The 120,748-nt window shown below is 41.9% G+C and overlaps 5 protein-coding genes and 2 pseudogenes across 7 annotated transcripts; 1 reads left to right on the forward strand and 6 right to left on the reverse strand.

Annotated features, from left to right (window-relative positions):
• Positions 1-10,646: 10,646 nt before the first annotated feature.
• Positions 10,647-18,028, reverse strand: Ensa (endosulfine alpha). The gene is made up of 4 exons (XM_032897731.1): positions 17,836-18,028; positions 16,103-16,228; positions 14,104-14,270; positions 10,647-11,334 (listed from the first exon to the last, which is right to left on the reverse strand). The coding sequence occupies exons 1-4, from the start codon at positions 17,890-17,892 to the stop codon at positions 11,319-11,321; spliced, it is 366 nt and encodes a 121-aa protein (XP_032753622.1). The 5' UTR covers positions 17,893-18,028; the 3' UTR covers positions 10,647-11,318.
• Positions 18,029-20,516: 2,488 nt separating this feature from the next.
• Positions 20,517-52,485, reverse strand: Golph3l (golgi phosphoprotein 3 like). Of its 2 annotated transcripts, XM_032897732.1 has the most exons (5): positions 52,301-52,484; positions 49,671-49,859; positions 32,996-33,127; positions 31,224-31,338; positions 20,517-22,871 (listed from the first exon to the last, which is right to left on the reverse strand). In XM_032897732.1, the coding sequence occupies exons 2-5, from the start codon at positions 49,851-49,853 to the stop codon at positions 22,444-22,446; spliced, it is 858 nt and encodes a 285-aa protein (XP_032753623.1). In that variant the 5' UTR covers positions 49,854-49,859; positions 52,301-52,484; the 3' UTR covers positions 20,517-22,443. The 2 variants fall into 2 exon arrangements, with proteins under 2 accessions (XP_032753623.1, XP_032753624.1); XM_032897733.1 differs by lacking the exon at positions 32,996-33,127 and having other exon boundaries at positions 52,301-52,485.
• LOC116897440 lies at positions 24,517-24,616 on the forward strand (annotated as a pseudogene).
• Positions 52,486-53,495: 1,010 nt separating the features above from the next.
• On the reverse strand, positions 53,496-83,577 carry Hormad1 (HORMA domain containing 1). Its single transcript, XM_032897734.1, has 15 exons — positions 83,519-83,577; positions 82,023-82,075; positions 80,752-80,896; positions 77,220-77,283; positions 76,375-76,411; positions 72,559-72,579; positions 72,051-72,077; positions 67,729-67,796; positions 66,917-67,068; positions 65,283-65,530; positions 63,471-63,537; positions 63,312-63,388; positions 61,604-61,687; positions 56,799-56,870; positions 53,496-53,964 (listed from the first exon to the last, which is right to left on the reverse strand). Exons 2-15 carry the CDS (start codon positions 82,056-82,058, stop codon positions 53,884-53,886), a joined length of 1,179 nt encoding a protein of 392 aa, XP_032753625.1. The 5' UTR covers positions 82,059-82,075; positions 83,519-83,577; the 3' UTR covers positions 53,496-53,883.
• LOC116896546 (40S ribosomal protein S20-like) lies at positions 57,459-57,971 on the reverse strand. The gene has a single exon (XM_032897735.1). The coding sequence runs from the start codon at positions 57,860-57,862 to the stop codon at positions 57,503-57,505; it is 360 nt and encodes a 119-aa protein (XP_032753626.1). The 5' UTR covers positions 57,863-57,971; the 3' UTR covers positions 57,459-57,502.
• Positions 72,933-73,206, reverse strand: LOC116896547 (annotated as a pseudogene).
• A 2,410-nt stretch (positions 83,578-85,987) lies between the features above and the next one.
• Ctss (cathepsin S) lies at positions 85,988-112,654 on the reverse strand. 2 transcript variants are annotated; one of them, XM_032897736.1, is made up of 8 exons: positions 112,429-112,654; positions 109,822-109,951; positions 102,666-102,788; positions 100,297-100,446; positions 97,431-97,661; positions 95,984-96,149; positions 92,976-93,078; positions 85,988-86,397 (listed from the first exon to the last, which is right to left on the reverse strand). In XM_032897736.1, exons 1-8 carry the CDS (start codon positions 112,452-112,454, stop codon positions 86,298-86,300), a joined length of 1,029 nt encoding a protein of 342 aa, XP_032753627.1. In that variant the 5' UTR covers positions 112,455-112,654; the 3' UTR covers positions 85,988-86,297. The 2 variants fall into 2 exon arrangements, with proteins under 2 accessions (XP_032753627.1, XP_032753629.1); XM_032897738.1 differs by having other exon boundaries at positions 109,822-109,948; positions 112,429-112,622.
• Positions 112,655-120,748: the final 8,094 nt, after the last annotated feature.

A 120,748-nucleotide genomic window follows, 5' to 3' on the forward strand; every position in this document is an offset into this window, starting at 1 on the left:
GCCGTTGCCTCCAGCCAGAGGAAGTTGCCCCTTCCCCCTCCAGGGTTTCTTAGTTCCTCCCAGGGCAGGTTCTTTTGCTCTTCTTTCCTCATAAAGCAGACTTACAAATTTGGGAAATTTTAGACTAGATTTGTTCTGCTCGGTTTGTTGCCATCCTGTAAACCCCCGCAAATACAGTTTCCTAGTAACTTAGATTTCCATGGTTTTTGTTTCTGTTCTTTAAAGATGGGCTCTTGAAGCCCAGGCTGACTCGACCTGCCACATGGCTTGAACTGCTGACCCTTCTACCTCAGCTATCCCCGTGCTGCTGGGGTTACAGAAGCTTGCTGCACGGTAGCTCATCCTTCAGACTTTTATTTATTGAAGCCCTGGAGCTTGAACCAGGGCCCTCGGAGGTACAGGCTCTGCTGAGTAGGTAGCTCTTGGCCCCTGGCCCTTCCCACCTCAGATTCGATCCCATCAGAGTAAGCGCTTGCCTCTTCCTGTTCTTTTTCCTACTCTAGGACGACCCTGAACTTCACCCCATCTCTCCACACTCATGGAATCCTGGATTCATTTAAATATTCCACCAACTCAATTCTCCAAGTCTCTCAGTTCTTTTCTAAATTAGATAATTTAATTTTTCTTTTGCAGAAAGTCCATTTGGGTGGGGGTAGCCAGGGAAAGGTGCACGCATGCAGCCCCGGGTTCAACTCCATGGATTGCTTACATCTGTAATGGAAGCACTTGGAAGGTAGAGAGAAACAGGAGATCACGGTCATCCTTGGCCACACAGAGCTCAAGAAGAGCCCTGGACAACAAGACGCCCTGTCTCAACAACAAAATAAAACAGAAAAGGCTTCCTAAACAAGGCATTGGGATCAGTGGGAGTGAGGGGGAAGCGATGGGTGTGGCTAAGAATAAAATATCCGAATATATGTGTGTGCAAAGTCATAACAAAGCCACTAAGTATCATTAGTAAATGCTAATAAAAACAATGTAATGAGGTTAAGATCCAGTGACCCAGAGGAGCTTCCCCTAGAGGTCACCATTCTTTTTTCTTTTCGAGACGTATCTGAGTATTTAAATCTAAAGCAGTGTTTTATGCGTATGAGTATTTGCATGTCTGTCTGTACACCAGTGTGCCTGGTGCCTGCAGAGGCTGAGCTTGCACACGGTGCCAGGGACTGAAACTGGATTCTCTCTGGATTATTAACTCTTTAATTGTTTGTGTGTTAATTAAGCTTGGGGAACTACAGCCATGAAAACTGCAGTGGCTGGAAGCTCGGCTCAGCAGCGGGTGGGGGAGGGAGAGGCTCAAGGTCAAGTACCCATTTAAGGAAGTGCTGGCCAGCCTGGGCTTCAGGCAGGACACCCTCCCCCCCAAAACAAACAAAATTCTATCTTCCAAAAATAACAGAACAAACCTCAGATATGTAAGTCCTCAACTTCACAGCCTTAAGTGGTGACAAGTCCCTTAGTAGCTGAACCATCCCCACTCTCCACCTTACTAGGCACCCAACTCAGTCCAACTCACAAGTCTCAAATTCCAACCACATCCCAGTGGCCTCTCTGAAGCTTCCCAGTTACTCACTTCCGCCACAGCTGAATCACCTATTCTTTACCTTGGGAAAGAATTCTGTTGGACGTGGATGGTAACTTCCTAGGCTTCTTATCTAAGTAGACAGGTGGAGTCTTCCCACTGTTGGTCACCAGAACCTTACCCTTTGTTCTCTGGCCAGTCCACTCTGAGTCTACAAGTCATGGTCCAGAACAACACAGTTGGTCTCTGCTCCTCTTCCCAGGCAGCTGAGGACCCCTAAGCTAGGAGAGCTAGGCGCTGGTACTCAAGTTCCTGGTTCCAGTTTGTTCCTTGACCACTGCTCTCCACATGCATCCTTGGCTGCCTTCAGAACACTGATTCCATGGTTGCATACCATTCTGGCTTCTGCTGTCCTTTTTACCTATTATTTTGGGGCGGGCTTTTCTTTTGTTCCCTTCTCTTTCAATCCCCCATCCTACCCCTCTTTTTCCCTGAGACAGGGTTTCTCTGTGTAGCCCTGGCTGTCCTTGAACTTGAAGATCCGCCTGCCTGTCTGTGTCCCAAGTGCTGAGGTTAAAGATGTGCTTCACTGCCCGGCTCAGCCTGTCTTCTGCATGCTCTTATGGTTGCTCTTTTAAAACTCCCAACCCAGCTTCCACCTCAATGCAACAAGTGACTTTGACATTTGAGTTCACAGAGCTGGGAGTAACTAGACAGTGGTAAAGGACTAGCCCAGGTATGTGAGGCTCTGGGTTCAATCTACAGCCTTCCTAATAAAGAAGGTAGTGGCCAGAGAGGGTCAGCCACCAGTTGCCTACTTCCAATCATAAACTGCTGTGAGTCCAGACAGGACAAGGACAACACTCTTTCCTTATAACTAACTTCCTACCCAGCTGACGAAATAGAGCATCTAGGCTGGCACCCAGTGGGAGCTCAATAAATATGTGCTGACTGGGGCTGTCATGTAACAGAACCACCCACACCTGACCTCAGCCCATGCTCTCCCTCTGAGAGCCCAGGTTCAGTTACTGTCATTGGGGAAGGAACTTCGAGGTCTACTTATCTCCTACCCAGTCCCCTCTCCCCTTTCCGAGATACATACCAGGCAGGCTGCAAACTTGTAGTTCAGATTGGCTGTGGTCTTCCTGCTTCAGCCTCCTGGGATTAAGAGCACCACCCACCATGTTCAGCTGCTTAAACCATTCTTCCCTTCACTACCAAGTAGCCCTGGAGCATTCAGTTCTACACGCAGGGTTTCATCTCCACCGATCTATTGATAACCGTTTTGGGAAGGCTAGAAGTTACAAATCAAGTAGATATTCAGTCCCCTTTTTCTTTTTTGTCTTTTTTTTTTTTTGGTTCTTTTTTTTCCCGGAGCTGGGGACCGAACCCAGGGCCTTGCGCTTCCTAGGTAAGCGCTCTACCACTGAGCTAAATCCCCAGCCCCGTCTTTTTTTTTTTTCTTTCCGGAGCTGGGGACCGAACCCAGGAGCGCTCTACCACTGAGCTAAATCCCCAATCCCCCCTCTCTCCTTTCTTCTTTTCTTCCTCTCCTCCTACTCTTCTTTCGGACAGAATCTCCTGTGCCTCAGACTGACCTCACATTTATTTACTCAGCAGCAGATGGCTTTGCATTTCGGATTCTCCCTGCTTCCACCTTCCCAATGCTGAGATTACAGGCATGTGTTTCCACACCGAGGCTGGTTTCCAATGCTACAAGGTTACATGGATGGTAAGCAAAATTCTAAAACAGAGCTACATTCCCTCCAAACCTAGCTCAGGTCACTGTATGTATGTACATGTGTATGTATGTATATGCGGGCCATGGTGGGCATGTATAGGCCACAGAACAACCTCTTTTGTAGGCTCTTGCCCTCCATCTTGTTTCTGAGGCAGGATTTCTCTTATTTCTGGATAGGAAAGCTTCCATTAATGCTGCTACCTCTGCCTCTCATCTCACTGGGATTACAGATCTCAGCCATCAAATTTGGCTTCTTGTTTTTGGAGACAGGGTTTCCCTCTGTATGTAGCATTGGCTGTCCTGAAACTCTGTAGACCAGGCTGGCCTCAAATCAGTATGGGATTAAAGGCATCATATGCCATCACTACCTGGTGGACCTGCTTTAAGTGACTCCAGGGACTGAGTGAGGTCACCAGAGTCACACAGTGCTTTAATGCTGCTGAGCCTTCTTCTTAGCCCAGATTGTTTTATTTTTACATTTAATTATTATTTTATGTATGAGTACACTGAAGCAGTCTTCAGATACACCAGAAGAGGGCATCAGATCTCATTACAGATGGTTGTGAGCCACCATGTGGTTGCTGGGAATTAAACTCAGGACCTCTGGAAGAGGAGTCAGTGCTCTTAACCACTGAGCTATCTCTCCAGCTCGATTCTCCCAATTTTGATGAGCTTTCTTCATTCAATTTGGGCCCCAGTCCCTAGCATTTGTAGCTTAAGCTGGGGTCTCCACCTGAGACCACATCAGAGGCAAGCTCACCTTCCCTCGGTCTTAGTTCTGTGCACACATTCAGCAAGGCTTCTGTTGTTTACCTTGTTTGGATGGAGATCACATGCAGCCCTGACACCTCTGAGGAGAGAACTCTACCACTGAGCTGCAGCCCTGGCCCTCCACCTTCCCACTTCCACTGTATAGTTTTGCCAGTATGTCCTAAATCCACAAAAATCAGTGCCTCCCCGCCTGATTGCACCCTCTCCTCTCCCAGTTTTGTTTTCTTTTGATTATGGTATCATCACCACTTACCCAGTAATTCAGAACAGAAATTTTTTTTTTCATTTTTTATTTCCATCTTTCCCCAAATCCTGTATCTCAAAACAATTCTTTTTGTTTTTCAAGACAGGACTTCTCTGTGTAGTCCTAGCTGGCAAGGAACTCAACTCTGTAGATCAGGCTGGGATTTTGGATGCATGTTACTATACTAGTCTGTATGTTTACCTTTTAAAGAAACTATCACTATTTTTGCATTTTCTAGAGTTTTGAGTAGCATCATATAAAAATAGGAATCTGTGTACATGTACACACGTGAGGGATCAGACCCAGAGGGCTGGTGCATATTGGCCCAAGTGTTCACTACTGAACTACCCTCCTACCCCACTTGTTATGTAGCCCAGGCTAACCTTTTTAAAAAATATTTATTATGTATACATCATATAGCTTTCTGCCTGCATGTATGCCTGCATGACAGAAGAGGGCATGGGATCCAATTACAGATGGTTGTGAGTCACTGTGTGGGTGCTGGGAATTGAACACAGGACCTCTGGAAGAGCAGACAGTGCTTTTTTTTTTTTTTTTTTTCCGGGCTTGGGGCCCGAACCCAGGGCCTTGCCTTCTGGGTAAGGCGCTCTACCCCCGGCCAAACCCCCAACCCCCAGACAGTGCTCTTTTAACCACCGAGCCATCTCTCCAGTTCATCCAGGCTAACCTTTTTTTTTTTTTTTTTCTTTTTTGTGGGTGTTGTGTTTTTTGTTTGTGTTTTTGTTTTTGGGGTTGTTTGTGGGTGTGATGTTGGGGGGTCCCCAACCCCAGGCTAACCTTTTAACTCTACATTATTTTATCTTAACTTTGAAAGTGTTGAGATTCCACATGTGTGCTACCATGCCTAGGTCTCCCCTGTAACTTTTTTTTTTTTTTTTTTGAGACAGACCTTGTATGCCTGAATCCACTATGTAGCCTTGAACTTCTGACCCTCTGACTCCATCTCCCAAATGTTGGGGCTATAGATATGTACCACACAGGGATTTAAAGGGTACTAGAGACCAGGGCTTTGGGGATTCTAGACACACACTTCTACCAAGGAAGTTATATCTTCAAGTTCTACTATGTAGCCCAGGCTGGCCTTTGTTTTGGTTTTAGCTTTTCCAGACAGGGTTTCTCTGTGTAGCCCTGGCTGTCCTGCAACTCACTTTGTAGACCAGGCTGGCCTTGAACTTACCGAGATTGGTCTACCTCTGCCTCTGGAGTGCTGGGATTAAGGTGTGCACTACCTTGCCTAGTGAGGCTGGCCTCTTTAAAACAACTTTCAAACTTTAAAACCTATTTGTCTGCATGTAGGTATGTACACAAGTGCAGGAAGGTCAGAGAAGTCACATCCCTGGGAGCTGGAGTTACAGGCACTTGTGAGCCACTGCCTGGCTGGGAACCACACTTAGGTAGGTCTTCTGCAAGAGCAGCCAAAGCCTTTGCACTGAGCGTCTATTTCTTCAGCCACAGCACAGGGCCTCCCGCCCCCTCCACCCGCCATGCCCATTTCAGAGTTGTTTATTTTCCGTTTTTTTGAGAGAAGTACCCCAGGCTGGCCTGTAACTCGCTAGGTCTAGTGAAGGCTGGCCTCAAATATGCAGTGCTCCTCCCAAAATGTTTGCATCATGGGTGTGTGACACATCTGCCTCAAAATCTTTACATAGGTTCTCACTGCTTCCAGGATAAAGGTCAGGGCCACCTATGACCTGTCTCTTGCTTCCTTCTTCTCATTTCTGGCCTTGCCTAGTGTATGAATCATTTTTATAGCTTCTAGAAGATAGCACCTCTGAATCATTTTCCTGTCCTTTCTCCTGATGACATTTCTCTAGTCTGTGTCTTCGTAAGCTCTCCTCCTCCTCCTCCACCTCTACATCTCATCTTAGAAAGACATTGTGAAAGAGGGGTCTCATCCCCTGGAGAGATGGGCTGGAGAGATGGCTCGGTGGTTAAGAGCACTGGCTGCTCTTCCAGAGGTCCTGAGTTCAATTCCCAGCAACCTCATGGTGGCTCACAGCTATCTGTAATGGGACCTGATGCCCTCTTGTGGTGTGTCTGAGGACAGAGACAGTGTACATATATAATATAGATTCCCCCCAGTGTGACATTTGCTGACAACCTCCCTCACACTCCTTCTCACCTACCTCTGGCTCGTCTCCAGCAAGCAGCTCAACGTTACTGTTCCAAGAAGCCTCTACCGGGCCTGTGTCAGGTCTGCCCTCCCAATCCACATCCCTAGTCTAGGCTCATGGCAGGCAGTCACATAGGCAGGCTGCATCTTCAGTGCCTCAGCTTCTCAGTCACGGCAGTGTAAGTTCCTGGCCTGTACATGGTTTGTGCCGGAAAGCTCAGCACTAGGAAGGCTGATCCCCAGTATCCAAATGAATGCTGGGTGTGGTGGCATGTGTCTTAGTGACGGGATGATACCTGAGGCTGACCTCTGGCCTCCACATGCACACCTGCAAACACAATCACACATCACCACCCCCGTTCCAAACACCAATGCCAGGATCTGAAACCCAGCAGACAGCCTGCCATTAAATCCACTTTAGCCAAGCAGGGCGGGACCAGCCTGTTAATTCTAGCACTTGCAAGGCAGAGGACCTAGAAAGTTCAAGGCCAACCTGTTCTACAGAGCAAATTCCAGGGCCGCTAAGCAGAAAAGGAACTACCTCCCATGAGCTGTCCAGTGACCTCTGCTAGTGCACTGTGGGCACTTGCCTCTCCTCTCACCCCACCACCCACAAAATAGATATAATACAGTAAAAAAAAAAAAAAAAAATCTAACTAGAACTAAAACTGCCCCGACATGCACACAAACAGGGGAGTGCCCCGCACATGGGAGTGCATCTTCAACAATCAGAGTAAATTCCTGTTCCACACAACTTGGCACTGACCAATCTAAACCAGATCCGAGCAGATCCCTGTTTGAAATCCCCTTGGTGGCTCCTACACATCCTCTGAGAGCTGACTCCTCCTCCTGTGCCCAGGTCTGGTCCCAAGACAGTCTTCAGAGGCACCTCACTGTGTCCATGCTGGTGTGCCATTCTAGCGTTGTTGTCTGTTCCTCTACCAAAATGTCTTCCTCCCGTCAGTCTCCTGAAGCTGTTGTCTTTCTGTCAGAATTCCTCATGAAGTCTCTGCTCCCCGCCTCTGTTGTCAACCGAGTACACTCTCTACTCTCAGACCCACATACCTGGAGCTCATCAACAATCCCGTCACATGGAGTTCCTCAACTCCCCCTGGAGACGTAGGTAAACCAAGCTGACCTCAAATGAGTGATCCCCCTGCTTCCGTGCGCTCGGACACACGCATTGCGTCCACCCACAGTTGGGTTTCTGAGACAAGTCTTGCTACGGCTTAGCTTGTCCCGAACTTTCAATCCTCCTGCCTTAGCCTCCCAATTGCTAGGATTACAGTATGTAGCACGATGCCTGCATCTCTCACTCCTTCTTATGTGTAAAAGTGTTTTGCTTGTACACACGCATGTGCACTGTATTTGTGCCCGATCCCTAGGGAAGCCAGAAGATGGTGTAGGACCCCCTGGAATTGCAGTTACAGAGCAGGACACATCAAACTCCCCGAAACAAGGCAAAACTGAGGATTAAATAAGATGACCCTAATTATCTGCTAGGCCTGGTGCTTCACAACACTTCTCAAACTATTTGGGAATTATCCTGTTTCTATCCCCTGCAGATGGACCACCACTAAATGTCACACTATTGTGTCAGTTTATTCCCTTGCAATTTTTCTACCAGTGGAGAGTACTTTGTTTTAGCACAGTGCCTGAGACATTCTGAGCACATAGCGAATGACCACTGATCTGGACCACCAAGCCCCTCCCTCCTCTTCAAGGCTTAGGCTTGTGTGTAGCACCTGTCCCCTTGTTCTCATGACTACTGCTTAATGCTGCCTGGCCTCTCATGCAGGGCTCCCTATAGATAAGCACGGCAGTCCCACTTTAGAGCACACAGCATCCTTCTGAGACCCTCCCTTCCCTTTCTGGTTTTCTTCCAGGCACTGTCATAAGAGCTGCTTGAGCAGATGGGGGCTTGCTATGTAGTGCTGGCTGGCCTAGAACTAGCTATGTAGACCATTCTCTTACCTCCGCCTTTGAGAACTGGGGTTACTGGCAGGTGGCTGGCCTTGAATTTCTGATTTTCCTATCTTTATGTCCTCAGTGCTAGGGTTACAGGGTGTATCATTACTTTTTGTTTGAGATAGTTTCACTAGGTAGCCCAGGCTAGCCTTGAACTCATGGCACTCTTCTTGCCCTCAGGCTTGAGAACTGTTACAGGTGTCTGCCCTTTTGCCTGGCTTCTATCTTTTCTATGTGTAGGCTACACTAGTTAAGAGAGAATGGGTGGACTATCTACTCTGTGCACACCAAGGCTCAGCTGACAAGTTTGTCATCAGAGTCATAGCCCAACTATGTCAGAGCAGCTGGAGAACTCCTCACCTACTTCTGAGGTAAAAGACTTCAGAGAATACCTGGTTGAACTTCTCAGCAGAGCCACGTGTTGCCGTGTAGTGTGCCTTTAACCAGTATAGGAGGGAGAGGCAGGAGTCAAGTTTGGCGCCAGCCTAGATTATACAAGAATGTATTCGAGAAAAAACAAAGTAAGTTTGGCTACTGACAGACTTATAGACAAGGACTCACTATGTAGCTCTTGGGGAGCCTGAACTCGATGATGCAGACCAGGCTGGGCTCTGACTCATAAGAGATCCACCTGCCTCTGCTTCCCACGCGCTGAGATGAAAGGTGCGTGCTGCTACCATGCACAGCCCAGCCCTATTTTAAAACAGAATTTTATTACATGTGGCACCGGCCCCTCTGAGGAGCCGGCTTTGTTTCCAGTGTTATGAGGATTCTGGGGTTGATCGGTTCTCGGGCCCATACAGCAAGTGCATCACCTGCTGAGCTCTCTCCCCAGACCCAAATTCTGGTATACAGGCATCCAAGACCATTTCTCAGTACCCAGGGCTTTCAAGGTTACAGGTTAACAAGGAGCGGGGACTCCAGAACAGCCCGGAGTTTATAATACCATGGGCTAGACAGTACACGACCTTTTCCTTGACCTGCTGTTTTATAAGCATCTTCTTCCATACTCCAATTTCCTCACTTGTACGGAAATGAACCTGTACTTCCTGTATGCTCTGACAGCTTTCCCCACTCCCCAGCCATACATGTTTAATGGACATAATACAACTTACTTGGGGAAAGTCATGGAGATAAAAAGTTTCATGGACTCTGTGCGGCAGCGGCAGCAGCAGCACTGCTCCCGTAAGGATTACACTGCTCTGAGCTTATTCCTGTCAAAGCACTGACCTTCCTCAAGTATTACTCTCCTTAAGCTACACAGTTAACTGTCACTGTGCACGTGAGTGCCCTCTGCTGGGTACTGAGGGTAAGTTCCCTTGTGGGTTCTAGGACTCAAACCCAGGCTTCCTTCTAGTTCTTTAACCAACCACATTTTGTTCTGAGATGGAGTCCTACCACACAGCCTTGACCATGTCATTCTTCCCTGTTTCTGGAGTACAGGAGTCATGAGCAAGCACTACCACATCTAGGGTTTTAGGCAGCTGATGAGGCCCTTGAGCTCCTGCTCCCCTGCTTCCACTTGCCAAGGGCTGGGATGTCAGGCATATGCCAGCGCACCCGGCCCAGCACACTTCTTTTTAGTGCACTCTCACCCCTCCAGGCTCACTGTTCAGCAGGACAAACTTCTGAGATGTATCACAAGCCCTGGCTAGATGAGGAGAGGCAGAAACATCTCAGACAGATACAAATTCACCTGGGCCGCTTCTGACTACGACAGTGAGAGCAGGACTTCTCTATATAGATATGACCCCAACCCCAGGACACTGGTGATTTCAGTCAGCTCTGTCCCCTGCACTTCCCTGTAAACGGCTTTCAGGAAGGCGGGATAGGATATGACATGGGCAAGTCACTCTGCTTTCTGCTGGCCAGGAACAGAAAGGCCAGCTTCTTTTGCTTATTACTAACAACTCACACTTCTCCCACACACAGAACTTAGGAATAGAAACTGAAGGGAAGAAGGACAAAAGGGGCCCCATTTTTGCTGAGCCTGGACTAAGCTTTGGGGGTTAGTACACCATTTAATCAAATTCCCTGAACCTCTCATTTTCTAAGGTGACCTCTTCTGTATTAGCTATGAAGGACAGGCAGAAGCTAGCAAAGGCCAACAGTGGCCTGTGTGCCACCATTCCTGCTCCCTCCCCGTGTGATGAGCCTTGTCAGAGCCCCTTTCAACTCAGGGGCCCACACCGACTCTCCCTCAATCACACCTTCAGTATTGGTCTTCACCTCCCAAGTCCCAAGAAAACACACCAACTGCTTCAGAATAGTTCTAGTTTTGGTTTTTTCCGTGGGTATTTTGTTGTTTTATTTCAAATTCTGAAAAAAATTCCCCAGGGCTCTGTGGGGCTCCCCATTCACTGCCCTTCTTCATACAGCAAACCTATTTCAAGGACAGCATTTTTTCCTAAGGAACAACTCATACTGAATCCTTAACTTGGGCTGCAGAAGCAGAGACCTGCCTGCTGTACAGAGCACAATTCCTTCCCTGACACTAGGTTACCTGCCACATTCAAAGAGTGCCTCTCCCGTCAGAGTGGAACCAAGCCCTCACCATGGTCTGCTGACAATCCCTTCACTTTAGCAATCCCACAGCAACCCTGCAGTTCAGGAGAGTGATAGGAAATTATAACCCCTCACTCATTCCCCCACATCTTCACTCCACCCTTTCAACCCCACCCTTGGGATATCATTGGGTTTTCTCCCAACAGTTACTTGGGGAAAAAAAGGTAAAACAACAACAACAAAAAAAGTTCAAGGTCTTGGTGCTCAGCCCAAGGGGCTCCATGTGCTGGGACACCAGTGGGCAGGGTCTCTGCCTCTCTGGCCTGCACCCGGGCCATCTCCTGACCCCTGACTACAAAAGCAGGGAGGGGCAGGAGCCAGCACAGGACCCGAGTGGGCAGCGTCTCACGATCTGGTGGAGCCCCAGGAAGCATCATTCAACTTGGCCACTGTGGACGAACACAGAAGAAACAAAAAACAAACAAACAAAAAAAAAACACTGTCAAGTAAAAGGGGAAAGCTGGTGAATTCCATCCCAGTCTTGACCCCATGGTTTCTCCAAACACTTCATTAGGCTACCTTACATATGCCTGAATATTAATTATAAGGAAAGCTGGAAAATAAAAAGGAAATTTTAGTCTTTCCCTATCCATAAACAGAATGTTTTCTGCCTTTTTGATATACTCATGGTAAACAGGAAGACAATTCTTGAGACATTGAATAACTGGAGGCTTCGCAGTGAAGGGCCCACAGGAGTCATACAGTGCACAGCCACTGGCAGCAGTGGAGAGGAATCACAGCAGTGAGATGCTGATGGCAGAGGCCAGGGTCAGACCACATGACTCTTTTGGAGGGGACGAATCAAATACATTTAGATTTTGAAATGACCCTTTCATGCTAAGAAGCAAGTCTGAGAAGTCAGCTTGTTTCCTTAGCATCAAAGACACTGCTTGATTTTGATTTCCTTTTCCCTTCCCCATCCCTATCTCCAACCTAGAGAGAGAGAGAGAGAGAGAGAGAGAGAGAGAGAGAGAGAGAGAGAGAGAGAGTGTGAGTGTGTGTAACACTAATTACTATGTATATTATTGGCGGTTGAAACTAGGGTCTCCTGCGTGTCAGGAAAGTATTCTACCTATGAACTATATTCCTAGTCCTATCTTTACTTTTTGAGACAGGGTCTCAAAGGCCGGTTTTGAACTCACTCTGAAGCCCAGGCTTCGTAGCCTTGAAGTAGCGAATCATCCTGCCTCAGTTTGTTGAACAGCTGGGACCGCAAGCCAGTTTGGTTTCTCTAGTTCTCTTACCCTTTCCCCAAAACCAGACTCAGTGTGAACATTAGCTTTGAAGACACAAAACTAACCAATAGAGAAGGCAGCTCAGACAGGGGAGAAAGAGGTACAGAATTCGAGAAGATCGGAGATGAAGAAAACGTACAAAATTATATATATATTTATATATATAATGACATGACATATCTATGTACAACAGGCTGGACACTGAAGAAACTATACAGTGACGTTCGGCTTTGTCCCCTCCCACATGGACTTCTGATAAGGATGACAGCATGAGAAAATGGAGCAAAAAACACAAAAATTATATACAATTACAAATGAGAGTCAAGGAGTTTGGGGGTCAGGGAGACCAGGGATACTGTGCTCTCCACTCCTTCCTCACCAACCTATGTCTGCCCTATCTGAGCGATGGCCAGAGACCTGAGCAGTGGCCAGCCAGGAGAAGAGTGTATTTACATGTCTCTTCCCTAACACACATCCACAGACTCGCCAGACAACCTCAGGGAACACTGGGATCTGTGAAGGGGAGAGAGACTGCACCAACTTGCTCTTTTGACCAGTTCTCATTCTGGCCCTCTCTGCTGATGATGAGCAGGTGGCACTCAGTAAGATCCAGGCCAAACTCGTGATGACACAGCAAGACAGGCTGCTGCCTCCCTCCCTGCACCCTCCTTCCAGCCTCCACCATGAATCATCTGCTAAGGACCAGCTGCTCCAGCTGGCAGCAGCACTAAGCTCTGGGGACCAGCTTCCTTCACCCCTTCTTCCTCCAAGCCTAACATACACCTAGTGTCTGACTACATCTGAAGTGTGAGGCCACAGCGAGTGAGGCTGTCTCCTCAGGCCCATCCATCTGCTGCCAGAGCAGGTTTGTAGCAGCTAGGGTCAATGGTAGACCCAGGAAAGTGGGCAGAGTCAAGACACGTACAGGGCCAGCCTTTTCGGTTTGTTCTTTTTCTCTCTCAAAAAAGCTGACACCTATGAGATTGTTGTCTGAAGCTATGGCCCTTAAGTCTGAACTCTCTCTCGTCCCATGTAGCACTTCTAGTTTTACAGAGCTAAGGCTCAGTCACAGGCCTGCCACAATTTTGGTTTTATGATGACCAGTATGACAATGGCAGATGTAGGACTTTAGAGTTAGAATTAGCCTGTACGTGTTTCCTTCTGTTTACAGATGAGGAACAGAATCAATCCAGAAAGGCTACAGACCTGGTCAAGCTCACACATCAGTGCTGTTGAGCGGGACAAGAACTGCAGCCCACGTATTCCAACTCCTAAACTCTTTCCATATCCCATAATACTTTCAAAAAGCAACATGCGGAAGAAAAAATACACCATTTTTTTTTTCATGAGTAGCTAACGTCCATTAAACTTTACATTCCTTGAGAAGCAGGGCAACTGTTGCAGGAACACAGCAGAGGGGTTGGGTGGGCAACTGTAGTTTTAGGCAAGCAAATGCCCTCTCCTTTGAAGGTTCCCTAAACATCCATGATGGGAACACAAAGCACAGAGGCCTAAGGGACAACACACTTAGAAGCACAGAGAGCGTCTCCTTCACTCCACCTTTCCCAACATGTCAACTCAGCCTTGGGACACTGAACCTGTCACACTGCTCCAAGACAGCTTGTCCAAGGACTTGCTCCTCCAGCAGGAGAATTCGCATCTTCCACATTTCTCACCACAGGAAAAGCTGCAGTGCTCTGCACTCCTAGTCTTTCCTACTCTTGGGTGTCTACTGGGCTATCTTGAGGGTATACGAGTTTCAATTTACCCAAAGACATGAGCTCAGAGCCCCTCTTCAACCTAAGCCCCCAGCAGGATGTATTCCCTGGTCGGCAAGCTGAGCTCTGACTAGGTGCCCATTCCCTTCCTACAATATATAAAAGTCCAGTGGGTGAGGAAGGGGAAGAGAGGGGCCCAGGTTACCCCGCAAGCTTGCTGGTGACGAGCGAGGACTTTCTCTGGGGCAGGTCCTGTGGGGTGGGGATGTGGTCACCGGTCACCAGGTTCTTGTCTGCGCCTGCACTCGGTAGCTGCTTGTTCTTCATCTTGGCTTTGGCCATGTTGTAGTCTCCTGAGTCAAAGTACTTTTGCTAAGAGACAGGAGGGAGGTTTAAATGAAGGTGCCGCTCTGGTGTTCTCCAAAAGCAGGGGCTCACTGTCTACCACCAGCATAAGCTGCCACCCAGTTCAGCTGTCTATGCATTCCCCATGCAGAGTCCACATTACTCACTTGTACACTCATCTCCCAGCATGCTCTGACCTTGTCAGAATATAAGCAGTTTCCTAGCAGAAACACGGACCTTTGTAGCTTAAGAGGCAGTTGTGTCCCTGAACCTAGGTGACAACTCCTATATCTTTTGTACCTTACTGAGAACAGGAAGGTTCAATTACAATCACTTCATTCATGACAGCCAGGTGACAAAGCAATGCCTTGGTGCTGGGGAAATGCATGAGTAAAACTCAAGGGTCAATCTGGGTCTCTGAGGACCAGAGACCAACCGGAAACCAACCATCTCAGTTAGAAATTCTTCTCAGAGCAGGAATAGGAGCTGGGACCCGGGCTGGCTCATGAGGCAGTGTGCTTTCCAGACCTCCCACCACTCCCACACATGTTCCATGGTGAGACTGTCTGCCCACGCCTGGCTCGCCTGAAGCGAGAGAAGCTGCAAATCAGCATCACACCATCATCTGTGACTAACACTGAGCACCTGGGACTCTCCACAGGAGGCTACTTCTGTCTCCACCTCATCCTTACACTACCGCTTTGTCCTTATAACCTGCTGTCAGCTCAGTTCACAGGCGAGAGGAACCTGACCACAATGGACATGGCTGTGAGGGCAGACCCCCAGTGTTGAGGAGGGTCCTTCCAGCTGTTCTGTTTCTTCACTTTTGTGGTCTTAGGTTGAACTCAGGCTAGACAAGGGCTTTCCCATGGAGTCATATCCTCTATTATTCTGTACAGGGAAAAGAATTGTCTCTGGGTTACCTTTTTTATTTTATTTTATTTTATTTTTTTGAAACAGTGTCTCAAAAAGCCCTGGAACTTACTCTGTATACCAGGCTGGCCTTAATCTCAGAGATCTAACTGCCACTGCTTCCCCAGTGCTGGTATTAAAAGCATGTACTTTATTTATTTATTTATTTATTTTTCTTTTTTCTTTTTTTTTCGGGGCTGGGGACCAAACCCAGGACCTTGCGCTTCCTAGGCAAGCGCTCTACCACTGAGCCAAATCCCCAACCCCTACTTTTTTTATTTTTAAAGATAATTACAATTAAAAAAAAAAAAAAATCATGTCTGTATGTGTCCATGGAAGCCAGAGAATCTCCTGGAGCTGAAGTTCCAGCTGCCTGATGTGGGTGTGGGGAACCAGATACTGCCTTTCTGGCAGACAGCAGCCCAATTCTCTTAACTGCTGATCCACCTCTCTAGCCCTAGCCTACGCTATTCTAAAACTTAGGCTGTTCTTGCATTTGTGGTGATCTTTCTGCTTCAGCTTAGGTGCTGAGGTCACAGACACGAGCCAACACACCCAGCTAAAACAAATTTCTTAAAGAGTATAGCTAATGTGTGATGCTAGTTTTTTTTTCTTTTTTTTCTTTTTTTCAGAGCTGGGGAGTGATGCTAGTTTTAATAGTCTAAAGAACCCTACTGCACCAGTTTAAGAATTTTGGGGTCTTCTGTCTCTAATATCCTCCCTTCAGTCCCTATCTGCTACCTACCCACATGCCCAACATTAAGCCTTCATTTTCTATAGTATAGGGAAGTAGTAACATCATTGCAGAGATTCACAATAATGTGTTTTTCTCTTTTCAAGTTTCTAGCTCATCTTTACTACTGCTATTAACCAAACCTACAGGAAAACATGCAGTAGAACCTCTACGGACTTCATCCAAGGTGCCACAGTATAAGGGCGTCCCATACCCCTTTCTGGAGTCTCTTCATGAGGAAGTCGGAGCCTCCAGGCTTTTGTCCTAGGCTTGGATATTTGGCCTTTAGCTTTGCTTCCTCAGCTTTCTCAGGAAGAATACCTTCTTTCTCCTGTGTATCCTGAAGAAAACAAGCCAAGTGAAATTAATGGCTGAAAACCAATGACTTCTAATATCTGACTACCTTTATATTATCAAAATTTTCCTGGAGGTCTACCTGTTTGTAAATATGCTATCTACACTCTGTTCTGTCTAGTGTGTGTATTATTGAAGGATTTACTTTATGTGCATGTATTCTGCAGGCATGTATGACTGTGTACCACATGGATGCCTGGTGCCCTTGGGTTGAGAAGAGGGCATTAGGTCTCCTAGAGCGAAATTGTAAATGGTTGTGAGCTACCATGTGCTGGGAACTGAATCCAGGTGTTCTGCAAGAGCAATGAGTGCTCTTAACCACGGAGCCATCTTTTTTGCTCATCCACTCTTAAAAGTTAAGACCTTTGCTCAAAAATTTGCCCAAGATAACTGTATCAAGTAAAGAAAAACAAGCTAGTTCTTATATTAAGCCAAGGAATCACCCCAGTGACCTGTGAGGATTAGGGTAAAGGTAGTATTTAAACATGATACTTAAATCATAGAGCAAGCCATAACTCACTCAGTATTGATAGGAGGAAAGATAAAAAAGGAACTGGGAGAGTTCCTGGCTGTCTTACAGGTAAGAGGAGCTTCATCTTCTGAGAGGCTCCCTCCTCATTCACACTCTAAGAAGCAATCTGGTCTCACTGTGGATTCTAGCTCGGCATGTAGCCTATTCTAAAGATATCTACCTGAGTAATATACTTTCGTAAATGCAGGCAGGCAAGAGGTAAACAGAAATCAACATGCCATTAGTTTTTCTTGTTTTGGTGTTTTTAAAAAAATTTCTGAGACCGGTTCTTTGTGTAGACCAGGCTGGTCTTGAACTCACGAGATCCACCTGCCTCTGTCTCCCGAGTGCTGGCGTTAAAGGCATGCGCCACCATCTCCTGGCTAGTGTATTTTCATTTGAAAAACAGGTTCAGAGAGAACACGAAGTGTATTTAATGAGTCCTTGAGCTCAGTGTTAAGTAACTCAAATATGATGTTGAAGAAGGGGTTTGGCACTAGTGTTTTCATAATGCAATGGTGAGTGGACTACACCCCACTGAAGAGAAATTCGAGGGGATCTATAAGTCACCGACGGTGAACAAATCATCCCTATCAAATAGGTCTGTCTGAGGAAGTTGCCACCTGAACCTACCTCGCGGTAATAATTATCCTTCCCCCGCCCCCATGCTGGTTCATTTTAAATGTCTTCACCTTGACCTCTATCTTGCTGTGGATGAAGGATGAGCTCCGGTCTGGTGGTTATCTCTACTAATCAAACATCTCATTTACAGCTCAGGACCACCAGCCAGCCCCCTTTCATTCGCCTCATCTTTCCAAACACCCGCCCACGCCAGAACTCGGCCAATTATAGAACAGCTTCCATGAACTGAATAGAGGTCTATTGGCCAATAAGAATGGGGATCCCACAGATTGACAATCGGCTTGACTAATCGACATTAGGGCACTAGGCCGCGCCGAAATGTAGCCTGCGCGACATTAGTAGTGGCCAACCACTGTGGAGCCTGAGGCAGAGGCGGCCAATCAGCGGCGGCGGGGGCGTATTCCGCCCGCGCGGCCGCCCCCGTTCCCCCTTCTCCTCACCTGCTTCTCCTCGCCGGTTTCCTCCGCAGGGTTTTCTTCTTCTTGTTTCTGGGACATGGCAGGACCAGGACTGTGCAGTGAAGGGCCCGGGAAGTCAGCCGGAAAAGGGAAGGGGGAGGGGAAACGGAGACAAACTGAGCTGCTGCTCCGGCTACTGTCACTATGGTTGCTCAGTCAAAATGGCGGCTCAAGCCCGTGACGTTGAGACCGCCCCCTCCTATGGGAGCCAATGAGAGTGTGCTTGACGGGACAATGACGTAACGACACACCAATAAGCGTTGACTGGAGGTGGAAGGACTCTTCACAAGCGACAGGCAAGCTAGAACACCAACCGGGAAAGAGAGTGAGCCTTAAGACCCAATTAAGAGCCTTCATGGACAGCTACTTTGGTATTCTGGCTTCTTGGGCGGGCCGAAGCTACCTTCAGTTACTTCGTCAGGTCCTGGTCCAGTTGCTGAACGTTGTTGCACCAGAGCTGGGTTAACATAAAAATCCTTTTTCCTCTGGTGCAAAGGATCAATCCTTGAGCGGTGTTAGAAGGAAGTTACCCACGACCAGAAATAAAAATTGGAAGACAAACTGATATTCAGCAGTTTTCCAGGACTGAGTGCTAGCTTGTATGAGACTTGAGTTTGTTTGTTTGTTTGTTTTTTAAGATTTATTATATAAGTACACGGTAGCTGTCTTCAGACACACCAGAAGAGGGCATCAGCTCTCAGTACAGATTGTTGTAGCCAACATGTGGTTGTTGAGATAGTTCTTGAGCATCTATCAAAGTAGATAGTACTGTATTACTTTTATAGGAATACATACATAAGGCACCCTCTGATTTTCAAAGCTTTTTAATTCTCAGATTAAATTGTTGTCATCTCCTCCTCCTCCTTCTCCTCCTCCTCCTCCCCCCTCCCCCTCCCCCTCCCCCTCCCCTTTTTGTTTTTTTCTGTGTAACAGTTCTGGCTGTTCTGGAACTTACTTTGTAGACCAGGCTGGCCTAAAAATCATGGAGATCTGCCTGCCTCTGCCTTCCAACTGCTGGGATTCAAGTCTTCTTAAGAATGTTAATGAGTATTACATATTTATATTCTGAATAATTGGTCTAACAGCTGGGCATCAACCTACACCTTGAGAGGCATAGGCAGCAAGGTCACAAATTCAAGGCTATCTTTGCCTACATAGAATTCAATGCCAGACTCTGTTGCAAAGCAGAAAAAAGAATAAAGGATAATGGCTACAGGCACTATCTCCAGAGTAACAACCCACTACTCTCTTGTGGCATACTAAACAAAATACAACAAAGTCTAATAACAGCACTGCCCATGACATTTTCATTTTTTGAGAATGAGTCTCCCTGTATAGTCCTTTGCCTATAACTCACTATGTAGAAAGGGCTGGCTTTGAACCCCTAGGGATCCACCTGCCTCTCTGCCTCTGCCTCAAAGTGCCAGCATTAAAGGCACAGGCAACAGCAATTTTTGGTAACTTCTTGTGACAGACAGGATCGGGGACTTCTTGATCATTTCTCATAGCATTAGGTGCACTTCTCATGGGACAATCTGAGAACACTGGAACACAGATTATTACTATAAAAGGCAGTATCTGGTAACCATAGATATGGAAATGTTTATAAAGCTCTAGGAAAATTTAAAAGACCCATTCACAACACAGGGTCAAAAGGAAAAAGTGGTTCTGACAAAGGTCATTTAGAAATATCTTGATCCCTCAGGACAAATCAGAGAAAGGCTTTCTTGGGTTAGTGAGAGGGTTAATTTGGTGGTCATACGAATGTTCAGAAACTTAAGGCACAAAGGTGAGCAGTCTAAGCCAAGTCTACTGCAAGCTTTGGGTAAGAGATAATTAGGATTAACCTAAAAATGTGGTAGTTAAGAGCAAAGCAGAGATGCATGTGTAGCTCAGTAGTAGAGCACTTGTCTAGCATGCATAAAGCCCTGAGTTCAATCTCCAGTACTGCTGGCAGCAGTGGGTGGGTAGGGTGTGGGAATATGTGTGTGTGGGTATAATAAAAAAAAATTAAGAAAGACAAGAAAATATAAGAGTAAACCTAATTAACAGTATGTGAGAAGCTGGACCTAGTGGGGTAAGCCTATGTCAGCATCAGATGGGAGAGGCCTGGAGGCATGGCTCAACAGTACTGGCTGTTCTTGCAGAGGACATAGGATAGGTTCTCAGTACCCACAAGACTCACAACCATCTCTAAGTCCAGCTCTGGGGGACTCTGAGGCCGTCTAGTTTCCACTGGCAGAATTCCATGCATGTGGTACACAAATGCACATGTAGGTAAAACATCTTTATGCACAAAATGAAATCTTTTGAAAAAATGTTTAAAATAATAAAGGGGATCGGTGCTGTAGACATTCTAAGGGAGAGAAGAACAATAAGCCAATCATAAGCAATTATATTTTTTTATAAGCTAATGGTTAGAACTGGGGCATTGGCCATCAAGAGCATTATTAGGTTCATCTCTTAGAAAAACTCAAGTGTCATTTGCAAGGTATTCACAGGAAAAGCCATTTTCATTATCTTCAATGGTAATACTGTATTCCTGGGTAATTTACTTTGAGATGGAGACCTACTGGGATATTAACTGGTGCTCAGGTCAGCACTGCTGTACCCTGTCAATATATATTACAACTAATAAAGATATAAACCATGTACAAAGAGACGAGAGGCACAATTATTGATCTTTATTATACAGAAACATGAAGGCAATATACACTAAATGAGTGCTTGGCAGTGAACATTACACAGATTAGAAGTGAAGACATCCTCATTGTATGGACATATAAAAGTAAACACTGAGAGTTGCAAGAAAGAATTCAACTTCTATCCCCCAAACAAGCTGAAGCTTTCAAAGAAAAGCCTGGTGTCAATTCACTATGAATTGTTCCAATGGGAAGATAAGATGAGCTGCTAGATAATACATGGGCTGACTTTTGCCCTTCTAGAGAGCCAGACTAAGGCTCTACTTAGCTTCTCAAATGACAACTTCTATCTCTACTCATCTAAGAGTCAGATGAAATGAAAACAATAACAGTGAGCTGGAGACCTTTCATGGACTTAGGTAGGTTCGGGGAAACAGATGAAGTTATACGAATTTATTTCTGATTAGAAGGATTTGGTATGAGTCCAAGTCATCTGTCCAGTGGCTGTGTGACAGCCAGTCTCTCCCCAGTGGTCAACAGGGTGCTTGAAATCTGCACCACACAGTGCTGGCCTCTTTACAACCCTTGAACCTAGGCTTTGCATCTGTTGCTGGTGACATTCAACTGCCCTTTTAAATAGGAGCTCTTCAACCTCTTTACTGAAGCAAAAACATTTTAAAGGATTTGGCCAGGATGGCTGTGTTGAAAGAAAACACAATTTAGAGAGTGCCAATAGATTAAATATAGACAGAATTACTGCCAAAGCCCTTAAGTACAGGGAAAATTTATCAGTTTATGTAGGAAATAAAAACAGGGACTATGAAAATATGGAGTTTGGCTACATTTCTAGACTCAATGCTGTAATTTGGAACTTGAAACTTACAATTCCCTTAATTTCATCAGAGTAGAGATATTTAAAGTAATCTAGAGAAAACAGGTCAGTCACATACTAAAGGATGAAAAATCTTTAATGTTTGAATGAGAGATGGTCTCATATAGCCAAGGCTAGCCCTGAATTCACTAATCTAGCTGTCACTTTTTTTTTTTCCTTTTTTCTTTTTTTTTTTTTTTTTTGGAGCTGTGGACCGAACCCAGGGCCTTGTGCTTGCTAAGCAAATGCTCTACCACTGAGCTAAATCCCCAACCCCGCTGTCACTATCTCTTAAGTGCTAGGATGACAGGTGTTTATCCCGACACTTGGTTTCAAAGATGTGAAGTTTCATGTTGCCTTCCTCCTTCTCTACAAGTTCTAATGCTGGCTGTATGAAGGAGGTGACTGAGGCACGTTGCTTTTTCAATTCAGACTCTTTCTTACTTAATGAACGTAGGAGCAAGATACTGCTAAAAAAGGAGTGTGGTCTACATTTCGGCCTTTAGAACTAAAGGATTCAGGTTATCAAACTTGGAGTGTTTTCATTATATAAAGATGAGAAAAATCGCAGGCGGGAGGTATAATCTCAGGAACCATTTGCTTCAAAAATTAGTTTTGTTTCCATTGCCTCTCATTCAGAGAGTTGGTGATTTCAGGAAGCGTCATTGTTTAACAGAGGTGGAGAGACAAAGACTGAGAAAACATGAATAATGGAGAAAAATTAGATATGGTTCACTCTTCATTTCCTTCACATCATTTTCTTGCTGGGAAACTCTAATCCCCACATAAGAACTCCTGTTTATCCAGAAGCACACTGGTTAAAACTAAACCCAGAAATGGGAGATGTTTATTAGATGTGTGTGGGTTCACCCCTTTCATTCAGTCAGAGTGGAAGCGAGGAGAAATAGTTTGTTTGAAAGGTCATGGCCCATGGAGAGGCCCTGAGGTTGTCCTCAAGTCAGGCGTTTGATTCAAAATAAGGGAAAATGATGACAGTATCTTATCACGCCAAACTCAGTGATGGAGTCTCTGACAGTCACCAGCCAGCAAGGAAAAGGAGAAACCTGCCTACTGGCTTTAGGATTTGTTGAAGGCTGCCAGCACAGCCCAGATCATCTCTGTGGCATTGTGCTTTGTCCCTTCCACTTCAGGGTCCAGTTCTACTAGGTCCTTGGTTCGATTCATTGCCACATCATACTTATCATCTGTAAGACAAGAGAAGACGTTCTCCAGCACATCGGAGGAGTGGGCCAGCACCAGGAGCGCCAGTGTTCGCCTGTCCATCCGCTGAGGGTCATTTACCCACCGTTCCAGCACACTGTCTTGAAGCTTTTTCATTAGTCGCTGTTTCTCTGTTGTATTAGTCACTGGATGAGTGGTCATGTCGAACAGCAGAAAATTCTGCTTCTCTGTGGTTAGAATACCCTTTTCTACCAGGTTCTTGGCAATTCGTTCTCGTACATTTCTCAGCTGGTACTGTAATTTGAAGGGGTTCCATGTCTCACCTGTTGGGAAACAAATAGTGGAAAACAAAATTTAAAAAGCCAGTTTGTTATTTGAGTCTTGTTTAAATTTTTTTTTAAAGATTTATTTTATGTATCTTATATAAGTCCATTGTAGCTGTCTTCAGACACACCAGAATGGTCCCATTACAGATGGTTGTGAGCCACCATGTGGTTGCTGGGAATTGAACTCAGGACCTCTGGAAGAGCAGACAGTGCTCTTAACCGCTGAGCTATCTCTCCAGCCAGTCAACTCAGTCTTTAATCCATACTTTGTGCAGTGTTGGTTTTGACTCTAAATAATCCTCAAAATTGTCACATATACACAAACTCACACTACACACATACGCAAGCACACATGCACACACAAAACCACACAGGCATAAAACCATACACACATGATTACATGCACAAGCCCATCATTATGGGCTTCCATCATGCTAGTGCTCATGGAGTATTTACAGCAATTATTTAGTATGTACAGAAGCATGTGTGCCAGTATGTGAGTGATAGAACTGATTCTCTCCTGTCACCTTGTGGACTCTGGGATTCAAACTCAGGCTGTGGAGTTTGGGAGCAAGCACCTTTATTTGATAAAAGCATCTTGCCAGCCTTCTGGATCTTTAATTTCTTCTTCTTTTTTTTTTCTTTTCTTTTCTTTTTTTCGGAGTTGGGGACTGAACCCAGGGCCTTGTGCTTGCTGGGCAAGCGCTCTACCACTGAGCTAAATCCCCAACCCCTAATTTCTTTTTGTTTTTGTTTTTTTTTTACTTTTTATTTGTGTGAGTATTCTATAGCTGTTTCTAGACACACCAGAAGAGGGCATCAGACCTCATTACAGATGGTTGTGAGCCACCATGTGGGTGCTGGGAATTGAACTCAGGACCTCTGGAAGAGCAGCCAGTGCTCTTAACCGCTGAGCCATTTCTCCAGCCCCCTGGATTTTTAATTTTTGTTCTTTATTTATTTAGGTTTATTTGTAGTTATTTATGTACATAGGTGTGCACAGAGACCAAAATAGGGTGTTGAATATCCTGGAGCTGAAGTTACAGGCTCTTGCAAGCCACCTGACATGAGTGCTGGGAATTGAACTCAGGTCCTCTGGAAGAGCAGGAAGCACTCTTAACCACTGAACCATCTCTCTGGCCCTTATTTCAACTCTTGTATGAATTCTCTGTGATGTTGTTAGTCATTCTTGAGTGTGTGGTGTGTGTGTGTGTGTGTGTGTGTGTGTGTGTGTGTGTGTGTGTGTGTGTGAACATAGATGTCAGAGAACAGCTTCAGGGTCATTTAGCCCTACCTTACCTCTTTTTTCTCAGACAGGGTCTTTCACCTGCCTGGCTGGTCATCAAGCTAGTCTCCTCACTGGGATTAAAATGCAGATTACTTGGCCTAGAATATTTATCCTTCCTTCCTTCCTCTATCTATCCATCTGCCCATCCATCCATCCATCTATATGGGTCCTGGGAATCAAATTCATGATTTTATGCTTATAAGGCAAAGCAGTTTACTGACTGGGCTCTCTCTCCCCAGCCCTTGTTCTTATGTTTTTGCCATTTTCTTCAAGATATTAGTTTTTCTAGGATGACTTCTTTTCCATATCACATGTATGTTCTAGTTGGGTTGATAAAACTAAAAAACACTGTGCTTGCTTCAGCAGCAAATATACTAAAATTGTAATGATACACAGATTGGCATGACCCCTCCACATGGGTGACATGGAAATTCCTGAAGTGTTTCATATTTAAAAATAAAATATAAAAAATAAAATAAAATTGAGAGGTCTAAAGTCCCCTTTCTTCTACTTACTGGGTGGAAGGCCTATTCAGAATTGGTGACCTGACAATATGGCCCAAAGTGCCCCATTCTAGCTTCTTCAAAGAAGTTCTAGACTAGAAAAGAAATGATAAGAAAGAGGACAAGAGGCTGCCTGCCATTCTACTACCATGGAGCAAGAGGGTATCACACTAGGAGAAATTGGCTAAAGGTCAGCAGAAAAAGCTCCACAGTTGAACCCAAGAAGGCCATTTGGTTGAGTGTAGAGAATTTTAAGTCTAAAGGTGTTGTTGAAAACCATGGAAATGTTGGTAAAGAACAATGGCCAGGATTATGAGAGCAAACATCAACAGGCAAAGCCTCCTGGAATTTAACAGTAACCAAAACCCTGCTGGGATCATGGTCAGTTCTGGTGGGTCAAGAGTGTCTGCTTATACTAGATGCACACATGTATAATCATAAGAGGATCTGGAGCTTGACTGAAGGATGTCACAGACACTAGGGGTTTAAACACATCCTTTGAACATGTAATAGTAAGCTGCCATCCTGAGACAATGTCAGAGCATATACAAGGTGGCTTATATTTCCTTATGTCTGGCCTCAAACTGGTGCCTCTGGTGTGCATTCCCACGCCCAGATAATAAGCAGCTGTGACTCTAGTAAGTTAGGCTTAAAACATGCATCTCTGGTAGACTCTTCCAGGTTCTCATGGAATTTTGGTTTTCTATATTGCAGAAGCTCTATTTGATCTGGTAAAGCTGAGAAGACTGAGGTTCGCTTCCTGGGTTTGATGGACAGGAGCTATGCTGTATTGTAGGCTCAAAACACTGGGACCCTAAATGTCCCATCTTAACTTTGAGAAGTTCTGTACTAGAAGGGCAAGCTGAGTTCATAATCAAGACTGTAGTCTTCCTCAGAAAAAAACAGAAAAGGAAATTTCCAAGTTACTACCCTTTATTTTTGTATTTTTTGCTTCTGTAAAAAAAAATATGGGGCAGGTTATAATAGTTGTGTCTAGATCTCACATCATACATATTCAACAGTAATGGGTGAAAAAGAAAACCTAAGTACAGCTCAGTAGTTTAGACTCTGCTTAGCATGTGTTAGGCGTTAGGATGAATCTCCAGCATCAAAGAAACAACAAGAACATTTAATTGGGTCAGATATGGTAGCCTTCGTTAGCAACCCCAGCACTCAGGAGGAGGAACATAAAGACTTCAAAGTCATATTTAATTACACAACGAGTTTCAAGATCAGTTTGTCTCAGTGAATAACAATCACAACAAAACCCAAAAAGGTGGGCCTATAGAGATGATTCAGTGATGGAGAGAACTTGGTTGCTTTTCCAGAGGACCAGGCAGGGTTTGGTAACTAGCATCCACAATGGCAGTTCACAACTGTCTATAACTCTAGATCCAGGGGATCTAATGCTCTCCCTTGGCTTCCGCAGGCTCACTAGGATATGTGAAGGCAAATACTTTTTTTTAAAATTTACTTATTTATTATACATGAGTACACTGCCACTGTCTTCAGACACACCAGAAGAAGGCATTGGATCCCATTACATATATTGTGAACCACCATTAGTTGCTGGGATTTGAACTCAGGACCTTTGGAAAAGCAGTCAGTGCTCTTAACCACTGAGCCATCTCTCCAGTCTAGGCAAATACTCATACACATAAAATAAAAACAAAACGTAAAAAAAACACAAAAATGTAATTGGTTAAAAGGATTATGCTGCTTGCTTTTCATTGTCACCTTGATTTCCATTGCCAGGAGAGGGCTGGCTGGAAGAGACAGCAGATAACAAGTGCTTACTGGGAGAGCCTGGTGATCCAGGGCTGATCTCAGAAACCTGGAAGGAGAGAACTGGCTCCTGAAAGATGGCCCCTGACTTTCACAATGGTGCACGCACATATGTATGTGTGCTAAAAATAAGGGGCAACTGTTGAGATGGCTCAGTGGGTCAGGGCCCTTCCTGCCAAGCTCAACAATCTGAGTTTGAACTTGGCCCTGAATGGTGGAAGAAAATCGACTCCTTTGAGTTGTCCTCTGACCTCCAGATGTGTACTGAGGCACATGCTCATGCACACCCCACACACTATGTAAATAAAAATGTAATAATAAAAAGGGACTGCCTTGGTATGTCTGTAAAGGCCATATCTAGGAGGGTTAACTGAGAAGGAAAGACCCATCTTAGACCCTGGATGTGTAAAACACTGAGTAAAAGAGACAAAGGAAAGCCTTTTGAACATCAGCAGTCATCTCTCTGCTTCCTGACTGTGGGCAAATGTGAGCAGCTGCCTCCCATTCCCAGTGCTATGCCTTTCCCAAAACTTGAACAAAAATAAAGCTTCTCTCTTCAAGTCAAAATAAATTCTCCCCTTCTAAATTACTTCTTGTCATGTATTTGGTCACAGCAATAAGAAAATACAGGGGCATTGGCAAAACCTTTGACTAAAAAGTGACATGCTAACCAGGTGACTTAATGAGAGGGTGTGGTTGGCAGTTGAGAATGCATACTGCTCTTGTAGAGGATCCAAGTTAGTGTGCCAGCACTCACGTGATGAGGCTCAAGACTGCCTATAAGGACAGCTATAATGGGGTCTCACATACTCTTTTGGTCTTTGCAGGCCAAATATTTCTACACACACACAGACATAGACTCATAATTTAAATAAAAATTAGAAAAAATTGAAAAGAGACACCAGAAGTTATATAATTACATAGAAATTCTAGAATTTGAGAGAAAAACAGCAAAATTAAAATGTTACGTAAAGGGGCTGGAGAGATGGCTCAGTGGTTAAGAGCACTGATTGCTCTCCCAGAGTTTGAGTTCAAATCCCAGCAACCACATGGTGACTTACAACCATCTGTAATGGGACCTGTGTCTGAAGACAGCAACAGTGCACTCACATACATAAAAAAAACAAATCTTTAAATAAAAATTTATCTAAGAGGCTAACAACAAATTTGAGCTAGCCAAAGAATCTGCAGTCTTTGAGAGTAATTAGACAGTTTGAGCTGGGCACTGTGATGAATGCCTACGACTAAGCTACTCGGCAGGAGAATCAAGTGTTTATCTCTTCTTACCAAGTGAATCTGAGGCCATCCCAGGCTACATGAAGCCCTATTTTACAGCATAAAATGAGATTATGTAGTCTGAAGAGAGCCTCAGAGAAATGTGGGATGTCCTCAGGACTGACACATTAGTAAACAGAGAGAGAGAGAGAGAGAGAGAGAGAGAGAGAGAGAGAGAGAGAGAGAGAGAGAGCAAGAGCGCGAGGAGGAAGAAAGGGAGAGAGAGAAAAAAAACATTTAAAAAAAAAAAAAAAGGCAGGATCATGACACAGTTGCCTACACATTTTGAGCTCAATGGACCCCACACAGGATACGTGTAGAATCATATCTAATGCCAGGGATACTAAGAGGCAATCTTGGATGGTGGCCTAAGAAAAATGATTTCTCATATTAGAGCTGCAGTAAGACCAACAGCTGACTTAAGAGTCAGAAAAAAGAAGGCCAGAAAAGTAAAAGTCAAACTGTCAGCCAAGAGTCCCATCCTTTCCTTCCCCTCTTTTTTTCCTTTCCCCTTCCCCCCCATCTCCTCTGTCCCTCTTTTTAGAAGGGTCTCTCTATGTAGACCTGGTTGTCCTGAAACTCCCAGAGATCCACCTGCCTCTGCCTCTTGAGTGCTGGGATTAAAAGTGCACCACCATACCAGGCATCACTTAATTTTTTTATTTTGAGACAAAATCTCACAAGGTTGTCCACAAATGAGGACAGTGAGATGGCCAAATAGGTAAAGGCACTTGCCAACCAAGCCTGACTACTTTAGTTCAATCCCTTGAACCCAGATGGTAAGAGAGGAGAACCAATCCCTCAAAGTTGTCCCATAACCTCCACATGTGCACTATGGTAGTAGGGACTTCGGGGATGGGCACACGCATGCACAAACATAGTAAGATGTTTTAAAAAAAATTGTTCACCAATGTTTATAGAAGCCTTGGTTCCAATAGCTAAAAAGTAGAATAATTCAAATAGGCATCAACACAAATGTATCCATCGACACAGATGTAGTACATAATTCAAGAACTATTTTAGCAGTAAAACACCTAACACTGGGAAATGAAAGACAAAGATGTTGTACCTATATCAATATCCTGGTTGTCACCTCAGTAAATACTAGCATTATCTGAGATAGCTTTACTGAACAGCAGGCTGACCTTGAACCTGTGGCAGTCATTTGCCTTAGCCTCTCACATGGTGGGATTACAGGCCTTTGCTACTACATCTGGTTTAATTTTTAAATTTTCTTTTAAAGTAAAGAAAAGTATGTGTGAGTGTGTGTGTGTGTGTGTGTGTGTGTGTGTACTCTGAAATGGGCCAGAGAGGGTGTCAGATTTTTGGAGCGTAAGTTACAGGGGTTACAAACTAACAGACATGGTTTCAGGAACTGGACCTGCATCCTTTATAAGAGCTGTACTTATTCTTAACCAGTGAACCATCTCTCTAGTATTCAATTTTTTTTTTTTCTTTTTTTCCAGAGCTGGAGACCAAACCCAGGGCCTTCCGCTTGCTAGGCAAGCACTCTACCACTGAGCTAAATCCCTAACCCTTTTTTTCTTTTTTTTTTTTTAAGATTTATCTATTTCAGGTGTGCGGGTACACTGTCTTCAGACACATGAGAAGATGGCATCGGAAGCCCATTACAGATGGTTGTGAGCCACCATGTGGTTGCTGAGATTTGAACTCAGGACCTCTGGAAGAGCAGTCAGTGCTCTTAACCACTGACCCATCACTCCAGCCCCATTTATTCGATATTTATTTTATGCATATGCTTTTGGAGGGTGGGATTTACTGATGAATAAACTTTTTTTTTAAAAAAAGATTTATTTATTTTATGTATGTGAATACACTATAGCTATCTTCAGACACACCAGAAGAGGGCATCAGATCTCATTACAGATGGTTGTGAGCCACCATGTGGTTGTTGGGAATTGAACTCAGGACCTCTGGAAGAGCAGTCAGTGCTCCTAACCACTGAGTCATCTCTCCAGCCCCAAATAAACCTTTTCTCGTTTTTGTTTTTTGTTTTTTTGGTGTTTATGAGACAGTGTCTCCAAATGTAGTCCAGATTGGCCCTGAACTATCAGTAATTCTGCTTCAGCCTCAGAAGTGCTAGGATCACCACTACTCTTGGCTAATAAAGATTAAAAAAAAAGTTTAATAAGTTTTAATAAAAGTTTATTTTAAAAAACAAAGGGCTGGTGAAATATTCTGGCAGGTAGAAACCTTACCATAAAGTCTAATGAGTTGATACTGGGAGATCACATAAAAGTACAAGGGGAGAACCAACTCTACAAAGTTGTCTTCTGATCTTTGCACGTGCACTCCTACAGTCAGTACACACATATACAATGCAAAATAAAGAAACAAAGTTTCTTGGGAAAGTCTGGAGATGAAATATAGATGGTCAAGTGCTTATTGCTGGCAAGAAGTCCTGGGTGAGATCCTTAGCACCACACCAACTAGGGTGATGATGGTTCATGCCTATAACCCTTGCACTTGGGAGGTGAAGGCAACAGGTTTAGAACTTGGGATCATCCATGGCTATATAGCAAGTCTGAGGCCAATCTGGGACACAGGAGATGCTGCTCCAAAAAAACGAAACAAAAGAAAAGAAAACAAATAAGTAAGTAAGTAGTCCTCTTGACTGGATATGGTAGTATATTCCTTTAATCCCAGTACTTGGGAGGCAGAAGTAGGCAGATCTCTGGATTTGGGGCCCACAAATTCCTAGCCAGCCACTGCTACACGGTGAGTGTACACTGCTATACTGTCTCAAACGAACACCAAAATAAAGCCCTACTGAAGAACACTGTTAACATGGATGTGGTGCTGTCGATCTGCAATTTCAGTACTAGGGAGACAGAGGTAGGATTGGGAGTTCTAGGTCACCTCAGTTTACACAGTGAAATGTCTCAAAAAGCACAACAAAATAAAACTGTTAAAAAGTTCTCATCAAGGCTGGAGAGATGGCTCAGCGGTTAGGAGCACTAACTGTTCTTCCAGAGGTCCTGAGTTCAATTCCCAGCAACCACATGGTGGCTCACAACCATCTGTAATGGGATCTGATGCCCTCTTCTGGTGTGTATTCACATACATGAAATAAATAAATAAATAAATCTTAAAAAAATAAAAATAAAAAAAAGCACTCATTAAAAAAGAGAGAGAGAGATCTCATGGGCTAAATATGGTGGCATATGATTGTCACAGTACTTGAAGTGTGGAGAGATAAGGGTCAGGATTGCTGGGTCATCCTTGGCTGCACAGCAAGTTCAAGGCCAGCCTGGGCTATGAGATCCTGTCAGAAAACAAAACAAAACAAAACAAACCTTGCAGAGCAGAATAATAAGTCTTGCAGACAATTAAGTCGAAGTGTTCAGAAGCCTTAGGTGCTGGCTAATCATACTAAATTACCTAGCATGCTGTGTTTCTATCCTCTTCCCTCTAACTTTATAAGCAGGCCAAAGATAACCAAATATGCAGCTTGTGAGCTATTTTCAGTCATCTCACCAGTGAGTAGCTCGATCCACGTCTGCACAGTTTCTGTTGGCTCAGTTGCTTTAATGTGTTTGAGCGTTTCATCCAGCAAAACATCACCTGTTGGGCTGTCTGACTTTAGCAGGACCTTAAAGAAAGAAACAGAGTACACTGCTTCAGTCAGTTGAAGGTCCTTCCATGTACAATACCCACAATGCTGGTTAGGAGGTGTGAGGAAGCAGAATATACTGCCCATTTCATGGAAGACCTAAGTGTAGTATGACTTCATAGTAGAAAGACAAAATTAACTTTTGAAGTTGGACCTAGTAGCAAATGCTGTGAATAAAATGGACAAAAGATTCTATAGTATCTTTCTGAGTTTGGAAAACCACCTTGTGAAACCACTAATAAAGACAGGAAGGTCAGAAAGGGAAGTTAATTTAGGGCAACATTCAAGCCTGGCTTTTTTGATGCAAGATAGCCAAGTTGAAATGTGTAGCCAATAGTTAATATGTTCCTGGAAGCTAAAATAAAATGTCTACACATTTGGAAATGAATTTCCTGGAAGTAACAAAGCTGAAAAGATGAATGTCATTTCCAAAAGACTAGAAAAATTACAGAACAGGACACAAAACTGATACTGAGATATTAGGGAGGGAGAAGTAAAGTTAACAGGATACAGAGAAGAAAACATAATGTGAAAAAGGCCATGAATGTCAAGTAGGGAAGTGGTAAGTTGGTGCCGAATGCACTGGGCAGTGACACACGCCTTTAGTCCCAGACTTGGGAGGCAGAGGCAAGCAGATCTTTTGAGAGATGGGGCTAGCTTGGTCTGCATAGTGAATTCCAGGACAGTTCCATACTGAGAGCCTTCCACGAGTGCCAAATGATCAGGCACTGATGGCTTTAATCCCAGACTTGGGAGGCAGAGGCAGGTGGATCTCTGAGTTTGAGGCCAGCCTGGTCTACAGAGTTCCAGGACAGCCAGGGCTTCATTGAGAAAGCCTGTTTCAAAAAACCAGAGGGGGGAGAAAAGTGCCAAATATTATATATACTTTAAAAGAAAATAAATAAGAATCCAAAGATGGTTCTAACTAACAATATGTTTCAGCAGAGTTCTTGGAATGACAGGCATTTGAATGGAAAAAAAATGACTAAGCCAATATGTATCTAAGAGACAGTTCCTCAATTGCAGGGATATTCAGTAAATGTAACACATCTGAATGGTCATCAGAGAATACCTTGGGATGACTAAGACAGGCTTGGCTCATGATTTCTTATACCTACACAATATTTTATTTCATACATACAAGGGGAAAGAAAATCAACTGCATTTCAAATGTGATTGACCTTTCTGTGTTTAAAAAAAAAAAAAAAAAGACAAAACCAAGCTTCAATTACTTTTTCCCCCAAGATAGGGTTTTTCTGTGTAGTCCTGGAACTTGCTCTGTAGACCAGGCTACTCTTGAACTTCTATGACTCTGTAAGATAATTAAACCAAGTAGAGGATGGGACAGTTGAGCCGGTGTTTGCCTTGTCTACTATTCTAGTTTTCCTTTATGTATGTGAGTGTTTTGCTCTGCATCACAGGTGTGCAATGTCTGAGAAGGCCAGAAGAGATTCAAATCCCTGGGACTGGAGTTACAGTTGTTAGCCACCATGTGAGTACTGGGAACCAAATCTAGATCCTCTGCAAGAACAACAAATGCTATAAACTGCTGAACCTTCTCTTCAGCCCTCAAATGTTCTTATTTTTTCAAAATGTACTGCTGGTATTTGACTTTCACATAAGTCAGACATTGTACCTTTCTGTCTAGGAGTCGCTTCTTACGCATGGTGGGAGGTTCTAGATAGATTCGACCCCGCATGGCCAGCTCTATCAGGATGCCTCCTCGAAGCCCAGATGATATACAATCATTCCAGAAAGATGTGTAGCCCTAGGAGAGGGTGAAGAAAACAAAGAATGCTCTGAAAGGAATACTGACTTCTGGCCAGCACCTGAAGAAAAAGCCGAGATATTTTTGTGATTATTTCACAACACACTACATGAACTCAAAGCAAGGGACAGAGTAAGATGAGGGTGTGTAGCATTGTTGTTTGAGCAGTGCTTGGGGATGAATATAGGGACTTGAACGTACTGGGAAGTGCTCTACTATTGGGCCCCATCACTCATAAATTAGACTATTTCATTAGTTACTGCAATCTAATTTTTTGGTTGTTGTTGTTGATTTTAAATTAGTGTCATGGAATGCCTAGGGAGGTCAGAGGACAATTTGGGAGTTAGTTCTTGCCTTCCGCCATGTGACTGAACTCAGGTCATTAGGCTTGTTAGCAAGTGCCTTTCTCTGCTGAACCATTTCACAGCCTTAATCTAAACACCCAAAATACTATTTTCTATCTCATTTTTGAGTTATCTAGTGAATTTCCATAACTTGATATTAGTTGACAATTGGCATGTCAGATTTTTTTTTATTTCAAGTGAGAACATTTCTGGTTTGAAACAATTTTTTTTTTTTTAATTTATCTATTTAAGGTTTGAGGTAGGGGACATGCAAAGGTCAGAGGACAACTTTTGGGAGCTGGTTCTCTCCTTCCACCATGTGAGTCTTGGGGATCACATGGCTTGGCACTAAGTGCCAAGACAAGACTTGGTTTGGTAAGAATTGCAAGATGCTCTAAATTGCAGAGCACTGCACATGTCAGGTAGAAATAAAAGCACAAGCTATTTCAATTTGTTTCAATTTGTGGCTCTTCCTAGGTATCTAGGTGTGTATTATTTGCAAACTTTCCTGTCCCTTTGTGTGTGTGTGTGTACACTATGCTGAACTCAGGGCTATGTGCATCTCTAGATAAGCAAATGATTCTGAAGCAGACACTGGACAATCCTACTGATTAAAGGCCCTGGGTATGTTACTTAACTTCTGCAGTCCAATGTCTTTATTTGTAAAAAGGGGACACTGGTATCTATGTTTATAATTTGTTGTGAGGGCTTAATAAAATGAACTAGGGTTGAGCATGCGGCATGTACTGCAGAAAGTACTTACATGTTAGTTCATCTTCTCTAGGAGATTCAGGAGATAAAAGACGTAAGACAGCCACTACTTAAAGGAGCTAAGAATCTAGCGGAAACTGAAATAAAAGCTGAACTGAAAGAGTAGAAAATAGGCTTACGTAGCTGATAAATGTTTAGTTTTGATGACAGTTCTTCAAATTCTAAGTCACATAGGTGCTACAGTATGAAGAGACCTCTACAAGGCCTGAGCTGGGGGGTTGGAAAGATAAGTCAAAGTTGCAGAGAGGGTTTTCTAGGTGAAGAAAATCACCCAAATTCTATCAATTCTTCAAAATGCCATTATTAATAATGGAGCTCTCATAAATAGTCATGGAGATCAAGCTCAGTTGCTGCTGCTCTTTATTGAGAAGAGTTTTATATAACAGAGGCTAGCTTTGAACTCAATCTTTTCCATCTCCTGGTGCTGGGCTTATTTAACTCAGAGTTTTTAAGAAAAATCCTGAGATCCAAACTGGGTAGTGTCAGGCTCTGAATTTCCAAACAAAAGGCAAATAATCATGAAGGAGTTATTAAGTGAGGAGTTATGGTTAACAGAGGAGGACCTAATAATCGTAACTGCTCAATGGCCTGGCAAGAGACCAGATGACTTGAATTCCAGCTCCATAACCCATGTGATGGAAGGAAACTCAACTCCTAAAAGTTGTCCTCTGACTATTGTACCTCTTATCCTGAAGTAAATGTAAAAAAAAAAGTATGTGTGTATGTTGACATAGGCACTTGCAATAAGGCCTGTGAAGAGGACAACTCTCAGAATCAACTCTCTCCTCCACGTGGGAACCTAGAGGGCTTGGGGAGTCAAACTCAGGCCTTTACCTGTTAAGTTACCTTGGTCCTCATTTAAAAATTTTTTTTTGTTCTTTTTTTTTTCGGAGCTGGGGACCAAACCTAGGGCCTTGCGCTTGCTAGGCAAGCGCTCTACCACTGAGCTAAATCCCCAACCGATCATTTTAAAATTTTAAAAACTGCTCTGGGTGGCATATGATGATCAGCATTCAAGGTCATCCCTCATGTATTTAGCAAGTTTGAGGATACCATGGGCTACTTGAAACACTGTCCCCATGTTAAGCAGCTTTCAATGCTCCACTCAACTTTCAGGATTGGGTCTAAATGGCTTATTACAGCATTCAAGCCAAGAAGCTGCTTTTAGTATCTTCTTTAGACTCTACTTTTTAAAAAAAATAAAGATTTATTTTATTTACAGCTAAGTACACTACAGCTGTCTTTAGACACACCAGAAGAGGGCATCAGATCTCATTACAGATGGTTGTGAGCCAGCATGTGGTTGCTCAGAACTGAACTCGGGACCTCTGGAAGAGCAGTCAGTGCTCTTAACCATTGAGCCATTTCTCCAAGACCCTACTTTTTTTTTTTTTTTTTTAAAGACTTGTTTATGTAAAAAGTTGTGGTGGATTCCTTTAATCCCAGCTTTTGGGAGGCAGAGGCAGGTGGATCTCTGAGTTTGAGGCCAGCCTGGTCTATAGAGTTGCAGGACACCAAGGGAAACCTTGTCTTTTAAAAACAAAAACAAACAAAAACGGTGTACTTACATGTATTAGTGCTTTGCTTGTTTGTATATGTATGTACCACGTGGGTGCCTGGTACCTAGAGAGGCCAGAAGTGTCAGACTTCCTAGAACTGGAGTAATGGATGACTGTGAGCCACCATGGGGTTACTGAGAACCGAACTTGAGTCCTCTGCAAAAGCAAGTGAGTCATTTCTCCAGCTCCTATTTAGTTAGTTTTGAGATAAGAGTCTAATGTAGTCTAGGCTGACCTCAAACTATGTAGCTTAAAAGTTTCTTCTTATACTGGGCATGATGAAGAAACTGTCTCAAAAAAAAAAAAAAAAAAAAAAAAAAGTTTCTTCCTGTTTCCACATCCAAGTCATGTGCCACCATACTAGGTTTATGCAGTTTATGCAGTCCTGAGGGGCCAGTCAAGGCTCTGTTCTTACCAACTGAACTACAAAAAGGGACCAGCTGCTCTCAGTCTCTCTCTTCTGCATCGTTATATTTTGGCTATCACCAACTTTATTAAGTGTTCTTTTATGTGTGTGAGTGTTTTGCCTGCATGTATGTACGTCTGGGGACCATGTGCCAGAGGCCAGGAGAGGGTGTTGGAACCCCGGAATTGGATGGTTGTGAATTACCATGTGGACGCTACAAACGGAACTGATCCTCTAGAGTAGCCAGTGCTTTTATCTGTTGAACCATCTCTCTAACCCCGTATTTTTATTACATATTTTTAACAACTTTATATTTATTGACTTTTTTCTCTGAAAGGGTAGTGCTATATAGACAAAGCTAGCTTTGAACTCAATTTGTAGCTCAGGTTAGTCTTGAATTCAAGGCAATTTTCCTGCCTTCACCTCACAAGTGCTAGGATTGCATGTATTCATTATGCAATATGTATGCTGGTCTTAAATTCATAGAGATCTGCCTGCCTCTGCCTCCTGAGTGCTGGGATTAACAGAGTGGGGCACCAATACCTGGCTCCTACCCTACTTTTTATTAAGTACTCTAATAAGCTATGTTGTCCTGAAATTCAGCATGTAACTGAGGATAATCTTGAACTTCTGACCCTCAGTCTCTGCCCAAGAGTGCTGGGATTACAAGCACGTCACTGTGTTTGGTGTCTGTGTGGGGGGAATTGAATCCCAGAGGTTCATGCATGATCCATAAACACTCTAGAAAGTAAGCTAAATTCCCAGCCCTCACTCCTTGTTAAGTGCTCTAAATGCCTCTGTATACACAGAATCAATACTGTTCCTTTTCCAACTTCTTTTTGTACATAAGGACTTAGTGTAGGAATCACATTTCTGTGTAACATTTTATAACATTGTTTCCCTCTCTACTCCACTCTCTGGTTTATATGTTCCTTACCTGAGTGTGCTGATAAATACATATCCCTTTCCTATCCTGTTATATCACAACTAACTTGTTTGTTTTCATTATATCTTAACAATAGATTATTTTCACAGGTATGGTAATGTATGCCTTTAATCCTAGCACTTAAGTGGATCTCTGTGAGTACAAAGCCAGTCCTGATTCAAAGGAAGGAGAATATATTCTTTAAAATATACATATAGTATCTGCTCTATAATTATTTTTCTGCAGTAGTAGGGATGAAACATAAGGCATAAACTTTCAATCATAAATTTATGCATTTAAGAAATGTTAGGGCTGGGCACATGCACTTAAGAGATGGGAAGATCAGGAATTGAAGGCTAGTCTGGGTTACATGAGATGCTGTTTCAAAAATCGAAAAGTAGGAAAAAGCAAATGTTAGCTTGGCACACCTCAGCTTGGGTCATAAACATTCATGACACATCTCTGTATTTTATGAAGACCTGATCTTTGACCCAAGGCAGGGGTTACTTTCCTTTACCGACCAAGCAATGGCCACTCCAGGGACACACACTTAATTCTTCTTTTAAGGAAGGAAGGAAGGGTGTTTTTTAGCTTAATATTTGATTTTTATACAATTTAGCTGCTCAATTAGATGGTTAAACTATAACTTCAGAATAGACAGTTTATTCAGGCATAGCATATGTAATCTTAACAGGTGTGCAAACATTATGGCTGGAAATAACAGGAGGGAAGTTTTCCTTTTTCATTTCTTCCTTGCCACTTGTAACTTCTGTTTCAAGGACAATTCAGATTACCAACAGAATTATAGAAGAGGAGCACTGTAAATAAGGACATAGTAGCAACCAGAATGTAGACAGGGTCTCCTGTAGTCAGGCAGGTTAGCCTTGAACTCACTATATGGTTGAGGATGACTCTGAATGGAACCTACTACTACTTCTACCTCTGGAATGTTGGGTTATAGGTGTACACCACTGTATCTTGGTGATGAACACTAAGCAGGGGCTCTATCAACTAAGTTATATTCCAGGCTCCTAGGAACTCTTTAAATATTACTTTTTCCCACCAGAGCATCTTGAAACATGCAAAACTCTCCAAATGAGTCATTAAACCTTTTATTAATATGCAATAGAAAAAAGTGTAAAAACATACTTATCTTAAAAGCACCTGTGGAACTATAACATCACTTTAGAAAAGATGAAGAAGAGAAAAGGGGTAGGCAAATGTCCTATCTATGAAGACCGCTGATGACAATATAGAGTGCATCACACCATTTTCAAGGATAAAATCTTAGAAGAGAGCACATTGTATCATAATCAGATGTAAAGTAGCCAGGGGGAAAATACTGTTCCTTACATTTCCAAGGTGTTATATATATATATACATATATACATGTATGTATGTATGTGTATGTATGTGTGTGTGTGTGAGAGAGACACAGAGAGAGAGAGAGCGAGAGAGAGAGCGAGCGCATTCATACACGTGGTGAAATCTCAAACTATTCATACTTAAAGACTCTAAAGGGTCAATGCTTTGGGATGTCCGAGCAGGAAGAACTATCTACTACACACAAAGGTCACTACTGAATCACTAAAATACATTATCAGAAGCTACACATATGAAGAATCACTTCTCAGCCTTTTGGCTAAGACCAAGTGTATGAAGAAAAGAAAACATTTTGAGGCTTGTGAGAAAGAGAAGAACTGCACACTACCACAGTGCTGGTTGGGGACTGTTGCAGGAAATCAAGCAGGATGAGAACGTTTTTTTAAAAAACCCTGTTTTGGGTAAAGGGTTGACACATGGTCTTACGTTGTAGCCCAGGCTAGCCTGGAATTTATTGTTAAGACCAGATTACAAGGGACAGCTATCCTGCTACCTCTGCCTCCTGAGTGTTGATATTATAGGCATGTAACAGGTCAACTTTGGATGATAATTTTATTTTGTACTGATTATAAAAATTGGTAATTTCTACACTCTAAAATAGGTAATTTTTTAAAAAGAAAAAACCCATATGAAAATGTGTAATTTAAAAAGTAAAAACCTAAACCAGGCATGGTAGTCCACGACCTTAATCTTAGCACTCAGAAAGTAGAGGCAGATAGATTATGAAGTTTGAAGCCAGCCTGGTCTACTTGTGAATTCCAGGCTAATCAGATAAGCCTGGGTTACATAAAGAATCCCAGTCTCAACCCCACCCCCCAAAAGTAATTGCCTTTAGGTGACTATTATAAACAATTTAATGGGAAGATTTCTAACTTAACATATATTTATTTATATGCCAAAAAAGAGAAAAGGAGTGCTAGATAGGTAGCTTAATTGGTAGGGTACTTGTCAAGTGTGCAAGAAGCCTGAGTTCCAGCACTTCGTAAAACAAAAGAAACAAAAAAACAAACAAAATTGGGTTTACTTGGCTGTAATTCTAGCACTGGGGAAGCAGAGGCAGAATGTCATTGACATCATGACTTTCAGACCAGCCTGGTATAAATGAAAACATGTCTGTTAAAAAAAAAAAGATGAAAAGAAAGGTAATAATTATTTGTCAATATATTTCTAAATAAACTCCTAAGAGAAACATTTTAGTTAAAGATTACACATATTTATGATAATCTTACTCCTATAAAAAGCCTGGACAATAGGAGCTCATTACAAAGAGTCAACACTGAATTTCCAACTAGTTAAGTATTCACAGTGCCCTCCTTAGTCAAACATCCTGGAAGACACACCTTAAAACAATCATGAATGTTAAGGATCTTAGAATTGGCAGCTGAGGGTGGCAAATGCAAACAAGGAAGGAAACAAAACAAATGAAAATTTAAAGCATCTTTAAAAACCAGGTGTCCAGCTGGGAATGGTGACAGTGTTCATTTGTAACTCCAGCAGAGGAGAACAGGAGGCAGGAGGATCAGGAGTTCAAAGTCACCCATAGCTACAGAGATCAAGATCAGCCTAAGCTACAAGAGACCTTGTCTTAAAAACAACTACCCCAAAACACAAGAAGCTACCCTGAGCTACAAGGTGGTTTCCAAGAAGACAGTGAGATCATATGAAAAACCCAGAACTACCTAAGGATGGAGAGTGGCTCACACAGTCTGTAACTCTAGTCCCGGGGGATCCAATACCCTTTTTTGATCTCCACAGGCACTGCACAGACTCGGTTCACAGATGTAATATGCAAGCAAAACACTCATATATATATAAACTAAAAATGAAAGTACTTTTAACTCCCACCCCAAATCTTAGAAAATGTTTATGATGAAGCTGAATTAAAAAAAAAAGAAGGGCTGGAGAGATGGCTCAGTAATTAAGAGAGCATTGACTGCCTTTCCAGAGGTCTTGAGTTCAATTCCCAGCAACCACATGGTGGCTCACAACTAACTGTAATGGGGATCCGATGCCCTCTTCTGGTGTGTCTGAAGACAGCTACAGTGTGCTCACATACATAAAATAAATAAATCTTTAAAAAAAAAAAGAAAAGAAAAGAAAAGAAAGAAAAAAGAAATGCTGAGAATATAATTGAGTATACTAGGATTTTTTTTTTTTAACCTTGATAGAGAGTTCTAGTTTAAAACTCCTGGTTGGACTCACTATGTAAAATAGGCTGGACTCCAACATGCAGACAGCTGTGACTACAGGCCTGTGTCATTGAACTCTGCTGTCAGCTCTCCTATAAGGATGTTGAGAACAGAACTCAAATCATCAGAAAAGCAGTAAGTGCTCTAAACTGCTAAAGCCATTCCTCCATTCCCAATGGTTAATTTAACTTTCAACTTGATATAATTAGAATCTCCTTGAAGAGCTACCCACCATGAGTAGTACTATTAGGAAGAAAATTCTGAACGCATCAGGTAGACAAAGGGAGCCAAACACTAGAATGCATGTATTAATTAACTCTTCTCTGTTCTTGACTGGATGCCGTGTCACGAGTTGCTTCAAGTCTCTGTCTCCTTGACAGAATGGACTATAACCTCGAATTGTGATCCAAATAAACTATTTCTTCTTTAAATTATTTTTGTTGGTATTTTATCACAGCAACAGGAAAGGGAACTAAATCATTTTAACAGCAATAATTCCAGGGCAAAAATCACTGCCCCTCTTTTTATTATGAAGATTCAACATTACAATTACTTCACATATTAACTATATTTTCTTTAAAGTTTTAAATTTTTTTTTGTGCATGTACATGATGTACATGTGTAGGCACTCATAGCATGGTGCCTGTAGGGAGGCAAAAGGGAGTCAGTTCTCTCTTTTTATGTGACTCAGCAGTTAGGAGCATTGGCTGCTCTTCCAGAGACCTGGGTTTGGCTCCCAGCACCCACGTGGTAGCTGATCACCTGTGATTCTAGTTCCAGGGCACCAATGCCTTCTTCTGGCCTCTGTAGGTACTGTACTGCACACATACGATGATATACATACACAGACACATGAAAAGAAATCTCTAAAGATTTGTGTTTCTGTGGGGTTTTTGTTGTTTTTTTTTGTTTGTTTTTTGCAAGCTCATCTGTTAACCTCGGAGTAATGTGAACTCCATCAATAAACTCCCTCATAAAAAGAATGTTCCCTGCCTTGAAGATCTAGAAATGAAAGGTACCAAAGTGTTTTCAAAACCCTCAAAGTAATCAAACTATGAGGGAGACAAAGGTTCACAGTAAGTTTATAGGCTCAGTTAGAGCCAAAGACCCAATTTTAAGTTGGTAAGTGGCTTTATCTTACTTTTGGTATCATATATTTTAAAACAGTGTGCATTTTAGAATTGGGAGGAACCAGGAAAGGCTCTAAGGAAGCACCATAAGCTTTATTCTTCTACTGTCCAAATAGGACTTTGATCTCTAGCTCATTTCTTTGAGTTTTAAAGCTGGATATAATACTGAACAAGACAAAGTTCTTTTTTAATAGCCTGTGTAAAGTATGCACACAAAATAAAGGCAAATGGGGGTTGGGGATTTAGCTCAGTGGTAGAGCGCTTGCCTAGCAAGCGGAAGGCCCTGGGTTCAGTCCCCAGCTCCGAGAAAAAAAAAGAAAGGCAAATGAAACCTTTTAATATACTTGCACTATTCACAATGGGCAATAACTACTGTTAGTGTTAATTCTGCACAATCAGGAAACTAAAGAGAAAAACCAAATAGTGACCGAAATCCTTTTTTATTCATTTATTTATTTAACTTATTTACTTTACATCCTGTTCACTGTAAATTAGATTTTCAATCTTTTAAAATTTATTAAAACATTTTGAGACAGGTTCTCATGGGTTCTCATGGAGCTTATGTTGATCTCAGACCTCCTATGGAGACCAAGAAAACCCTAAACTTCTGATCCACCCTACTCCACTTCTTGAGTGCTGGGATTGCAGGGCTTCCGGAACACCAAGCAAGCTCTGTCAACTAAGCTGCATTCCTAGCTCACATTTTTGGTCAAGTTAGATAGGATCTTGCTATGTAGCCAGCCCAGTCTGGCTAAGAATTTAGGATAATCTCCCTGCATTAGCCTTCCAAGTGCTGAGATTACAGGTGCAAGCTACCACGCCTGACTCTGCAAAGGTAAGTTTAAAAAACTGTTACCAGGTGAGTGTGATGAGATGGCTCAGCAGGTAAAGATAGTTGACTCGAAGCATGACGACTTAAGATTTTACCCCTGGTACCCACATAGTGGAAAGGAGACAACACACTCATACTCATACTCATACTCATTCTCATTCTCTCTCTCTCTCTCTCTCTCTCTCTCTCTCTCTCTCTCTCTCTCTCTCTCTCAGTAAATAAATGTAAAATAGAAAAAAACCATCAGAGAATAAGTGAAGCAAATCAACTTCTATAAGCTACTCTCTGACCTCTATATGTACACTGCAGCATGCTCATATACTTACATGTATACACATACATACACAATTGACACTAACAAATAATTGTAAAAATATTTTAAAAATTATCACCAAGTTAAAAGTATTAATAGCTTCATTTCTCTTCTAGGTTCTTTTTTTTTTCTTTTTCTTTTTTTCGGAGCTGAGGACCGAACCCAGGGCCTTGCGCTACCACTGAGCTAAATCCCCAACCCCTCTAGGTATCTTAATACATAAAAAATGCTCATGAACCTGAGGTTTTAAATATGCCAGCAACTCAATTAAAGCACTCATTATTTATGATAATATTTATATCAAAATTCTTACAATAAACAGATTCCTGATTTCCACAAGAAATAACTATATTTAATTTTTTATAATTTAAATTTGTTTTCTAAAATTTTATGGGTATTGGAGTTTTCTTTTCATATATGCAAGGTTGAGATCCCCTGAACTAAAGCTACAGATGGTTGTGATCTGCCATGTGGGTGCTGGGAATTGAACCCAGTTCCTCTGGAAGAGCAGTTAATACTCTTAACCACTGAGCAACCTCCCCGGCCCCCGTCTTAATAGTTCTAATAATTAAGTTTGTCTATTCTTCTTCCTCTCACAAAGGCAGCCACTAGTCTAAAAACTATATGAATACTTTCTTTGATTTTATTTTTTACTACCTAAATATACAATCTCAAGTACAATTTTTTTCAACTTTTAAAAAAAATTTTTTTTCAATTTTATAGTAAGTGGAATCATATAATATACGTGCCTGGCTTTTGTTAAGAAACATTATTTGAGGGGCTGGAGATTTAGCTCAGTGATAGAGCCCTTGCCTAGCAAGCACAAGGCCCTGGGTTCGGTCTTCACTATTTGCGAAATACACATCTAGAATATCCATTTGAATCTGCATATAAAACATTTAAGGGAGGAGCTCATAAGACCCCACCCCATATCTCATAAGGAGCTATAAGCAGTTAGACAGGAGAGGGGAGTCATGTTTCTTGTGGTGTAGCCACTGGTATGTTATCCTTACTCAAGTTAATAAGTCCCATACATAGTTAGCCAGGCAGCTTTAATTAAACATAATAAGCCACAAAAACACATAAATATGAAAGGAAGAGGACAGCTTGCTTGGAAGAAGAGTTTTGGTGGGAGGAAAAAGAGGATAAGAGAAGATAATAGGGGAGAATATGATTAGAGTACATTATAAATATGCATATAAATTTGTGAAAGAATAAGTTTAATATTATAACAACAGAGATTATATTTTCAACCTTTTAAAATTTATTAAAACATTTTTGAGACAGGTTCTCATGTAGCTTATGTTAATTTCAGAATTCCCATGGAGACCAAGACAACCCTAAGCTTGTAATCCTCTTGTTTCAGCTAGCCTCTAAAGCAGTGGTTTTCACTACATAATACTGCAGCCTTTTAATATAGTTCCTCATGTGGGGATGGCTTCAACCATAAAAGTATTTTTTTTGAGCTTGAAGGGGCTTGAGACCCCATATGAACAACAATGCCAACCAACCAGGGCTTCCAGGGACTAAGCCACTACCCAAAGACCATACATGGACTGACCCTGGGCTCCAACTGCATAGGTAGCAATGAATAGCCTAGTAAGGGCACCAGTGGAAGGGGAAGCCCTTGGTCCTGCCAAGACTGAACCCCCAGTGAACGTGATTGTTGTGGGAGGGTAATGGGGGAGGATGGGGGGGAACACCCATATAGAAGGGGAGGGGAAGGGGTTAGGGGGATGTTGGCCTGGAAACTAGGAAAGGTAATAACAATTGAAATGTAAATAAGAAATACCTAATTTAATAAAGATGGAGGGAAAAAAAGCAAAAGCCTAAAAAAAAAAGATATTTTTGTTGCTACTTTCTAAGTGTTAATTTTGCTACTCTGGTGATCATAATGTAAACACTTGAGTTTTTTGATGGTCTTAAGCAACTCCTATGAAAGGACATTCAACCAACCAAAGGTGTGGTTGTGACCTACAGGTTGAGAACCACTGCTCTAGTTAGGATAGTCTGTGTTGTACTACTATGCCCAGCTAGGCCAGTCATTTCTGTCTGTCATGTTGCTGCTGGCAAGGATGTGGAGAAAGAGAAACACTCCTCCATTGTTGGTGGGATTGCAGACTGGTACAACCATTCTGGAAATCAGTCTGGAGGATCCTCAGAAAATTGGACATTGAACTGCCTGAGGATCCAGCTATACTTCTCTTGGGCATATACCCAAAAGATGCCCCAACATATAAAAAAGACACGTGCTCCACTATGTTCATTACAGCCTTATTTATAATAGCCAGAAGCTGGAAAGAACCCAGATGCCCTTCAACAGAGGAATGGATACAGAAAATGTGGTACATCTACACAATGGAATATTACTCAGCTATCAAAAACAACGACTTTATGAAATTCGTAGGCAAATGGATGGAACTGGAAAATATCATCCTGAGTGAGCTAACCCAATCACAGAAAGACATACATGGTATGCACTCATTGATAAGTGGTTATTAGCCCAAATGCTTGAATTACCCTAGATGCCTAGAACAAATGAAACTCAAGACGGATGATCAAAATGTGAATGCTTCACTTCTTCTTTAAAAGGGGAACAAGAATACCCTTGGCAGGGAATAGAGAGGCAAAGATTAAAACAGACACAGAAGGAACACCCATTCAGAGCCTGCCCCACATGTGGCCCATGCATATACAGCTATCCAATTAGACAAGATGGATGAAGCAAAGAAGTGCAGGCCGACAGGAGCCAGATGTAGATCTCTCCTGAGAGACACAGCCAGAATACAGCAAACACAGAGGCGTATGCCAGCAGCAAACCACTGAATTGAGAATAGGACCCCGTTGAAGGAATCAGAGAAAGAACTGAAGAGCTTGAAGGGCTCGAGACCCCATATATGTACAACAATGCCAAGCAACCAGAGCTTCCAGGGACTAAGCCACTACCTAAAGACTATACATGGACTGACCCTGGACTCTGACCTCATAGGTAGCAATGAATATCCTAGTAAGAGCACCAGTGGAAGGGAAGCCCTGGGTCCTGCTAAGACTGAACCCCCAGTGAACTAGATTGTTGGGGGGGGGAGGCAGGAGAGGAGGATGGGGAGGAACACACACAAAGAAGGGAGGGGGAGGGGATGTTTGCCCGGAAACCGGAAAGGGAATAACACTAAAATGTATATAAGAAATACTCAAGTTAATAAAAAAAAAAAAAAAGCATGTATTTTGGAGACAGGCTCTTACTATGTAACCTTGGTCAACCTGGAACTTAGCATTTAGACCAGGCTGGCTTCAAACTCACAGAGATCCTCCAAGTGTTGGGATTAAAGGGTATGTATGCACCACAATGCCCAGCATCTAAGATTTTTGTGTTTTGACCCATGTTCTCTAGCCCAGAGTGGCCTTCAAATTCCCTCTGTAGTTAAGGATGATCTTATATTTCTGCTTCTCTTGCCTCTATCTCCCAAGTACTGGAATTATAGATACATAAGCCTTTAAGCACGAAGAACTCCTAGAACTGACATCTTTAAGTACAGGGTCTGTATGTATGTAAGAACCCTTGCCATGAAGACCCAATTCACAACACCTACATAACAAGCTAAATATAACAATGGGTGCTGTATCCTCAGAGTGCTGGAAGGTGGAGACAGGAAAATCATTAGAACATGTTAGCTGTCAGCCTAGCGCCAGGGTTAACTAGAGATCCTGTCCCAAGGAAATAAAGCAAAGAATGATAGAACCTCTAGGGCACCCAACCTACTTTGGCCTTCATGAGCCATACATACATGTACATGTACACACACACACACACACACACACACACACACACACACACACACCAAAAACATATTTTCAAAAAATAAAATGGATAGCTTATATGAAGTTTACCTTGATATTTTTACAGGATTACAAAATAGAAAATAGACATAGTAAATAAATAAAATCTACAAAGTTTAAGAAGTAAAGGCATTCTCAAGTCAAGAAATCAATTAGATGTTACTAGATGGCTGTTTTCAAAAGTAAAGCCAATAATAACAACTCTATTTTTGGTATTTGCTTAAGATCTTCTTGGACAGGAAGCTAGTTGTTTAAAAATTATAAAGCCAGCAAGATGGCTCAGTGGGTAAAGGCACTTGCTGCCAAGCCTGGGTTTGATCCTCAGAACCCTCATGGTAGAGAGAATGAATTTGACAAATTGTCCTCTATCCACATGTGTACTGTACCACAACAGGTTCTCCTCCCACACACACACACACACACACACACACACACACACACACACACACCCTTCTGTACAAACAAGAACATACATACCTACAAACATAAACAGAAAAAAGTTGTTATAAACGAAGGATAGTGTACCTTACTGCTAGAAAACCCATGAGAATACATGGTTATTAATATCACAAGACTATCTCAAGACTAATTCTACTATAAAATAAATGTTCTCTCTAGGTAGAAGCAGGAGGGTTGCTGTGGATTTGGTCTACCTAGTTAGTGAGTTCCAGGACAGTTAAGCAAAACCCTGTCAACCACCACCACCACCACCACCACCACCACCACCACCACCACCAAAACAATAAAAATAAAATAGTTGTCTGGGGAATGTCATTTCTTCGGTAAGGCACTTGTCTAACATGAATGAAGCTCTAGGCTCAATCCCTAGCATTATATAAACCAGGTACAGTAGCATATGCCTTAATCCCAGAAATGGAGCGTGAAGATAGGAGGATCATCAAGGTCATCCTCTATATAATGAGTTTTCAGAAAGTTTGAGCTACATGGAACTCAAAAATAATAAAAAATTGTTCTTTTTTTCCTTTGAAACAAAGTCTCACCATGTAATCCAGGCTGTCCTTAAACTTGCTATGTAGCCCAGGCTCACACTGAACCCCAATGCCAGAATTGCCATGATACTTTGGCTTAAATTCTCTGCAAGTAAGGGGACATTTAGAAATAAAAAAATGAAGGCTGCAAAGATGGTTCAGTGTTAAAGAGCATTGACTACTCTTTCTGAGGTCCTGAGTTCAATTCCTAGCAACCATATTGTGGCTCACAACCATCTGAAATGGAACCTGATGCCCTCTTCTGGAATATCTGTAGACAGCGACAGTGTACTCACATACATAAAATAAGTAATTCTTAAAATAACTTAATTTTTTTTAAAAGGTGAAATTATTACTTTGCTTTACCTTTGAGACAGGGTCTTGGCATGTCAATGATGAGGCCTTGGCCTCATTACATAGACCATGTTAGTCTTGGACTCTATAACTACCCTTAGCCTTCTGAGTATTGGGATGCATAGGCATTAATGGAGGTTGCTATTGAAAAGAGATTTTTTTTCAAAAAAGATTTATTTATTTTATGTATATTACTGCTCTACCTGCATGTACTGCTGCATACTAGAATAGGGTATCAGATAACATTATATATGGTTGTTAGGCACCATGTGGTTGCTGGGAATTGAACTCAGGACCTCTAGAAGAATAGTCAGTGCTCTTAATGGTAGAGCCATCTCTACAGCCCCGAAAACAGATTTTTAAAATTAATCTTTATTGAGGCTGGTAAAATGGTTCAGTGATTATGACTGCTTCCTGCTCTTCCAGAAGACCTGAGCTCACTCCCACCATCTACATCAGGAATCCCACAATGTCTCTAACTCTAGTTACAGGAAAAGCTGACCCCTCTTTTGGTCTCTGAGGGCAATGGCACACAAATGGAATGCATTCACATAAATGTACATACAAATGAAAAAAAACCTTAAAAAATTGTTAAAGATCCATAGAAGAAAATGAAAAACAAAAAACCAAACCTATTGTTTTCCCTCCCACACATACCTCCTTATTTTGAAAAGGTCTCTCTACATAGCTCTGGCTGTCCTGAAACTCATTATGATATTAGGCTGGTCTAGAATTCTCAGAGAGCTGCCTGCCTCTGCCTCTTGAGTGCTGGGGTTAAAGGCGTGCACCACAACAACTGGCACACCTGACTCCCTTTTGGTTTTCTGAGATAGGGTTTCAAACTGCTAAGTACCTCAGGTTAACTTTGAACTCAATTTGTGGGTGAGATGACCTTGAACTCCTGATCCTGCCTCCACCTCCCCAGTGCTGGAATTTGAGATGTACACCACCAATCAAAGCCTAAAAAATTATTTGTACTATAAGATACTCAGTTATCATTTGTTTCTATAAAGCAGATAGTTATACACATTCCTTGTTGTTTTTATTTGCTTGTTTAGTTTTGGGACAGGGTCTTGCTACATAGCCCTCGTTAGCTTATAACTCATTGGGTAGATCAGGTTGGCTTTGAACTCTTGGAGATGCTCTTGCTCTTGGGAATTATGGCCTCACAAGTTGTGTGCCACCATATCTGTTGTTGTTCTTGTTTTTTGAAACTTCTCTTCAAGGCTCACAAAGACTTTACTATATGTGTCTCTTTCTTAGTTTAATAAGAGATCATTGCTCCACCATCCAACTAAGCTAGGAAACTACTAGGACTAACATAATGCTATCCATCTCTTTCCTTTATAATTTTGCAATTAAATTATACACCAAGTACTTATATTTCTGGATTTTATCTTGCAGATATTCTCTTTCCCATGTTCCTCCAACTCCAATGTAGCTGGAGTTTACTTCCTAAAACACTGTAAGACTTGTGTCTTTGAACTGAACTAGCAAACCTAAGTCATTACCTCTTTATCTTTTAGACCCAGGAGCAATACTTCTTCCATAAGAGTGAGGCGGATATCCTTAGAGTCTCCAGGGTCTTCATTATCTGGACTCCTTTCTTGATTAGTGTCTTCCTCACTTTCTATTTTCTTTTCACAGCTCTTACTCACTTCAGTTCGACGGGTCCGGTGAGTTAATGTTGTCATTTTCACCTGTTGGTAGAGGGATGTGAAATATATCTGTGCGCTTTAGTAAATAAATATAGGTTCACAGAAGGTCTACACACTTAAACACACCATACACATGAGAAAAAAGTGCAAATACAGAAAGAGGTAGTAGACAGAAACATTGAATGACATGCTCTCTTTTTCAAAGCATAACAGCTTAATTTCCACAGAAAGCAATATAAAGTGATCACCAGTAATTTAAAAGTCCACAGGAAAGACCATATTTTAGCATGCTTATTTCTTGGGCATTGCCAGGAGTGAATGTCTACCACCATAAAATGGGTCCCCAAGTTAAATAAGATGGAATAATAAAACTTCATGAGCATGTGGCTTCTTTAAAATTTCTTTCTTTTTTTTTCAGATTTATGTATATGAGTAGTATACTGTAGCTGTCTTCAGACACACCAGAATGGTCCCATTATAGATGGTTGTGAGCCATCATGTGGTTTCTGGGAATTGAACTCAGGGCCTCTGGAAGAACAGTCAGTGCTTTTAACCACTGAGCCATCTCTCCATCCTGAGCATGTGTCTTGAGTACACATAATTTATAATTCCTGTAAACAGTTAATGGCATATTATAAAACATAAAATATACGCAACAAACACATTTTAATATTTTAAAATTATTGTGTGTTTGTGTATATAATGTTTGTGGGTGCTTGTGCCATGTACCCATGAAGAAGTCAGAGAACAACTTATTGTTTTCTTTTTTTCGGAGCTGGGGACCGAACCCAGGGCCTTGCGCTTGCTAGGCAAACGCTCTACCACTGAGCTAAATCCCCAATCCTGAGAACAACTTTTTGTAGTTCACTTTCTCTTACCTTTCCACTGGTTCTGGGCATTAAACTCAGGTTGCTCAGCCTGTGTAGCAATTGACTTTACCCACCCCCTGGGCCATCTCTCCATGCCTGTGTTTTAATATTATTTTTTCCTTTTTTTTTTTTTTTTTTTGGTTCTTTTTTGAGCTGGGGACCCGAACCCAGGGCCTTGCGCTCCTAGGGTAGCGCTCACCACTGAGCTAAATCCCCAGCCCTATTTTTCCTTTTTAATTTATGTTATATATATGAGTTTTTGCTTGCATGTATGTCTATGTGGTGTACCTGGTGCCTGAACAAGTGTTGAATCTCCATGTGGGTGCTGGGATTCGAATCCTGGTCCTTTGCATAAACAAGTGCAATTAACCATCGAGCCAACCCTCCAGACCAGTATTTTCTTTCTTTTATTATTATTATTTTTTTAACCATAACAACTCATTTCCAAGTATAGCAACTTAGCATTCTATCTGGCTATCTTGTGAAAACACAAATAACTTCAATAACAACAAAACCCCAGCAAGAATGTTAAAAGATTATCAAATTCTCAAAAGAAAATGAGGCTAGAATATGGCTCAGTGTTACAACATAGTGTTAGTTAGCGTGTACAAGGTCCTAAGTGCCATTCCCAGCAATGGGAGGAAAAAAAAATCAGAGTACACACCCTTTTATACTAAGTATTGCACTTGTCTAAGTCATCTGTGATAAAGCTTAAAGTTAGCACAGTTCATACAAATGTAAATGTCTTTTGTTTTATTTATTTTTCTGTTTTTGTTTGTGCCACCACTGTCAGGTGTAAATGTCAGTTTTTATGATTAAAAACAAGTAAAAAAAATCAGCAATTTTGAAGTCAAAAGACTAATATTTAAAAGGTGTTCTAGTTGTGTCTAGTTCAAAATTTTTATCTTGTTTTCTTTCTGCCTGTGATCCTTGTTATTTTGGAGTTTTCTCCCTTTTCCTTTCTTCTCTAAATGTTGTCCAGTCTTCTAAGGCCTACTGAAGACTCACAAGTGAGGTCTTAAGGTGAATTTCTATCTCCCCATTATGCATATGTCACATGCTTAGAACTAGATTTTCCCCTCAGTTGTACTTTAACAGAAATTAATACTTATGCCCTTTAAAATGTTTATTATAGTCCCTCTTTTGTTATGTTATCTTAAACCTTTTGAGGGCTGAAATACTGTCATCTTCGAGTTTTTATATTCTCTATAGCAACTAGCATAGCATCTTTAATGTTTTAACTGCTCAAATAAATACTCATTAAATAACATCAGAAATACACACCAGGAGTCTTACAAACAATACATACACGCGTATATTTCAAATACAACTTAGGGGAGATGTAAGAAGAATGAAGGAACAGAACACAAAACAATGCCTTAGGTGCAAATTCTATTTGGCATTATTTCCAAACCGAATCCAAGAAACTTTAACAACCCGAGAAGAATGGGGGCAATTTTCTTTGAGGAATTAATCATTTCCTCATGGACACTTATTAGTCAAAACACCCTTTTGGAAAACACGACCAACAACAAATATGTAAAAACCACCCTTTAAAGTAAAATACTGAGCAGCTCTGTTGGACATTAAGAAGTGTTATATCCTGCTCCTTACCTGACGTTGCTCCTGAGCTGCAGTGGGACGTAGGCTGCAGTTCGCACTCTAGTTTTGGAGGGCACCTGTTTCCCCTACCCTAGCCGGGTTCTAGTAGGTGAAAAACTTCTCAGCCACGCAGAGAGTACAAACTTCCTGATCCTTCGTTGCAGAGAGGGAATAACACATCAGCTTCCTCAGGATCACTAGGCAACCTACCTTGGTGTTTCTTCATTGAGCCAATCAGAAACCCCTACGTTTGAGTCTAGCCAATCGGAGCTTACAAGGGGTGGTCCTCCCGGCTATTGTGTTGCGATCCAGACAAACATCACCAAAAGAGGCCGGTTTGGGTTCAACCTGACAGCTGGTATATCCAATGAAAGAACCTCAGTGGCAGCGAGAAAAAGGCTGCGTCCCACCCCAATGAAATCACCCAATCAAAGTATTCTGTGAGATAACAAGTGTTGCCAATCACGAAAGGATTCTGTTGGCCAATTTCAGTGTAGCAGGTGTATTTCTGTCTGTATTGACACTGCTGGAAAAGAAATGTTGGTATCCAAACAACATTAAGGCTAAGAGTAAAGTCTGAGGGCTTAACTTTGCCTCTAGAAAAACCTGATCTGACTCAGTTTGTACACTGAACGGCATGGGTACATTCCTACCATTACACACATAACATCCCTACAGAGCATTTTTATAATCCTGAGGCTACTGTACATTTTGGAATATGGCTGCTAAAATTACTATACAGAAACAGATCAAAGTTTTAGGTCTTCCCTGAAGGAAAGGAAGCAGGTATCAAGCTGGGGCTAGGTCCTAGATCTCTCAGCAAAGCAATTGTTCACACTACCATTCAAAAGTTTTAAAATGTGTTCAACTCTTGTAGGATAATACTTACCTAAATTCTCTCAAAATTAATAGCGGAACACTTTCTACTGTATTAAGTAACAATTAGAAGCCCTGAAAGACCCTGCACACTGAGTATCTTAATCATGGTAGTAAAATGCCAATCTTTTTTTTTTTTTTTTTCTTTTTTTTGGAGCTGGGGACCAAACCCAGGGCCTTGGGGTTGCTAGGCAAGCGCTCTACCACTGAGCAAAATCCCCAACCCCAATGCCAATCTTTTTATTAGCCATTTCTAATCATCTTTTTGCTCTAAACACACATTTAAAAGTAGTATGGCATATACATCATGCTAATAACACACTATATCAAAATAGCAAACATTATTTTAATAGCACCAATTAAATGGTACAGTTTTAACATAAGTAAAAAGTGAATCCTTACAAAATTTCAATGCCAGAATAAACAATGGTTTTAGAGGGCCTTAAAACTTAACACATTTTATAAAAAGCTTTCTTTAAAATGGAAGGCAGGTTGTATTCAGTGGATATAAGCAGAATTGATGACATTTGTATTTTTGTTTAGTCAAAAGTTCCCTTGGATTTATCACAGGTAGATACAATATAATAGCTAAAACTTTCATTAGATTAATAACTGTGAACTACAAAGTAATTTTCAGCAGTACAGAAGGCACACCTTCAAATAATACAGCATGTTAGTTTAAATGTTGAGAACTGTAATCTGCATAAGAAAAATGATTTTTAGGTATGTTCATTTGGTTCACTAACTCTCCTTCTCTTCAGCACCGACTCTTGACTAGAAGATTCCAAGATATGAAGGACCTGTTAAAAGAAAACAACTACTTAGAGACTTTAATTTTTTTTTTTACAGTTTAAAATTTTAAAAAAAGTGTGTCTTTGTTTGTTTCTGTGTGTGGGTAGAGCACATGAGTGTAGGTGCCCTTAGATGCCAGAATGTGGTGCTGGATCCTTTAAAGCTGGAATAGCATAGGCAGTTATGAGCTGCCAGATGAGTGTGCTGGGAACAAAACTCTAGTCCTCCACTAGAGCAGTAGGTGTTCTTAATAACAGTGAGTAATCTCTCTAGCCCCTAATTATACTTTTCTTTTACTTTTTTTCGGAGCTGGGGACCGAACCCAGGGCCTTGTGCTTGCTAGGCAAGCGCTCTACCACTGAGCTAAATCCCCAACCCCTAATTATACTTTTCTTAATATTCATTTGGGGTGTGTGTATGTGTGTGTGTGTGTGTGTGTGTGTGTGTGTGTGTGTGTATGTGTGTGTGTATGACAATACAAGTATGGAGGCCAGGAGACAACTTATAGCAGTTGGTTCTCTCCTCTTGTTATGTGGGGTCCTGTAGATCAAACTTAGGTACCAGAGGGCAAAGTGCTTTTAATGCTGGAGTATTTCACTGGACAAAGGCTTTCTAAATCTCTCTTAACTGTGGATCTTTCCCTTGCTCCCATGTCTCAATAAAAATGATGTACTACAATAAAATTTGTTTTTGAGACAGAGTCTCACACAGCCTAAGATTGCTTCCTATGCACTACATAGCAAAGGTTGGCTTTGAACTTCTCATCTCAGAGATATTCATTGTTAAGAGCACTTCAGTTCCCACATGGTAGTTCAACAATCCATAATTTCAATTCTAGGGCATTTAGCATGCTCTTCTCATCTTCTCACTTCTACAGGCCCCAGGCATGTATACATAGACACATAGACACAGACACACAGACAAACAGACACACACACACACAGACAGACAGACAGACAGACAGACACACACACACACACACACACACACACACACACACATGGCAAAATACCTACATGTATCTTTTTAAAAATTGGGGAAATGAAAGAAACCTAATGTCTTAATAGATTGTAAAGTTATGAAATCTAAACTGGCCCAAACTCATAGTGATCCTTTTGCTTAACTGCTGAGAAATCCAGGAGTATATTCAGTATTTCATCCTGCTCTATTTCCTTCTGAAATGATGTATATTGAAAATACTGACTGGCAGGGGATGTGGAGAGATAGCTCAATGGTTAAGAGCACTGGATGTAGATTGGGTCAGCTTTGATTTTTAGCACCCACATGGTAGTTCACAACTGTTTGTAACTCTAGATCCAGGAGATCTGGACCTTTAAGCCTCCATGGGTACAGAATGTATGTGGTGTATCCATACATTCAGGTGAAATACCCATATACATAAAATAAAATAAAATAAAATAAAATAACTGGGAGGCTGCTGAAATTACTCAGTAGGTAAAGGCACTTGCCATTAAGCATAAAGACCTAACTTTTATCCCTGGAATCCAGATGGAAGGAGGAGGAAACCAGCTTCTGCATGGGTACTGTGGAAAGTGAACACATACATATAAACACGGACACATATGCAGAATGACTGGATGAATGCATAAATAAGCAAGTGCAATGAAGGTTTTGTTTGTTCATTTGTTTGTTTTTAAATGCCAGTTAGGAAAGTATCTCAGTCAATAGAATACTTGCCCAACATATAGGAAGCTCTGGGTTCTATCCCTAGAGCGCTTCATAAACTGGGTGTGCTGGTACATATCTATAGTCCCATCATTCAGGAGGTAGAGGAAGGAAGACTAAGAGTTTAGTATCATATTAGGCTTCCTGGAGAATTCAAGGACAACCTGGGCTACATAGACCTGTTTTTAAATCAAAAGAACAATAATGAACTATCTATAGAATTTAGATTCCCTTTTAAACATTTCATTGTTTCAAACAGTTTTAGGATATTTTTAAGATTTATTTATTTATTTCATGTATGTGGATACACTGCAGCTGTCTTCAGACACACCAGAAGAGAGCATCAGATCTCATTACAGATGGTTGTGAGCCACCATGTGGTTGCTGGGAATTGAACTCAGGACCTCTGGAAGGGCAGTCAGTGCTCTTAACCACTGAGCCATCTCTCTAGTCATCAGTTTTAGGATTTCAATTATCTAAATTCTTTCTGTTTTTGGTAATCAAATCCAGGGCCTCACAAATACTACTACCCACTTCCCAGTCTTTAAATTGTCTAATTAATAATATTCAAGTTCTAGTAAAATATAAGTACTTTTTTAAATGACAAATATCTGATGCAGTAATGTAACTGTCTAAATATAAAGCAACTGTAGTGTCTAGGTAAAGTTTCCTGTCTCCTGAGACAAGGGAAACGTGGATATGGCAACTTTGTTGTTTCTCTTAGTTTTGGTCTCCAGAGTTTTGTTCAATTGTGTAGAATGTCCTAATATTCATTGTATCACTCTACTTATATTTTCCTGATATAGATCTTCATTTTATTAATTTCTCTAATAACTGAATTGCTCATGGAATGGACAGTAGCTACTTACATTTAGAAAATATATATTTTTTGAGACAATGTCTTATACTATAGATCAAGCTAGACTGGAAATTAAGTGTAGGTCAGGATGAACCTGAACTCTTGGCACTCTGCTTTAGTCACCCAAGGACTAGGATTAAAGGAAGGAGCTATCACACCCAACAGCCTCAGATATTTGAAAATGTTTTGAGTATGTTTGAGGTATATTCAGGAATATCAAGTTGTTATCTTAATATACAGTAATGACATTTGAATATTTGCCATTTTATTCAAGCCATACAGTATCATTAGACTTACTGTTTTTCCAGATTGACGAAGACTTCTCTTCCGATTTTCTTTAGAAATTTGTCCTTGTTGATTTCCATTTACCTTCATAAAGATAAAAAATTACTATTTAATTATTTCTCAAAGAATGGGCAAGTTGAATTTCCAGCCTCAGGCTACTATATGAAATTAAAAAGTTACATTGACACATTAATTCAGATGATATATAATTTACCTATTTTAAATATACCTATTAGTAATTTTAAGTGTATTCAGAGTTTTATAGCTTATTGCTATGCTCAGTATGAGACTACTTTCATCACTCTGGAAGCCCTATAGAAGGCCCATCTTCAGCCATTGCTCTCCTATCCCCCAATCTCCTGCCATTCCCAATATTTTTGTTTGAATCATTTTCTAAAATCTGACACTGTTTCTTTGTATTTAAGATGGAGTCTCTCTGTCTTCAGGATAGTCCTGGCTGTCCTGAAACTCAAGAGATCTGCCTGCTTCTGTCTCCCTAGTACTGGGACTAAAGGCATATATGCCACCACATCCAGCCTCAAATTCTGACTTTCATAGAAACAGAATCATGGTATATGGTCTCTGTGGTTTGGCTTCTTTCAATTAGTTCTTGTAATGTATATTGATGTTTTATTCATTTTATGGCTGAATAATTCTACTGTATGACTATAATTTTTTTTTTTTAACAAGTAAGTCAATTTATTTAAACAGTTGACTTAGGCATCTGCAATGGTGACTTCAACCTCCACTCCAGGCTCAATACTGATGGAAGTAATCTGCTTAACAATCTCTGAAGGACTGTGTAAGTCAATGAGTCGCTTGTGGATTCTCTTCTGGAAACGATCCCACGTCTTGGAACCTTCACCGCAAGGGGTTTTTCTGGTAGTGATTCTCAGTGTCTTGGTAGGCATGCGCACTGGTCCTTTCACTTTCAGATTCTTCTCCTTTGCGCCTCTGATCAAGTCCGCACAAACCTTTTCCAGCGACTTCACGTTGCGGCTGGTGAGCGTGATTCGAATCCGGTGAATCGCCACTTCGGGCTCCACGGGAGTCTTCCCGGTATCTTTAAATGCCATGGCTGAGGCGTAGCTTCCTGACCGACTTGTTCCTCAGCAGGAGCGAACAGCGGTGAGTCAGGACAGAGCAGACTTGACAAGGCTCCACAGCACGCACCACAGGTCTCGGAAAGGCATGACTATAATATTTTTGTCCAATTATCTGTTCCTAAGACATTTTTTACTTCTTGATGATAGCGATTAATACATAGTTATTAAATATTAGAATGTAGAAAATTATTATATTACTATTCTCAAAAGGGTATTTTTTGCTTGACATTATTTAACAGAAGTTTTTCAAATTGATTTTTTTTTGGAAATGCACTATCTTTTTTTTTTAACCACAGTTTTAAAAAAAGCAAAAATAAAAACAACAACAACAAAAAACCCCAAAACAACACCCCCTCCAAACAAAAACAAAAATTGAAAAACAAAACCAAAAAAAGCACAATCTTTGGAACAAAAGAATTAAAGGCAGAAATTTAAAGGAAAAATACATATTCAAAGAACACAGTGAGGTCAAAACAATTTTTAAGACAGTGTCTCACTATATAGACACAAACTTGACATGTAGCCAGGCTGTGAACATGTATAATCTTTTTGCCTGTGTTCCCTGAGTGCTGAGATCACAGGTGTCTGGCACCATCCTGATGCATCTTTTTTTTTAGGCTTGAAATTGTCTTTTCAGTTGGAGGCATGGCTCAGTGTCTTGCGTCTGTAATGCCCTGGATTCCCAATAGGGAATAGCTGAAATCTTTTTTAAAATTTAATTTAAGGGGTTGGGGATTTAGCTCAGTGGTAGAGCGCTTGCCTAGGAAGCGCAAGGCCCTGGGTTCGGTCCCCAGCTCTGAAAAAAAGAACCAAAAAAAAAAAATTTAATTTAAAATTTTTATTCGTGTGTTTATGTGTATACTGTGTGTGTGCAGGTATCAGACAGTTATAAGCCATGCATGGTTGTTGGGAACTGAACTCAGGTCCTCTAGATGAACAGCAAACAACTCTTAACCACTGAGCAATCTCAAATATCCTCAATATTATTGAGCATTTTTATTTCTTGCCCTTCTAAAGCCATAATTATGTTTTAATTTGTAACATCAGAAATACTCTTTGTAAGAGTTAATATCAAAAGTTTCCAACTTGGGCAAGCAAGATGACTCATTGGTTAAAAGTTCTTGCCACCAAGCATGACATCTAGTGTTTGATTTCTAGCACTCACATGGTGGAAAGGATTGAATACCATAACTCCTCCCCTAACTTCTACATGCATGCTGCCATGGCTCATGTGTATCCACACACATAGATGTATAAATGAAATTTTAAAAATTAAAAATATGCATAGCATTAGTATATTCTCAAAGCATCTTAGTGGTACATTACAAGGAAATTTTTTTATAAATAATTTTATTGGCAGGCATGGTGGTGCACACTTTTAATCCTGGTACTAAGCAAACAGAGGCTTTTTCTTTCTTTCCTTTTCTTGTTCTCCCCCTCTATTTATTTTGCTCCTTCTTTCTTCTTTTTTCTTTCTTTTTTTAACCTTTCCCCAAGGAGCTTCTATGCTTCCCACACTAATTGTAGGTTTTTCTGAAAATGCAGCATGAATATAAAGAATATAAATAAAGAATAATGAATAAAATAGACTATCAAATCCCCTTCCCGCAAAGAAAAGAAAGTAAAGAGAGGCAGGTGGATCTTTGGTGAGGTTGAAAGCAGTCTGGTCTACATAGAGGCCTTCAAAGCTACCTAGTAAGATTTTGTCTCCAAAAAATGATTTATTCATTTTTTTTTGAGACAGGGTCTTAGGATGGAGACTAGGCTCCCTTTAAATTGGGGCAGTCTTTTGGCCTCAGCCTTCTAAGAGGTGGGATTACAGGTATGCAAAGCTACATTGGGCTTAAAAATTATTTTGAATACTGCCTCTCTTTAAAAAGAGTGGAAGATACTTATCATAAGTTGAAGCTAGCTAGAGAGAACATTTTGCTGCTACAAGTAATAATTCTTGACATTTTAAATTTGTGTATCTCCTCCCTCTCCCACCCATCTTAGCAGAGTTTTACCCTGTAGCTCATGCTGGCCAGCAATTTACCATGTAGTCCAAGTTGGCCTCAAATTCATAGCTATCTTCTACATCCACTTCTCAAGTGCTGGGATAACAGGTGTGCACCACTACACCCCACTTATATGTCCTTGTTTCTTGCTTTCAGCATACTAGCTTTGAATTTTGTCTTTTGCTAGTTTTAATTTCCTACTGAGAATGTGGGGAAGGACACATAAACAAGGCAGTATTACAACTGTTACTCAAGAGATGTTTTACAGGTATTCTGGGAGATATTTTACAGTCAGTTCCATGGGAGAAATCCTTAGGCATTTGTTAATTTCCATGCTTGAATATTCCTAATGCCATTATGATTTCACTGAGTAAGACCTAGAAAGCTGTCTTAGCATAGCACTGACAAAGTAAGCTCTCACTCCCTAGCTTTGCATGTATTTGATAGAAATTTCTTCCTCATTTCTGAGTCTTTAAGAGTATCTTAAAGGTCCAAAATAAAATATGAGCCAGGCATGGAGTATGCAGCTATAGACACTGTACACTGAAGGCAGAAATGGAAGGAGCAAGAATTTAAGGCCATCCTCAGCTACATAGTGACTTCAATACCAGTTTGGGTCACCTGAGAGCTTTTCTTGAAAAATCAAATCAAATATAACTTGTATTTAGTAAAATTAGTTAGGTAACTGTTTTTTTTTGCTTATTTATTTTATGCAAGATATCTACAAAAATCAATTCATAATGCCAAGATAATTGATTTCCAAAATAAAACATGGGAATTTTCTGGTATTCTAGAAAATATACTTAGGAGTCTAGATAATATTTCTCAGAACTTTTCAGATTCTTCATTCCAAAGTATCTTAACTAAAATTTCCATTCTTTCCTTTGCACCCCCATATAATCTATTAAGACTTCTTTTTTTTTTTTCTTCTTTTTTTCGGAGCTGGGGACCGAACCCAGGGCCCTAGCAAGCGCTCTACCACTGAGCTAAATCCCCAACCCCTAAGACTTCTATAATGACCTTATATCAGGGTTTCCATCCAGTTACCACATGTTTAGTTAGGATCTAAAACACTCTGGTCGGTCTGTCTGTCTGTCTATCTATCTATCTATCTATCTATCTATCTATCTATCTATCTATCTATCTATCTAAATGTGTGTATTCTATCTGTCTGTTTCCCAGCATGTGCCTGACATACAACAGCTATTTAAGAAATTCTTGAAAATATTGGGTTGGAGAGATGGATCAACTGTTTAAGAGCCTTGGCTGCTCTTCCAGCACCTACATGGCAGCTCACAACTGTAACTCCAGAGGACCTAACATCTCACCAAGACATACATTAAGGCAAAACACCAATGCACATAAAAAAATCATTAAAAAGAAATGCTGGAAAATAGGGAAGCATAGTGGTGAGTGAATTTAACTTTAGCACTCAGGATGCAGTGGGAGGCAGATCTCTGTGAGATCCAGCCTGGCCTACATAGTGACATAGTGAGTATATATGTGTGTGTGTGTGTGTGTGTGTGTGTGTGTGTGTGTGTGTGTGTGTGTGTGTGTGTGTGTATATATATATATATATGTAAGTAAGGGGAAAGGGGAGAGGGGGAAGAGGGGGGAAAGTGGGTAGAGGAAGAGGGAGAAGAGAGAGGGGGGTTGTCTCGAAATCACACACACACCCACACATAAATGAAGAGGTAGTTACAAAATTATTTACCATTTTACACTGAAAGATTTTTCCACTTCTTGTTTTGCTTTCAGACACATCAAGTTCAGATGTTTTACTGATTAACTGTTCAACCTAGAAAAGACATTTCACAAAACTTTGTAATGGCTGGTTTTGTGTGTCAACTTGACACAAGCTGGAGTTATCACAGAGAAAGAAAGGCGCCTCAGTTGAGGAAATGCCTCCACGAGACCCAGATCTAAGGCATTTTCTCAACTAGTGATCAAGGGGGCAGGACCCAGCCCATTGTGAATGATGCTGTCCCTGGGCTGGTAGTTTGGGGTTCTATAAGAGAGCAAGCTGAGCAAGCCAGGTGAAGCAAGCCAGTAAGTAACATCCCTCCATGGCCTCTGTATCAGCTCCTGCTTCTCGACCTGTGTGAGTGCCAGTCCTGACTTCCTTTGGTGATGAACAGCAATGTGGAAGTGTAAGCTGAATAAACCCCTTCCTCCCCAACTTGCTTCTTGGCCATGATGTTTTGTGCAGGGATAGAAACCCTGACTAAGACACATACCATAATAAAACTCATAATAAGTGGGGTCCAAAATATTAACCACATAAATTTTAGTTTGTTCTTGATGTAGTGGCTCACACGTTTAATCTCAGCACTCAAGCGGCAGTTAAGAAGGAGGACTGCTGGGGTGGGGGATTTGGCTCAGTGGTAGGGCGCTTGCCTAGGAAGGGCAAGGCCCGGGGTTCGGTCCCCAGCTCCGAAAAAAAAAACAAAAAAAAAAAAAAAAAAAAAAAAAGAAGGAGGACTGCCATAAATTTGGGATCAGTCTCATCTAGTGAGTTCTACGCTAGCTAAGAACCTAGCTAAGGTTACATAATAGGACTCTCTTTTGACCTCTCAAACAAACAAAAAATATGTAAGATTTTATTTAGCTCTGAAGTTTCTTAGACTCAATAAACATTCCTTTTTTTTAACATTCATTTATTGGGGAGAGAAGCATGTATACCACTGTGCATATTAGAGATTAGAGGACATCTTGAAGGAATTGGTGTTCTCCTTCCATCATATAAGTCCTAGGAACCAGCCTGAGGTCATCAGGTTTGGTAGTAAGACCTTAGCCCTGCTGAGCTATCACACTAGCCTTCTACAAGCATTATTAAACAAGCTCACAGTGATATAATAAAAAACTTTTTAATATATAGTAATTTTATCTATAATAATTTATTTAAATATCTACTTTTATTCAATAACACCTAAGAAAATCTGAGGAATAATAAAATAAGTATATAAGCAACCATCTTTAAATTAAAGTTAGAGCATGTGCTAGACAGATGGCTCAATGGTAAAGAGCACTGGCTACTCTTACAGAGGACCAGAGTTCCTTGCACTTACATGGTGGCTTACAACAGGATCTAACTCTAGTCCCAGGGGATCTGATGTGCTCTTCTAGCCTCTAAGAGCAACACACACACACACACACACACACACACACACACACACACACACACACTCAAACACAAATAGTAAACAAATCTAAAAATAATTTAAGGCCTGATGTAATGATTCACATCTGTAATTCCAGCACTCACAAAGAGGTAGAAACACGGCTTCAACTTTGAGGCCAGTTTCCATTATATGAGTTCCAGGCTAAATAGGGGTACATTGTAAGAACTTGTCTCAAACAAACAAGTAAAGTAAAACAAACAAAATGACATCGAAAGCCAGATGGAACGACCAAGTTTATACCTGACACTGAGAAATTGAAGAACTTTGGTTCTTTTTGAATTGCATAATTTCTTCTTCCTTACAATCTAAATTTGGTTCTGTAAAAAGAAGAGAAGAGAAGATAGTTAAATGGTATGAAATTGAATTAATAGTTAATAAACATTTTTGGTAGCTTCTTACCTTTGATTTCAGAAGTTCCAGAGTTTTCATTCTGTTCGTTCATTTTAGTTTTAATATCAAAATTATTCTATATAAATGTGAAAAATTGAACATACTTTAACAATAAATGGAAACAGTAGTAATATTAATGAATACATGTGTTTTATGCAAATGTAAACACAACTATCTTAAGCTTGCTAGAAATACAAATGGTGCTAGAATTACTACCACAACGCTTTTTTTTGGAGGCAGATGTTTCTCTGTATAATAGCTTTGGCTATTCTGGAACTTGCTTTGTAGGCAAGGCCGGTCTCACATTTGTCTACCTCTGCTCCTAGTGCTGAGATTAACTAAAGGCATGTACAACCATGCCCAGCCCACAAGACTATTTATGCAAACAAAATATAAACTCTTTACTTTTTAGGGTTGTTTTAAGGGTAACAAAAAAAGCATATTTTTCAAAATTATGTGCTTATTCTAAGTCCTTAGATTGTATTGTTTGAGAACATTGAATTAAGTAGGCTTACACAGCTATGCATATAACTGAATATGTCAACTTTTCAGAAAGTCACTGGAAGATGAACTTATGGTATGGTAGAAACAACTGGTTTAAGGTCTAAATTATTGTTCCTTTTGTGGCATGTATAAGAGAAACTCAAATTTTATTTTGTGTATGCATTTTTTTTTCTTTTTTTTCGGAGCTGGGGACCGAATTGTGTATGCATTTATATAAATGCATGTATGCACATGTGTAGGAATAAGGGTTTAGAGGCCAGAAGTTGGGCTGGAGAGATGGCTTAGTGGTTAAGAGCACTGACTGCTCTTCCAGAGGTTCTGAGTTCAAATCCCAGCAACCACATGGTGGCTCACAGCCATCTGTAATGAGATCTGATGCCCTCTTCTGGTGTGTCTGAAGACAGCTACAGTGTACTTATATATAAGAAATAAATCTTTAAAAAAAAAAAAAAGAGGCCAGAAGTTGATGCAGGTTGATATCTTATATCATTCTTTAACTGTTTATGAGACAGGGTTTCACTGTTTCCTTGGCTGATCTGGAACTTACTATATAGTCCAGGCTGACCTTGATCTCACAGTTATGATTGCCCCTGCCTCCTGAGTGTCAGGATTTAAAGGTGCACACCACCATGCCAGACTTATTTATGTATTTTTGAGACAAAATCTATCATTGACTGAACCTGAAGCTTAGTGTTTTGATCAGCAAGTTCCTGGAGTCCTCCTATTTCTAGCCCTGACTCTCCTAGTGTAAGGATTACAGATCTGCACAATCATATGAAGTTTTTACATGGGTTCTGAAAAGCTGATCACACACATATTCATGTTTGTGCAACGAAAACCTTACCCATAGAATCATTTCTTTCAGCCTGAGATTGAAATATTTTGAAGAATGCTACAAAAACCCTGTTGGCATGGTGGTTCATACCTACAATCCCAACACACAGGAGGTGAAGGCAGGAGGACCAGAAGTTCCACAATAGCCTCAGTTTTTTGTTTTTTTGTTTTTTTTTTTGGAGCTGGGGACCGAACCCAGGGCCTTCACAATAGCCTCAGTTAATAGCGGGCTAAGCTATCTTTTAAAAACAAGAGCCTGTGAGATGATACAGCAGGTAAAATGCTCAAAGCACAGGCCTAGCAATCAAGAGTTCGATCCACTGTATAGCCAGCCATTTGATCCAGTCTCAAAATAAAATTAAGTTCTTCCAACGTAATGATTTTACAACAGTATTTCTAGAAACATTAAAATCTATCAAAGTCCTCACAATCAACGTTTGCTACTACTGTATTTTACAACTCTTCAAATACATTCACACTTACATGATTTTCATCTTCTACATCATCTTTGTCCATTAGAATTTTTTGAAATGGTATTTTTGAATCTTTTGGTGTTAGTATGGCTGAATCAATATTTTCCATTCGTTCCTTCTCAGTGGTCACTTTTAATCTGAAGGTGTGAAAAGGTGTTGGGACTTCTCCCACATTTAAGTATGTAGGGTCCCCATCAAATATTACTCCTTCACAATCACCATCCTTAAAACCTGGTGGCTGGTAATCTGGGGGTGTAACTGCAAAAAAGGAATATAAACTATACTGTTTATAGAACTGAAGAAGCTGAACTACTCATAAAAACACAACAAGACTGATTTCAGAGGAAGAACCTAAACTGAAATAGAGATGCTCCTCCTGTCACAGTCCTCATTCCTTAATTTGAATTCCTTATACTGAAATTATATTATGCATATAAAAGGAATTTTTCATGTTTGTATGTTTTAGGAAATACATATTCTGAATATCCTTAAAAATGCAGGAAGGTCAAGCTAGCTCTTCTTTTTTAGTACTCTGCAAGTGTAAGGGGTTGACAGTAACAAGAGCTCTGCTGTAGCCCCTCTGTAATTTTAATAGTTCACATTATATTTTTTATATAGTTACAACATAATTTACTTACAAATCTCTAAGGAAAATACTCTACTTGTTTATACTTTGTTCCTAGTTTTGCTACAGCTATGATGAAATATATAATCTTGAATATTTGTGCAAGCTATTCTCAAAATATTTTCTAGTTATATAATTTATAAATTAAAAATCTTTTTTAAATTTTATTTATTTAGTATATATGAATATCAGATACACCAGAATCTGTTATAGATGGTTGTGAGCCCATGTGGTTGCTGGGAATTGAACTCAGGACCTCTGGAAGAGCAGTCAGTGCTCTTAACCGCTGAGCCATCTCTCCAGCCCCCATAATTTATAAATTAAAATATTAAATTTTGAGGTGAGAGATACAGCTTCATAGAATGCTTGCCCAGTATACACCAAGCTTTAAGTTCAAGCTCCAGCACCACAGAAACAAAATCGTTATGGTTTTCTTTTTTTAACCACCACAGAACCAAAATTGTTGTTTTTTTTTTTAAAGTTATGAGGTGTTTATTCATTATATATACATGAAGGAAACATTGTACACTTATATTTTCTTTTTTCCATAACAAAATTATGAAGAGTTGATGTAAAATAGCTTTAATATTAAAACACAACTGGATAAGAGATGCATTTTAGATACTTAAATGCAAATACTTTTTTCAAATATTTATTTTTATTCAGTGTCTGTCTGTCTGTCTAGCTGTCTGTTTGTCTGCCTGTCTTTGTCCACATGAATGCAGGTGCTTGGGAAGGCCAGAAGAGGATATTGGATCACCCTGGACATGGAGTTATAGGCATTTCTGTCATCCAACACAATAGGTGCTGAGAACCAAACTCTAGTCCTCTATAAGAACAGCAAATGCTCTTATCATGAGTGAGCTCGCCAGATCCCAATGTTCCTTTTTCAAATACATATATTAAATGCAAGTTTTCTAATTTCAAAGACTCTGTAACAATTTAGGTGCCAAAACATTAAAAATAGAAACCAATTTTTGAAATAAAATTAAAACAAGACATACTGCAACAAATGGTACCTTCATCGTAGTAAAAAAGTTTCATGGTCAGACAAACATCATTAGGTAATGGCCCTAGATTTTGCATTAGGACATAAATCTTCCGAATGAGGAGAATACTTGCTTTCTTGGTGTCAGCAGATGTTGTACTAGATTTATTGTTTTGATTTTTGCTAGAAAATAAATCAATTTCTTTCATAAGATTTGTGACTTCTAACATTATTTCACATTTTAACAATTTGAGATTATTCTTTTAAAAATAGTTACTAGGTTGAAAATTATCACGAAATATTTTAATGTCCCTATTATAAAAATTCACTATTAACATCAGTATTATAAGTTAAATGTTTCACATAAGTAAAATATTCACTTTATACAATGTTTAAAGGAAAGGAATGATAGATTTAAAATATATTTCTAACCACTGAAGTACTTTTTGTAAATAGTATATAATTAGCACATAGTCTTGTCTTGTGGCATTCTAAGCCTTGCTCCATTTTGAGAGCTTGTCTGGGGTTTCAAACCCTGAATGAAGAATAGTCCTCCACTATCTTCAATTGAGTGTAAAACACTGGGAGTAAACCACTGGGAGGGGGGATAAAGGAAGGGAGCACTGAGCTACACTGCCAGATCAGCCAAATTAACACAGGGGATGAACAATGTTTGATATATGTCTCAGCCACATCAACCTCATATTCCATTACTCCATTTTGTGAAATCAAGTTGCTAATGGGGAGAGTTTGAAAAATTTCAGAAATAACCTCGAAGCCTAGCTAAATAGAATTATAATAAGTGGTAATTGATAATATAAAAAGAAAACTATAGAACAATACCTTATAAAGTCCATGATTGGTCCATTTTTGGTGTACTTGAATTTAAACTGGTAACATTCTGAAATTGTCTTAAATAGAAAACAATGCAGTTATGAACTGATGTATAGTTTGGACTGCTAAATGTACACATTGCTTGCAAACATTCAGTCAGTAGTTTTCTCCTATGTTAACTTCCTACTGGCCCACTGGAGTTTCAAGTGCTCATAGTTAATGCTCAATGTTTGGGATTTGGGACTTCAGTTGTGGAGAGAGTCCCTGATTCACTGCAATGACTAATAGATACTAAATGGGAGAGGAGAAACACTTCAGTGTAGGTTAAGTAGGGGAAGAACAAAACCTCAGCAGAGTGGGTAAGGGCTGAACTGCCTGAAAAGTTTATGTACTGGAAACTTAAGTCCCTAGTGCAACAATTTTAAGAATGTGTTTTTTTCCCTAGTAGTTAAAAATTATGACTGTTTTCACTGAAGTCACAATTCTTTTTTTTTTAAAGTCACAATTCTTGATGACACTGATGTTGCACAGTATCTAGGATGCTTGTTTTATCAGAAAAGCAGTTGAAACCATTTTGATCAACTAGTGCTAAACCAAAGCAAAAAGACCACACTGGGTAGACACCCAGCAAATCTATAGTATTTTTATTATTAACCTAAATGAGTCCACTAGGCAGGACAAGCAAATACAAAAGTTGATGTTTTGAGTTGACACATTTAGATTACAATTGACTATTTAGAGGAAAGGAATGTGATCTTAAAGAAGCAATTACATTAAGGCAGTGACTCTCAACCTTCCTAATGCTGGGACCCTTTAATACAGTTCCTCATGTTGTGGTGACCAGTAACCATAAACCTACTTTCATTGCTACTTCATAACTGTAATTTTGCTACTGTTAGAAACTGTAATATAAATATCTGTGTTTTCCAATGGTCTTAGGTGACCCAAGTGAAAGGGTAGTTTGACATCCCCACCCAACACCCCATGCCAAAGGGGGTTGAGACTCACAGGTTGAGAATCACTGCATTTAGGTGAACTTGCCCTCATAAATTAACTCAGTTATCACAGAAGTGGGTCAAATATGGTACGTGTTCCTTATAAAAAATATTTTTGTATATGTCTCTATTCCAGTAAATGTGTGTATGTGTGTGAGAGAGAGAAAAACAAAGAAGGCCATTACTAAATTTTGTTTACCCCTAGATTTTCAACTTCTAACCTCTGCAGTTAGAAGAAATAAATTCATAACCTTAGACCCTAGCCTCCAGAATCATAAAATAAATCTTTTCTGCATAAATTACCAAGTGTCTGTAATAGAAAAGAAAGTAAGGTAATTACTAAGGAAGATTTTTTGTTATTATTATTTTCATCATTATTATTTTGTCATGAGTCTAGGTTTGCTTAAAACTCACTGTGTAGCCAAGGATTGACTTTGAACTCTAGTTCCTCTTGGCTCCACCTCCAAAAATCGATGATAACAGCCAAGTACCACCACTATATCCAGCAAGAACATATTTTAAAAAAACACTTTAAAGACAGGGTCTCAGTATGTAGCCCTGACTAGCCTGGAAGTGGATTAGTACACCAGGCTAGCTTTAAACTCACAGAAATATGACTCCCTCTGCCTCCTGACTGCTGGGATCAAAGGTATGAGGACTGTGCTACCAAATCCAGGAGGTTTTAAATTCTGGCTATACTATAATCACATGCAAACCATTTAAGCTAGTACCCATTTTATTAATTAAAAATTATTATCAAATAGCCTTTAACAAAGTTGTTAGCATACAATAAATATTTAATAAGTACAATTAGTGCACAGTAAGGGTATTTACTTACTAATGAAGAAAATGCATAGCTATAAAAACACAGTAATGAGGCAGAGGCAGGCAGATCTTTATGAGTTCGAGGTCAGCCTAGTGTACATAGTAAGTTCTGCAAAGCAGGGCTACATATAGAGGCCCTATCTCAAGAAAAAAAAAGAACAATCCAGTAACGAATATTTTCTGAATAATAACTTAATCATAGTCTTTGCCTCAAATGATCTGCTTTCTCATTATGGATATATATTAAGCATTACTTGGCAAGAGTTTCAAAGAAAAGACACATAGCCCTTCTCAACCTTGGAATATTTGGCTTATAAAATCCATTGTGTTTAATTAGGGCCACTTGCATGCACATGGGTATTATGTTAATGAATCATGGGCAACTTACCAATGGTTATTCCACTTAGGAAAAAGGACTTTCCTTTCCTCAGCAACCATTAATTCCCAATAATGCCTCAGCTAAGGGTGGGGGATATTTTGTTTTCTTTGCATGTCAGTACACACTCAAGAATAGAAGATAAACTTTCCTTTTAAAATGTTTCGCCGGTTGTGGTGGTGCACGCCGGTAGGATTTGCTGAAGCGGGCAGAGGCAGGAGGATCACGAGTTCGAGGCCAGCCTGGGCTACACATTTTTTAAAGGGGTTGGGGATTTGGCTCAGTGGTAGAGCACTTGCCTAGCAAGCGCAAGGCCCTGGGTTCGGTCCCCAGCTCCAAAATAAATAAAATAAAATAAAATAAAATAAAATGTTTCATTTATTTACAACAGCATTTTAGATATTATAGTCTGGTTTCAATCTCTTTATATAGTGGATAACCTTGAACTTCTGATCCTCTTGTCAGACAATTCCCAAGTTCTGGGATTTCAGGTGTATGCCACTATATGTAGTTTACTAAGGGTTTTGTATAGGTTAGACAAGCTTTCTACCAGATGAGCCACATCCTAAGCCCTGATCAATTCAAATAATCTTCCATGACTAAGTCAAACATTACATTTTAATGGTTAAAATTCCCACATGGTGAGCTGGTTTTCCTAGTTTAAATTCTGGTTTTGTCTCATCTGCCATACAACCTTAGGTAAGAAATATTGAATCCAGAGAAATGGCTTAGCTGGTAAAAGAGCTTGGTATACAAGCATGAGTGATAGAATCCAAATTTCAAGAACTGCTGAGTGTAACATTGTGAGGGAGCAGGACTGTGAGGGAGCAGGACAGGAGGACCACTGGAACTTGCTGACTAACAGCCTAGATTCCAATTCACTGAAAGAACCTCTCTCAAAAGGAGAGTGAGAGAACAGAAACCCAATTTGTGTGCACAGACTTTGTGTATATGCACTTCAGATAAAAACCCCACATTCTTAATCTGTAAGGGGTGATAATTAGGTTATGATGGATAAATGAAGGGTAATGCCAATAAAGCCCAAAGAATTAAGCCTGTTATATAATAAGTACACAAGTTTTCCCAAAGGTTAGGGAATGTAGTTTGTGGTAGAGAGCTGGCCTACTATGTTCTAGGCCCTAGGTTCAACCCCTAATAAAACAATAAAAATACAGAAACCTCCAAAATTCAGAGTGGTACCTTCTTGCCCAAAGAGGTGGAGGCAAGAGTATCACTGTGAATTTAAGTGCAGCCTGGGCTTCAGGCTGGGTTTCAGGGCAGTCTATGCTATGAAAGTCGTCTCTGTCTTTGATAAAGATAGGGAAGGTGGAAATAGGTGTTGGTGGCACTCCAGAGGCAGAGGCCAAGGCAGAAAGATCTCTGTTTGAGGCCAGCCTGTTTTACAGGGCCAGTTCCAGGACAGCTAGAGAAGGCTACATGGGGAAACCGGTCTAAAAAAAAAAAAAAAAAAAAAAAAAAGAGGAAGGTGCCAAGTTTGTAGCTCAGTGGTAGAGGGCTTCCCTAGAATACAGGAAACCAGGCTAGGTAGCACCTACCTGTAAATACCAGGACAAAGATTGCGGGTGTGAGGATCAGAAGTTCAAGGTCATCTTCAGTTACATTGCAAGTTCAAGGCTATCCTAACTTATGTAGGTTGACCTTGTTTCAACATAAAAAGAATACTGTATGGAGTCAGATGTCAGGCAACATAGGTTATTTCTAAAAGTTTATTAGATTTGCGGGCTAAAATCAATCACAAAAATCTCTCGTAGTAAGTATATTTATCTTTCAAAATATAAACTAAACACTAAACAAGCCTCACCTCAGAAGTTTTACAAGATTCAAACATGAAAAAAATATGTAAGTGTACTGATTAAAATACAAAAACATGCCAGACAGTGGTGGCACATACCTTTGATCTCAGCACTGGGAGGAAGAGGCAGATGAATCTCTATGAGTGCAAGGCCAGCCTGGTCTACAGAGTTAGTTCCAGGGCAGCCAGGGATATGTAGAGAAATCCTGTCGGGGGGTGGGGGGGGAGAACAGTCCTCACAAAAGCATAAACTATTAAAAGAGTTTGTGTTTAGATATTAGAAGCATTACATTTCTAACATTTCTAACTCAAGCACACTTACCTGAGGATCTTCTGGATTGGTATATACCTATGTAAAAATGAATTACAATTAAGTAAAGTCTATACTTTGGACAAAATTGTACAAGTATTAAGTTGATTCAGTGAAACAAAACAAAAAACCAAAATGATCTTTCCAATAAAGTTTACTTCTTTCTCCCTATAGGATACATCAGCTGATTGAATAAAGTGACATAAATCATCTGATAGTTTCAGTGTCATTTTATGAAGGAAAAATTTGACAGTGTTAAAAAATACAATTTCCAGCTCCGGAAAAAAAAAAAAAGAAAAAAGAAGAAAAAAAAATACAATTTAGGGACGGGAGAGATGGCTCAGCAATTAAGAGCACTGACTGCTCTTCCTGAGGTCCTGAGTTCAAATCCCAGAAACCACATGGTGGCTCACAACCATCTGTAATGAGATCTGATGCCCTCTTCTGGTGTGTCTGAAGACTGCTACACTGTACTTATAAGTAATAAATCTTTTAAAAAACACAATTTTGAAGTACTTACGGCTAGAATGATCATCCTTAGCTGAAATACAACAGAGAACAAAAATCTTAATCTTATTCTATGAAATGCATTTTCATGATGTATCATAAAAATTCTTTGTACTACTAGTTTAGAGGCTTGAGAGTATAACTCAGCAGTATAGCAGCCACTTAGCATATGCAAGACCTTGACTTCAATCTTTGATGTGCCCCCATCCCCAGATAAGAATTTTTATTCTATCTTTTAAATATTTCTTTCTTTTTTTGTCCATAATTAAAACTTTATTGAAAAACTGATACCAAAATAGATCATTGTTGTAGACTTTATAAAATCAAACAATAATCTTGATAGAGTAATTGAAGTTGATAAGGCTTTCTGTGAAAAACACAAATTCAGGAACTTGTATATTTTGATTAATGTTGCTTTCTTCTGAATGAACAGCCTTCTGTGAGCCTGGCTTTTCCTCCTGTGGGCTGGCACAACACAGTTGAACAACCCACACAAAGAACCACTGTCTGAGCATGACTGAAAACTGTAGTAATCTTGTAGCAACCTGGACATTTCACATCCATGAAGTAAGAATTTGGGCTCTGAACCAGTTGCTTCTTCTTATGTTTTTTTCTTTTTCTCTTCCAAGGAAAGTCGTAGTAGATCTCTAGCCAGAGGCATGGTGATGGTTCGGCAAGTGGCCACTCCAGGTCTCTGAGAAGAGGTGCTTGCTTTCGAGCACCTGTCAGCAACTTCCCTAAATATTTCTTTCTTTTCTTATTTTTTTGAGTGGGATGAGGGTGGTGCTTTTTCAGAGTCTTGCATTAAGTAGCCTTGGCTGTCCTGGAACTTGCTGTGTAGTCCAGGTTGGCTTTGAACTTAAAGAGATTAACCTGCTTTTGTCTCCTGCGTGCTGGAATTAAAGGTCTATACTAGTACATCCAGCATTCAACATTTATTTCTAAAAACAAGTTAACATTGTGGAAAATATACTTCATATCTATTCTTCATATATAATTTCTTTCTGCTTGGCTTTCTGATGGCTGAAATTCACGTCAGCATTTTATTTCTCTGTTTTAATCAAATACAGTAATACTGCCAGTTTTTAATCAAATACAGTAATACTGCCAGTTACAAGGTGTGGTGACACACACTTTAATCCCAGCACTCAAGAGACAGAGACAGGAAGATCTTTGTGAACTTGAGGCTAGCCTGGTTTATATAGTAAGTTTCAGGCTGTCATAACTACAAAGTGAGACCCTGGCTCAAAAAAGAAATAAATAGGGCTAGAGAGATGGCTCAATGATTAAGAGCACTGACTGCCCTTCCAGAGGTCCTGAGTTCAATTCACAGCAACCACATGGTGACTCATAACCATCTGTAATGAGATCTGAGATCTGATGCCCTCTTCTGGTGTGTCTGAAGACAGTTTAGTCATATACATAAAATAAATAAGTCTTAAAAAAAAAAAGAAAGAATAATAAAGTAATTTCCATTTCCCTATAGCTTTCCTAAAATTTTCAGGCATTTAACACTATTAGAAAGTATTTACGGGGTTGGGGATTTAGCTCAGTGGTAGAGCGCTTGCCTAGGAAACGCAAGGCCCTGGGTTCGGTCCCCAGCTCCGAAAAAAAGAACCAAAAAAAAAAAAAAAAAAGTATTTACTTCTTTTTGTTGCTGTTGTTTTTCAAGACAGGGTTTCTCTGTGTAACCCTGGCTCTTCTGCAACACATTCTGTAGACCAGTTTGGCCTTGAACTCAGATATCCACCTGCCTCTACCTTCACAGTACAGGAATCAAATGGTTTTGTTAACAATGCTAGCTTACCAGTGCTCCTGTGTGCCAGAATGTATGTGGTATTCTATATTTACTATCATAGTGGGAAAGTTAAAAGACTGGTAATAAGAATTCATCTTCACAATTTTAGAACTGGACTCCTCTGTATATACAGCATAAAATGATACTATATAAAAAAGACTTGTAGTATATTGTAAAATCCTAATTAAAATTTCACTTTTGCTGGGTAGTGGTGGCACATGCCTTTTGATCCCAAAACTCAAGAAGCAGAGGTAGGTGGAGCTCTGAGACTAGCCTGGTCTAGAAAGTGAGTTCCAGGACAGTTGGAGCTACACAGAGAAACCCTGTGTTTCTTGAAAAAACAAAGAAACAATCAATCAATCCCACAAAACTTCAGTATTTTCACATACTGACATGATTTCCAACCAGCCTAGGCTCTATGAGTTCAGGCTAGCTATGGCACAAAGACCCTGACTCAAAACCTGAAACAAAAATTTAACTGTTTCAGAATTTGTGTCAATTTAACTTTAACTACATGGGAAAATTTATTTTGCTGTGCTGAGAACTGAATTAAGGGCCTTTGTACATGTTAGATAAGTACTCTGCCACTGATCTACAGCCTCAGCCCAAGGAAACTTATTTTTAGATTATAATTAAGAAATAATTTACAGGGGTTGGAGAGATGGCTCAGCCGTTAAGAGCACTGACTGCTCTTCCAGAGGTCCCTGAATTCAACTCCCAGCAACCACATGGTGGCTCACAACTATCTGTAATGAGATCTGATGCCCTCTTCTGGTGTGTCTGAAGCTACAGTGTACTCACATACATAAAATAAATAAATACATCTTTAAAAAAAAGAAATAATTTACAGATTAGGTATGGTGGTGCATAATCTTAGCACTCTGGAGGCAGAAGCATGCAGATCTCTTTAAGTTCAAGGCCAGGGAAACACTGTAAGACCCTGTTTCACTTGATAATGATAATTATTACTTATTGCTAGCCATGATGGTACATGCATATAAACCTAGAACTTGGGAAGTAGAGACCAGAGGATCAAAAATTCACAGCTGTTTTCAACTACGTAGTTAATGCATGCCAGTCTGGGATACAATAAACTGTCTTTAAAAACCCATAAAACCAGAACAAACTACTAGTTTAAGCATGGTTGAAGAATACATGCAAAACAAATACAATGTTTTAAAACATTTAAATTCATTTTTATAATATGTGTTATTAATATTTATAACTGAGTGCTAGCTAATTTGTTGAACCTAGCTTGGCAGAATTTGTTTACTATTAATTGCATTAGCTTAAATGAATTAAAGATTAGACTTTAAAATATTCAAATACAGCCAGGCATGGTAACCCATGCCTTTAATACTAGCAGTGGGGAGGCAGAGATAGGCTGGTCTCTATTGACTTCAAGGCCAGTAATTTGGTACATAGCAAATTCCAGGCCAACCAGAACTACAGAGTGAGATCCTATCTCAAAAATAAATAAAATATTCAAATGTGGGGCTGGTTAAGAGCAGTTAAGAGTACTAGCTGTTCTTGCAGAGCAAAGTTTGGTTTCCAGTACTCATATTGGGTGGCTACAGCTACTTGTACCTCCATGAGATCCAATACTCTTTTCTGGCCTTCATAGACATCATAAGATATGTGCACACACATGTATACATGTATTCATATAAACAAAAATAAACCTTTAAAATCTTTAAAAAAAAGTCCTAATAAAAATAAGTATAAAGGGGTTGGGGATTAGAGCGCTTGCCTAGCAAGAGCAAGGCCCTGGGTTCGGTCCCCAGCTCCAAAAAATAAATAAATAAATAAATAAATAAAATAAAATAAGTATAAAGTACTTATAAATAGTTGATTTAATTAATTATATTTATTTGCTTTGTGTTCTATGTGTATGTGTGTGGGTATACCACATGTTCACATATTTTAGTAATTTAGATTGGTCTATACAAAGTTAGTTTAAATTACTGTCTTAGTACATAATAACTCCTATTGTATTTATAGGGAGGGAAAGAAGAGATGTAAAAAACTTACATATTTCTTCTGTAGAGCATCATAGCATCCTAGCATCCTAAAAAAAAAAAAGCCAAACATTCTTTTATATTTAATTCATTTTCAGAAAATAGTTCTTTTCATAAATCTATATATTTATCTTTAGAAAATAAAACTAATAATTAAATTAAAACATCTTTCTTATTAACTACCTTAAAACTAAACAAAATAAAACAAAGAAATAGGCTGGAGAGATGATACAGTGGTTAACAGTGCTTACTGCTCTTGTAAAAGCCTTGGGTTTCTGTCCCAGCACCCACAAGACAGGTCACAACTGCCTGTAACTACAGTTGTGGGTCTTATACTTTCCTCTGCTCTTCTGCACACATGATATACTTATATACAAAAAGGCACATAAATTTAAACAATTTTTAAAAACTTTAAAAAAGAAAAGCCATCCAGGCAGTGGTGGTGCAAGGCTTTAATCACCTGCACTCAGGAGGCAGAGACAGACAGAACTCTCTGTGAGTTCAAGGCCACCCTGATCTACAGAATGAGTTTCAGGACAGACAGGGCTACACAATAAAACCTTGTCTCAAAAATAAAAAAGAAAAACAATAACAATGAAGTAGAAATATGGAGATGGGAGGACAGAAGGGGAACTATAAAATATCTGATAGCTATTTGTAAAGTTATAATAAAAATGAAATCTATTTACATAGAGCATGAAATTTAAAAAATACACAAATCCAAAGACCTAAAAACATGGTACCCAGGGCTAAAGGGTTAATCACTAAAATCTGGTTATGTACTGAAAAGTATCCAGTGTACAAAAAGTATGATTAGAAAAATAGTAATCTTCTGCCTTTAGCTACTTTTTTACTTACCACTTAACTAGCTGTGAAGAACCTGGACAGTTTTTATCTTCTTTCAGAATTTTGACACAGAGATCTTAATGAAAAATGAAATAACTATATAAGTACTTATAAATAGTTGATTTAATTAATTATATTTATTTGCTTTGTGTTCTATGTGTATGTGTGTGGGTATACCATGTATCATAACACATACATGTGGCAGTCAGAGACTTTTGGGAGCTGGCTCTCTCCTTCTACTATGTGGGTTATGGGGAGTCAACTCAGATCATCAGGTTTGATTGCAAGTGCCTTTAACAGCTGAGCCATCTTGTCAGTCTCAACTGCAAATTTTAAATTATATTTTCTTTAGCTGTGAACTAGAGGTATATTATTTTTGACACAGAGTCTCACTGTGTAGTCCAGGTTGGTTTTAAACACATAATTCCCCTGTCTTATCTAATATTGGGATCACACAAGAATGTACCACCCACCTGGCTCCATTATAGGCATATTAATAGTGGCAGCTTCCAAATAATTGGTACTCTTTACTATAAAATGTCATGATAGTGAGTAAGAATTTACATTGATAGGTAGGAATTTCCCTATTTCTGTGGCTTAGTTGGTAAGTGCTTGCTAACATTTACAAAGTTCTAGGCTGAATCCTGAGCACCAAGTAAATTGGGTGTAGTGGTACATGCCTATAATCTTAGCCCTCAGAAGAGAGACAGTGGAAACCCAGAGTTTGAGACCAGCCTCAGCTATAAAACTAGTACAAGGCCAGCCTGGACTACTTAATACTTTGTCTGAAAAAAAAAAAAAGAGGTGGGGCAGAATAGTGCAGTATTAAGAGTACTGTCTAATCTCCCAGAGGACCTAAGTTAGATTCCCAGCATTCAGTGCAGTTGACAGTAACTCTGGTTCCAGGGGATCTGATGCACTTTCTGGTCTCCAAGAGCACCAGGCACACACAAGATATAGATACATGCATGCAGGTAAAACAACCAAATAAAAAAAATTAAGAAAATTTGGATATAATTTTTTCATATAATAATTTTCTAACAGTCTTAGAATGTTTGCTATGAACTCTTATTCTACTGAAATATTTTTGTAACTACACCAAAAGTTGACTCACAAAGATAAGGACTCTGCAGAGGCACAACATGTAACACGTTGAAAAGGACTGAGAGCATCACTCTATCTCAGATTCTTTAGTTCATAAACGGGGGTAATAGCTATTTCATAAGACTGTAGTATGTTTGCTAGTTTGACACAAGTTAGAGTTATCTAAAAGAAGGGAACCTTAACTGAGAAAATGACTCCATAAGATCCCACTGTAAGACATTTTCTTAATTAGTGATTGTGGGTGGGGCCACCCTGGGTCTAGTGGTCCTGGGTACTATAGGAAAACAGGAGCAGCAAGCCATAAGTAGCAAGCCAGTAAGCAGTACTTGTCCATGGCCTGAGTATTAGTTCCTGCCTTCGGGTTCTGGCCCTGCTTGAATTTTTTTTTTTTTTTTGGTTCTTTTTTTTTTTTTCGGAGCTGGGGGCCGAACCCAGGGCCTTGCACTTCCTAGGTAAGCGCTCTACCACTGAGCTAAATCCCCAGCCCCCCCTGCTTGAATTCTTGACCTGCCTTCCTTTAGTGATGAACTACGATATGGAAATGTAACCCAAATAACCCCTTTCCTCCTCGACTTGCTTTTGGTCATGGTGTTTCATCATAGCATTAGTAACCCTAACTAGAACATTTAGTATATAAATTGATGATAGTATTCAAAACATAGTGGTTGGCATATTGTCTAGCATATAGTTGGAACAAACTTATAAGCACATACCATTTATATGCAAAGAAAAGAATTACTGCAGTATAAACTGTATGTGTTTTTACTTCCTTTTGGGAAGTTTTTGTTGTTATTGTTGTTGTTGTTGTTGTTGTTTTATTTTGTAGCCCTGGCTACCCTAGAACTCCATATGTAGAACAAGCTGACTTCAAACTTAAGAGATTCGTCTGCCTTTGCTTCCTAAGTACTGAAATTAAAGATATGGGCCACCGAACCTAGCTTAGGACTTTTTGACATAGGATTCAAGAATCTCGGGTTGGGGATTTAGCTCAGTGGTAGAGCGCTTGCCTAGCAAGCGCAAGGCCCTCGGTTCGGTCCTCAGCTCTGAGAAAAAAAAAAACAAAAAACAAAAAACCTTCCTGTAAGGATTCAAGAATCTCAGGGCAGGCCTCCAACTTGCTATGAAGCGGAGAATGATCTTGAACTCTTAATGTTTCTAACTTTACCTCTCAAATGCTAGGGCAATAGATGTGTGGTACCACATGTAGTGGTTTGAATAATAATGGCCCCTATAGACTCACGAGTTTGAATGCTTGGTCACAGAAGTGGCATTATTAGGAGGTGTGGCCTTGTGGGAGGAAGTATGTCACTGTGAGGGTGGGCTTTGTGGTCTCCTATGCTTAAGCTATGCCCAGTGTGGCACATGGTCTCCTGCTCGTGTCAGATCAAGAGGTAGAACTCTCAGCTACCTCTCCAGCACCATGTTTGCCTGCATGCTGGCATGTTTCCCACCATGATGATAATGGACTAAACTTCTGAACTATAAGCCAGACCCAACTAAATTTTTCCATTATAAGATTGTCATAGTCGGTTGGGAATTTAGCTCAGCGGTAGAGCGCTTGCCTAGCACGCACAAGGCCCTGGGTTCGGTTCCCAGCTCCCAAAAAAAAAAAAAAAAAACTATCCAAAAAAAAAAAAAAAAAAAATAAAAAAAAAAAAAGATTGTCATAGTCATGATGTCTCTGCACAGTAATGAAACACAAACTAAAACACCATTCCTGGCTATATTTTGCTTCTTTAAAACTGCATAAACACATATGGAACCAGTACAATAGTTTTAAGCAACACTTAAATCTGTTTACTTCACTGTTAGAGGACTAGTGTTATGTAAAGTTACTACACTTGCAGAATTGAGAGAAAAATTACAACTAAATGGTTTTGAAAGTATTTTATATACCTAAAAACATGTTTAAGTGCCGAAGACGAAGCTCAACAAAAGAGCACATTTCTAGTATGTATATGTTCCTAGGTTTGCTCCCTCAAAAAAACAAACAACCCAACCTGCATATGAATGTGGCTTTATACATTAAGAGCACAAAAAGGAAACAACTTAAGTTGATTTGTATGGCCATACAATTGAATATTACTCACACTGGAAAGGAATCAATTATTAATCCATGCTACAGCATTATGGTAAGTGAAATAAGTCAGAAAGAACATACTGCATGATTCCTTTCATGAAAAATATCCAGAATAGGTATATTCACTGAGACAGAAAGTAGTTCCTAATCTTAGGAAGGTTGGAGAGGAGAATGATTTATTGTGCATGTGTTTTGAGGGGATAGTGGTGAAATTTTCTAAAATTATGATGGTAATTGCATAATGCTATGTCACTATATACTTTGGTGAATTAGCAGGATATGTAGATTACGTCAATAAAACTATCAGAAATTACATTTTCTAAGTAAAAAACCAAGAAGGTTCTAAATATTATAAATTACCATCCAGATATCTTGTCCCATAAGCACGTTCTGGAAATATTCCTCTCAAATAGGTAATGCAGGATACTGAAACAGCCAGGAGCCTCTTCACAAACATCAAAGACTGCTGCTCGGTTGATATCTTATTAGGAAATACCAATGCACTCTAACATTCAAGGGAAATGAAAACATTGTGACATTTATTGAAAACAAAGCTTGCATGAGCTGAACAACAGAGTCTAGTTTTGCATAAGCACAGTACTTTCCCAAATAATTATCCAAAATCATCATTCCCAGAAAGTCACTGCAAATTATAAGGTGCTGGAGTGTGTTCAGGGTTAACAACATACGAGTAGAAGAGTCCTTGAGATTTCAGGGCACAGTGGTGAGCTCCTTTATTCCTAGCACTTAGGAGGCAGAGGCAGTTGGATCTCTGAGTTTGAGGCCAGCCTGGTCTACAGAGCAAGTACCAGGACTGTCAGGGCTACTTGGAGAAACCATCTCAAAAAACATACAGAAAACCAAGAGAAAATGCACTTGGGGGCTAGTCATCAGTCAAGAGCATTGCCTGTTCTTGAGGACTCAAGATTCATTCCTGGCACCCATACAGTGACTAACAGAATTTTACTTTAGTTCCTGGGGATCTGACAGCATTGTTCCCATAGTACACAGACATATGTGCAAGCAAACCACCAGTACAAAATAAATAGAAAAAAGTACTTTGATGGGTGGCTGCATATGCTTATAATCCCAATGCTCAGAAGGTAGAGGCAGGTGGATCTCTGTAAGCAAAGCCTGGTCTACAGAGCTCCAGGCCACCCAGGACTTCAGAGTGAGATGCTATTTAAAATAATAATAATAATAATAATAATAATAATAGTAATATAGAGAAAAACACAATCTCTTAGAATTTCCTCTCCTTAGTGGCACAGTTCTAAGTATTCATTCTCTTCATGAACAGCAGCTAAACACTATTATTAGGAAACAAATCCCGTTGAACACAAGAACTGGGTTCATACACAGATGGCTGAGTGAAATCAAGTAGGAATCAATCTTACCTGCACTTTACAACTGTCACATTTGGCAGGTGAGAGCTCCAACAAAGGAGATGCCACTGAATGAACTTATAGTAATATTATTAAAAGTCCAAAAGAATTCTACTTTACTCCTTTCTTTAAAGAGTGTCCTAATACAAAGCATCAAAATACTTGACTCTTTTAAACAATAGTTACAACTTCAAGAAACAAGAAACTCAGCTAAATTAATACATATTAAGTCATAAGCAATCATACCATAGAAGCTGTCCTCCGCAACTGCATAGTGGCCATCTTCCAAGAAATATTTTCTTCAAACATGTAACACAAATATAAATTTTAGTTTCAGATTTAATTTTTATCTCTATAATTCTACCTTATTACATATGGGGTTTTTATTTTAATTTCAGAATTTTACTTAAAATGCAATCTCTAAAAAGTCAATGTAGTCAGACAGTGGTGGCACATGCCTTTAATCCTGGTACTTGGGAGGCAGAAGCAGGTGAATCTCTACGAGTTAGAAGCCAGCCTGGTCTACAGAGGGAGATCTAGGACAGCGAGGGCTATGCTGAGAAAGCCTGTCTCAAAAAACAAAAACAAACAAAGTGTCAATGTATTGCCCAAGGATGTATAGTACATGCCTGTAAACCTAACATTTGGGAGGCTGAGGCAGGAGGATCAGGATTTCAAGTTTATCCTTGGAATGGTTTGAAAGTTGTAGTCCGCGCAAGACTGCCTGAACCCTTGTTGGCTTTATTTTTTGGGGGGGGAGGAGGAGAGGGTACCTGATAATTTAAAAAAATATAGCAAAAATAATCAGATGACTCCTTTATCAGGCTAAGTATGCATTGCTGCTCTGAAACTATAAACTGGCAAAGCCAGGAGAGCACAGATGGCTGAGCTGGTAAAGGAACTTGCCTCCAAGATGATGATCTTAGTTGGTAGGGACCAACATGGTAGAAGGAGAAAACAGATTCCCACAAGTTGTCCCCTGCTTTCTACACATGCCATGGCACAATTCATACACTCTCCCCTCCCGAAACGAAAACATTTTTGAAGTCAGCAGAAAACTTTTTTAAATTTTTTTCTCACGTAATCCAGGCTGGCCTCCAACCCTGTGTAGCTGAGAATGACCTTCACCTTTGTGTTTCTTTCTTTTGAGGCAAGTCTCTCTGTGTAGCTCTGGCTGTCCTGGAACTCTCTACGAAGATCAGGCTGGCCTTAAGTTCAGAGACCACCTGCCCCTGCCTCTGTCTCTGCCTCTGTCTCTGCCTTGCTGGTACTGGGACAATGGAGTGAGCCAGCACACCGGGCTTGACCTTGAACTTCCGACCCCCTGCCTACATCTCCCCAGTGCCACCATTCTCAAAATTTACTTATGCTATGTAGAGCACAGTGGCCTAAAATCCGCCCGCCTCTTAAATTCTTTTAATGACTGGTTCTGAATTCCCAGCTATCTTGGTAAACTGATTAAAATTTCCTTGCACCCTGGACTCCACTTCGTCTGTTAACACGAGAATTCAAGTAGAAATCCGCACAAAATAAGAGAACAAACACGGCTGGAAACCGTTAGCACCATGGCGACGGCCGGCTGCCCCGGTCGCCCCCTCAGGACCTGCGGCTGGGATGTAAGCACACAAAATCTCTCAAATGTCTTCCGTTCAGACTGCAAGGAACCTGAGATGGCGAAGGGCTACAGAAAAGAAACTAAGGAGTGAAAAAAATCAAAAGAACCAAGCCGAAAATAAACATACTTTACACAACGCCTGAGAGAAGCGTCCGGCAGCGACAGGGAAGAGTCTCGAAGTGCGGCGCTCCTGTCAGCATGTGCTCAATGCGCATGCGCCTTAACTGTCGCTGGCACGTGTCACGCCCTTTGACCGCAGGTGAGACCACTATTCCCGCCAAAAGCTGCGCAAGGCCTGCTGGGAGCTAGGCTCACAGCAAGGCTTCAGCGCTGTCCCCTGCAGGCCAAGGCCTCACTACGGTTCGGTCAGGTCTTTGACTGTACAAAGCCAGCTCGACAACAGTGGGCTCCCCAGAGACCCTCCGTGTCCTCACACACCGTTTTGGCTGTTTTCTGCCTTTAGATTTTGTTAATTTTAGATTATTGTTAGATTTTCCGTGTGCTGTACAGTCCCCCCATCCAGTTAACGATGCCTTTGAGGGAATCAGTTGCTCTACCAGTCTGCTTACTTACATTTTTATTTCTGTTTGTTTTTAAAGCTAGAACTGTGGCGGCACACGCCATTATTCCCAGCATTTGGGAAGCAGAGGCAGGCAGATCTCTGTGGTCAAGGCTAGCCCAAGTGAATTCCAGTATAGCCAGGGATACACAGAGAAACCCTGTGTCAGAAAAAAAAAAAAACCACCCCCCCCAAAAAAACAGTTTTAAGTGTGTGTGTGTGTGTGTGTGTGTGTGTGTGTGCGCTCGCGCACGTGTCCGCGAGTTTGGAGGTTAGAGGACAATACTTGGGCATCCTCATACCACAGTCTCCTTCTACCGTGTGTGTGTGTGGGAGGGTATCTCAGGAATCTAACCGACTGTCAGGTTTGGTAGCAGTTACTGTTACCTGCTGAGCCTTCTCACATGCCCCAATATTTTTATTTTTGAGATTTACTTTATATAGCCAAGGTTGGTCTTGAATCCCCTCCTCCACACTACATTTACAGATATATATATATATATATATATATATATATATATATATATATTATATATTTCTACTAATCTAACTGGGGACAGTGAATAATAGCTTTGAGAACAATTTGTCTCATTTAGAAACAAAATTAAGGGTTGGGGATTTAGCTCAGTGGTAGAGTGCTTGCCTAGCAAGCGCAAGGCCCTGGGTTCGGTCCCCAACTCCGAAAAAAAAAATAGAAACAAAATTAAGGTTTTTAAAAAATATTTATTTATTAGATATAAGTACGTTGTCCCTGTCTTCAGACACACCAGAAGAGGGCATCAGATCTCATTTACAGAGCCACCATGTAGTTGCTGGGATTTGAACTCAGGACCTTTGGAAGAGCCATCTCTCCAGCCCTAAGTTTTATTTCTGAAGTGGCGACTTTCAGTACTGGCCTTCAAGTTTGTGGGCGGTACTAAGTCAACCGCTGGTCTTTTCTCAGGCTGTCCAAAGGAGCACCAGCCCTGCTTCACAGCAGTGTTTTGAAAACACAGTTCCTAGGCTGTTGAAGTGGCTTAGTGAGTGAAAGCAGTTAGTTTCTGCCGAGCAGGATGACTGAATTCTTCTATTCCTGGAACTCTACGAAGAGAACCAATTCCACAAACTGTTCCCTGCCCCCGACATGTGCACAGGCAAATAAATGTTAGGAACGGCAACACAGCTGCAGAGGGGTAAATACTGTCTGAAAAGGCTAATGAAATCTGGTGCTGGCCTTGGTGGTTTCAGAGGCGCCCACAAATCAGTACTAAGAATGAAGAATAAGGTTGATGGGGAGGGGGACACCCTTATAGAAGGGGAGGGGAGAGGTTAGGGAGCTGATGGACAGGAAACCGGGAAAGGGAATAACATTTGAAATGTAAATAAGAAATACCCAATTTTTAAAAAACTGGAAAAAATAAATAAAAAGAAAAAAATGAAGAATAATAGAATCTTGTTTTCAGGATAAAAAAATCGTAGAAATCTTGCTCTAGCATTTTCTCATGTATTCTCACATTTATAAATTTCCAAGAATTTTCAGCTTCAATGTCTAGCATTACATTGCTTTTATAAGAACCTTGTGAGAAAGACAGATGTTACCCCCTCCTGTATTCTCTCTCTTTCTTCCCCCTTCTGCTCTTGAGCATTTGTTTGTTTGTTTGTTTGTTTGTTGCTTTGCTTTGCTTTTCAGGACAGGGTTTCTCTGTGTAACAGCCTTGCCTGTCCTGGAACTCACTTTGTAGACCAGGTTGGTTTTGAACTCACAGATCTGCCTGCCTCTGCCTCCAGAGTGCTGGGATTACAAGGGTGTCTCACTGTGCCTGTCACTTTTTTTTTTTCCCCCTGGAGCTGGGGACCGAACCCAGGGCCTTGCGCTTCCTAGGCAAGCGCTCTACCACTGAGCTAAATCCCCAACCCCATACCTGTCACTTTTTATAACACCTTTATAACAATGTTTTCTTCATCACAGTAGCTACTGCTTGTCACTAACATAGCCTTGTCGATAGGGTATAAATGTTATCTAAGAAGGACTTGAAAAAAACATATGTGACAATAATGGAGCTTTGAAATGACAGATTTTATTAGGCACTTTGGGGATATCGTGTTACAAAGGGTTATTAGACACATTAGACGACAGGGTGCAAGCATAGAAAGAATATCTAGGACAGACTGCCAGCTCCATCCTCGGCACATCCTTGCTTACAGACTTTTCAGAGAGAGGTAAAGTTATAAAGCAAACAAGCTATAACCCAGTTAGCACAGTATCTACACACTGATCACGATACACTTGGGTCCTCCGGATGGAGCCGGCAAAATTAAGTTAGAGTGTATTCCATCTTTGTGACCCGTTAGAAAAAGAAGAAACGGTTTAGATTTCTGGGTAAGAGCAATAGCTAGCAATCCCGCAGTGATTTTTGTTATTTCTCGCCATCCGAATATATCCTTGATCACCAAAGTGAAGGCCCCAACTATAAAAGAGAAAAAAAATAACAAAATTACAAAATAATATAATAAAACTATATTTTATCTCCTTGCTTCCCCTAAAACATTTATATATATATACATATATGTATATATATATGTTTAATCAATCAACAAATTAAATAATTTTATTTTATCTACATTGGTGATTTGCCTGCATGTATGTCAGTGTCTGATCCCCTAAAACTGGAATTACAGACAGTTGTGAGTTGACATGTGGGTGCTAAGAACTGAACCCAGGCCCTCTGGAAGAAGAGCCAGTGCTCTTTATCCACTGAACCGTCTCTCCGGCTTTATAAGATGTGTGTGTGTGTGTGTGTGTGTGTGTGTGTGTGTGTGTGTGTGTATGTTATTATATATAATATATAATATACATATACATATATATATATATATATATATATATATATATATATATATATATATATATATACATAGTCTGACTATGTAGCCCTGGCTGGCCTGGAATCTTGTATGTGGAGTGGACCAGGCTCTATCTTCTGAGTGCTGGAATTAAAGGTGTGTGTTACAGTTCCAAGCTTCTTTTAAGCTTTTTGTTTTGACTTGTTTTTCGTTTTGTTTAGACAAGGTCCCTCTGTGTCACCCAGTCTGGCTGCAAGCTCAGCAGTTCTCCAGCCTTGACTTTCCAGGCCTGGTGTTACAGGTGTGGCCACCACATATTGTTGACCATACTTATTATATTTAAGATCAGTAATATAAGATCCACCTGTGCATTCTAGGCATGCCTTCTGCAAGGAAAGAGTATATTATTCATAACACTCCATCTCTAAATGTTTTTGTACAACAGGGTCATAGGTAATGAATTTTTTGTTAGAAAAGAATCACACAAAGCCCAGGCTAGCCCCAAACTTATCATATAGCTGAGACTGACCTTAAACTCTTAACCCTTCTGATTCCGCCCCTTACAGGTATTGTGTGACACAACGTCTGGCTTAAGGGCAATAACTTTCCAGCGTACACATTTCTTGAGAAGCACTTTTTTCTTTTTTTTTCCTTTGGTTTTTCAAGGCAGGGTTTCAGGGTTTCTCTGTGCAACCCTGGCTGTCCTGGGACTTCTGTAGACCAGGCTGGTCTCAAATTCAGAGATCTGCCTACCTCTGCCTCTTGGGCATTAAAGGCACACGCTACCATCATCTGGCTTCTAGAAACATCTGTCAAGAAGTACTTTTGAGTAACTACTATGAAAGCGATACACAACAGTTAGTTCTGAAGCAAATGAAGAATAGTATGGTTGTGAATTATCCAGATGAGACTTTCTCCTATTAAAGCTGTGGAAAACTAGAACATTCTACTTAGTGCAGAAGTGAACTGCCTGGGACTAAAAGTTTTCCCGGGGTCTGCGTACTCAAGAAGCCGCATAACTGGGCACACAGCAGCGTCCCACGCTGAAAATCCTCGTGCCATGGAGATGGAAGCAGAGGACCCGGAGTTTTTGCTCCTCTGTGGCTACATAATGAGGCCAGCCTGGGCTACATGAAAGCCTGTCTCAAAAAAAAAAAAAAAAAGAAAAGAAAAGAAAAAAAGAAAAAGAAAAAGAAAAAAGAAAGAAAAGAAAGAAAGAAAGGAAGAAGCTCCTAACTAGGGAAAAGACCCTAAACTAAACTAAAGAGAAGCCCAATGAGTAACAACGACAACAAGCTAACATGTGTCCACACCAAGGAGATCATTGCTGTGATGGCTTAAGAGTAGATCAATGTTTGAAGTTTCCTCAGCTGCTTTCCCAACAGCCCATGCGAACACCGCCATCTGTTAGTTCCTCACAGGAGACCTGAAGGCACCCATCCACCTTGACTTACAGAGTTTACGGAGTGTGCGTTTCCAGGAAGCCCTGAGTATTCAGGGTTGGACTGTGGCCTGTCCAAAGTCCACTGGAATTCTACTCCCAGGACATCAAAAATGTGACTTTATTTGGAAGTAGAGGCACTGCAGCTGTCATTAATTAGGATAAAATGAAGTCATTAGGTCAGCCTTAATCCAGTAGGACTGAAGTCAGCACAGTGACACCCCACATGGAGGCCATGTGGGAAGTAAGGGTGCGAGAGGTCTGTTCCTACAAGTCAAAGAATGGAAGTACATGGCTGCAAGCCTCAGAAGCTGCAGAGGTCTCAACTCTGTCTGTCTGTCTTTCCTTCTTGTTATTGTGTGTGTGTGTGTGTGTCTGTCTGTCTGTCTGTCTGTCTGTGTGCGTATGTGTGAGATATGGCCCAGGTTGGCCTTGAAATTGCTATGTACCAAAGGCTGGTCTTGAACTCCTGACTCTCCTGCCTCCACTATCCAATGCCAGGATTACAGACATGCACCACACTGGTCTCTTTTTATCATCATCAATATATAATGATGATGATGATGATGATGATATTTATTACTAGTAATAAATATTTCACTCCTTTTTTTTTTTTTGGAGCTGGGGACCGAACCCAGGGCCTTGCGCTTGCTAGGCAAGCGCTCTACCACTGAGCTAAATCCCCAACCCCGCTAGTAATAAATATTAATGTAATTTATTATTATTATATTTTTAAGACAGGATTTCTCTGTATGGCTCTGGCTGTCCTAGAGCTCACTCTGTAGGCCAAGTTAGCCTCCATCCCACAGAGAATCCACTTGTCTCTGCCTCCACAGTGTTGGAATTAAAGGTTTTCAACACCACCACCTGGCAAAAAACACTTTTTTAAAGATTTGCTTTTATTTTATATGTATGGGTGTTTTGCTTGCATGTGTGTCTGTGCATCATCATGTGTGTGCAGTGCCAGTGGCAGTCAGAAGAGGGTGCAGGATCCCCCTGAAACTGGCTGTCAGCCACCAAGTAATTATATATATTTTTTACTAACATATTTAATAAGAAATTCCCATGCCAAGCAGTGGTAGCACATACCTTTAATTCCACTACTGGGAGGCAAAGGCAGGTGGGTCTCTTGAGTTTGAGGCCAGCCTGGTCTACAGAGTGAGTTCCAGAACAGCCAGGGCTACACAGAGAAACCCTGTCTTGAAACAAAACAAAACAAACAACAATAAAAAGAAATTATCATCTATATCCAAGGGTATACAGTGCATATGTGTGCCACACATTCTGAGGCAAAAGAAGAGGAGCAGTAAGACGTGGCCATCGTGTGAGAGAACTCCAGAACTGAGAGCTAACAGTCTGGACACTCTGTTCATTATCTCCTCTGCCCGAGTCCTACCTGCCTGCTGCTGCCATACCATTCTACTCCTGTGAGCATGACTTTCTCAGATCCACGTCTATAAGGAGCTTCTTCCTCATAGTCCTCAAAAGTACACTCATGTTCACCTCTATCCTCTAGCCTCAAGAACTGGAAGGCAGGAGCTTCCGTTGTTTTGACGGTTCAGTGGTTAAGATCACATACAGTCCTTCCAGAGGTTGAGTCCAGCACCCATGTTAGGAGGATCACCAGCACCTGTAATCTAGCTCCCTGGGATCTGACTCCCCTAGCCACCTTGGTCCTTCTGCACATACACATAATTAAAAATAAAATAAACCTTTAAAGATATTTGTCAAAAGATGTATGTCTAATTGTGTGTTCCTGGGTAAGTTTATGTACATGAGGGTGGCCACTGGGTCTTGAAAGAGCGGGAAGGGCTCTTAACTGCTGTGCTGTCTCTCTGGCCTCTTCATCCCTCTTTCTGTCTAACAGTTGTACTCATTGTGCTTAGGTCAGTTCAGCGGATTATTGAGGGGTCACCGTGTGCTAGAGTGGAGCTAATGATGATGAAGGACTGTGACCAGATACAGTCACACACAGAACAGTACAACTTTAAATACAACATGCAAAGTCCTGCGCCTCAGTATCTGCAGGACAGCTTCCTACCACAGGGGCTGGCGAGATGGCTCAGTGGTTAAGAGCACTTGCTCCTGCAAAGGACCCGGGTTAAATGAGTTCCCAGCATCCACATGGTGGCTCACAGCCATCTGTGACTGCAGTTCTGAGCTGATGCCCTCTTCTAGGCACACAAGTGATGTCCGCCTTTAATCCCAGAACCCAGAAGGCAGAGGCTGGCAACCTCTGTGAGCTCCAGGATAACTTAGTCTACATGGTAAGTTCCAATCTAAAAAAATAATAAAAGGATATTTTACTTATCTCAAACATTCAGAGATTTTTTTTTCTGAAATAGATAATGTCTAAGCTGCTTTGGTTAAAAACTTTTATTACATTTGTTTTTTAAATTATTTATTTATGTATATGAGTGCTCTGTCATTTACATATAGTCTTGCATGGCAAGAGAGGGGATCAAATCAAATGGATGGTTATGAGACACCAAGTAGGTACTGGGAATTGAACTCAGGACCTCTGGAAGAACAGCCAGCATTCTTAACCACTGAGCCATCTCTCTGGCGGGACATTTATTTTTTCTTACTAGATGGGGAAGGCATGTGTGAGTGAAGGTCGGAGAACAACAAATAGGACTAGCTCTGTGTCCTTCTCCACATAGGTGCTGTAGATTAAGGCAACACTGTATGTATGAAGTCTGTAACTATAATTGTGTTATAATTTACTCTAAATTAAGTGAAAATTGTAAATCAGATGTCAGGAGGCTGGCAAGGCAGACAGAGAAAGGCAGACCACTTGGCTCCTCTCCTAGGACCTTCACACTGACCGATACCCTAGTGAGGCAGCAGCGGGAAAGATGGATTCAAGAGTAAAACGGGTGGGACTGGCAAGATGGGCAGGCCAGTGTGGTCGTTTGAAGGAGCCATTTCTCTTCCCCACATTCTCTGGCACCTGAATACACGGTCCCCAGCTGATGGCTCTGTTGGGGCAAGCTTGGGAAGTGTGGCCTTGTTGGAGCAGGCGTGGCCTTGAGGACTGGTTTTGAGAGCTTACAGATGTGCACTATTGTGATTTTGCTCTCATTGCTTCTTGCCTGGAGTTCAAGATGTGATCTCTCAGCTGTTCTGCTGCTGTGCACAGCTTCCTGCTGTGATGGTGATGGGCTCTTATCCCTCAGGAATCTTGAGTTCCAAAGAAACCCTTTCTTTGACTTGGTCATGGTGATTTATCACAGCAACTGAGAAGTAACTAAGACAGTGGGTGAAAACACTTGCCAGGAAGGCTGGTGACCTGGGTCCAATCTCCAAATTCCAGATATAGACACTCATACACCTCCCATACCCATACCCACTCCCACCCCATACGCACCTCCCACACACCAGGCACTTTCATATACACAGTAATAAAATAAATAAAATAGGAGGAGTAAAGAGCATCGGTTCTCAGGCTCAAGCAAGAGCCAGGCAAGAGCTCTCTGAAATCGAGTCGGAAGACGTAGGACAGAGGCAGACTCCAAGGCGGCTTTTGATGGAAACTCTTCTTGACTTGAAACTCGATTAGCCTTGGGAAGGTCTAGGAGGCTGGTATAGTATATTGAGCCCTCAATACCATATTATCTTTTGGGTAACAATGTTATGTCATATGATTTACTGATATGGAAAACTCTGGAGGGAACAGTATGGTAGAGAGAGAACTTAATTCTTTGGCCATACTGAGTTTGGAGAAAGTAAATTGTCAGAGTGACTATGACCAGGTAAAAGTGAAGTTGTGGGCCAATGCTACAGGTAGTGGAAGAGATTTGAAGGTCTCCATATTATAGGTTATGGTATAATCATGACTAGAATGATATATAATCATTTGGGTTCCCTGGGCAGTAGGGAATACCAACATTCAAGGTCTAGCTACAGGAACAGTGTTCCTAAGAGGGGCTGAAAGGGCTGTGGATGTGGTTCAGAGGAAGAGCCTAAGGAGCATGTGCATGGCCCTGGGCTTAAGCCCTAACACTGTCCAATGAAACTTACCACCATGAACGCCCTACAGAGCATACAAGGAGCAGGCAAGGAATGGTGAAAAAAGCAAAGCGAGAAATGGCAGTGTACATGTGTAATTCCAACACTTAGGAGGCAGAGACAAAGGATGGCTGTAAGTTCAAGGCCAGCCTGGAACACATAGTGAGTTCTGGGCCAGCTAGGAGTAATAGCAAGACCCTCTCTCAAAACATTAATGATATGAAATAAAATAAAATAATAAGAAAATTATTATAGAAGACAGATTGTGAAAACAAAGGTGAAGATGGGTGTCTTAGTCACTGTCCTGTCGCTGTGAAGAGGCACCATGAGTATCACAGCAACTCTTATAAAGGAGAACGTTTAACTGGGGCTGCTTTACAGTTCAGAGTCAGTCCATTATCAGCATGGCGGCAAGCATGGGGCTGGAGCAATAGCTGAGAGCTACATCCTCATCTGCAAGTGTCGGGGGATGGGGACAGGGACTGGTCTTGGCCTGGCTAATCATTTTAATCTTCCTTAAATAGAGCCACTCCCTGATGACTAAGCATTCAAATCTATGAGCCCATGAGGGCCATTCCCATCCAAACCATCATGGTGGGCCAGTGAGTAACTTCCCATAGGGTTTTGTAAGAAGCTACAAATGCTCATCCTTGTTGCTATGGTGACCGGCATCATAACGGCAAGAGTATATTTGCTGATGTGCCCTCCGGTCCTGACAATAAAACCAACACTGATGTGTTAATGCATTACCTGTTTTTCACAAGCCAGTAGTCTTTCCCATCAAGAGTCCCATAGCCAACCACGAGAACACCATGATTCACATTCTCGGTACAGGAGGGGTCATCATAGACACCTGAGAATCAAACACAGACGGGGAAGAGGCAAGTGCTATAGTATAGTAAAACACACTTGGAGATATGACAAGGCGACTTAAGAGATCGTAATTGTTTGTCCCCAATACTCCGTCTGCTTTCCTTGACAAGTGTGAGGCTGACCCAGAGACCCCTCAGACATTTATTATACCTATCCACGCTTTCTAATTCTCTTAATTTATGTACAGTTGGCTGCATTTCTTTGTATGAATTCATAAATTGTTTTGTCCACTTTGAGCCTTTTCTAAATTAAATGCTCCTCAGTCATATTGTAACTTTCTGCTGTACGTAAATACAGAACTCTGCATTTAGTGAGCACTGGAGGACCGTTTTACTGAGCTTCGCAAGATGGCATGCATGTACGGTTTTAAGTGTCAGCCTTAAAGAAGTGTTAAGTGCCCTCCCTTATGGCGTCCCAGGACAAGGTCTCACACATAGGCTGGACCCAAACTTGATATGTTGTCAAAGATGACCTTGAGCTTCTGATCCTCCTGCCTCTGCTTCCCGAGAGTGGAGATGACAGGTTTGTACTACCGTGTGCTGGGGATTGAACCCAGGGCTTCATGTATAGTGGGCATACATTTCACTACCTGAGCCACAGCCCCATTCCTTTTCATTTATAGGCAAAGGGTGTTCTTTGTTGTATATGGGCCTCCTTTTCTTTATCCACTCAGAAGTTGATAGTCACTTAGGTTGTGGAAATTATTCTGCAATGAACTTGAGAGATGTCTTTTCAGTACATTGGTTTCATTTCTCTGGGATATATTCCTGGTAGTGGAGTTGCTGGGTCAAATGGTAGTTCTATTTTTTACTTTTTTTGGGGGGGGGTTTCTCTAACATTTTCCTTAAAGGCTGTACTAATTGATATTCTTATGATCAGCGTGTAAAAGTTCCCGTGTCACCAGCATTTAGTTTATGTTTGAGACTTGGTCTTGCTAGGTAGCCCTGGATGGTCGGGAATTCACACGCTATATACTCAATGGCCTGCTGAGCTTTTGGTTGACTTGACACCAGCTAGATTATTTGGGAAAAGGAGCTTCAATTGAAAAAAGGCCTCCATCAGATTGGCCTGCAGGGCATTTTCTTGATTAATAATTGATGTGGGAGTAGGTGCCATTCTGGGGTAGGTGGTCCTGGGTGAAAGAAGAAATCAAAGCAAACCAATAAACAACATTCTTGGGGTTGGGGATTTAGCTCAGTGGTAGAGCGCTTGCCTAGCAAGCACAAGGCCCTGGGTTCAGTCCCCAGCTCCGAAAAAAAGAAAAGGAAAAAACAAACAAACAAACAAAAAAACAACATTCTTCCCTGGTCTCAGCGTCACTTACCCATTGGCTTCCCTTGAAGATGGACTGTAAATAAACATTTCTTCCCAAATCGTTTTTGGTCTGTGTTTTAACCTAACGAGGACAGCCAGGCTGGCTTCAAACTTGAGATAATCCTCCTGCCTCTGCTTCTGAAGTGCAAGAATTGCAAACATGTGCCAACAGGCCTGATTGCACTGTCATCTTCTTCTCTTCAAGATTTACTTATTTATTTTATATATAAGTGCACTGTAGCTGTCTTCAGACACACCAGAAGTAGGCATGGATCCCAATACAGATGGTTGTGAGCCACCGTGTGGTTGCTGGGAATTGAACTCAGGACCCTGGAAGAGCAGCCAGTGCTCTTAACCGCTGAGCCATCTCTCCAGCCCTGGCTGTGTTCTTTTTTTTTTTTTTTTTTTTTTTTCTTTTTTTCGGAGCTGGGGACCGAACCCAGGGCCTTGTGCTTGCCAGGCAAGCGCTCTACCACTGAGCTAAATCCCCAACCCCCTGGCTGTGTTCTTGATACAAGATCTTGCCGTTCTGTTTTGCTGGTCTGTTCCTATGCTGACACCAGGCTGGTTGGCTGCTGTAACCCGGGAATGTACGCTCAGGTTGTATATTGTGATGTCTCTGGCTTTGCTCATTTTGTTAAAATGGCTTCGGCTATTGAGGGTTTCCATGGTTTCATGCAGTCTTTAGATTAGCCTGCCTAGTTTTGTAGAGACTCTCCTTGATATTTGACTCTTCGTTCTGTAAGCAGCGGATAAAGCTAAGTCCTTCCCCTCAGTGCGTCTTGAGTCTCTCTACAGGTCTTTTCTGCTCAATGGATAAATGTAATATTAGCCCCTCCCCACAGTTGGAAGTGGAATCGCTTTCTTGATTTTTAGTTTATATACTGCACTCTTCGTGGATTTAAAACAAACAAGCAAAAAAACCTGACTCTTTTTTTCTTGTTTGTTTTGTTTTGGCTTTTTGATAGAGTAGTCTAGGCAGGCATCAACTTTCTCATCCCCTCTCCCTCCACCCCCACCCCCACCCCCTGCCTCCAGAATGCAAGAATTATAGACAGGACCACCGCACACAGCAGCAGCAACTCACCTCTCCTGTGGGAATTATGTAGCTGGCCCCATGGTTTTCAATCTCAGGGTTTTAACCCTCGCTCCCCGCTTCAGCCTGAGTGACTTAGGCTGGTTAACCTTTTTCTTTAATTATGGCTTTAGATTTATTTTTTTTATTTTATGTGTGGCAGTGTTTTGCTTGGTTGTGCACCACAAGCCTGCCTGGTGCCTGAGGAGGTGGTGAGCCTCTGTGTGGGAGCTGGGACTCCAGCCTGCGTCCTTTGTAACAACAAACGTTCTTAACCACTGAGGCACCTCTCTAGACTCAAGGTGGATTAACTTTCCATGGAGGACTCAGGTGTAAATTAGAGTTACCGAGTGGATTAAATGACATAGATACACAAGAAGCCTAGTGTAGCAGTGCCAGTAAGTCTTAACCAGTAGGATCCGCCAGTTAGAACAGGGTACCAGCTGCTCGGTCTGTGTTAAGGGAAGCAAATCAGACGCTGGTGCCTCATATTTACCACTTTGGTAGAGGAAGAAGGAGGAATGGCTGGCATCGATGCCCACAGAGACAGGCCCTTTAGTGGCCACTGCTTCTTTCAGAGCTTCTTCGTCGCCAAAGGGGAGCTCAATGTACCTTGAACACGTGGCAGCTCGATTTTTTGGGTCATAGTGACACTTTTCATCCTACAAAAAACCAACCATAAAGCCTACTTCAACTTCCTGGATTTCGATATGATATCCCCCCACACCCGACACGTCGCCCCCTCCCCACTCCACCCCTTTCAATGGACTATGACTGTGATCCTCCCACCCCGCCCCGCCCTCTGTCCCTCTGTCCCCACCAGTCTTTCTTCTTTTGTTCTGAGTTTTTCTGTTTGTAAACACTGACTCAAGCTGGACTTGGTAGTCTGGGTTTATAATCCAAGCCCTGGGCCAGCAGGAGCTGTGAGACAGCACAAAACAAACAAAACTCAAGGGACAGCACCAGGGAGGCAGAGGCAGGTGATTCTCTGAGAGTTCAAGGCCAGTCTGCTCTACATAGTGAGTTCCAGAACACCCACAGTTAAATAGGGCGGCCGTGTCTCAAAAGCAGAAGATAAGACAAACAAAACCCAGGAGTTCCAGATGTACGTTTGCTGAATATGTAACTGTGTTTCTTCTAAACACTGTAATGGGAAAAGAAGCTGAAAGGAATGAACCGAAGCAAGACTGCTTAAGGTAGGTTGTTTTCGAGTGATAATTATTTAAAGTGTGAGTTTATTGTGTTTATTGATATGTGTGTGGAGGTCTGAGGATGACTTACAGGTACCCTCCCTGGGATCGGTGAGTAAACTCAGTTCATCAAGCTTGACCACAAGTCCTTTACCTAACGAGCCATCTTGTCAGTAGTGATACTTTTTTTTTTTTTGCTTATGTTACTTAACAGAATTGGTTAAAAAAAAAGAAAAAGAAAAGAAGAAATCTTGTGGTAAATGGGATACTATCATTGATACTTTAAGTGGAAGAGTGAGCTAGCTAATGACCTGAAAACATCTCTGGGCATTGAGGGTTGCAGGACTGAAAAACCAAATATCAGATAATACACAGAAGGCATTGTTACCATGGTTTCATCAAGCCTGTATTTAAATATGAATGACACTTGCTTGTTTGAAAATATTTTCTGTATAGGGAGTGGCAGCAAACCCTATAATTCAACATTTGGAAGGTACGGCAACAGGACTTCAAAGCCTCCCCAGCTGTGTAGTTAGTGAGTTCGAGACCAGCCCGGACTACATCATGAGACTCTGTAACAAACAAGGACAACCCAAAACCCCAGGGTAGATTAAGAAGGTCACTGCATTTCAAAGAGAATTCTTGACAAGGAGGAGCTGCAGGTGGGGCTCTAGAAGGGGACCCCGCAGTGCTTTGTTGGTGCCAGTGCAGCAGTGGTGAGGAACTAAGTCATAGGGGACAAACGTGACGCACCATGGCTTTGTAGGGATAGGAAGCGTCTGAGTCGATGCCTCCGTTATCGATGATGTACTGGAAAGCTTCGGTCATGAAGCCACCCCCGCAGCCTTTATTCCGGTACTTTTCTTCGGTTGAGCAATCCACCAGGTTCTGAGCACTGAGAGACACCAGCTTCCCCGTTTTCAGCTTCAGCTGCCCTTCAAGGGCCCCCACGGCGCTGAAAGCCCAGCAGGAACCACAAGAGCCCTGAAACAGAAGAATCGGTGTGGAGTCCGTATGGCTCCTGCGGTGCAGAAGACAGCTCCCGCTCGGCCAGGAAGGGCTCCCCGCTGCACTGAGGCCTCCTTCTCTCTTTGACCATTAGAAGGCAGACAGTCTCCAGGCAAGGACCTGCCCTGGTGGGAAGAATGTCAGGTCACAGCAGGCATTTTGACTGCACTGATAGTAGACACTGAACATTCGCAAAGTCTCAAACCATCTTCCCCTAGAAGGAAGACAGATGCCATAAGGGTTAGTTAGGACCCAAACCCTGAGGTGCCTATTTAACTTACCAAAGTGGACCTGGCCACTAGATTCTCTCAGCATCCCTTAGTCCCTACCCATTACAGGGTATGGTTCACATAACCTGGCCCTGCCCTAAACTTCCCCCAGCCCACGCACTGGGTTGCCCTTCCCCTATTTGCCCTTGTTCCTCTATATAACCAGCCATTTTGGTTACCTGGCCCTTTTCTTCAGTCTCTTACTGTCCTAGCTCTCTCCGATCCTCACACGGGACGGCTCATGGCCCTGTTCACTCTGGACTCTCCTAGATGTCCCTGCCTCAGGCTCTCTCTTTTGTCTACAATAACCCTCCGTGGTCAAAGCCACTGCCATACTTAGGAACACTCACGTTCTTTCTTTTCTCTTTCTTTCTTTCTTTCTTTCTTTCTTTCTTTCTTTCTTTCTTTCTTTCTTTCTTTCTTTCTTTCTTTCTTTCTTTCTTTTCATTCAACAAGAAAGACAAAATAACTCAGGGCCAACTGAGCCATTCAGGAGGGACAGAGAGAGGCATTTTCACATACTGTGTTCTAAGGGCACATTGCACCTCACATCGAAGAAAGGCGCATGCGCATACCGATTGCAAACAATACACCAGGACACACTGTGAATGGGCACTGGGCAGGATACTGTTCAGAGTCAATGCTATACATCCCAGGTGACACTGCACGAGGACTGCAAGGCTCGGTGGCCTGGAAAACAGGCGAACCAGCTACCCGAAAAGCAATAAGGAGATACACTCTGAAGGCTCATCATCAAGTGCCATAGACAAGCCACACCACTTGACTAGAGGCTCGTCAGTGATTGACGTCCTTCATTTCCACCCCTTATGAAGCCTGATGCCTAGGGAAATGAGATGTAAGGCAGATTTCTAGAATGTTCATCCAGTGTCTTCTCCAGTCACCATCCCTCAGAATAAAATGCAGCTTAAAGATTCCATTCCTGTGGCTGGAGAGGGCTCAGAGTACTTGCTGCTCTTGCAGAGGACCAAGTTTTGGCGTCCAGTATCCACGTGGTGGCTCACAGCCTTCTGTAACCCCAGCTCTAGGGATCTGATGCCCTCTTCTGACCTCTGCAGGTATTGCAAGCTACAACACACACACACACACACACACACACACACACACACACACACACACACATACACACACACACACACACACACACACACACACACACACATACACACACACACACACACACACACACACACACACACACACACACACACACACACAACATACACACACATACATACACACACACACACACACACACACACACACACACACATACATACACACACACACACACACACACACACACACACACACACACATACATACACACACATACACACACACACATACACACACACACACACACACACACACACACACACACACACACAGCCAAAACACTTGTAAACGTAAAATAAATAAATCTAAAAGTTTAGTTCCTCTTTGTGCTCATTGACATTCGTGACAAGAATCCACAAACTCCAGTGTTGCTGTCTCAGAATGATACCTGATACAAAAAGCTTTAGCCATAGGATAACCATTTTCAGACATTACTGTCATAGACTCTTTAAAAGAAAAGATTTGAGGGGTTGGGGATTTAGCTCAGTGGTAGAGCACTTGGCCTAGCAAGCGCAAGGCCCTGGGTTCGGTCCCCAGCTCTGAAAAAAAAAGAAAAAAAAAAAAAAAAGATTTGTTATTATTGTTTTGTATATGTATGTGTGCATGCACGTGTAGGCAACCACAGTGGCCAGAAGATGGTGTTGGGTCCCCTGAAGCTGGAGTTACAGGCTGTGTGGGTTTCTAGTTATGGGTATTGGGAACCAAACTTAGATCGTCTGGAAGAGCAGCAAGTGCTCTCAGCCAGCATGGCTGCAGCACACCCTTTAATCCCAACACTTGGGAGCCACAGGTAGGCAGACCATAGATCAGGCCAGCCTGGTCTACAGAGTGTGTCTTTCAGGTTACAGAGAAACCCTGTCTTGGAGAGAGAGGGGGGAGGGAGGAGGGGAGGGAGAGAGGAGAGAGAGAGAAGAAGACTTTTTTTTGCAAGCTAAGAGGCCAAGATCCAAAATATGAGGGGAACTTAGTTTAGTTTCGTTGTGAGTTTGAGACCAGTCTGGGCTATGTCTATAAGCTGAAATAAGTCATAAATAAAACTAAATGAAAACAAACAACAACAAAACCCTTAGGATGCAGTTGGGCAGACGAGAATAACGAAGCAGCCAGGGAGTGACAAGAAGACAGTGAGACTCACTGCCAGAGCGTGCAGCGGGACAGGAAGAGAGCACTCAGCCAGCAGGCAGAGGCTGGCTGGTGACACTCACCTGGTATTTCACATTAGTGACGCAGCCCTTTTCTCGCCAGTCCACAGAGTCAGGCAGTGTCTGATTAGAGCTTGACTTGAGAGTGCCACTTCTCTTCCAGTGCCTGGGAATTCTCAGAGAGCCCATACAACCTATGACTTCTTCAGGTGTCTAAAAAGCAGTTAACATCACTCTCACTTAGAACCTTTAGTTTTTCCTTCTCCTCCCTTCCCCTCCTTGTGCATGTGTTTGTGGCAGCTGGTGCACCATGGGCTCCCTGTGAAGTCAAGAACATCCTGCAGAATCAGTTCCTCCTTCTATTATCTGGGTCCCAGGGATTGAACTCAGGCTGTCAGGCCTGGCAGTAAGTACCTTTACCTGGTGAGCTATTTTGCTGGTTGACTCCCATCTATCTTTCTATCTTTCTTTCTTTCTTTCTTTCTTTCTTTCTTTCTTTCTTTCTTTCTTTCTTCCTTCCTTCCTTCCTTTCTTTCTTTCTTTTTTCTTTCTTTCTCTCTTTCTCTTTCTTTCTTTTTCTCTTTCTTCCTAAGAATTACAAATGGGAATATATTTTAAAACTAAGAAAAATGAATAGTAGTAGCACCCAAGTAATTATAACTTGACTGGGAGGTGAACTGTCTGTGGTAGTTATCTAAGGTGACTGTGGGAGCTGTCTGAGGTGACTGTGGGTACTGACTGAGGTGACTGTAGGTACTGACTGAGGTGACTGTGGGTGCTGACTGAGGTGACTGTGGGTGCTGACTGAGGTGGCTGTGGGTACTGACTGAGGTGACTGTGGGTGCTGACTGAGGTGACTGTGTGGTGGGTACTGACTGAGGTGACTGTGGGTGCTGACTGAGGTGGCTGTGGGTACTGACTGAGGTGACTGTGGGTACTGACTGAGGTGAGCTCTGTGTCTCTCTTTAATCTTGCACTTTCCATGATCAACATAGTTTAAGCAGCGGGAAGGAGAATAGAACATGGTAAAAACTAGAAGTTACAGACTTTTGATTGACCGAAAGGCAGATTCTTGCAAAGCAATGTATAAAGCAAGGCAAGCTGCTTTCCCTCAGAGAACTACAAGGATACAGCTACATTTGAATAGAAAGTGGTTTCAAGGATGTTCCTTTCCAAACCCACTAGGAAGTATTTTTTCCTTATTATTTTTTTATCTTTTTTTGCCTGTGTGTGTGTGTGTGTGTGTGTGTGTGTGTGTGTGTGTGTGTGTGTGTGTATCTGGACTCTCTGTGTCCAGTTTGATCTACACTGGCTGCCAGGATATGCAGGCCTGAGCCATTTCCCCATGCCTGGATTTTGTCTTTACTTTTTTTTTTTTTTCCTTTCTTTTTTTTCCGGGCTGGGACCCGAACCCAGGACCTTGCGCTTCCCTAGGCAAGCGGCTCTACCACTGAGCCAAATCCCAACCCCTTGTCTTTACTTTTAAAGTAATGTGATTCTTAACTTTGGCGGCGTATACATTTTTTTTGGTTGTGTAGACCAATGAAGAGGGCCAGGATGCAACTGGCAGAGACCATTCAGTATTTATAGGCAGCATACAAAAGAGAGACTACGGCACCAAGGTCCCACACGCTCCCAGTAAGAAAGGAGAATAATACCCTGCCCCTGACCCATATTCCAGTCCTGGCTACACAGTTTCTTTTGGTTTGGTTGTTGATATCCCAGTGTACCTTCAAATTACTTTTGACCACACAAAAATTATGGGGCAGTGGACTGTGCCATGGGACAGAAAACCTGGTAAGGCTGAGCTGAACCCTGGCAAATCTCATAACTGAAAATGGTAGGCATTTAAATCTGCTCCTGACCAGGTTCCTGTCATGAACACATGACGCTCCATTGAGAGTGACAATCAGTCACATAGGGATAGCACCTTGAGTCCTACATGCAGATGGGGCATCCCTAACATCTCAGACCAAGCCAATGGAAAGCATCTGCCTTTAGATCCCAGCACACTCCAAAATGTCTATAAGGTTCTACCCATGAGGTTAAAGTGGACACGAACCATTTCACCAACGGTCGTCTCAGAGCGCCTGTCAATTCCAGAGGTAACGACACTTCAGGGAAAGATTCTCTCCTGAGGCTTTCATCAGGACCTCGACCTGGCCCAACCAGCTGGGTGCTTGAGCCTGCCACAGCCACTTCCTGCTCCATGGCTGGACCTTGGCCCCTATCTGCCTGCTGATACCAACTCCAGGACAGCGGTGGCTGTGGCAGAGGCCCGGCAACCCGCCTTGCTCCAGGTTCCCCTTGGAGAGCTGCACCTCTTTGGCTGCTCAGGCCAGGCCAGAGCTCCACAGATCCCTGAGGACAGTGCTGTGCACAGCCTGGCACTTGCCCACTCATGAGATAGGGATTGCTTGTGTTTTACCTACCAGGTCTCCCATGTGGTTCATGCCCACACTGTATGAGTGCATTCCCATAGAATGTTCCAGATTGTGAAGCATTATAAACCTGAGATTCTTTTCCCAGATGAGACGTCGTACGTCTTCTTCATTCTGAAACAGAAGGAAAATGAATGCAAGTGAACTTATTTTATTGATTTTAATACCCATCCCCCCCGTGTGTATGTGTGTATGTGTGAGCATGTGGGTAGGTTTGCACAGAGGTCAGAAGAGGACATCACACCCTGTGAAGCTAGAGTTTCAGATAGTTTATGGGCCACCCACCCTGCGCCAAGCAAACCTGAGTCTTGTGAGAGCAGTAGGTGCTCTCAGCTGCTGAGCCGTCTCTCTAGTGCCCCAAACAGTGTTCTACTAAATGTGGGTCTGTCTAAAAACATAGACAAAGGACTACATCCACAACAACTGCTAAAATCACATTTTAATTCGAATTCTTGCTTTTAATTTTTAGATACTTATTAATATATTATACAATTAATATATTATACAATTATTAATATATTATACAATATATAGAATTTCCTTCTATTTTCCTTTTTTATTTGTTGTAACATTGATTCTTAAAACTCCAAACTTAGAAGTTTGTGTTTGATGCAGGTCCCTTACAGGCAATAAGCTCTAATCTTTCTAGATCTTTCTTTCCTTCTTTCTTTCAAAGACATAGCCTTGTTATGTAGCCTTGGCTGTCCTAATAACTCATACTGAAGCTCAGGCTGGCATCAAACTCACAGCCATCCCCCTGCCTCAGCTCCTGCATGCTCCTCACACCTAACTATGTAAATATTCATAAGATTCTTTCTCATTCCTGAAAACCAACTCAGCTAACTATAAATTTCTGCTTCTCTGGCTATTTGAGGTTGGGGTTTTTTGTTTTTTTGTTTTTTTCATTTTCTTCTGATAATCATTTGTCCTCATTAAGGGAATCTATTTCTATGATGAAACACCATGACCAAAACAACCTGGGAAGGAAAGGGGTTATTTGGTTTGAGTTTCCACATCACTGTTCATCACTGAAGGGAAAATCAGGACAGGAACTCAAGCAGGGCAGGAACGTGGTGGCAGGAACTGATGCAAAGGCCGTGGAGGGGGGCTGCTTACTGGCTTGTCCCTCATGGCTTGTTCTTATAGAACCCAGAACTACAGTCCTGGGATGGCACCACCCAGAATGCACTGGGCCCTCCCCATCAATCACTAATTAAGAAAATGCACTATGGGGCTTGACCGCAGCCTAATTTTATGGAGGCATTTTCTCAGTTGAGGCTCACTACTCCCCAATGACTGTAGCTTATGTCAACTTGACATAAAACTAGCCCTACTACTGCACCACTACTGCGAGTCGGAATGTAATTATTATACTTCTGACTTTCATTTTGATTTTTTTTTTTTGAGACAGGGTCTCATGTTTAAGATAGAATAAGCACATGGTGAACGCATTTCAAACCCTAGAGGAGAAAAGTAGGACAAGAAAGAGTGAGTCTAAATAGCCCGAAGGGATGGAAAAGAGTAAGTTAATTTGGAGCTCAGTTATTAAGGTAGGACACTTGTTAAACGTCATGTTCCTGAGCTGGGAAGATGGCTCGGTCACTAAGTGCTTGCTCTGAAGTAGGAGAACCTAGCTTCATGTCCACAGTACCCACACCCACGCATAGAAAATACCTGAAAGGAAGTGAGGGCTAAGGGCGATCGATGTCTGCGGAAACCGTGAGGGATTAGACCCCGGGCTTCCCAAGAGTGCAGACAGCCCAAGGCTTAAGTGGCATAAACTGAACATAATGACACACACACTCAGGGGGTGAAGCAGGGAGGTGTCTGAGAGTTCAGTCATCCTGGACTTCACGGTGAGTGCCACACCAGCTTAAGATACAGACTGAGGGGCTGGAGAGAGGGCTCAGTGGTGAGGAGCACTGGCTGCTGTTCCAGGGGATCCAGGCTCAGTTCCCAGCACCCACAGGGCAGCTCACAACCATCGGTAACTCCAGTTCCAGGGGATCCAATGCCCTCTTTTGACCTCTGAGGGCACCGCATGCACACTGTACAGAGCCATACATGCAGTCAAAACACTCACATATGTAAAGTAAAAATAAAATAGAAGATACACAGGGAGGCCCTGTCTCCAAAGATCACAAAACAAAGTGTTTTATATAATTTACCCACCTACATGCATGAATATACATACACTTCAATTAACTGTTAGATTATTTATATAGTATAATATGGTTGCTATGTTGTATTGTGTAGGGGACGTTGAGGGAAAAAATAGTCCAGTCTATGAGGCTGGAGAGGGAGAGAGAGCTTAGTGGTTAAAAGCACATACTGCTCTTGAAGTGGACACACGTTCTGTTACGTTCTGTTCCAGCACTGATGTTGGTGATGTAACTCTACACACCTCTAACACTAGTGCCATGGGGATTCGATGCCCTCTCCTCACCTTCTCAGATCCCGGCCCTCACGTACACCCACCCTTACACAGATTCACTCAGATGTGATTTTTTAACGTCTACTTGTGTTTAGGCTTAGATGTGTTTGCTTTGTTTAATCTTTAGCACTTAGTGATTCGTGCTTGTGTGTGTGTGTGTGTGTGTGTGTGTGTGTACATGTGGGCATGTCTATAGCACATGGGTGGAGGTCAGAGGATCACTCTGTGGGGCTGTTTCTTTCTTTCCACCATGAGATCTGGTGATCCAGCTCACACCATCAGGCATGTGGCAAGTGCCTTCACCTCGCTGCCAGCCCCCCCCCCCTTTGAGGTTCTGATGCCCCCTAGACTGGCCTCAAACTCACTAACTCACTACATAGCTAAGTATCGTCTAGAACTCTTGATTCTTCTGTCTCTACCTCCCGAGTACTTGGGATTTCAGGTGTGTACTATAGTGCCCCACTACAAGGAGTATTTCCAGTGCATAGCTTATGGAATCCATAGATACGGAGCGTGCAGTTCTGCAGAGGCAGCTATAAAAACTTTGGTGAAATTCAGGGTGATACCGATTGTATCCAAGGATTGGAAAAATTAGATTAGAGGAACAGCCAAACTACTCAGAAACAATCTAGAGACTCAATGTAATCCCTGTCAAAATTCCAATAGAGTTCTTCACGAACACGGAACAACCTGGAAAGTTTACACAGAGCTACAGCCACCTCGAACTTCCAACACGTCTTGAGCAATATAAACAAAAGAGTAGGCGTCACATACCTCACCCCAAAAGGCACCACAGGCCACAGTGCCAAGGCACACAGGCCCGACAGTGCACGACAACAGAGAACCCAGAGAACAGGCATTTATGGCCAGTTGATTTGTAGCACAGATGCCAAAAACATAGAAAGAACAACCTCCTCGCTCTACTAGGGTGGGAACCTTGATCTATTTGCAGAAGTTTAAAACCGGGTCCTTACCTGGCACAAAAGAATCACAATTGACTGAAGATAAAAACAGGAGGTGACATGGTTCAGCGGGCAAAGGCACCTGTAGCCAAGCATGATGACCTGGAACCCACGTGGTGGAAGGCAAGAATTCCCCCCATTCCCCCCAATTTATAGCACCATGTGTGTGTGTGTGTGTGTGTGTGTGTGTGTGTGTGTGTGTGTGTGTGTGTGTGTGTGTGTGTGTGTGTACACAGAAAAAATAAACCAATAAAAATGTAAACAAACAGCCGGTGTGGTGGTGTACCTTTAAGCCCAGTACTAGGAAGGCCCAGGGGCAGGGGATCTCAGTCCTGGCCTACACACAGTGAGTTCAGGATACAACGAGCTATGAGATTCTGTCTCACACACACACACACACACACACACACACACACACACACACACACACTTTTTTTTAAAGTACAAGAACAACAACCTGGGATTGAGAGATGACTCAGTAATTAAGAGCACTTACTGCTCTTGCGAAGGACCCCAGTTCAGTTCCCAGCTGACACTGGGTCCTGGCTGCTGCTTCCAGATGCAGGGGATGCAATGCTGTCTCCTGGCCTCTGCTGATTCCCACATGTGCACTCACACACACACATACGTTGACACATGCCATGAATACATGTAGGGGGCTGGTTCTGATGCTCTGATCAGGAACCTCTTATTGACACTGAAGGCCGTCGCCCCCAATTGTTTTTTGAACTATCAATAAAAATGTCAGTTGCTAATGGTTGGGTGGAAAGTAAGAGGCAGGACTTGCCGGTTCCGAAGGCGAGGAGAGAGGAAGAGAAGAATCAAGATATTGGGGGTGGGGAGTTGGGGGGCTTAAGGGGGACAGGGAAGACTCAGAACTACAGGGGAAAATGTAGGCAGAAAGAGAAAGCCGTCTAAAAGCATCTTGGGCAGTTAGGCCAATGGGCTTCACAGACGGTGACTGGGCAATTAAACTGAAGGCAGATTTAGAGGTGTTGAGCTAGGATTGAAGGAAAGGGCATGATGGCTGTGGGAGGCTTGGACGTGCCCGGCTGTTGAGCTAAAAAGTGTATTAAAAATAAATAAATTCATGTGGCTTTCACCCACGGATACGAGAGAGCTCCTGGACTGAGTGCGTGCATCCAGCCAGGAACACAAAGTCATGTAGACAAAACTACACACTACATATACAAATAAATCATATGAGTAAACAAGAAGACTTAAAACATAGAGGGCTGGAAGAATAGGCTTAGTGGTAGTCACACACACACTCACACACACGCACACACACACGCACGCACACGTGCACACACATGTGCACACACACACCCCCCACATGCACACACAATTCTCAATCATAAACAAATAAATGTAACACAGATATTTCAATCAACTGAAGACAAACCTCCCTGTGGTCTAGCAGCCCCACCCCGTTCTGGATATACATCTAAACAAAGCGAAACCAAGACATGGGAGAGATTCCCCCGCCTGTGTTTACTGCAGCACCATTCACAGTGACGACGATACAGAACCAGTTGATGAGTCTTACCTAGATAAAAGGACAGACAAAAACATGGTACAGATACACAGCCTACTGCTAGTGAGCCTTTAAAAGGAGGGCTTCTGTCACACGTAACAAGATAGGTGAAAGCGAGCACGTTCCGTTGGACGATCCAGGCACAGAAGGACACTTAGCCTCAGGGTCTCCTTGATATTTTACCAATATCTAATTCACCCAGGGTGTAGCACACAGATTCCATCCTCAGGACCAATTAATTAACCAACTAATAGATAAAATAATTAAATACAAAAGCCACACTTGTAGACGTAGGCAGAGGCTGGAGGAAGAGCGATTGGCAGATGGGGATGGGAGGGTGTGAGTCTCTGGCAAGAGGAGTGAGCTGCCTGCTGTACAGTGGATTGTTAGGACCAATGGTAAACACCGTGTACTTCAATTCGTGTGCTAATTTGGAAAAAAAATATTATATAGTTACAGGACCTACTTGTTTGGAGTTATGGTTAACATTTCAAGATTGAGCAACAAGTGTGCTCGGAAATAAAACCTAAGCACAGCGTCAAAGAAGAGAAGTAAGAGCAGCAGGCATGGTGCTCACACCTTAGTGCCAGCATTCAGGGCTGGGCAGGTGGAGCTCTGAGTCTGAGGCCAGCCTGGTCTACAGAGAGAGTTCCAGGACAGCCAGGGCTGCTATGTAAAGCAACTCTGTCCGGAAAACAAAACAAAACAAAAAACAACCAATCAACAAAAAAACCAAAATTCTATCTTGAAGCACTTCTGTGGGCCAGAGGCTGTACTGAGTTTTAAAAATATTACTTACGCAAGTTAAGAGCACTTGCTGCTCTACCAGAGGACCCAAGTTTGGTCCCAGCTCCCAAATCAGTCAGCTGACAGCCACATGCTGTGGGCCTGACCACCAGGCCCCTGCACTCACATGCATGTACAGACACACAGACACATACTTAAAAATAAAATAAAATTGTATTTTTTTAACTGGGGGCTGGAGCGTCTGACCCAGTGGTTAAAACACTTGTTGCTCTTGCAGAGGACCCAGGTTTGGTTCACAGCACCCACATGGTAGTGAGTTTACAAATAGCCATGATTTCAGTTCTATGGGACCCACTGCTTTCTTCTGACCTCCAGGTGTGGGGTTGGAGGCCTGACACCTGCAGGCATGTAGTGTGTCATATATAATACATACACACAGGCACATCACTAATACACATAACAAAATGAATAAGTCGGGAGAAGGCACTGGGCTGCAGGAGTAGCTCAGAAGGTAAGAGCCCCGGTGGCTTCTTACAGAGAGGATCCAGGTTTGATTCCCAGCACCCACCTGGCAGCTCAGTTGTCTGTAAGTCCAGTTCCACGGGATCTGACTCCCTCTTCTGTCCTTAAAAGGTACTGCACACATGGTACACAGACACATCTAGGCAACACACTCACCCACACAACATTTTAAAATGTCTATTTTTATCTCTCTCTCTCAGTGCAGTGTGTGTGTGTGTGTGTGTGTGTGTGTGTGTGTGTGTGTGTGTACATGTGAATTAGCGTGTGAATTACTGGTGTGAGCAGTGTTTACGTGGAGGTCTCAGATCTTCCCCTTCCACACTGTGAAACGGGGTTTCTTGTTTGGCCCTGCCTGTTCCAGGCTGTATTGCTCACAGCGGTTTCTCCACCTCAAGTTAGGAGGACACGCTACGGCGCACACGCCTGAGCTCAGTTCCTCAAATCTAGCCAGTACTTTACCCACTAGGCCACCTTCATAGCCAAGGGTTTCTGTTCCTCAAATGTGCCAAATGTGGTCTTTCCTGGGAGTTCTGTGCGTGTTCCCTGGCCCTGGACTGTCCCTCCCTTCCACCCCTTTTGTCTGTTGCCCTTTCTCTCAGTCCTCGGCTCCAATGTTGCCTGATTGGCTGGGCTTTCCCTCGCCCTCCTACCACACCCCTGGTAGGAGGCAGCACCACTGTCGTCCAGGTCCCCACTCATCCAGGCCTTGCTCTATATGTTCTCCTGGTCCGTCACCATCAGACCTATGCCTGTTTACTGACTGAGTACAGTTTCTCACACCATCACGAGAGCTCCATGGCAACAGGAGTGTGCTCTGTTTCTACCCAAAGCAATGTCTAGCCAAAAATAAGTGCACAGTGAGCCTAGAGAACACTGCTTGTTGTCAGGGGATGGGGAAAGCAGGGCGCTGTGCAAAAGCTCACTGCTCAGGGGACAACCAGCTACCTGATCCTTGTATTCCTTCTCATGCGTTTTCTTCCAGAGATCCCAGTGGTGGTCCAGGGTAGGGTCTCTCTGCAGTTGCTCCATTGTCACAGAGCACACCAGGGGCACCCAAAACAGCCATCTCCGTCTGCTTAAGGGAAGGGCACAGAGGAAGCATCGCCGTTAGCTGTGTGTATTTTGATCGCATAGTTCTCTTTTGTTTGTTTTTATTTATAAAGATAGGTCGCTCTGCAGCCCAGGCTGTCCTGGAACTCATCACACAGCCCAGGCTACCCTGTAGCAGTCTGCCTGATTCCAAATCACAAGTGCTAAGATTACAGGTTCAGGTGTGCACCATCACCATGGCTGCAATGTGTCCTCAAAAGTCTTCTCAAAAGAAAGGAACAACGTCTGTCAAAGGAACATAGTCCCGTAAGTTTGTGACACAGGTGACTTCCTGGAATGTTCAGGATAAAGAAGAAATTATGTCCAAAATACTACAGTAGTAATTTTAATGCTTTAAGGAGGGCTCTTCACCTGGGCAGTAGCATATGCTTTTAATCTCAGAATTCAGGAGGCAAAAGCAGGTGGATCTCTGAGAGTTCATGGGCTAGCCTGATATACATAGTGGTTCCAGGACAGCTATGTAGACAGATACTGTCTGAAATAATAATAATAATAATAATAATAATAATAATATCATCTTCAGAAAAATTTCCAAATGGGGCTGGAGAGATGGCTCAGTGGTTAAGAGGCTGCTCTTCCAAAAGACCTGGGTTTGAGTCCTGGCCCTCATAGTGCAACAACCAACTTTCTATGGCTTTAGTTTGAGGAAGAACTGTTGCCTTCTTCTGGTTTCTATGGACACTGCATGCATTTAGTGCACATACACAGGTGTCGGCAAAACACCCATGCACAAAAAACTTAAAAAAAAAAGAATTTTTCCAAACATAGTTGCAAAGTTAAAATCAAGGACTTTCTAGGATTTTCTAATGAATCTACTTTAGGAGAATTCTCCTTCCCCCTTCTTTCTTTCTTTTTTTTTCTTATTTATTTATTTTTATTTTATGTATATGAGTGCTATATCTGCATGTCAGAAGAGGGCATCAGACCACATTATAGATGACTGTGAGCTACTGTGCGGTTGTTGGGGATTGAACTCAGGACCTCTGCAAGAGCAGACAGTGCTCTTAACTGCTGAGCCACCTCTCCAGCCCCCCTTCCTCCCTTCTTAAAGAAACTCTCCTAAGGAGGACATGTGTCTATCTTAAGGGGTCACCACTACAGTGTATGTACAGCAACACTACACAGAACCTCATTAATATGTATAATCGCTCTCTTTTCTCATATCAGTCAAAATTTAATTTCAAAAATAAGCCAGGTACAGTGGTGGATACCTATGGGCCCATCTTAAGAAGCCAAGGCAGGAAGACTGTCTCAACAAGGGAGTGAGTTCCTGGCCTGTTTAGGCAACACAGATAGACCAAATCTCCAAATCAATAAATAGGACTGGGGATATAGTCCACGGTGTGACGCTTGCCTCGTATGGGTGAGGTCCTTGGCCTGAACATGAACACCAGAGTTAATACAAACGACCAAGCAGCTCAAGTGTCACTGTCAAACAGACAAACAGACGCTCCCTCACCTTTAGAGAAAGCTAAAGGTCAACTCCCTTCTTAGATTTTTACACGCTTGGGTTATTTTTCTTTTTCACATTTTCCCCCAACAAATCAAATATCTGTTTCAAGGGGATATCAAAACCTGGTGAGGTATAGTCGCTCACACTTTTGATCCCAGCACTCAGGAGACAGAGGCAAGGCAGAAAGAAGTACCATAAGTTAGAGGCCAGCCTGGTCTTTATACTGAGTTAAGAGATGAGACCCAGGGGTTGGGGATTTAGCTCAGAGGTAGAGCGCTGCCTAGGAAGCATAAGGCCTGTTGGTCCCCAGCTCGAAAAAAGAAAAAAAAAAAAAAAAAAAAAAAAAAAGATGAGACCCAGGGTGTTGGGGATTTAGCTCAGCGGTAGAGCGCTTGCCTAGTAAGTGCAAGGCCCTAGGTTCGGTCCCCAGTCGAAAAAAAAAAGAAAAAAAAAAGAGAGAGAGAGAGAGAGAGAGAGAAATGAGACCCAGTCTCTAAAAAGCACAGTTAACGCCCACTCCATTCCTATATCTAACAGAAATTCAGTAGTCGCCTGAAACTGGATTGATTGGTTGTTGTTGTTACTGTTGTTATTATTTTAGGTTTTTAGACAGAGTTTCTCTGTGTATCCCTGGCTGTAGCTGGCCAAAACCTCAGAGATCCGCTTGCCTCTGCCTCCCCAGGGCTGAGATTGAAGGCGTGTGCCACCACTGCCCGCTGAAACTGAGCCTTTTTACCGTGTGAGCCTTCAACTCATGCTTCACAGAAACCCAGGTTTAAGCCTCATCGTAGAGATTCAAGTCAACAGGAATCTCTCAAACAGACTCTTCCCAATCAGAAAAACAAGAGGTGAGTGGGTGACATGATTTTTGTTTTCAGCCTACTTCCTGAAAGCAAAGATTTAAAAAGCCCGCAGCTGGCTGATGAAAAGATAGAGAATGTTTAAGACCACATATGGACAAAACAAAACAAAAACCAGACAGTACGTACATGGCAGCATGAGCAGGAGTCCTCATGGTCACCGTGAAGTGTGGTGCTCACTCCAAAGATGTCCCAGGCAGCAGGAGGCTGGTCAAAATGACTCTAAAAAGAAATCGGAGCTTGTCACATGAAGCATCCACAACGAGGAAGTGAACTTTCATTTCGGTTTCATTTAAAGACTTCAGAGAGCAGTTGCCTCCAGGCCTCTCCTTCTCACTGTGGGGCCGTGTGGGTGCAATGAGCAGTCCCTGGCAGAGGCTGGCAATAGAACGACCTCAGCGGAGAGCAGGACAAAGTTCTCCTCCAGCCCTGTGTCATTTTGGTGGTCCATTTTATTCACTTCGGTTCTGAGATAGAATGTTTAGTTATAAAGATATTTGGGGGTTGGGGATTTAGCTCAGTGGTAGAGCGCTTGCCTAGGAAGCGCAAGGCCCTGGGTTCGGTCCCCAGCTCTGAAAAAAAGAACCAAGAAAAAAAAATAAATAAATAAAGATATTTGGGTCAGGCTCCTCAAATCTCAGCTCCCTTCATGATTCCCTAGAAAACCCTGTCATGAATGACCTCGTGTCTACTCTCACTCAGCGCTTCCTTTGTTTTGGTTTAAAGTATTTCAACACGCAAGCGTGCACGCGCGCGCACACACACACACACACACACACACACACAGAGTTATACACATACACTTATATACACAATTCTACCACACAGTTATCTCTCACAAACATACAGTTATACACATACAGTTAATCTCACACAGTTATACACATACAGCAACACAGTTATCACACAGTTATACACACATGCATGTAGACACACACGCACACATGTACAGTCACACACACTGTTATCCCACAAGCACACACACACTTACCCACACCAGAATATACACCCAACTGCCACTGTGGTCTTCTAGGCACAGCTGGGGTAAAATGAACTGTAAGTTTTTAAATATGAATCTTTATTCATCACCAGTGGAAATGGGCATCTCTCCCACACGTTTGGCCATTGAGTTTTCTGAGAATTGCATTTTCAATTATTTTGCTCATTTTCCGAGTGTACTTCTTGCTTTTCTTGGCGATCTTCAGGGATCGTTTTCATGGTGTCCTGGTTAGTGATCTCTGGTGGTGCCATACACTCCCTGGGCCTTCTCGCAGTTCTCCACTGGCCTTTTCACTTTGCTCATACTTACTGTTTTCTACTGAAAATTTAAAATGTTGAAACAGAACATTTCAATCTGGCCAGGTATAGGCCTATGGCTGTAATTCCAGAATTGGAGGCAGGAAGATCAAGAGTTCAAGGCCAACCCAAGCCACATGAGACTGCTAAAAAAACAAGCGGAGAGGAAGAGATGGCTCACTGACTGCTTTTGTTGAGGCCCCAGGTTGGTTTCCCAGGATGCACGTGGTGACTTACAAGCATCTGGAATTGAAGTTTCGGGAATCCAACAGTCTCTTCCGGCCTCCTCAGGCTTCAGGTATGCACATACATTCAGGCACTCCCACATACATATGAAGTAAAAATAAGTAAATATAAAAGCAAATAAAGCATGTATGTGGGGGCTCACCAGTACGATTGTGATCAGATTGACTGAGGTTAGCCTGGGCTACAAAGTACATTTTGGGACAGCCTGTCTCAAAAAATTATTTTTTCATCTAAAAAGATGCAAACACATGTAAAAGTAGAAATATGGCCAGAGATATCGTGGCATGACTACAATCCCAGCGTTTCAGAGAGGCAGAGGCATGAAGATCAGGAGTTCAAGGCCAGCCTTTACTTCCCTGCTATTCTCAGGCCAGCCAGGGTTACATAAAAACTTGTCCTCACAATGTAAAACAAGGGAGAAGTGAGATGAAGAACTGCTATGAAACTATTACTCTGTTTCAACAATTTTCAGTAACTTGTTTTATTTACACTCTCATTACCCGGATTATTTTGAAATAATTCCTAGATATTACATGTAATATATTTCATATAAATATGTTTCAAGTGTTTATCCTTTCTTACATTTAGTGTGTGTGTGTGTGTGTGTGTGTACCTGTGTCATGGTGTGCATGTGGAGGTCACAGGACTATTAGAAGATCCTCTCCTATAACCGTGTGTGTTCTGGGGACTGAAGTCAGGCTTGGTGGCAAGTGCCTTTGCCTGCTGACCCATCTTGTGGACCCTCGTGTGTATATTTTTAAAGAGATAGGATAAAGAAAGAAACACCAGCACAGACTATAATGACATCTAACCTGACCACCGTATTTTAAACTGCGTATTTCTTTTTGAGAGATTTATTTTACTTTTAATAATGCGTGGGGGGTGGGTGTCTCTATGTGGGTGTTCATGAGTCCAGGTGTCCTCGGAGGCCAGAAGAGGGCGTCAGATCCCCTGGAGTTGAAGTTACAGGTGGCTATTTAACCCACCTCACGTGGACTCTGGGAACCGAGGCTCTGTGCCAAGCTTATGCTCCTATAACTCCATCTTTCCTGCCCCCACTTTGTTGCTTTTGTTGTTATTGTTTTTCCAGAGGGGATCTCCTGTAGCCCAGACTTTTCTTGACCATGCAATGTAGCAGAATCTGGCCATGAATTGCTGATCCTCATGTCTCCATATGGACAATTTCCCACATTACAAAGTTTATTCCTCCATGTTGAGTATGTCTAAGGCTCCCCTAAAGTCCAGGCCCAGATTTATGACTTAGACTTTGCCCATCGAGCACACCTGTAAAAAGGACTTCATTCTTGGAATAAGCCCGTGAGGAACTAGGAAATCCCTCTCTGAGAACTGCAGTAAAGTTGCACAGCAGCAGCAGGAGCAGCAGGAGCAGCGGGAGCAGCGGCAGCAGCGGCAGCAGCGGCAACACAGCTCTCCCAGCATTGGTCCCTAGTGCCGTCTTTGTAAATTACAGTGTTCATGTGAACGTCATGGCATGAGCAGCCTTCCTTTTGTGTTTTGGATAACAAATTCACAGTTACACAATAGTCTCTATGTTTGACTGACTTGACCCTCAAAGATTCTGGAAGCCTTCTGCAATGTTTGTTAAAGTAAAGCTCTATTTTACTTTCTGCATATAGGTGTTTTGTCACGTGTGTGCAGTGCTCAGGTCAGTCAGAAGAGGACTTCAGATCTAGAGCTAGAGAAATAGACATGTGTGAGCTGTCATGTGAGTACTGGGTATCGAACCTGGGTCCTCTAGAAGGGAAGCAGTGTTTTTGTGTGCAGAGTCATCTCTCCAGACCCCTTTCTGCAATGTTTAAAGAAACTGAAGTATTCAAATAGATGGGTCCAGTAATGATAGTCACAGAAGTGCTGACATCAGCACGGGGGTGGAGTCGGGTGGGGTGGCAGACAGGGAAAGCACTGCTCTCAGACTACAAACAGGAAGTACAAGGGGAAGATAATTGCGAAATCCACAGAAACCACAGCATGGTGTCTCTGTTCTTCTGATGTGTGTGTGTGTGTGTGTGTGTGTGTGTGTGTGTGTGTGTGTGTGTGTGTGTGTGTGTGTGTGTGTGTGTGTGTGTGTGGTGTGTGTGTGTGTGTGTGTGTGTGTGTGTGTGTGTGTGTGTGTGTGTGTGTGTATGTTGTGTTTGCGTATGTGTGTGTGTTTGTGTTGCGTGTTTTGGTGTGTGTGTGTGTGTGTGTGTGTGTGTGTGTGTGTGTGTGTGTGTGTGTGTGTGTGTGTGTGTATGTGTGTGGTGTGTGTGTGTGTGTGTGTGTGTGTGTGTGTGTGTGTGTGTGTGTGTGTGTGTGTGTGTGTGTGCAGGGGTGCATGTGTGAATGTGTGTACAGAGGTCCAGGGACAACCCCCAAGTGCAATCCATAGAATCACTGTCCTCCTCCTCTGAATTAGTCTCCCATTACCTGGCTCTCACCAACAAGGCTATACCACTGGCCAGTGAGCCCCAGAATATCACTGCCTGCCCTTGACCATGCTGGAGTCCCATCCCAGTTTCTAGGGCTGGGGAGGTAAACACTTCAGTGCCTAAGCCCTACGTATCTGATTTTATCCCTTCTGTGTGTGTGCGTGCGTGCATGCGTGTGTGTGTGTGTGTGTGTGTGTGTGTGTGTGTGTTGGGGGTAGGGGGCGGGGTTTAGTTTTGATTCCTTCTATATACATTTACACACCCAAGCATATGTAGTTCAGTCTCCTTGGTGTGAAATAATCATTGTCTACAGTTTCTATTGCTGTGGTAAAACACTATGACCAAAAGTAACTTGGGAGGGGAGGATGTTTTTCAGTTTCCAGTTCCACAGGGAAGTCCGTTGCTGAGGGAAGCCACGGCAGGAACCTGGAGGCAGGAGCTGATGAGAGGCCATTGAGGAACACTGCTTCCCAGCTTTCTCAGCCTGCTCTCCTCTAGAAGCCGGGACCACCAGCCCAGGGTGGCACCGCCCACAGGGGCTGAGCCCTCCCATCCGTCAAGAAGGTGCACGACAGGCATCCTGCAAGTCAGTCTGCTGGAGGTACCCTCTCAGCCGAGGTTTCCTCTTCCAGAATGACTCTAGCCTGTGTCAAATCAACAAAAAAGCAGGACGGGGGTAAAAAAATATTTCTACCAAGATAAAAAAATGCAAAATAGGGTTCGGTGACACACTTCTGTAACTACATTTTGGGAGGTAGAGGCAGGAAGGTCAGGGATTCAAGGTCATTCTTGGCTACACTGTGAGTTCAAGGTCAGCCTGGGCACATGAGACCCTACTGAAGAAGGAAGAGAAAAAAATGGGAAAAAATTTTCATACATTTTGATCATTTTTCCTTATGATCAAAATCATTTTACTTCTTTGTATGTGGTTTAAAGATGCACAGTGCATGCATGCGTACCTGTGTTGAGACCAGAGGAAGGACATTGACTCCCTTAGAGCAGTCTGGGGGGAGTGTCAAATGACCCTTTCACAGGGGTAACGTAAGACCATCGGAAAACACAGATATTTACATTATGATTCATAACAGTAGCAAAATTACAGTTATGAAGTAGCAACAAAAATAATTTTATGATTTGGGAGGTCATCACAACACAAAGAACTTTATTAAAGGGTCATGGCGTTAGGAAGGTTGGGAACGAACGCCTTAGAGCTAAAGATATAGGCTTCTACACCCAGTTTGTTACATTAGTGTTGGGATCTAAATTCTGTTTGCCACGACTGCACACCAAGCCCCTTTCACTCCTCAGCCATCTTCCCAGCACTAGCAGAAATCTTTTTTGTTTGTTTGTTTGTTTTTTATTTAAGACAGAGAAGGTCTCATTCTGTAGCCTAGGCTGGTCCTCCTGCCTCAGCTTCTCAAGAGTTGGGATTACGGGATTACCGGCATAAATCACCATGCCTATCTTAAATTTTTCTCTCTCTCTCTCTCTCTCTCTCTCTCTCTCTCTCTCTCTCTCTCTCTCTCTCTCTCTCTGTGTGTGTGTGTGTGTGTGTGTGTGTGTGTGTGTGTGTGTGTGTGTGTGTGTGTGTTGGGCTTACAGAGGCCAGAAGAAGGCACCAAGTATCTTGCTGTATCACTCTCTACCCTGTTCCCTTAAGACAGGTCTCTAATGGGGCCTGGAACTAGGCTGGCAGCCTGCAAGCCCAAGAGATTCACCTGTTTCTGTCCCAGATTGTGCTTTTCATGTGGAAGTTGGAGATATGAACTCAGACCCTCGTGTTTGCGTAGCAGGGTTCTGTCTGGTTTAAGTCTGTTTCCCCACATCCTGGCCCGTTCGTGAGCACTTTACTCAACAGAACAGACTTCCCTGTAAATTCATCTTTGCTGTAATCACGCTGTCTCGGGCCTTGAACCTTGCTGTCATTCTTGCCTGCCTCTTCCTATCATGACTGCCTTCCTCCATTCCTTAATGTCTCTCCAGAAGATCCACTTGAAGAGCTCACCGGAAGCCCCTTCCCTGACGACCTCGCTCCCCTGACCTCATTCATCTGTGATGTTGGGAGCCTTACAGACTGGAGCTCAAGGTTAGGGCTTTATTGCACACTGGGTCATGTACGATCATTTAATTCTCCCAATGAAGTTAAAACAAAACAAAAACAAGATCTGAAGTGGTTCTGGCCGTACAAAGCTGTGCTCCCAGCACGTGGGAATTGGAGGCACGAGGGTGGGGAAAGAAGAAAGCAAAAGGATCATTCTGGAACATTCCACAGCAGCAAACTGGATTTTGTATAGTAGGTTCCCGGGAATGGCACACACTGGCTTACTCCTTGTTGATTTACTAGAGCGATCAAGGAAACGTCTCAAGGCAGGACACTAGAACACGGTGCCATGTAGATGAGCAAAAGTTCCCTGAAGGCTCAGAGGGAAATGAAAGCAGAAAGAGGAAGCCTGACTGCAGGGCCACAGCTCTGTCCTCACTAACTTTTGAAATCATCACCTCTCGCCTTCATGGCCTTGAAGCAGCAGCGCTAAGCTTTCCTGAGGAACTTTACTTCATTTTAAAAGACTCTCGTTTTCTCTCTTCCGCCTGGAGGGAACACAGCGTTTTTTCTCTGGTACATTTAAAGTTCCCCAGCTGTGCTGCGGGACCAGCTCTGGACCAGGGCCACTGCATTACACAACGCTCAGAGGATCTGAGCTCTTAACGCTGACGGTGAAATGTACTGCTGCCCACTGCCGGGTCCCACTGGTGTTTTAAGCAATCCTGGGCGCGTCATATAGGAACCAAAGGGGTGAACTTACTAAACCATTCAACTGTGATTGGTTATGTTTTCCTGTCATTTTAAGAGTCTACGAATTGGGTGGAAGGACAAATGTAAAATTTAAAAAAAAAAAAACTTGCAAAATTTTAAAATATTACAATTAAACATGAGCTGGTTTCCCATAAAAGAAACTTAAGAGTGAATTTTAAGATAGTACAATGGCTGCTTTTTGTCTCTGCTAATTTACACCATTGATCTGGGAATTTAATAACAAGCATTATTTTAAGTAGCTCACTTAACTACCCTTCCTCCAAGAAACGCATGGAGGAGAGGTGGAAATGCAGTGGGCTTAGCTTAGAGGATTTAGGGAGGATAACCGGGGGCTGGGGAGCCACAAAATGGTGAAGAATGTTTGTACTGTGACAATGAAGCCCTGAGTCTGAATCCCAGCCCCCATGTAACAAGCCAGGGGCTGCATGTCCTTGTAACCCTAGCATTTCAGGGTGGGGACAGGAGGATTTTAAGAGCTCACTGGCCAGCTAACCTAACAGAAAAGGCACACTTCTGGTTCAGTGAGATAAGCTGTGTTAAAAGAAGATGGCGGATAGAGGAGAGCACTTGGTGTCACCCTCTGGCCTCTGCTGGTGCATGAAGGCACACATCTACATATTACCATCACATGCAAGGGACACACATGCATCTACACGTTATCATCACATGTAAGTAACACACACACGCACCTACATATTACCATCACATGCACATAACACACACATGCACCTACATATTACCATCACATGCAAGGGACACACATGCACCTACACATTATCATCACATGTAACACACACATGCACCTACATATTACCATCACATGCACATAACACACACATGCATCTACATATTACCATCACATGCAAGGGACACACATGCACCTACATGTTATCATCACATGTAAGTAACACACACATGCACCTACATATTACCATCACATGCAAGTAACATACACATGCACCTACATATTACCATCACATGCAAGTAACATACACACATGCACCTACATACTATCATCACATGCAAGGGACACACACAGAGTAAACAGAATAAATAGAAAGGATAATTTTAATATGTAGTTAATGGAGGGAAAAGAGTCATTTTGATCAACTTTACATTAAAATTATGTGGCAAAAAGTGGTGTGGCAGAGCAGTCCAATGCTCCAAGCCCTTGGGAGGCTGAAAACAGGGCAATTTTGAGTTTGAGGCCAGCTAGAGATATATATCAAAGATTTAAATGGCCACCATTTCCAGACCATTTAAAAAGTAGACAATTTTTAGGGTAGTTTTAGGTTTTTTTTTTTTAAAAAAATGGATGGAAAGCAGAGTTCCAATAAACTTCTTGCCCCCACACAGCCAGACTCCTCTCTTTGTAATTCCCCCATCCCCATGTTCCTGTTAAGCTGCAGGCATCAACCCACTGTCTCCCCACGCCCGGTGCACTGGTTCCGCTCCTTGTTGACTTTGCCACATTAAATGTCTGCTGTGTGAGGAAGCACAGTATCTGTATTGCTGGGCTTGCTTCACTGGCATTTTTTCCGAAGTTCACACATGTAATAGAATATAGCAGAATTGCTGTCTGTTTTGAGATAGGATCTTGCTACATAGCTCAGGTTAGCCTGGAGTTCACTTGTCTAAGCCAGCCTTGAACTTGAAGCAATCC

This window comes from Rattus rattus, chromosome 3 (genome assembly GCF_011064425.1).
Source record: "Rattus rattus isolate New Zealand chromosome 3, Rrattus_CSIRO_v1, whole genome shotgun sequence".
In the NCBI taxonomy this organism is placed as follows: domain Eukaryota; kingdom Metazoa; phylum Chordata; class Mammalia; order Rodentia; family Muridae; genus Rattus; species Rattus rattus.

Coding starts and splice junctions, on each gene's coding strand:
- Ensa (XM_032897731.1), bottom strand. CDS start 17,892: ATGTCCCAGAAACAAGAAGAAGAAAACCCTGCGGAGGAAACCGGCGAG. Junction 16,229..17,835: donor AAACCGGCGAGGAGAAGCAG/GTGAGGAGAAGG, acceptor TGTTTTCTTCAG/GATACACAGGAGAAAGAAGG. Junction 14,271..16,102: donor TGAAGAGACTCCAGAAAGGG/GTATGGGACGCC, acceptor CCTGTCTCTTAG/CAAAAGTACTTTGACTCAGG.
- Golph3l (XM_032897732.1), bottom strand. CDS start 49,853: ATGACAACATTAACTCACCGGACCCGTCGAACTGAAGTGAGTAAGAGC. Junction 31,339..32,995: donor AGCGACTCCTAGACAGAAAG/GTACAATGTCTG, acceptor TCTTTCTTTAAG/GTCCTGCTAAAGTCAGACAG. Junction 22,872..31,223: donor GTGGATCGAGCTACTCACTG/GTGAGATGACTG, acceptor GTTTCCCAACAG/GTGAGACATGGAACCCCTTC.
- LOC116896546 (XM_032897735.1), bottom strand. CDS start 57,862: ATGGCATTTAAAGATACCGGGAAGACTCCCGTGGAGCCCGAAGTGGCG.
- Hormad1 (XM_032897734.1), bottom strand. CDS start 82,058: ATGGCCACTATGCAGTTGCGGAGGACAGCTTCTATG. Junction 80,897..82,022: donor TGCGGAGGACAGCTTCTATG/GTATGATTGCTT, acceptor CTTGAATGTTAG/AGTGCATTGGTATTTCCTAA. Junction 56,871..61,603: donor AAATCTTTCAGTGTAAAATG/GTAAATAATTTT, acceptor ATCTTTATGAAG/GTAAATGGAAATCAACAAGG.
- Ctss (XM_032897736.1), bottom strand. CDS start 112,454: ATGAGGACTCCTGCTCATGCTGCCAT. Junction 97,662..100,296: donor TCACTAATGTGAAATACCAG/GTGAGTGTCACC, acceptor CTTCTGTTTCAG/GGCTCTTGTGGTTCCTGCTG. Junction 93,079..95,983: donor CTTCTTCCTCTACCAAAGTG/GTAAATATGAGG, acceptor TTTGATTCTCAG/GTGTCTATGATGACCCCTCC.